This window comes from Lynx rufus, unplaced genomic scaffold, assembly GCF_022079265.1.
Source record: "Lynx rufus isolate CCGP_SWC_20201006 ecotype Redwood Valley unplaced genomic scaffold, mLynRuf1.p SCAF_5, whole genome shotgun sequence".
NCBI classification, from domain to species: domain Eukaryota; kingdom Metazoa; phylum Chordata; class Mammalia; order Carnivora; family Felidae; genus Lynx; species Lynx rufus.
In genome coordinates this window covers 144416039-144560217 of record NW_025814867.1, presented here as the reverse complement: position 1 = coordinate 144560217, position 144179 = coordinate 144416039, and the positions used below count along the sequence as shown (strand labels likewise).

Sequence of the window (144179 nt, the reverse complement as noted above, 5' to 3'; positions counted from 1 at the left end):
AACACAATTCATACAGAAGCACAAAAGACCACAACTAGCCAAATTATTTTAGATCTTAACCTACAAATTATCCTGACATCAAAAATATCTTTTTTTAAATTTTTTTTAACGTTTATTCATTTTTGAGAGACAGAGAGAGACAGAGCATGAGCGGGGCAGGGGCAGAGACAGAGGGAGACACAGAATCTGAGGCAGGCTCCAGGCTCTGAGCTGTCAGCACAGAGCCCCACGCAGGGCTCGAACCCACGCACTACGAGATCATGACCTAAGCCGAAGTCAGACGCTCAACCGACTGAGCCACCCAGGCGCCCCCCAAAAATATTTCTAATAAGTCATATCTTTTGTGGGAGTACCTTTAATAAGACCATAGAAGGATCAACTTTTCATAAACAATAGGAAATATGTACAGACCCTTGCTGATCTGGAGACAACAGACTTCTGAAACTTCAATTATTCTTTGCAGAAGTTTTCTGTCCTGTCTACATGCACATCTTGCTTTCTATTGTCCCTTAGCGTTAGTTAAAACCACTGTCTCTTGATAGGGTCTTCTCTTATCTTCTCTGTTAAATATTTATAAATTGGGTTGCAGCCTATTGTAAACCTTCCCTAGAACTTATTTTGCAGGACAACACAGCCCACGACAGCTTTGCTTTCTCGAAAAAAACTTCTCAAGTAATTTTAACTTCCGCTAGTTTTGTACTTCCATATATTCAGCTTTGCACCTGTCCACACAACCCATACACATGTAGAAATACACACACACACACACACACACATGCACACACACATTCTGACAATAATGGGAGCATCACTTGATAAGACCATGGAGTGATCATTTTCTTCCTTCTCACTTATCATCTTCTTGTCTAAAAGTATAGCAAATTACCTTTTTATAATAAGGATTTAATTAGTCATATAGAAAGAGAGTAGTTCAGTAGATGACTGTGGACAGGAATGTTTGGAGGAGCCTATAAGGAGAATATATTTCACAGGTGTAGGAAGTGTAAGAATGCTCAGGAGAAAGGTGTGAGAACAAGCTTAGAATGCAGACACTCATTTAAAATTTAGAGACAATCGGATGACCCTTCTCATTAGGATGGGTGTTTTGTGAAAGGCACTAATGGGAAGTAAGTTGCATTGTGTCCGAACAGGGCTTGAATATAATCTAATAGAATTTGACCAGTACGATTTGCAGGAAGTTAATATGTTGTTTCGCAGAATAGGCAGACAAATGGATGGTCAAATATTTGTTGTTTTCTCTAAATAAATTCTGCCTGTGTTTCAGAGTTATACAATTATGCATGACAATTTTATAATTTTTGTGCTAGTTCACTGAATTTTAAAAAGGAAGAAAACATGATATCTGGCACAAACTGAACTCTATTGTAGCCAAAGTGAAAGAAATATCGTCTGACAAATCCAAATTTTCAGCCAATGGCAGGAAAGAGCCGCCTGATGCAAGGGATTATGATCATAAACTTTAAATATAGAAATATGCATAGTCATTAGCTTTGAACATAAAACTAATTTTTCCTTATAAAGACTGATTCTCTGATTCTTAGACATGACAAATAGATTCAGAGGAAATCTTGACTTCTGGCATGCTTAGAACTACCCTTAAATAATAAACGCATAGGCTAATGGTACTCGTTTTCACCGGAGATTTATTTTCACAGAGAATGAAGCTCATGTGTTATGGTTTGCTACATCGTTTACTGCGAATCTAAAAATGTACTCGTTCCTTTGCAATCTTCGTTCCTGGAACATTCATTTCACTATCAAATTAAAACTTCAATACCTGACAGATGAGTTACTGTGGCGACTACCACAGTGCCCTTAGCTTTAATCTTGGTGGCCTGTGTATGTCTATGGCTCCAGATATGGCCCCGGAAGCTATGGCAGCTCTAACTGTGGCTCCTCTCTGCTGATGGAAGAGTCTATGCCTCTGGGCTCTACTTTTTCAGTAAGACTCGCTGAACTCCCCGGACCTCAGAAAGCGCACACAGGCCTGGGTTAACTCCATTTGTCCGTTCTGCGCCGTAAGTGGCGTATCGGATTTATCTTCTTTGGCTTGTAGCTAGTTATTTGGCATCCAGTGTCAAAAAAACAGAGCTGGACAGAGGTTAAAGACTACTCAGTACTACCGCAGTAGGAAAAAGAGACTTCACAGAACTGAGCTCAATTTCACTCTGCGCAAAGGTGACTGGGTGTTTCAGAGGGAGAATGGGGGGGGGTGTGGGTGGTGAATAAGTCGGGGCTGGAGCAGAATCAGAGTTGCAGAAAATTACCAAAAAGCAGGAAGGGGTGGTTAGGTAATGTGATTAGGCCATCTGGGTTTGCTCGTTAGTGTTTATCTGGAGGAGAAGCAAACTTGTCATATTTCAGGACAGAAGGTAATTCTGCAGATGAGAGCAAGGCACCCAGTGAAGCTAGGCCCTTACCCTCCCACAGGGACTGGAGGCAGTACAAAACTTTGGGAGTCTGCACTGAAAAGAGATGACTCCCAGATCTTCGAGGCCGTCCTGGGTTGTAGAAGGCACATCTCAAAGGGGCAGAGAAGGGATTTAGGGCTGCCATTTAAGTAAGGGCTTCTGAGAAGAGTGAAGTTAGGGGCCTAGAGTCAGGTTTTGGCTGGAACAAACAGTGAATGCTGGCATTCTTGAGCTTTCTCGGGGCATTTAAGGGGCTGGGCTGAGAGTTGAGGTTTCTGTGGCCAAGGTTGAGGCCGGTTTGGAAGAGAGCTCAGAGAGCCTCAATAAAGTTTGGTCAGGGAGAGAATCTGTCACAAGCAAGTCTAATGAGGAGAATGCATGCTCTCGAATGAGTGTCAGCGGGGACCATGTTAGCAGGATCTCAAGCCTCAACCATCCTCCTGGACTGCACCGTCAGGAGAATGCTCTGCTGTTCCATTACTGTCAAACTGTTTCTAATCACTGGTCTCCCATGAGTGGCTTCTGCTTATTAATAAATAAAAGCCCTTAGCTCATATAGCAAGAAAAAATTATTAATTCTTCTAGGTGAAATTCTTATAGATAACGGGCTTTGAATACAATGCCGTTTTAAAAAGTTTTTATGGATTTTATTTTCCTACTTTGCGCCGTTTTTCATTATCGTTTTCTAAAGCTACTAGGTCTAAAGAATGAACTGGGAAAAATACATTCTTGTCTTGCATGTATCTTCCCTAAGTGTCTCAGCACTTCGTTACTTCATGTTTTTCTCTCAAATGACTTTTCTTCTTTTCAGTGTCTACTAATCTCTTAAACCCCTCACAACACAGGTCAATATCTGCTTCCCCAATGAACTCTAAGTATTTTCTTTGTTATAAGTGACACCTTCCTCTACACTTGGGTATATTTTTATTTATACCTCTATCCCTAAACATATACATGTTCCATTTATTAAAATAAATGCTATTCTCCATTTATCTCTCCATTCAGAGTGAAATGGGTTGAGACTGGGTCATAGTTCTGACATTTTCTACTCTAGTCAATTTAGTAAACATTACTTTTTTCCACAACATTCTAGAGACTGTAACAAGGAGAACTACGAGGATGAACAATCTAAAATCCATTTCTCCAGGGAGGATGAAATATTATGTCATCTTTGAGGAGAGAAAATACATAGCAGAACTATGAGTTTTAGTGTAATAATTATTAAACTCAGCTTTGGGTAAAAACTTTTCACAGAAGCTGTGAGATCTCAGGTAAGTATTGAATGTTGTATTTCATCCTTGACAAATAAGAAGGTTGAAAGAAACAAGATGTGCTTAGAGGCATGAAAAATGATGTCTAGGCATGAACAATGCAAATTATAGTATAATCTGTATAATTATGGATACTACACCATAAAATCAGAAATCTTTTGAATGATATTATAAAGCTTTCTGCAATCTGACATCAAGGCACCATCAAAGCATAGGTTCTGCAAAGATCAAAATCATAATTCTTATAAAAAGAGATTGTAAGCACGTGCAAAATTTTATCTGATGTATTAACCTGGGAACCAGCAGGATGACAAACATGGGTCAGAGGAAAATGTGAAAACTCGGGATATTCATTATCAGTGAATAAGAGAACTGAAGAGACATCTACAAAAAAGACTGATTAATTTGCAAATGGGCAATAAACAATAATCTTTGCAATTTTCTCTCTTGTGAAAAGAACATCATCACACTTCCTCAGTTTTATAATTGGAAAAGGCTGAGCCAAAATCCATTATGCAAATAAAATTTTATTCCTCTAAAGAGTCAGATGACCCTCCAGTGAGCTTATTAGAAGACGTCTGTAGCATATATTAAAGGTGATACATAGGACTTCCAGCTTCAGCCCTGTCATGTAAAGAGCTTGGAAATCTTCACTGCTTGACTTACGGCTAGAAAAATCTAGACAAAAAAAAAATCAATGAATTTTCTTGAATGCATCAGAGAACTAAGGTCATTAGGTAACCCCCCACCCCCAAATTAGATGTAAATATACATTTAAGAAGCTAGAGCTCTCAATGTCTGCTTACCTTCAGGAGAAGCTGCTTGAATCATCAGTTGGTAAAAACTTTCACTGGTAATGTTTATGTGAAATTTAGAAGCCTAATGTAGGCAAGCATATGAAAGAGAAATTCCTAGGAAAACAATGTGAGAAAGTCCCCATATTTTACTGGACAGATTTTCCCTGTGAACATCAAAGAAAGGTCTCTTCTTGCTTTTGGAAGGAAGATGGGAAGGGTAACCACTGCCAGATATCCCTAATCTCCAAGAGAAAATACAAAAACCTGAAATCAAAAAATTTTGCCGGAATGTAATTCTGAAACCGTACCAGAGCTGAGGGAAGGGAATTTCTCAGCATCCAGACCCCTTCAGTCTTCCTGTCTCACGGAATGTGGGAGAGGAACATTGACCACAAAAACAAGGGCTCCAAGGAAATCCATGAAGAATGCTGCAGCCAAGGAATAGGGGAAAGGTGGGAAAGGCTTGTGAAAAATTAACATATGGAAACTTCACTAACGTGGACTTGGGAAGCTAAAGGCAGAGTTTGGTAGGGGGATCCTTACCACTCAATGCCAATTATAGCAAGATTTGTCAGTTCGAGACCTCTGACAGAAGAATCTCAATAGGAAAGAATCATCAATTATGGGCCCCAATAGGGAAAAATGTGCATTGCATCTTCTACAAGAAATAGACCAGACTCAGCCAGTGAGAAACCCTCATCACCCTGAACTCTTGCTTTTCTCCACCGGACTTTTGTTCCAAACAGCCCCTCCCACATCCCTCTTTCTACACAAAATAATGTTCCTCTCCTTTGTGTGTTGCACTTGCCTATGGTTTTGTCATAGCTTCTTTATTCTGGATTGCAATTCTCTGTTATGTCTGAATAAACCCACTATTACTGGCAAAATAACTGGCAGTTTTATTTTAAGGTTAACAAACTGTATAACTGGAGAAAAACTTAGGAAGCTCATGGACCTAAGATAAATCCCCATTAAAAAAACCTGCTATTTAACCAGAAGATTATAGAATGGCCCCTTTCCCCAGATCTTATCACCAAACCGATAGGGCGTCAATATAATAAATTTAAATTGATTCAAACTGAAACAGTTACAAGACACAGAGTCATATTTTTTTTTAATGTTTATTTATTTATTTTTGAGAGGGAGAGAGAGCCAGGGAGGGGCAGAGACAGAGGGAGATAGAGAATCCCAAACAGGCTCTGTGCAGCCAGTGCAGAGCCCCATGCAGGGCTCGAACTCACAAACCACGAGATCATGACCTAAGCTGAAATGCTGTCGGATGCCCAACCAACTGAGCCACCCACACGCCTGGACACAGACTTTTTCTGAGGGGTAATATATTAGGACACCAAAGTCAAGAGAACAACAACAACAATAACAACAAAAAGGATACTGGAGGAATTTGAAGCCTTTGCTACCTATTGTCACAGTAAACATTCAAAAAGCCAACTCCCCAACAAGATTAACGTAAATCCTTACACTGAAAACCTCTTTACCTCAATTCAGTTAGTAACCAAGACATCATGCCTGAGTTTCAACAAAAAATTGCAAGCCATGTCTAAAGGCAAGGAAAAGGACATTCTGAAAAAAAGCAATGATCTGAACCAGGCTCAAAGATGACATAGGTGGAATTAATAGATATGAACATTAAAATAACTATGATTAATAAATGTTACCTCTAATGGTAAAAGTAAATGCCTTATAAAAATGGGTGAGGGATGGAAGCAGAGAGGTGGATACTTTAAGACAGGACCTGGGGCGCCTGGGTGGCGCAGTCGGTTAAGCGTCCGACTTCAACCAGGTCACGATCTCGCGGTCCGTGAGTTCCAGCCCCGCGTCAGGCTCTGGGCTGATGGCTCAGAGCCTGGAGCCTGTTCCGATTCTGTGTCTCCCTCTCTCTCTGCCCCTCCCCCGTTCATGCTTTGTCTCTCTCTGTCCCAAAAATAAATAAACGTTGAAAAAAAAAAAAAAAAGACAGGACCTAAAATAAATGCTGCAAATAGAAAAGGTAGCCTCAGAAATGAAGAATGAAGAAACACAACCCAAGAAAGAATCAATGAGCTTGAAGATAGGTCAATATAAACTGACCAAAATGAAATATAAACAAGGGGGGATGAGGCACCTGGGTGGCGCAGTTGGTTAAGTGTCCGACTTCAGCCAGGTCATGATCTCACGGTCCGTGGGTTCGAGCCCCGCGTCGGGCTCTGGGCTGATGGCTCAGAGCCTGGAGCCTGTTTCCCATTCTGTGTCTCCCTCTCTCTCTGCCCCTCCCCCGTTCATGCTCTCTCTCTGTCCCAAAAATAAATAAACGTTGAAAAAAAAAAGAAAAATTTAAAATAAATAAATAAATAAATAAAATAAACAAGGGGGGAAATTGAAAAAAAATAACAAAACATCTAAAAGCTGTGGGGCAATATTAATATGTGTATTATATGTGGGGTGCCTAGGTGGCTCAGCTGGTTGAGCATCTGATTCTTGATTTTGGCTCAGGTCATGATTCCTGGGTCATGGGATCGAGCCCTGTGTCAGGCTCTGCGCTGTGCATGGAACCTGCTTGGGGTTCTCTCTCTCTCTCTCTCTCTCTCTCTCTCTCTTTGCCCCTCACCCCCACTGACATGTGCTCTCTCTCTCTCAAAAATGTGTCTTATATGTATAATTGTCATGTCAAATGAGAACAAAATAGAAAAAAAAATCTGAAGCAGTAATGGCTGAAACTTCCAACATTCTTAACACACCAAATCACATGTCTATATTCTTCTAAGAACGCCAACCAGAATAAAACAAACAAAACAAAATAAAACAATCAGCAAACCCCCACACCTAGATATATTGCATTCAAACTACAGAAAAGGGTAACATGAAGTATTAAAGCATTGAAAGAAACCTTCACAAACCTCGAATTACCAGAAATCACCCTTCAAAGTAGGAGAATGAATACTTTCTAAGACAAACAAAAGCTAAGGGAATCTATCACCAGCTCTGTAAGAAATGCTAAAAGAAATTTTTTAAGCATGAAGAAGATGTTAAATAACTTTTGATCTACGCAAAGAAAGTGTGAAAGATTCCAAAATAAAGTAAGAATTGCTGAGAGTCAGAATAGAGTCAGAACGTTATTGGGTAAGTCAGGTCTCCTCTTTCAATCATGGGAACACCAAGAACTTCTGACTTTTGTCATTTGCAGCTCGACCACCTGCTAGAACACATCTTCCTACTTTGGGTGGAAATAGATAACGTAACAGCTGTTAGCCAAAGAACCAATCACGTATAGGCAGCTTAAAATCTGCAGCATCAATCATAATTCTTACAATACAAATTTACATAATCTTGTGGGGGTTTTTGTTTGTTTGTTTTTTGCCTTTATAAGCCTGCACTCCCTACTTGCAACTTGGAGCACACTTTAGATTTCAGCTGACTATCTCTGGGTTTGCAACCTCTAAATAAACAAACACTTTCAGTTGCCTTACAGCCTTGCTGTCTTCTTAGTTGACAAAAGGTAGAGTAGGAAACAGAATGGAATGGAGAAAGAATCAGAGGGTGAAGTAAAATATTTTTTTTTTACCCTTAATCGATTTAAAATGTAACTGTTCACTTTAGGCAATGATGGTAACCAATCTACTTAGTGAAATAGTAAAGGGATAAGTAAAATGTTATAAGAGACAGGAGAGGGGGAATTTGGAACACTGTTATTAGGTATCTGTAGTATTTGTGAAATGGCACTACTGTTTGAAAGTGAACTTAGGTTAGTTAAAAAAATCTTTTTTGATGTTTATTTTTGAGACGAGAGAGAGAGAGAGAGAGAAAGAGAGAGAAAGAGAGAGAGAGACAAGAAGCACGGGAGGACCAGAGAGAGAGGGAGACACAGAACTTGAAGCAGGATTGAGCTGTCAATACAGAGCCCAACACGGGGCCCAAACTCATGAACCAGGAGATAATGATCTGAGCTGAGGTTGGAGGCTCAACCAACTGAGCCACCCAGGTGCCTCTGAACTTAGGTTAGTTTAAAATGTGTGGTGTAAACTCCAGGGGAAACACACACACGCAAGGTATAAGTTTGAAATGCTTTCTAAGAGAGGAGTAAAAATGTAGTCATATAAAATTCTCTTTAATACCCGATAAAGAAGAAAAACACAAGAAGAAAAAAAAAAAGACCAAATTCAATGGTTAGAAAACAGTTACAGAAAACATGGACATTGATTCAACTATATAAATTATATAAATAATAATTTTTAATGTGAATTGTTTAAATACATTAGGGCAAAAGACAAATGTTGTCAGCATGGATTAAAAACATACAAACAAATAAATAAAAACACCACTAAGACTCGACTACATGTTACCTACAAAGAAAAACTCTAAGAATCAAGACTCCGATGCATTTCTCCATCAAGGGATGGAGAAAATACACCATGCAAACACCAACTGAAAGAAAACTAAAGTTTTTATTTTAGATAAAAATACTTCAAAGAAGGGAAAATAAGCAAAAATAAAGGAAACAAAACAATTCTAAACGGCATGCACTCAACTGAAGAATGGAAAGATTAAAAAGCAGACAAAGCCAGAAGAAACTTATGAAAGAAATAGACAAACTCAGTCATGTAGCTGAGGACTTCAACACACATTGTTAGTAACAGATCAATTAAGCAAAAAATCAACAGAGATACTGATGACAGGAAGTATTCACATTTATAAAACATTTCATCCACTAAGAGTAGAATACACATTCTTCTAAAGCTTGCTAGGAACATCTATCAAGAAAGACCACATTCTGGGCCATTAACAAATTTAACAAATTTGTTAACACTTTAAAAAATTTAAAAAGAGAGAGAAAACATACAAAGTTTGTTCTTAGACCACAATGAAATTAATATAGAAATCAATAATGGAAAGATAGTTGGAAAATCCCCCAAATGTTTGGAAAGTAAACAGTGCACTTCTAAATAACACACAAATTAAAAACATGTCTCAGGGTGTCCAGGTGGCTCCGTTGGTTCAGAGTCTGACTCTTGATTCGGGGTCAGGTCATGATCTCACAGTTCATAAGACTGAGTCCCACAGAGAGCTCTGTGCTGACAGTGTGGAGCCTGCTTGGGATTCTCCATCTCTCTTTCTCTCTCTGTCACCCCACCCATTCACACACACACTCTCTCTCTCTCTCTCTCTCTCTCAAAAATATATAACATTTAAAAAATGTCTGAAGAGAAGCTTACAAGATATTTTAAAATAAATGAGACAAAATGCAACTTAGTGAACTGTGCAGGATTCAGCAAAAGCAGTACTTAGAGGAAAATTTATAGCATTAAATGTATATATCAGAAAAGAAACAAAAAGGTCTAAAATCAATAACCTTACTTCTATATTAAGAAACTAGAGAAAGGGGAAAAAAGTTAAGCCCAAATCCAGCAAAAGAAAATGTAGAATAACACTATGGAAGAAATTAATGAGCTGAAAAACAGAAAAAAATAGGGGAAATAAATCCAAAAGCTAACTGTATGGGAAGATGCAATTATTGATAGACTCCTATCACTTCTAGTTCAGGAAAAAGAGATAAGAGACACATTTCTAATACTATAAATGAAAAGGAGGTCATGGCCATTGATTTCATGGACACTAAAAGATAATAAGCAATCTACAAATGATTCTACCCCCATAAATTAGATAACTTAGATAAAATGAACAAATACTTTTAAGTTACAAACTATCAAAACTCACATGAAGAGAAATAGATCATCTAAATAGCCCTATAACTGTTAAATTAATATTAAAGCAATAGATAAAAACCTTCCAAAAAAAGAAAACACCTGGTTTATGATGTTTCCAGTTTCGTTGAGGAATTTCAAACATTTAAGGAAAAAAAATATGAGTTCTCCACAATCACTTTTAGAAAATGGAAACTGAGAGAATTCTTACAAACTCATCCCATGAAGACATTCTTCTAACATGAAAATCAGACCAAAGCACTGGCAGAAAGGAAAATTAAAGAACAATGTTTCTCATGATTTTTTTTTTTTTTGCAAAAATCCTCAACCAAGTATTAGGAAATCTCATTCAACAATCTACAAAAGAATTATGTGATGAGATAGATTCATTTTAAGTATAGAAAGCTAGTTCGACACTTGAAAATCAACTAACATACCCTATCAATTGGCTAAAATATCATAGAATCGTACCACTAGATGTAGGGAAGGCACTTAAACAACCACATCCCTATTATGTTAAAAACTCTCCTCCAACTAAGAACAGAGAACTTCCTTAGCTTGATGAAAAACAGATAAGAAAAATCTATTGTTAATCATAAAAATACTAGATCCTTACCCTTAAGATTGGGTTATATTTATGTAATTGTTCTCCCTTTAGAGGACAAAATGGTTCCCACATTGGGTTGGGATATGCACATGCCTTTTGCTCCCACAGAAATTAACTTAGAAAAAAAGTTCTGATACATTTTCCCCTCCAAACTCCAAATTAGCTTCCTTCATTCTTGTTGATACTAAATGATAGACTTGGGTTACTTCAGTAAATCACTTCTATTTCCCCTAGCCTTCACCAAACAAACAGACCTTGTTAGTTTTCTTCTGACATCTAAAAAGACTTCATTCTCCCATTCTCCACAAACTCTGATCTCACTTTTGCACGTTTCACAGGAGTCTGGAATAAGTTAAAAAATGGAACCGTGGTTTAGAAGGGATAAGTTATTGCCAGGATGGCTATCAGTTAAAGGATAAAAAGACAACTAATCCATGTGCAGCTTAAATATCTCTCAGGTCAATAATCTCCTGGGGTGTTAGCAGCATTTTTGCTTAAAAAAAGAGGACTGCATAAGATTGATCATGTCCCTCTGTTTCTTGGATACCTCTGTGAGCTTTGCTGTACCTAGGGGAGGAGTCAGTGGAAGGCAATAAACATTTTAGGCTTTCTGGCCAACTATTCTCTAGCACTAGTCAATTTGGTTATACTAAGAGGAAAGCAGTCACAGACAATATATCGATGAAGAGTGTGCTTGTCCAATAAAACTACATGAACAGCTATAAGCACTGAAAGGATTTGACCCATGGGCTGCAGTTTGCTGACCTCAGACCTGGAGGATAAAACAAAAATACTTTAATGGGCATATAAGGTTTTTAGAAATGTTGGGGTTTTTTTGCCTCATACAAATCCCCCCCGCCCCGCCCTTTTTATTTTAGAGTTACTTAACTCTATTCTACATACACGTTATGTACTATCGTGGTTCTATAGCATGCCACTTAAAGTGCCCTTAGAATAAAAGGTTCTTTTTCATTTTTTTCCTCACCTGTTAATTCTTATTTACTTCTTCCGAAAGATACAATATATATACATTCATGTTTATGGAGGTTTTGCTGGTTTGACCCTCTTAGATATGAATTACTTCTGAGTGACTAACCATCCTTTTTACTCATGTTTGAGAATTTTCCCAACGTTTGGCAAATTCAGGGCCCCAACTGGAGCAGTCCCAGGAAAACCAGGTCAGTTGGCCACCCAAGCCATGTTGTCTACAGATCTTTTAAATATTTAAATTTAATATTCCAAAGTTTTAAGATTTTAGATTTTAGCACACTGTGACCATATAGAATTATATTGCATATACTTTTTTATTTATTTTCCATAATAATAAATTCTATAAGAGTAAGGTATGATTCATATTTTATTATCCTAAAATATTGTATACTTTCTAAACATTGAAGGAAATGCATATATATATTTGGTATTAGAATGCGGTTAAGAGCAAGAGTGCAAAGCAAGAAGGTAGGAAGGAGAAAGAAAGGAAGGGATATTTCTATGTAAATGGACTATAAATGAAATACAATTTCCATTTTAATAACCAAATAAGACTTATAGTAAAAAAATATAAAATTCTTTGGCCTTGCAAATGTAAAGAAAGATTTTGGTGGAAATATTTTAATTATTTATTACTACTTTTTGATATAAGAAATTAAAGTAATATTGACAGAAGAGTATGAAAATATATTATTTCTTGCTATTACTGGACCATAAATTACAAATATTAAATAGCGGTCTTGTTGATTGCCTACTAAAATGCCAACCTCAAAATCTTCACCTTTAAAATACTGTTGTGTTACCAAAAGATTAAAACATGATTCAGGAGATAAGTGCTAAAATATAACATGAGATAGTTTACAAAATTTGAATGGCAAAAGGTTTTTAAACACATGTTTCTTGGGGGTGTCTGGGTGGCTCAATCAGTTGAGCATCTGACTTTGGCTCAGGTCATGATCTCAGGGTTCATGAGTTCGAGCATCATGTCAGGCTTTACGCTGACAGCACGGAACCTGCTTTGGATTCTCTGTCTCCCTCTCTCTCTGCCCCTCCTCTGCTTGTGCGCTCCCTTTCTCAAAAATAAATAAACATAAAAAAAGTATGGCAATTTTATAGTATGGCAACTTCAGTGAGCAATAGATAAGAAATATCTTAATAGTGAAGAGATAGAAATAATGTATACAACTAAATTTGGTGAAAAATAAGTGGCCAACGAAATGAACTGAAGGAGACACTATCACAGGTGACATCATCAGAGAGCTGCCTGAGGCCTTCAAGCCTGGCCTACAGTTGACTTCTTGGAGGATTAAGTCGAGGTTGGCTTTGCAGGGCCCATGAACTCTTCTCATTATGGGCAATAGGTTTTGTGGAAAGCAAGCTCAGCAGGAAAGTCAAATTAAAAATTGAAGCTTCCTTAATTGGGTCTTTTCTAATTAAGAAAAGAATACTTTAATTGGATTTCTATAGTAGAACAGTCTTGGTTTTGAATAAACTTGAAGTAAATCAGCATGGTTTGCCCCATGTACCGCTGAGGGAGGGTATGAGCCTCTCTGCAGGTGTTCGTTCACATGCAGAGGAACTTGAACAACCTTCAACCAAACCCACGAGGCCTGACACCGTGTGCTGTTATGGAGGCCTGAGCTTTGACAACAGTGGCCTGGATTCTGGTTCTGGCTGTGCTTGTGGAAGCCCCCCTGGTTCCATCTGTTGTTAGGCTCTAGCTATGGAGGTTATGGTCCTGGCTCTGCCCTGAGGAGATATGGATTTGACTTCTACTGAAAAACCTATTGATGTTTCTAGACTCTAGAAACAGAAAGCTTGACCTCCAGATCCTTTACTCCAAAGGGTTTTCTAATATGTTCTTCTTGCATTCTATCAAAGGCTTTCATAACCTTGATGGGACATTCTACAAGAACTGGGACTGGCAATAGCATCACCAGCAAGACTGTGGATTCCGTGGTTGATTTCAACCATGCTTTTTGTGACATCATAAATTCTCCTCTCCTCCCGTCACCCCCAACTGATTAAAGATAAACTGATAAAGAACATATCTGATCAGGGAAAAAAAATACTTCCGTTCTAGGGTGGGAATTTTTTCCCCTCACGATTGCTTCCTTATCCATGACCCATTCAGATGATTGAGCCAAGGTACTCCAAGGAATATTTGGACCTGCTAATCTGATGGTACTTAATCTTTTAAAAGAACTACAAGGTAAGAGTGCTAACATTTCCATGTCTTTAGATAAAAGTAATAGTAATATAGACTCTTACAAATCCAATGGGATTTAGGTGATGCTTTCTTCTTCCTGGGTAAGAGTAAATGGAAAATTGTGGCACTAAAAGATTCTGTTTTTGGTATATACTCTTAGCAGATTCAAGGAAGCATTCTTTCAGGATTCCCCCCCTCCCCCCACCCCCGCCTCCCAGTTTGAAGTTTAATGAGTAGGAAAGAGGAGAGCAGCTTGAATTTGGATGAAAACCCATTATCCTTACAATGCCAGAGGAAGGAAGTTTGACTTTTTCTAAGTGGGCATTAGTGAACTTCTGGGTAAAAAGCAGAAACTCATTGCCTCTAAGAGTGCCATACACACTACCATGGTGATGGAGATTTGTGTATATAATTGAATCAAATGAGGGCACATTCACTCAATAAGATATTGAACACAGACTTTTTGTGCCAGGCATTCAATGGGTAAAAAGATAAAGCCTATATAGTGTTAACAGATCTTAGCTGATGTTTACAAATGACTAATAGATGACTCAAATATCTAAAACAAAACATGAAAAAGTCAATGGTAGATGAGAGGTAGAGACAGAGTTTGAAATGGGTATTTAAATGGATCTTTAGATATTTTTCCCTAAAAACACAGTGATGACATCATTCATAGGGCAAGCACTAAATCTCCCCAATACATAAATTCAGTATTACCAGCAGCCTGGTATTCTTGCTCTGCTCTCTGAGATATACTGAAGATATCTTGTTAGAAAGAACTATACAATATTATTAAAAAACATGGAAGCTCTTGAAAACACACACACAAAAAAATAAAATCTATACTGAAGGTGAATAGGTGGTAAACATAATCAAAACCTAATAGCTCTAATTGGAAGATGTTGATTGATCCAGTCCACCAAAGAAATCCTAGTTTTTTTTTAAATTTTTTAATGTTTTTATTTATTTTTGAGACAGAGAGAGACAGAGCATGAGCAGGGGAGGGGGAGAGAGAGAGGGAGACACAGAATCTGAAGCAGGCTCCAGGCTCTGAGCTGTCAGCACAGAGCCCGACGTGGGGCTCGAACTCACAGACCGTGAGATCATGACCTGAGCCGAAGTCGGACACTCAACCGACTGAGCCACCCAGGTGCCCCAAGAAATCCTAGTTTTAAAAGATGTGATTCCCATATTATTCCCATAGCAGAAGTTATTCCCATAGCAGAGTTATTCCCAAGTTATTCCCATAACAGAAAACAAATTACTGAGGTTTTCATCCATATGTCCTTTGATATAAATGTTATACATAGAATACTTAGACTTGTCACAGTTACCACTGAAGAAGTTTAAATGTCTTTGAACATCTACTCTACACAATGAGGTAACTGACCCAGCTTCCATGGTCAGGGCTGCTGCAATGACCTTGGACATGAATAGCTTTTGGAAACAAGGTATTGTGGATATAAATGTTGTCATCCAATTTTTTTTGTGGAAGCTGCTGGACACTTGGTTTCTACCTAAGATTCTTGACAGAAACGATCCAACAGCAAAATCCAACTTCTTAAATGTTTAATTTTACCAAATCTATTTCCAGCTTATATCAGGCAGAGAAGATGAATCGAAGGCTTACAAACTTGTTGGCATAAGATTTAAGAGCTGTCTGTGTATGTACAGCTGTTCAGTAGCAATTCAAACTTATTCTATAAATATTGGATATTTTACCACAGCACTTATTTCTTCTTTCACTCTCAAGACACTCATTTTTCATCTGAAATTTCTTTAGTGTATTTTACACTGGGAGAGATCTCTATAATCATTTTCCAATAAACGTGTTTAATGTGGCATTACAATATGGTCTTAACTTTAGTCATTTATCTTAATAATTTTCCTTTGTTTTATGATATTTCAAATGAAGTCAACTGCTTCTTTTCCTGAGGATATCATTTATTTCCATTATTAAATCATTGAAAACCAAATATAGATTTAGCTCGAGAGGGAGAAGTTCCTGGTCTTTCTCAGCTTGTTATTTTTCTTCCCTCTTCTGTGTCTGTGAGTCAGAATGCAGACTTTTCAGTCCCAAGTGGTCTTGTCAGTGATCACTGGAGGAGCTTATTACATGGTAAATATGCTTTAGATGGCTTTTTGAATTATTAATAAAAATTTGTATTGGAGCAAACTCTAATTTACGGCAGTGATTTTGGGTGCTAAAATCCCTTGGCTAAGATTCTGGTTGTAAAGAGTCTTCGTTACAATTTTAACTTATTTGGTCACTTCGCCACTGGTTATAGTCACAGTATTCTCGATCATCAGAGAGAAATTGACACCAAGGAGCTGCGTGAGAGTTTCATAGTGAACCACTGGACCAAGAAGTCTTACGATCCTATCACGCAGACCCTGTTATCCATTGTCTTTTTACTAGCTGCCTCATGAGTTATTTGCAGGGTAAGGACTACTTAATCTGCTTATCACCCAGAACTTTTTGAGCCTGACATTCCCCCCCCCACCCCACCCCCCGCGCAAATATTGGCTATTTCCACTTTTAAAAATTGCTTTACATTAAGGATGCTAGCAGGACTTTTTCAAGTGTGGTACTATGTACCAAAACCTTAGGCTTAAACTCTCTTGAGAATTTATCATAAGATGATAATTCCAACGGAGACATTATATGGGAAACTGTATTAGAAGTCACACTAATGAAAGTTAGAAACATTTTTAAATTAGCTTAAATTTTTTGTAAATCACAATTAACCTAAATCACAGTCTATTGAGTAAGAAAACACAACTTTTTTTTCTGTTAACCTTGGCACATGTAGTGGGTGAGTAATGTTATATAATTGTGTTTTTAATTTGTGTTTCCCTGATAACTCTGATAACTAATCATGCCACACAATGTATTTGTTTATTGACTATTTGTATATCTTCCTTTCAATGTTCTCAGGTGTGGGGAGTCTGTCTTTAGACATTTGAATTGTAAGAGATCTTTACATATGATAGATATCTCTATCTCTATCATTTCTATTCTCTATCTCTAATCTATAGCTATACCTATCTTTATCATCTATGCTATATATCTATAGCTATACTATTTTTTCCAGTCTGTGGCTTGCTGTTGATGTATTTCACTTCACAATGTTTTTTTCTTTTCTTTTCTTTTTTCTTTTTTTACAGTTAGTACTTTCTATGTCTTCAAACAAAACAAACAAATAAACTTCTAGAAGCCTTAAAGTTTTAGTTTTTATGCTTAGTCCTATCATACATTTGAATTAATTTTTGTGTATACGAGGCAGAAATTAAGATCATTTTCTTCTCATTCCCTATAAATATTCCATTATTTCAGTACCATTTGATGAAAATTTTTTGGGTTTTTTTTTTTTGGATCTTTGTAGGAAGAAAACCTCTGATTCCAGACTCCCTAACATTTTTCATTGACTTACTTGTGTATCCTCATACCAATATCACACTTCCTTGATTATTTGAGTTTAATAAGTGTTAAAATCAGTCAATGTAAAGCTTTTTTTCCTTGTTAAAGATTGCATTGGATATTCTAGGTTTCTTGGATTTCCTTATACACTTTGGAATCTTTTGTAAATATGTATACATCATACTGGATTTCAATGAGGATTTTATTTAATATATAATTTCAGAGATATTCTTTCTATTGTCCATACATAAACATTTTATATATATCTAAATGTGTGTGTATCTATATCTATATCTATATCTATATCTATATCTATACATACATATCTTTAGTAATTGCTTCCACCATTAATTTGTAACTATCAAAAACTAAGTCTTTCACATCTTTCTTTAAATTACCTGTATTTTATTTTTCTGATATTGCTAATCATATTCTTGTACTTTATTTTCTAAATTTTCATATATAACTGAATCCTAGATTTGTAGGTTGAATTTATCTTCTGAATGAATTAGTCTAAAATTAATATTATTTCTTCAATAGTTGTCATTATTTGAGTAGTTGCTGAAATTCACCACTAAAACAATGTGAATCTGGAGTTTTCTTTGTTAGAAGTCTGTTTCTTTTTTTCCTTTGTAATACAAAATTTATTTCCTTAAGAGATATAGTCATTAAGGTTTTTATTTCTTCTTGTGTCAGTTTTAGTAAACTTTTAATTTGAGAAATTGTTGACTTTTATGCAATACAAGAATATTTCACTACAGAAATTAGTACAGAGCATTTGACTTCGGTCTTGATATAAAGAAAGCCTTTGGAGGGGCACCTGGGTGGCTCAGTCAGTTAAACCTCTGACTTTTGCTCAGGTCATGATCTTGTAGTTCATGAGTTCGACAGCAGTGTGGAGCCTGCTTCAGATCCTCTATATCCCTCTGTCTCTGTCCTTCCCCACCTTGTTTCTCAAAAATAAATTAAAAAAAAAAACATTAAAAAAAGAGAAAATCTTTGGAAAATCAGGTTAGTTTATTTTCTACTGAATTATTCCTGCCTGGGGTGGAACCAGCACTAATGCTTTGATTGAGTGGTCAATATACATATAACTATAATATTAATATAGTTCAGTAGAATTTAAAATTAAATCGTAGAATAAAGCAATGACATTAAGTATTTTGTGACTATTTATTTATTTATTTAAATGTTTATTTATTTTTGACAGAGAGAGACAGAGTGCAAGCAGGGGACAGGCAGAGAGAGAGGGAGACACAGAATCTGAAGCAGCCTCCAGGCTCTGAGCTATCAGCACAGAGCCTGACGTGGGGATCGAACCCACGGACCGTGAGATCATGGCCCGAGCCGGAGTCCAACCCCAACTAACTGAGCCACTCAGGTGCCCCTTGTGACTTTTTAAATCGTCAATTATCTTAGAGCTATGTGGTAATCTCTTCTCAAAAGAACTTTATCTATGCCCTTAGTCATTAAATAACAGGTGTTAAAAAATGAAACATGGGGGGCGCCTGGGTGGAGCAGTCGGTTAAGCGTCCGACTTCAGCCAGGTCACGATCTCACGGTCCGGGAGTTCGAGCCCCGCGTCAGGCTCTGGGCTGATGGCTCAGAGCCTGGAGCCTGTTTCCGATTCTGTGTCTCCCTCTCTCTCTGCCCCTCCCCCATTCATGCTCTGTCTCTCTCTGTCCCAAAAATAAAAATAAACGTTGAAAAAAAAATAAAAAAAAATGAAACATGGATATTAGGCAGTAGAATATCAAATATCCAATTAGTATTATGTGGAAACCATTAGCAAATAATTCTTTAATTTTCTCATCATTTGGGGTGATGGAGTTAAAACGAGTATCCAAATTTTAAGAACACGTACACGATGTTAAAGATATCCTTAGATGAGTCTCTGAGAGAAATCACTCTTGACTCACATTGTCTACATTTTTGTTTCTCCTCTCACTTCCTGCACAAGAAGATCAATAGAGCTATGTATTTATTCTAGCATACTACTATAATCCTGGATCCCAGAAAGAAGACCTAAATTGCCAGAATGCCTTCTGCACCTCTTTCAGATCATAATTGTAAAGGATTATTGACATTTATTTAAACTGAGGCTCCATCAGTTTTGACTAGAATTAAATATAGAGAACAAAGCAACATTTATTTGTTATATTCTCTCTCCTCTTCTTCTCTCTGTCCTTTTTCAGGTCTGGAAGTGCCTTCTTTAAGGAAGCAACAAGATTTTAACTATCGTGTGTTAAAAATTAAGGAATATGTCTAATGAGACACTGTCAACAGAATTGGTTCTATGTTGGCCCTGAACCACACAAAATCAGGTAAAATTTGTTTGTATCTCAGTATTTTTAGGTATTTGATGTCTAAGTGATTATAGTTTCAAATAGGGCATGGATTTAAGAATAACATTAGTGCCCTGTGTAGCTCAAATAATAACAGGTAGTCATCACCATGAAAAAATAGAGAGCATATGCGGTATAGTATCGTCTTGATGAAACTGTCAGATAGTCACTTGACTGAGCTGTAGAGACCCTCAGAAATCTAAATGAGGTGGAGTTTATGCAAGTCCTGATGTAGGAATAGTCTTTGAAGTTGCAAATGAATATTTCTCATTATAAACATAATTGAATAAAAGGAATTGAGCTAACTGAGCTAAAGATCAGCTTAAAATTTTTACCGGGATGGAAGATTATTCCATGCATATTAAACAAAAGAGCCAAAAATACTTGTTTCATGAAATTTCTTCTGAGGAAGGAAAATGAGGTGTGTTTGGATGATTTACCACATCCATAAAATTTAGGGCATAAAAGCCTCTGAGCAGATGTGAAGATTCATAGTCAAGAAGCACACATTCAAGAACAAACCAAGCCTTTAACTCTTGACACCATAAGGTATTATGGCAGCTACTCTGGAGATCTGGGCTGTGGCGGTGGCTGGGGAGGTGACAGATATGTCTGCTACTGCCCATTGTGCTAGAGGGATATGGACTCTCTGGCTTCTATTAAAATTCTTCTTCATGAGTCTCATATATTGTTCCATGAGTGGACTTGCTGAATCTGATTTCAACCTCTGGATCAATGAAGACTGCGTGGGTCCATTTATTCAAAATAATTAGCACCTAAAGTTTTCAGTACATTTATAATTACACAAATTTGTCTCTGTCTCCTTGATTTCTTTAATAAAGTCTCTTAATTTGAAACAGAAATACAGCTTTTGTTTAATTCTTTATTATCAATTATACATGTAACTAAGCGTAGAGACTACAAAACTTTCAAAGGTTTCAATGTACTTTCTTATGTATTAAATATTTCACAGACATATAAAAAGAACATTCAATTTAGACTGAAATGAATAAGTTCTCAAATATCCATTGATTTTTTCTTTATTTTAATTAGATAATGCTTAGATTTAAATTCAATAAGAATAAAAAAATCAAGTCTAACAATTTTGAACTATGTATTTATTGTAACAAATAAAAAGGAAATTTATTGTTTAACATTTTGTACAATTCCATTTATCAATGCAGTCCAAAATAAATAAATTTATCCTTCTTTGAAAATTTGTCCTTATTTAGCTTTTTATGGTAAGAAAAGAAGAGTGATAGATCAAAATATTTCTCTGAACTTCTAGGCAAGAAAAGCGTTTGTTTTAAATGAATTTCTTGATCATATATAGTATTTTTCTCTATTTCCCCTACTTGACATTCTCATGAAAATAGTTATTTTATAAACAGTTATTTTATAAATGTATTTCAAATTAGTTAATTAAAATATATGTAGAATCAAGCATATTAATTGGTTTAGATTTTTATTATCTCACTGTTCCTCTGTAGCATGCAACGATACTCTTTTCTACTTTTGCCATCATCATTATCATGGCATTAAAGCCTTTTGCAACCGTATATGAAATGCAAACACCTAGATACAACCAGAAAATAAATTACTCTGTAGCTTTACTTGATTCGAGCCATCACTCATCCAAAGGATTTTTTTTAATGTTTATTTATTTATTTATTTATTTATTTATTTATTTATATTTATTTTGAGGGGTTTATTTTATTTTTATTTTTATTTTTACTTTATTTATTTTATTTTGAGGGGTGGGGAGGAGCAGAGAGAGAGAGGGAGAGAAATCCCAGTCACATTCCATGTTGTGGAATGACGTAGAGTCACATTCCATGTTGTGGAATGTGGGGCATGACGTAGAGCTGAATGAATCCCATGACTTCAGCCAAAATCAAAAATCGGATGCTTAATCAACTGAACCGCCCAGACGCCCCCAAAAGATTGTTTGAAAAGTGGATTTCCAATCAATTACCACTCACCAAAAGCAAGAATTTTATTGTTGGTATTTTACATAATAGAGTATATAAAAGATGTAATAGAAATATATTACCTTTTCAAATTTGAATGGCATATTCAGGTAATGGAACAAAGTAAAGCTTTTATTACTGTTTGAGTTGGTGACCTCCAATAATACAAGGGCCACTGCAGAAGTGAGAGCTGACATAGACTTAAAGATGCTGTGCTGCCCCTTTGTAGTTCAGGTGCCCAAACTCCAGATGGTTAACTGAAACCTGGAGTCACCAATACCACAATTGTCAGAACCAAGATCAGAAACCAGTTCACTGAATCCTGGTGATCTGCCCCATCATGCCGACTCACTTTCATTGTATTTTTACAAATTTGAATACCATCTGGAAACTTCTTGCCCTATGAACAGCTACAATTTTATAACTGAGTTTATGGGAAATAGCTCCCTCTGTTAGATTAACTACCTCTTATTGTGTTTTCTTTTACATTTTTATTGTGGAGATTTTATTTCATTGTATATAATTGACTTCTCAATTTCTAATTTGGTTGTACTGCAAGGCAAATGAAGAATGAACAGTGTTAAAACTCATTTCTCAAGATCGTGGCTTTTTATTAGAAAGATTTGGATTTGTTTATGCAACTTGAAGAGAGAAAAAAAAATAAAATCAGCCAGCTCCTATCACTTGTCCTGTCAAATGTTGTACTTTCACAGGAGAGGATGTTGGAGATACATTTTAGTAATGTCTTTACAGAATTTTTACTCATATAACTAAATTTCATTTGAAACGATTCTATTCTCACACAGGTCAGTACCTTTACAGCCTGAGGAAGGTGTTCGAAAGTTACAAAGAAAAAGAATTATCATTATAATGAAAATGAGAAAAAAATCTATGTGACATTCCTAGTATAATATAGTATATTTCTGTGACCTACATTTTCATATTTTATTGATTTGTGTCTCAGTTATAGGACAAGCTTTGGAATTTATAACAAAAGTTTCCTTTATATATATGTAAAGACTATTATTTATCCCAAGGGAAAATGCATTTCATTCTTTTCTACCCATTATTATAGTGTTATTTAACATCCATTTCAAAGGAAACTTCCTAAAAGTGAAAAGAAGAAAAACTCGTCTACATTGTGTCTAACAACTGAACATAAATCAGTACTTCTACAAAGGAATATATATTCTTCATTTTCCAATGGATACTTTTATTTTTATTATTTTTTTCACTTAGTAAAAAAACAAGACAAATATAATGTTAATTAATATAATATATTAATACTACAATATTTGAGTGTCAATATCCTGCTGCTTATTAGCGGTAAATTTGGTCTTGTGTAAAACTATCACATTTTATTCCTTGGAACTACTTTTATTTATTTGACTAGTGAGGTTTTTCATTTATATCTTGTTTAGTGTTTTATCTTAGGTGGATACATCTCTTTCAAATCCAAATGAACAAAAATTAGCCATTAATCACTTTCGCGTGATGTGGCTGAGTTATATGGACACAACGTAATATATTTAATCCAGTCTGAGTTATTTGTGATTCCATGTATTTGAAAGGACTTCGAATGAAAAATTCAGCTTATCAACTGTTTCTAGTTTAGGATAAGAAACAATAGAACAATGTTTGGAAAAAAGTGACATGGGATATGTTGGGCTATGACATATTGAACCATATTTTGGCCTTCAAAAGGTAGCTTGCTAAGGTGTAGTCAGAGAGTTGCACAGATTGTGGTAACCATGAGAGTTACTTATCAATTTCTTATAATTTACTTACAATTTCTTCCTGAGTTCTATAAATAGTGTTTAATTCCCTATTCTGCTGTTTAGGGTTGAAACACTCATTTGTGGAAATTCACCTTTGATAAAATACTTGGAATGTCATAAAAATTCAACCACTTATTCAAAATCATGTAAATTAAAAATATTACTGACCCAAATCAAGAGACAGGAGGGGCGCCTGGGTGGCTCAGTCAGTTAAGCGTCCGACTTCAGCTCAGGGCATGATCTCACACTCCGTGAGTTCGAGCCTGGCGTCAGGCTCTGTGCTGACAGCTCAGGGCCTGGAGCCTGCTTCAGATTCTGTGTCTCCCTCTCCATCTCTCCCCCTCCCCAACTCATCCTCTGTCTCTCTCTGTCTCAAAAATAAATTAAAAAACATTAAAAAAAATCAAGAGACAGGAGCTACATGGAGATTAGTTAAGTGTATTCTGTTTCATTTCACCACTGTGTTTTCACTTTGAAAACTTTGAAGATAGCTTCATTCTTAAAATACTCTTTTAGCATTCAGAAGGCCCTGAGTTATTGTATGTTTTTTTTTTTAATTTTTTAAATGAGACCTTAATGAGCAATTTGCAAGGCAGTACAAAGTAGTTAGACATTGCCTGAGAATGAATGGGTAAAGAATAGACTTATACAGGGCATCTGGGTGGCTCAGTTGGTTAAGCTTCTGACTCTTAGTTTCAGCTCAGGTCATGATCTCATGGTTGGTGAGATCAAGCTTTATGTTGGGCTCCACACTGACGGACTGGAGCCTGCTTGGGATGCTCTCTCCCTCTTTCTTTCCCTTCCCTGTTCATTCTCTCTCTCTCAGGATAAATAAACTTAAAAAAATAAAAAAAAAGATAATAGACATATAAACAAAGGGAAAGATATTACGGAGGATGTGAAAAGGACATGGAAAGAAGTATTTACTAGACTAAGCCAATATAAGCCTGGGGTGGGGGGAAATATCGTAAACTTTAAGATTTTAACTGCTAGTTCCTAGTAGGTTTTGAGAGGAAGGGAAGAAGAATAAAAACTAAAATGAGAAGGGCAATAAAGATCATATATGAATTACTAAAGTAGGGTAATGAAAGGAAGAGATTGGTGTGTGCAAAAACATAGAGGCAGAGGCAATCTACGGTTTTAGTAAGGCTTTGAAAAGCATCAATTATGGACGGGATTTTTAGGATTTGAAATGGAAATTAAACTTCTACTCTGATAAGCCTGCACTTGAGGTGGACTTTGTGCCCTCAGTTTCTGAAATTAATTGTTCCATGTTTTGCAAGCAAAAGGTTCTGAAACTAGTGCTCAAAGCCAAAAATATTATAAAGATTATTATAATTAAAATGCTAAAAATCCACATGTGCCTTCTTTTTAAAAATGTTTTCCTTACAGAGGCTCTTTCTTCAGTGCTTGCCTTGATAAATAAATTTGCTTTTTGAAAAATATTGATTTAACAGCCGTAAATTGAACAAATATCCCTGAACTTAGTTGAAGATGGATACATCCATCTGGGAGATGACAGAACAGACAAAATGTTTAATTACAAAAGAGATGACATCAAATGTGAATGATGTAATGCACCTGGTAATAAGTAATTCAATTTAGGGTTGGGAATGTACAAATTCTGAGGAGTCAGCCATTTCTTCCCATAAAAGCAAAACAGCAAGGCTCAAGGACACTCTAAATGAGAAGCTAAGTAAGCGGAAGTATTTTAATGAGAATCAGGGCCTCTCTGTGTGTCAGGGGATGGAAGACTTGTGAGCTATAATATTATAGATAGTACACAGCAAGACACAAAGGAAGGTTACACGTGTGATTTTTCGTATGTTCTCCTCAGAGTATATAAGCACCCCTTTACATACGCCGACATTCACACTCGGGATCTTGCCTTGAACAACAAACCAAATTCACCGTCCCTGGTGCCATGAGCTACTATGGAGGCCTGGGCTGCCGCTGTGAGGGCTTCAGTGGGCTGGGCTGTGGCTGTGGCTGGGGATGTGTCAGGGGAGGCTACAGATATGGCTGCTGCCCCCCATCAAGCTACAGAGGGTACGGATTGTCTGGTTTCTGCTAAAATCCTGGCCCGGGAGCCCACCATCTGAGGCCATACAAGGACTATCCAAATTTGACTACAATCACCAAACCAAACAAGATCATCTAGGACTTACCCAAGATCAAAAACATTTAGCGTCTATGATGTTAGGAATGTTTATCATTTTGTAATGGTCTCTTTCATGCCTCCTGCTGGCCTTTATTTGTGCTTTCATAACTGTGGGATTTTTCTATTCCTTTTGCAATAAATTATCCTAAGTTAAAACAGAATACATGGAGCTCAAAATATCAAGGTGATTATTTGTAACTGCACACAATTGACAGTGAAGAAAATAAAGTACTTCACGAAAAACCCAAGTTATAAGATATATTATATATATAATATATGTAATATATGTATATATGTAATATATATAATATATGTATTATATATTATATATACAATACATCTTTTACCCATATGGCTTCATGAAAAGCCCAAGTTATAAGATATATTATATATATATATATATATAATGTATGTAATATATGTATATATGTAACATATATATATAATATATATAATATATGTATTAAATATCTTATATATATAATACATCTTTACCCGTATGGCTAGATATGGCTAGATAGATATGTGCAAACCATAATACTCAGTTGAAATGAAGATTTTTTTCCTTGTAACACTACACCACATCTTATCCAATGCTTTTAGTTAGACAACGCCGGTACTTAAACTTAGTACTGAACTATTAACTTTACATATTTTATGGCTAAAATAAGGCCGATGTGAAAAATAACTATTTTTTGTTTAGTTTAACTTATTTTTATTTAGCCCTTTTAGTTATAAGAAAAAAACAGTGATAGAATAAAATATATCTTTAAATATACAGTGAAAATAAACATTTTTTTGTGAAGCTCTATCCTATTTTCCTCATGGTCCTCCATGGTGGGGCAAGGTATTATTCTTCAATATTGTCTGAACCTTGAAATATTTTGTTATTCATCATGGAAACTTAAAAATCACTGTCATCACTTGTAAAGTAATCGGTAGTAAAGCTGTGACCGACCTGAACTTTATGCATTATAGCAAGTATCTTGTAACGCTGACCTTCAAAGAGTGAGCCATTTCTTGTTAGTAATTCAAATAAATATTTGCCTATGAAAAAGACATAATAATATCATCATTTCTCTCTCCCCCTCTCCAATTTTATATATATAGGTAGTAAAAAAAAAGTGAATATCCTTGTTTGAGTTAACCAAATTCAATAAAACCAATAGATTTTTAAAGCTGGTAGGATCCCTATAAAGCTCACCGTAATGCCATCTTGGATGGGAAAGGACTCCAGAAAGTGAAATGGATTGCTAAGGATCAAGAATGGCATGAGAGGGGCGCCTGGGTGGCGCAGTCGGTTAAGCGTCCGACTTCAGCCAGGTCACGATCTCACGGTCCGTGAGTTCGAGCCCCACGTCGGGCTCTGGGCTGATGGCTCAGAGCCTGGAGCCTGTTTCCGATTCTGTGTCTCCCTCTCTCTCTGCCCCTCCCCCGTTCACGCTCTGTCTCTCTCTGTCCCAAAAATAAATAAAAACGTTGAAAAAAAAATTAAAAAAAAAAAAAAAGAATGGCATGAGAAATAGAACCTAAGACTAGAACAAATGTCACTGAACACAGTCTACTTTGCCATGCCTACTCTCACATAGATTGCATACTTCCCTTCCTGAGGGCTCTCAAATAAAGCATCTTGTTCTGGTCATGCATCTTTAAAGAGCTTAATTATCACAGCTGATTGACCACACCCATTTATTTTGATTTGTAAATTTCTGATGTAGAATCTTGAACTACCAAGTTCTCTTTTTTTACATTTATTTGTTTAAATTCAAGTTAGTTAACATACAGTGTAGTATTGGTTTTAGGAGTAGAACTCAGTGGTTCATCATTTCCATATGGCACCCAATGCTCATCCCAACAAGTGTCCTCCTTAATGCCCATCACCCATTTAGCCCAACCCCCCACCCACTTCTCCTCCAGCCACCCTCAGTTTGTTCTCTGTGTTTAAGAGTCTCTTATGGTGTACTTCCCTCTCTGTTTTTCCATTTTTATTTTTCATTCCCTTCTCCTATGTCTATCTATTTTGTTTCTTAAATTCCACTTACGAGTGAAATCAGGGCCCAAATGTCCATTGACTGATGAAAGGATAAAGAAAATGCAGTATATACATACAAAGGAATGTTACTCAGCCGTGAAAAGGAATGAAATCTTGCCATTTGCAGCCATGTGGATGGAACTAGACTGTATTATGTTAAGCAAAATAAGTCAGGCACAGAAACACAAATATCATATGATTGAACTATCAGTTTCTAAGTTAGCTGTATCAAAGTAAAAACAAGTAGTAATAGGGCAAAATCCAAACTCTCCTTAAAAAACTTATTATAATGCATTTGAAAATCTCAGACTTGTTTACTGAATATATGGATGAATTTGCTCAGCCAGATTGTATCCTTTCAGTGAATTCAGGAGATGTGTTGGAGCGTCACTGTGTATAGATCAAGGTAAATATATTTTAGGGTCACCATTGGAGGACTGTATGCTTTAGTTTCACTGAGTGAAACATAATTTCACATGAAACTATTTCCCCCCTAACTGGATAATCATAGCATAGTCTGAAAAAAACTTTATATAGCTAAAGAAAAAAATCAATAACTAATCGGAGAAACTAACTCTCTTAGTATAATGCAGCTTTAGCATATTAGCATACCTCTTATTGTTAGATTGCATTGCTTTGTGTTAGAATTAAGAGAAAACCTTTAGAACACATTTCCTTCCAGGGAAAGCTGTCACTTGGTCCAGAAGAAATCCATCACAGGATCATCAGCTGCACAACTGAGAGAGCTATCTGATCCAATAGGCAGAGTGTGACAGCATTAAGCTTGTTTGATTTATTTGTGTTGTTATGGCTTCTAATGACTTCCTGAGAATGAAATATTCAAATTACAACTGTCTTTTAATTTAGGATGAACGATAAAAATGGAACAAATTCTGAAGAGAGCAAAGGAATTAAAGAATAAGTGTGAGGCAGCCAAAACTTTCTTAATTAAGACAAGAAAACGCGTAAAACGTAAGATTTTTAAAAATTAGTGCATCAGGGGCGCCTGGGTGGCTCAGCTGGTTAAGCATCCAACTCTCACCTTTGGCTTAGGTCATGATCTCGTGGTTTGTGAGATGGATTCCTGCATCTGGCTCTGCACTGACAGCACGGAGCCTGCTTGGATTCTCTCTCTCCCTCTCTCTCTGCCCCTTCTCCTGCTCACACAACCTCTATCTCAAAATAAACATTTAAAAAAGTTAACATACCATACCCATTACATTAAGAAATTCTCTTCATATATAGACATCATGTTAAAGTTAAAAAAAAAATAAGGTATATACAGGAAGAAAATATTCCAGAACATAGATCTGACTTATTCAAGTCTACAAAGAGCTCTTACAAGTCAACACTAAAATATTATAAACTGAACTAAAAATGAAGAAAATACTCGAAACGACACTTCACAAAAGAGGATATCTAAATGATCAAAAAGCATATTTAATGGCACCCACTATTATTACTCGTCAGATCAAAAAAAACAAATTAAAACAATACTCAGATATTATTACATGCCCACAAGAATGATCAAATTAAATAGCTTGACAAGTATTGCCAAAGATTTAAAGCAACTGAAAATCTTACATTGCTGGTGTGACTGTAAACCTAACAACAGTTTTGGAAAATTATTGATAAGATCTACTGAAGCTGTTGTCAAAATCTAGAAGGATGGCTATTTTTACAGTGTGATATTGACCAAAAAGTAATAATAGAAACATTTTAGGCATTAAGGTATGCTTGATATAGGAAGTGTATGCACATTTGCAATAATTCATCAAAATTTTTAAGTGTTTATTTATTTTTGAGAGAGAGAGGGAGACAGAGAGAGAGAGAGAGAGAGCAAGGGAGGGGCAGAGAGAGGGAGAGAGAGAATACCAAGCTCCACCCTGTCAGGGCAGAGCCTGATTCGGGACTCTAACTCACGAATGTTGTGAGATCATGACCTGAACTGAAATCAAGAGTTGGATGTGTAACAGACTGAACCACCCAGGTGCCCCAAGGATTCATTAGATTTTATGCCTAAATTTGTATATAATTTATAATTCATTATTATGCTTGAAAAACAATGCAAATGAAAGGATGGTTATACATTGCTCTAAAGACAGAATGCCATTTGAAATTATTCCTATTTTATTTTATTTTTTTCTCAAATTTTTTGGTACTTATTTATTTTTGAGAGAGAGACAGAGGGTGAGCGGGGGACAGGCAGAGAGAGACAGAGAGAGATGGAATCTGAAGCAGGCTCCAGGCTCTGAGTTGTCAGCACAGAACCTGACGCGGGGCTTGAACTCATGAACTGTGAGATCATGACCCGAGCCGAAGTCAGACCCTTAACCAACTGAGCCACTCAGGTGCCCCAGAACTTATTCCTATTTTAAATCCCTATTTTTAAGATGCAGTCAGAGAGTTGTTACCCATATGTGTGAGAAACATGGTGTTTATTTTTTTTTTATTTTTTTTTTTTAAATTTTTTTTCAACGTTTTTTTTTATTTATTTTGGGACAGAGAGAGACAGAGCAAGAACGGGGGAGGGGCAGAGAGAGAAGGAGACACAGAATCGGAAACAGGCTCCAGGCTCTAAGCCATCAGCCCCAGAGCCTGACGCGGGGCTCGAACTCACGGACGGTGAGATCGTGACCTGGCTGAAGTCGGACGCTTAACCGACTGCGCCACCCAGGCGCCCCAACATGGTGTTTATTTTTACAGACCTTAGAATTCATTCATTCTTTCAACATTTACTTATTTATTTACTTTCATTATTATTTTTTGTTAATATTTTAACATGTATTTATTTTTGAGAGAGAGAAAGAGAGTAGGGAAGGGGCAGAGAGAGAAACGGAGACACAGAATCCAGAGCAACCTCCAGGTTTTGAGCTGTCAGCACAGAACCCGACTCAGGGCTCAAACTCATGGACCGTGAGATCATGACTTCAGCTTAACCAACTGAGCCACCCAGGCACCCCTGTTTTTTTTAATTGTTATTACATAGTAGATGTTAAAGAGACATAATCAGATCCAGTTGGGAAATTGCATTATTTGAAAATTACGTATAAAATGAGGAAAACCTGAACACTATATTTGAGGCCATATAAAATTCTCAAGAACTTAAAGACAAAGTCTAAAATTAAGGGCACCACAGAAGGAACTTTTGCTCACAATTTTCTTTCTTCTACCTTTTATCCTTTAACATTATATCTACATTTTGGAGATTCTGAAGACATTGCCCATGTATAATGTTATCTTATTGAATTTGACTGAGCCCTTTGATTTGGATTATTTTTTAAATAGTGAAATCTTAGCAACATACATTTGACATCTTAGTAGAGTGTAGTATGGTATTTCCTGAGAAGAAAATACACACACACACACACACACACACACACACACACACACAGAATAGGCAAAAGGCACATAAATGGAAAACTGTTATTTTGAAAGTAAAGATACAAAAGGAAGGAAGAGAAGGGACTGACCATAGACTGAATGAAAATTGATGGGTGGCAAAGAGAAATTTTACATACTTTGCAATATTGTGCAGCTACTGTAGCCTAATGGTTAATGGGGGACAGAACCTGGATGATATTCTAAGAGAGGTTGTAACATACCTATTAGAATGGCTAAAATCAAAACACGGACAAGATGCTGGCATGGTTGTGGAGAAATGGGAACTCTCATTTATTGCTGATCAAATGCAAAATGGTACAGCCACTTTGGAAGACCGTCTAGCAGTTTTGTACAAAGCTAAACAGAGTCTTATGCATAAGATCCAGCACTAACTCTCCCCGTCTTCACCCACATGAGTTGCAAACTTATGTTCACACAAAACGACCTGAACAAAAATGTTTATAGAAGTTTTATTCTTAATTGCCCAAACTTGAAAGCAATCAACACTCCCTCAGTAGAGGAAGAGATAAACAAATTGTGGTACCTCCAGACAATGTGGAATATTATCCAGTGATAAAAAGAAATGAGCTTTCAAGCCACAAGGGTATGGAGGAATCATAAAAGCTTATTGCCAAGTGAAGGAAGTCCATGTGAAAAAGCTGCATACTATATGACTCCAACAATGACATTCTGGCAAAGGAAAAGCTATGAAGACAGTAAGATTAGTGGCAGCAAGAGTTTGGGGGAGGGAGGGAGAAATAGGTGGGGCACAGAGGATTGCTAAGGCAGTGAAATTACCGCATGGGACCAGTGGTGACATGACATGCATAGTGTAACACAAGGAGTGATCCCTAACCTAGACTTTAAATTTCAGTTAATAATAACATACCAATATTGGTTCACTAATTGTAATTAACACACCATACTAATTCAAGATGTTTCATAATAGGGGGAAATGTGTGCATATGTGTGGAGACTGTAGAAACTCTGTACTTTATGCTCAATATTTCTGTAAACTTAAAACTGCACTAAAAATAGTGCATTAATTAAACAAAGGAGATTGTATGTTAGATATATGGGCGAGTCAACGGGAGGAAACAGTGAATGTAAAAATAGAGAGGAGATATAATCTGTATTTTGGGAGGCAATTTGGAGACATGTCTAAGAGAAGAGGGTTAGGATTTGGGAGGATAACTTTTAATCAGCTTTTAAAGCTACTCTGAAATAAATTTTTGATTACCGTGTTTTGCCTTCGGTTTCTGAACAATTATACATTTTTGATTACTGTGTTTTGCCTTCGGTTTCTGAACAATTTTATCCCACGCTTGCCAAAGCCCATGAAACTGTACAACACACAGAATGAAATTTAAACTATGGATTTTAGTTAATGATTATATATCGATATTGATTCATCAACTGTAGCAAGCAAAAACGGTTTTTAGTTTTCAAATGTGAAAAGTATAAAGTAGGTCAGCAGTGATGGCCAACGTTCTAAAACTTACAGAAAAAAAAGTAGATCCTTTATTTATTTTATTTTTCTAGAATTCCTTACCGGTATTACGACAGTCAGACTGATTGTTCTTGGCTCTCAAATGTTTACATTCCTCAGCACTGAAAGAGATAAATACCTCACTTTTTTAGACTGAGGAATAAGATGCTTTGAAAGAACATGATAGATTGTAGAGCTTTGGATTTGACCCATTTCTTTGATGTAATTTGGAGATGAAGCATAGCAATCTAAAGAAAACCAGACATGAAGAAATATTTCAATGAAAAACACAACGCTATGAAATATGATTGGCATGCTACCTATGAAGAATTCTATTTGGGGCCTGATATATCCTGCCGTTGAAGATACTTCATTCCTTCATATGAAGTGATCCCATAACTTTTTGTGCCAGCTTTCTGGAGGTATAATTGACAAATAAAATTACATATGTCTGAAGTATGGAACATAATTTGATAAAGTGATGCAATAACATTTAGAGGCCACCCTGACGAGGCACCAAAGCGATCTCAAACATTTTAATGAGTGTTAGGGCCTCTCCCTGTGTCAGGGGACAATGAATGAATACATTGTTGTCAGGGAGGTAATTAGAAAAATGACACAAAAGGAGGGTACACACGTGATTTATCACATGCTCTGACCAAGGTATATAAGCCTCCCTCCATCCATGCTGACATTCACACTCAGGATCTTGCCTTGAATAGCAAACCCGGCTCAACACCCTTGACGCCATGAGATACTACGGCAACTACTACGGAGGCCTGGGCTGCGGCTGTGGAGGCTTCGGTGGCCTGGGCTGCGGCTCTGGCTGGGGATGTGGCAGCTTCCGCACACTGGGCTGCGGCTGGGGCTGGGGAGGCCTCAGACATGGCTCCTGCCGCCCACTGTGCTACGGCGGACATGGGTTCTCTAGCTTCTGCTGAGACCCTGCCCTGGAATTCGAACATCTGAGGCTACAGGTTCATAACTCAAATCAACCAAAATTTGAACCAAACAGTATCAGCTGGGACCAAGCCAAGATCAACGGATTTAGCATCTTAGAGTCTAGGAATAATTATCATCTTCTCTTTGCCTGCTTCATGTCTCCAGGTGCCCCCTATTTTCACTTTTGTAACTGTGGAATTTCCCTGTTTCCTTTGCAATAAATTATCCTCAGTTAAAATGGAAGCTATGGCTTATCTTATTTATTTATTTAACTCAATTCTGATTTTCCCTTTCACAGTGTGCTTCTCTTCTTGTGTCCTTTCAGAGAAACAGTCCTAAACTCCTGGTTATCGGTCCCTGCAATAATCATAGCAATATAAACACAGAGTTTATGAGGATTAATCCGCTTTCCACAATAGCCACCTAATTTTGCTCAGTGGTGTTAGTTTTGATTTAGAATCTTGAACCTATTAATTTCTGGTTTATCTGGATCTGAAAAAAATTAACTAGCAAGCAGTGTCAAGTTCAAATGCTATTTCCAATATTAAGGATGGATTTTGAAAGACTCAGACTTGTTTGCTAAACACAAAAGTACATTTGTTCAGTCAGATTCAGATGGTAAGACCTAACCTTTTAGTCAACCCAGTCATATTATATTAGCTTTACATTGGCCAGATCAGAGAAAGTAATAGCTTGGTGACTCCACTGGATGAATATACTACTTAGCGTGACAGGGTTCAAGAACTATTCTATTTTCTTAATGGTTAATAGTAATTCTCCAGAATTTGAACAAAGGCCTTCTGTAGTTCTAAAGAAGAAAAATCCATACCATGGCTTGGAGCAGGTATTTGACATTCCTAGTATAATATTATATTATTAGAATTTGAAATGACTGCCTTTATGGGTCTCTGCTGGAGTTAGGGAAATTCTCCAGCACATCTTTTTTCCAGGGAAAAGCTACTGCTTATGTTGGGAACAACACATCACACAACTGATGCACATCTGGAAGGGTCGAATGGGCAAAGTCAGACACACTGAAACCTGTCTGATTTATTTGTAATTTTATAGCTTCAGCTTGACTTAATAAGAATGAGATATTCAAGTTATTGACTGTTTTTCGTATTTAGAATGATCAATGAAAACGGAACAAGTTCTGAAGAAGGCAGACAGAAAGAATTAAATAACAATGTGTGATGTAGTAAAAAATTTAATTGGAACCCAAAGCATTAGACATAAAAGAAAAAGATGACTAAATTAGACATCGTTATATTACAACATTGTGTTCTTGTATAAACAGAATGTAAAGTAGAAAAATGCAAGTGACAAACCAGGTGAAAATAATTTTAATGTATAAGTTTGATAAAATGCCACTACCCCAAAATGTAAAGAGTTCCCGCTAATCAATTATAAAATATTGATTAATTGATTAATATTAAATAAGCCCAGTTAAAAATGGACAAAATACTTGAACAGGCATTTCAAAAGAAAGGATATCTAAGTGGCTTGTAAAGATATGTTAAATTCCCAGTGCCATTATTGATCAAGCAAAACCAAATTAAAGTAATATTCAGATAACACTATGGACCCTAAGGATGATCAGATTAAGACTCTGAAACGGTCAATGTGGGTAAGGATGTGGAAAATCTGGGACTCTCATAGATTGCTGGTGGTACAGTAAATTTAGCAACTGTATTGGAAAATCTTGGGCAGAATCTACTGAAGCTAAATATATATAGTATAAATTGGCAATGTGTTTCCTGTGTATACCCAAAGTAAAGGAATGCTTAGGTCTACAAAAAAGGTCTCTATTAGAAGGTACATGGAGACTTGATTCATATGAAAGAAAGAAAGAAAGAAAGAAAGAAAGAAAGAAAGAAAAGAGGGAAGGAAAGAAAGAAAGAAGGAAGGAAGGAAGGAAGTAAGGAAGGAAGGAAAGGAGGAAGGGAAGAAGGGAGGGAGGGAGGAAGGGAGGAAGGAAGAGAAACTACTCAAATATAGATTTACCGGAGCAAAATAGTAAATAAATTGTGCTCTAGTTATACAAGGGGCTACTTTGCAGCAATGAAAACAACAAAACTAACGTTACCTGCAACAACCAAGATGCATCTATCTCACAGAGACAGTGATGTACAAAGTATTTCAGGGGAGAAAAGTGCTGGTATACTTTATGATTTCATTCATATGACATCCAAAACAGGCAAACTTCTAGGCAGGAATACTAACTGGTGGGTCAAGAGAAAATCTGGGCAGCTTGGGTGTAATCGATCTAGGTAGTCTGTGAATTAAAGCAAAATATCACTAATTTGTACAGTTAGGATTTGGGTATTTTACAATATGCTTTAAACAACAACAAAAAGCAAGTGAAATGATGGCTTATGAGCTTCTCTAAACTAAGAAAACTATTTGAGCCGGTTCTTCCTTTAAATCCTCAGATACATTCATAGAGATACCCATGTCTGCGGAAGGCATGATCCTTACCTATAAGAACCCTAGAGTGCATTCATCCATTTGACTCTTCCTCACTGATTTTCTACTTCCTGCTAGTATTTGCACAGCAGTCAACAAGTCCAGCTGGGAAAATGCATCATCTGATAATTGCTTATAAGCTCAACAAAAGCTGAACAGTGTATTTGATTCCATGAAAGGTGAAAAAGAATTTAGATGCTCAGTTGAAGAGCGTATCTGGCAGGACTCAACCAGGATTTGAATCAGCCTTGCACATAGGTGATTAAGTTCTCCAAGTAAGCTGAAGGACTTTTTGCTTCACTTCATGCTTTCCCCACTCTGTCTTTTTATACCTATATTTTTGGAGAGTCTGAAGACCTTCTTTTTTTTTAAATTTTTTATTAGTTTTCTTTATTTTTGAGAGGCAGAGAGAGACTGAGTGTGTGGGGGGGGAGGGGCAGAGAGAGAGGGAGACACAGAATCTGAAGCAGGCTCCAGGCTCTGAGCTGTCAGCATAGAGCCCGACGTGGGGCCCCAACTCAGGAACCATGAGATCAAGACCTGAGCCAAAGTCGGTTGCTCAACCGACTGAGCCACCCAGGAGCCCCTGAAGACCTTTTAAATGTTAACAGCCTCTTACTGAATTTCATGGAGAATTAGGCATTTTTTTTCTCAGCATCTAAGATCTTAATAAGCATTTCATACCTTAGCAGATACAAGTTAGCTGTTTTCTGAAATAGAAAAAAAATAAACACACAATAAGCAAAGAGAATACAAGGACAAAACTATTATAGTAAGAGTGAAGATATATATAGAAGAATTTCGGTAAAAATTGGATAAAAATGGAGGGAAGCCAAAGATAAATTGTATATGTTTCCTTATTTCACTGCTCAGACCTTAGCAGGAATTGAGAGGAACTGAGGCAAGTGATACTGGAAAATTGATTAAATAAGAGGGTAAATAATAGATTAGTGGAAAGGGAGGAAAAGGTGTCTATGAGGCAGAGAGGCAGATGTAATCTATATTTTTGGGTAGATGATATGCAAGAAAGGGGCTCGGGATGTGAAAAAAAGGAATTTTGAATGTATTTTTTTAATGCTGCTTATGAAATACATTTTGATTACTCTGGTTTGCCTTTAACATTTGAATAATATTACTTCATGTTGTTAACCCAAATACTGATTTTCTAAGCTAGTATGCAAAATCAAAAAAGAGAATATTTTTTATGATGTTCCATGTTATAAAATAATAGAATGAAGACGACTCTCTTTCAACTTTTTTTTTTCCTGAACTTCTCTACTGATGTTCACAGCAGGTGAACGAATACTCCCAGGCTTTCAAATGTTTCTTTTCTTTGGCTTTGAAAAAAGACTTTACCATCAGGTATTAGGTGCCTTTAAAAGGGTATAATAAATTGTGCTGAATTGAATTTAACCAATTTCTTTCATTTAATTATAAGTGAAGAATGACAATTCAAGGAAAGCCAGAGATGATGCAATCCTTAATTTTAAAACACAACACTAGCAACTGTGTTATGCAATATGTCTGGTTATGAGGAATTTTATTTAGCCTGGGATGTTCAGACTTTGAAAGTGCAGCGATCCTTTCTCATAAAAAGGATGCAGTATGTTTTTTTTTTTTCAACGTTTATTTATTTTTGGGACAGAGAGAGACAGAGCATGAACGGGCGAGGGGCAGAGAGAGAGGGAGACACAGAATCGGAAACAGGCTCCAGGCTCTGAGCCATCAGCCCAGAGCCCGACGCGGGGCTCGAACTCACGGACCGCGAGATCGTGACCTGGCTGAAGTCGGACGCTTAACCGACTGCGCCACCCAGGTGCCCCAGGATGCAGTATGTTTAAGGGACACTATGACTACATAAGCAATGCAAGCTCAAACACTTTGATGAGTTCGAGGGCCTCTTCATGTCAGGATTGTGTCAGACAGGTAACACACAGAATGACACAAAACTAGGTAGCATGTGTTTTTATCACCTGGTCTGCTCAGGGCATGTAAGTATCCCTCTACGCATGCTGAAATTCACACTCAAGATCTTCTATTGAACAGAGAAACAACTCATCACCCGCGACACCATGAGCCATCACAGCAACTACTATGGAGGCCTGGGCTACGGCTACGGAGGCTTTGGGGGCCCGGGCTATGGTTGTGGCTGGGGATGTGGAAGTTTCCCTGGACTGGGCTGTGGCTGGAGCTGGAGAAGCCACAGATATGGCTGCTGCCTCCCACTGTGTTATGGAGGATATGGGTTCTCTGGCTTCTACTAAACGACTGTGCCAGTAAACCAACATCTGAAATTATAAGGGACTTCCCCAAATTGATGTTCAGTATATGAAATTCCAATATCACGGTGGGATTATTTGCACGAAAGTATTTGGCTTCTCAGAATTTTGAATTTTTCAATTAATGCCTACATCTTCAACATAACTCTAGGATCTTCTTCTGTTTTGCTCTTATAACGCATTGGATTATCTGTTCACCTGCCAATAAAATGTTAAATTTGAAAACAAAATATGGTTTTTGTTTTGTTCATGGAACTCAGTTATGTGGAAGTGATGTACTGTTTTAATTTTTAGCCCTATAAGACATGTCAGTAGACTGTGGACTGTTACCCGATTAAGTGTGAAACGATAGAGCCTGACGACTGGATTTTACCTGCTGTACACATTGAGAATCTCTAAGATTCAGGGGCGCCTGGGTGGCGCAGTCGGTTAAGCGTCCGACTTCAGCCAGGTCACGATCTCACGGTCCGTGAGTTCGAGCCCCGCGTCGGGCTCTGGGCTGATGGCTCAGAGCCTGGAGCCTGTTTCCGATGCTGTGTCTCCCTCTCTCTCTGCCCCTCCCCCGTTCATGCTCACAAATATGGATGCAGCTAAATTTAAAAACTAACAATTCTAGACCAAAATGAAAAAAAATATGTTTCAAAAGGTTAGCAATTTAATATTTTTCAATCTCTTGCTTTTACTTAGATAATATTTAGATTTAAGTCGATAACAGCATCATATCTATTTATCAAATATATGTGTTTTAGGTTATTCAACTCACATTTTTCAATTTAGTACAATGCATAATAATCCATTTATTTAGAAATTTATTTGGTTGTTTTATTTTAAGCATAATCAAATGATAATAGATCAAACCATATCACTAGGCTCATTATGAAAGTAAATCACCTTTCCAAGAATTTTTGTATTTTGAACTATTTCACCCCGTGTGTCGTATTATTTTGCACATTATATCATTTGACATTTGCATCAAGCAGCCGATATCTATAACTCAGTAATGAATTGGGGCAAGGTTTTTCCTGTGAGGTCATTTAACTCAAAATATGTTAACTAAAATTTTTAGTTAGCTTTCCTATATTCTCATTGCATCTTCATGACCAGACATAAGAATTTTTTCAATCCAGGGGCGCCTGGGTGGCTCAGTCGGTTAAGCGACCGACTTCGGCTCAGGTCTTGATCTCACGGTTGCTGAGTTCGGGCCCCGCCTCGGGCTCTGTGCTGACAGCTCAGAGCCTGGATCCTGCTTCAGATTCTGTGTCTCCCTCTCTTTCTGTCCCTCCCCTGCTCATGCTTTGTCTCTCTCTGTCTCAAAAATAAATAAAACATTAAAAAAATTAAAAAAAATTTTTTTCAATCCAATAAGGGAAACAAACAACCAGACATAATTTTGAACGAATTTATTTTTCAGCTTAAGCTGATGCTCAACACAGCTGAATCCACAGAGCCTTCTTATGAATCTGAATTGTCCCTGATGAAAATGGGCAGGAAGAGAGACATTTTACTGATGAATTAAGAAAAAGCTATAAGGAAATACCAATGTTTTTTCCTAAAATCAAATGATGTGTTCGGGGAACAATATAAAATTAAGCTATTTTGTTTAAATGTGTCAAAATTGGTCAAATATGTTTGATTCAGTCAAATAGTAGTGTCATAAAGTTGCCAAAATCAAGACATTAAATGACAGCAGGGTCATGCAACTTATCTTTCAAGTAAACACACACACACACACACACACACACACCCCTCAGAAAAGTAACTGGTTTCTGTAGAATTATGTAGGCTCTAGTGACCAAATCAGGACCAAGGTCAAGGTCTTCTGAGTTCAGGTGTCACAGGGTCCTCTGAGCTTCCATGAGCACAGCTGCATTTATGGCATATGCAGAAGGATTACCTTTCTTAGGTAGAATCACCATTTCTACAACATATTGTGGTTTTGATTTAGAGAATTAACACTCTTAATTTCAGTGTTAGTTTTATCTAGATTTCACCTATATCTATATACATCTGTCTCTCTCTCTCTCTCTCCTCTCTCTCTCTCTCTCTCTCTCAAAAGATGGAAGTCTTCCTTCAAAAGGCACAGACTTATTCAGTCTACCTAAAGATAAGTTTGCTCAGCCATCAGTTATAACCTAGCTTTTTAGTTGCTCCAGTCTGGGTGTTGTAGACTCTCCCTGTACAAAGCAAATGAGATACAGCTATATGACTCTGTTATTTCACACTTGATCAGGTAACAGTCTTTAAACATGCCCTCTAGGGCTAACAGTGAAGACAGTCATCTGTATTATTAGATTGAGAAACACTGTGTATGACACTCCTAGCAAAATACATTATCATATATTATTATATCTTATTTCATGGTTTCATTAATATTTTTGAGTGAAGGAAATACATTTTGAATTTATAACAGAAGTGCCCTTACCTTCCAAATAAAAGCTATAACTTGACCAATGGAAGAACGCATCTTCATCATGTCACACATAAACACAGGATCTGACTTTTACACTAAGTCATTGTCTTCTCGTAGAAAGTTCCTGAGAAGAGAATGACAAAGAATTGTCTAAGTCTTTGAGTCCACTGAGCATCAGAGAAAAACAAACAACAACTCTCACAAAAATGTAAATTTCTCAGTTTTCAAGGATAACTAGTATCCAGAAGATATTACCATTTTTTCTATTTTTTAACTCAGGAGAAAAAAAATAAAATATATTCATACATTTCACAGTATTATTCCACAACTTTATGTTCTTAATTATATACCACTCTTCTTTGAAAGTACATAAATAAGGGTGCATTTCATCATTGAGTTTATAAAAAAAATTGTGAAATATATTGGTTTTATCTCTTGTGCGCGTAGTTATTTGCCTTGGAAATAAGAACATAAATTAGTATCACACAGTCAAAAAATCTACCAGATTTACTTGACCATTCATGAGATTCTTAAACTTGCTAGGTTTATTCGTGATTGTTTGGCTTCAAAATGACTCCTTGAGAATTAAAACATTTTCCAGATTTCTGGAACTTTTCCACAACAAAAAGTAGAAATGGAATAATTTTCATAAGAAGGAAAAAGGATTTAATAGCCAAGGCAAACACTGGGTTAAATATTCCTTTAAAACTTGAAAGCCATTTTAATCCATAATCCATTTTAGAGAATTGTTAAGGCAGAATTCATTCTTTTATTAATTCAACAAATAATTTTTGTGTATAAGAACAATGAACAAATCCAGTTGGGAAAATATATTATCAAAAATGTTACAGGGGGACTGGGTGGCTCAATCAGTTAAGCATCTGACTCTTGATTTCAGCTGAAGTCACGATCTCATGGTTCATGAGTTCAAGCCCCATGTCCATGCTGTCTGTGCAGAACCTGTTGAGATTCTCTCTCTCCCTCTCTCTCTGCCCCTCTCCTGCTCTCTCTCTCTCCCAAAATAAATGAACTTAAAAAAACAAAAACAAAATAAAATGTAACAAAAATTTTACAAAAATACTAAGTCAAGAAGTTATATGCACCCCATGTTCAATACGGCATTATTTACAACAGTCAAGATATAGAGGCAACCTGTGTACATTGATGGATGAATGGATAAAGAAAGAATAACACACACACACACACACACACACACACACACTAGGTGGAATATTAGCCAGCCATAAAAAGAAGGACATCTCGTCACTTACAATAACATGGATGGATCTTGAGGGCATTATGCTAAGTGAAATAAGTCAGAGAAAGATCTATACTGTATTATCTCACATATACATAGAGTCTAAAAATACAAAAACTAAAAACTGAGCTTATAGATACAGAAAACAGATTGGTGGTTGCCAGAGGCAGGGGTTGGGGGTGGGCTAGAAAAAATGTGTGAAGGGATCAAAAGATAAAAAGCAGTTATTAAATAAATAAGTTGTAAAGATGTAATATAAGCTGTATATTGCATATTTGAAAATTTTCTAAGACAGTAGACCTTAAGAATTCTCAAGAAAAAAAATCGCAACTATGTATGGTGATGAAAGTTATCTAGACTCACTGTGGTGTTCATTTCTCAATATATACAAATATCAAATCATTATGTTGTCTACTGAAACTAGTATAATATTATATGTCAATTATATGTCAATAAATCAAATGTTGCTTATAAATTTCAAAACAGAACACAACCAATACAATGATAACGGAAGGAAACAAAATATTCAGTAACATGTTTAATGCCATGTAAGGTACATATATTGCTAAAGACCCAAGTCAAGATATGGTCACGTTCAGGTGGGACTTAAACTTGGGGTTTGGTTTACTATCTTTACAGAGTGAGTGATCTGAGCAACCTGTGAGGACTAGACATTTGCCTTCGTATCCTTGTCTCTTGCCTCCGTCATTTCATGACTGCCTGTTCATTCTTGGAGATTTTCAAGGAATCAGGATTTTAAGAGATTCTATTAAAAATATTACATGATATTAAGAGTATATATTCTTAAAAAATTTTAAACTTTAATAAATAAGTAATAGCATACAAAAAGAAAATGCTTCCTGATTGTCTAAGGGAAAATAGGAGGCGGGACACCCAGAATTGGTAGAGAAAATTTAAGGGCAAAAATATTGTGATGAATTATGGGTAGAGGGATGAAATACTGAGTGGAAAAAATGGAGAAGAACCAAAGACCTAGATGGGGCAAGTATGAATTGGGGATGAATGCAGAATGAGATTTAAGGAGAGGCTTCAAGGAGAGGTTTGATACATGGATTACAAAGAAAAGTAAAGAACAAAAATGATCATTGTAAAGCATAGAGCCAAGATCATCTGCATTTTTAGCTAACACTTTGGGTATAACCTAGTCTGGAAAAATGAGCAATGTGTAAAGAGAATATTTTTGAACTGCATACAGATTGGTTATAAAAGTGAGTTGGGTCTCTTAGATGGTCCTTCAGTTTCTGAAATAAATTTTACTACGTTGATGAACAAAAAGGATGTTTTGCAAGCTGATGTGTGTGTGCGTGTGTGTTTGTGCATGTGTGTGTGTGGATTCAACTTGAGAAATAAATTTGGCATTTGGAGAATTTGATGGATTTAAGAATTTTAAGCGTGATCATTGTCTTTTAATCTAGATGGCAGTAAGATACAAGTATCCAAAGAATGATACGAAAACGGGAAATGAGAAAATAGCTAATGAGAAAACACCATCAAATATGAATGATGCAATATGTTTAGTAATGAATTCTATTTAGGGAATTTTTGTTTTGTGACTTTGAAGACAGATTTTGTTTCTCATTAAACAAGAAAGAATGTAATGAGTTCAAGGGTGTTCTAACGAGGCAGCTAAGTAAGCTCAGAAATTTTAATGAGTGTGCACCTCTCTTTGTGGCAGCAAACAGATTAATGAGTTGCCTCAAGTGAATGAATAATTTGGAAAGATACAAAAGAATGGCCACATGTTTTATCACACTTTCTGCTCGGGGGTTATAAACATAGCTGTAGAAGGTCGACATTCACACTCAGGATTTTGCTTTGAATGGCAAACCAACTCACACCCCTCTCACCATGAGCTTCTATGACAGCTACTATGGTGGCCTGGGCTGTGGCTGGGGACGTGGTAACTTCCACAGGCTGGGCTGTGGGTGTGGAGGTCACGGATATGTCTGCGGCTGCCCATCGTGCTGTGGAGGATATGGATTCTCTAGCTTCTACTAAACCACTGCTGTAGTAACCTCAAATCTGTTCCCATGAGCGTATTTGCCACATTCTTCAGTCAATGCACTGGGATTACCCTGGGCTTCTCTAGTAAGAGAAATCTAAGAATTTCAGACAATGTATTATTTAGAGATGTCTGCATCATATCCTCTGGCCTCCTGAAACTGAGCACTAACAGATGATGTATGCTGAATACCAGTAAATAACCTAATTTGAAATAGAAAATATGGTTTTGGGGGGCATTGCTTAACTCCATGATGTGTGCATACTTATATGTAAGTTTTACTGTTTACAATTAGAAATGCAATACACACAGTTACATATGCGTGTGTACACAGTAACATAAAAAGAACTCTAGTTTGAAACGTAGTAATTCAAAACAATAGTATGTTATTCCTCCCCTTTCTTTTAGTTATGTGACTTTCAGAATTGAATTTGGCAGCAAAAAATGAAAAAGAGTTTTAAATTTACCTGCATTTAAAGAACACAGTCATTTTACATATTTCGTATTTATCTGTTTGTGTAACTTTTTTCTTCTTTTTTTAATGTTTATTTATTTTTGAGAGACAGACAGAGACAGAGCATGAGCAGGGGAGGGGCAGGGAAAGAGAGGGAGACACAGAATCGGAAGCAGGCTCCAGGCTCTGAGCTGTCAGCATAGAGCCCAACACGGGGCTCAAACTCACAAACCGTGAGATCATGACCTGAGCCGAAGTCAGAGCAAACTTTCTTTCCACAAATCTCATAATCCATATTGCTAAATTTTCAGAGAAAATAAGTTCTGTTTTTCTGTAGATCTTTGTGATATATATTATCTTCCTTTATTCAGAGCCTGTTTTCAGCTATTTTGTTATGCATGTAAAATAATGCAGACATAAAAGATATTGATAAACTGGATTAATAAAACATGAACTTGGGTCATTCAACTCCCTCATCTCGCTTGTCTTCTTATGGGAACAGTGTTTATCATCATCATCATCATTATGCTGAAGTATTTGTAGTCCAGTAAGCACAATATACAAACAGAAACATCACCATGAAGCAAAACATTGTGTGGCTTCAACTGACCAGACACACCATTCGATAATTTAAAAGAAAATTATGCAAAGATGAGTTAAAATTTTTTTAAGGTTTATTTACTTTTGAGAGAGAGAGAGAGAGAGAGAGCGAGCGAGCATGAGCTGAGGAGAGGCAGAGAGAGAGGGAGACACAGAATCTGAAGCAGGCACCAGGCTTTGAGCTGTCAGCACAGAGGCTGATGCAGGGCTCGAACCCACAAACCGTGAGATCATGACCTGAGCCAAAGTCGGACGCTTAACCAACTGAGCTACCCAGGTGTCCCCAAGTGTCCCAAAGTGATTGTTAGCAAAACATCATCCCTTTGAAAATGGCCATTTTATTGATAGGACAGTAATACCCCCCTTATATGTAGTTTTGTATTCTGTGATTTCAGTTACTCGTGGTCAACCACAGTCAGGAAGTAAATGATCTTCCTTCATGTGTATTGTAAGAAGGTCAAAAGCAGCCTAACGCTGCATCACAGTGCCTACGTCACTCACCTCACGACATCTCAACATGTAGGCATTGTATTATCTCAAGAAGGATGAGTACACTAAGGTATGTTGAGAGAGAGACTGCATTCACATAACTTTTACTACAGTATATTGTTATAGTTGTTCTATTTAATTTTTAGTCGTTACCGTTAATCTTTCCTGTGCCTAATTTATAAATTAAACTTTAGCACAGGGATGCATGTGTAGGAAAAAAACATAGCACTTGTAGGGGTTGGTACTATCTGCAGTTTCAGGCATCCATGGAGAATCTTGGAACATATCCCCTGTGAATAAGAGGGAACTACTGTGTAAGAATTAGGAATAAAATAGGTAAAATATCAGAATTTCTAAACTGTTTTCCTAAAACTGAGTGGCAACTTCAGGTAATGGTATGAACTTATTGATACTTGGTATAAGCTGGGCCAATGTAGTTTGAAAAAGGACAAAACAAAATCACAGAATTAAAGATCTGAAAGGGGTATTAAACTCTGTATTGCTGTCCCATAGTCTTGTAGGCAGGGAACCTCAGAATAAGGGATCTTAAGGCTAGAGTCAGAACACTGCTGTCCTTAGTCCCAGTTGTTTGATTGGACCATGATGTTTCTCTCTTTATGTATTTTCTCCTCAAATGTTGTCAAGTAAACCATTTTGAAAATTCTGGTGATGGTTATAAGAAAAGCTAAATTATCACAACTGATTTTAGGGAGACTGACCCCTTTACTTAGATTAACACATGTTCCTTCAACATTTTTATTGTTCTGATATAGAGAATTGCACCTGTCAACTTGCAAGTTATCTGGTTTTGAATATAATTAAACAATGAGCAATGTTAAAATTCAACTCTAGGTAACAAAGCAAACAAACATAAAAACCCATGATGACCTCTTCTTTCAGTCAATACTGTCTAGGGGCTGTATGTAGCATCACAGTGGGCTGACCAGGGGAATAGATCCAAGTTACTCTATCGAAGGATCACTGTGTAGTTGGACTCAGCAGAACGGAATTTCTATTACCTTTTTATTTGGTTAATATCTCCAGGGACAGGTGCTATGGGACTGACAAGCAGTAATCAATACAATTATTACTGCAGTTGACATTCTTAGTATAATCAATATTATCATAATTTTGTTCTGCTTAGATTGTATGCATCTGTATCTGAGGTGAGAAAAAAAAATGTCTGAAATTTGCAATGAAAGATTTCTTCACTTCCAGGGGAAATGTGAGAACATTTTTCAGTCTTCCATCCATCAACATGAATAGCAACTTGGGTCATGAGTTAAAATTTTTAAAAAATTAATAATGATCCACGTTTGCCTTTGATCTGCCAAATGGACATAAAAATCGTAAGCCCTAAAGGAATTTCCAATGTAAAATTTTCACTTATGCACAGAAGAAAAACAGATTTATTCCATATTTTCAATTTTTTTTACAGTGAATGGACATTTACAAGTGATGCATACCACAGTTATGTTGAAAACACATTTAGTATTTATTATTACTGAAGGTTTGCATTTGTGCCCCATATTATTTCCATCTATAAAGTACAGATAGTCTTAGGCATTAAAAAATTTTTTAATTCTTTAATAATCATCACATTCTTTGACAGAGTTACACAGGGAGACTGTGGAATCCTTAATGTTATGCAATTTATTCATACTTCTAAAGGATTCATTAAAAATGAAAATATTCATTCTATAAATTGACTTATTTCTGAAATGAGGAATACAAATGGAATGCAGTTGGGTCAGAATGTTTCGGAGATTAAAGGCTAATATTGGGTTTAATGCCACTCTGAAACCAGAAAGCCTGTTGCAACTCGGGTCAGCCTTAATATATTTCCTAGAATAGCAAATCAGTTGCTCAGGTTATGATATGCGTGGTCTTTGCTTTAATGTCAGTGAAAGTCATATAACTCTTATAAAAAATATTAAGTGCCACCTAAGTGCTAGGTTTCGTTTAGATACTAGGTCAGGTCAATGAACAATCCCATCCAAAAATGTGTCATCCAAATATCACTTATAAATCTCAGTAAAGGCTCAGCAAAATGGTTATTGCCATATAAAACAAGTTTCTTGAGTCCCAAGGGTCAAGGATGGACATATTTACATAGGGCTTTAGGTATTAGTAACTAACTCTTTGGGCTGAGGTGAGGGATTCTGAATATCAGGCCAACTGTCTCCAAAGAATGCTTCCTTAATTTTGGTCTTTCTTTAAAATTGTGCCATACATGTAGAAAATTTCTTAAATATTCCAGGTGATACAAGTCCTTTAAAATTTAAGATGATTTTAGGGGTTTTAACAACATTATAAATATCTAGAAAGCTCGAGTCGATATCTTAGGAAAGACAAGTTAGCAATTGCCTAAAGACAAAAAATGGACACAGACTAGGCAAAGAGAAGACAGAGACAAATGTATTATAATGGCTATGGCAATTTAGATAGAAAGATGCTGTGTTCATTTGAATATAGAAATTAGAACTCAAACCATTTTTCCCATTTCTCACTTATACCTGAATGCAGTAATGAATCATGGAGGAAGGAAGTTGAGTGATGTCTGAAGTGAGATTTGAAAAAGATGTAAGATATATGGATAAATGATGAAGGGCAGAGAAAGTGGAGGGGCAGGGAATGATGTAGGGAGGCAAATACAACCTGCATTTGTGGTAGCAGTGAGACTAGAATGTATTCTGGGGAAAGGGCCCAGGACATTAAAAAAAAAAAAAGTCCTGTGGGAAGGCATCCCCTCAAGATGGATTTTTGATCACTGTGAGAGTCTTTCCAGTATTGATGTCGGTTCTGCTGTGTTTTTAAACCCAAACAAGTATACTTGCATATAGAACCAAAAATAAGTCTATTATCTGTACCTGGCCAAAGTTTTAAAACCCTAGAAATCACTTGACCTTTCGTGATTGTTTTCTCGTACACGCGGCCGTGAACCCAATCTTTCTTGACTTCATGTGTTCTTTCATATTCTGAAGAAAGATGCATCATTTGCCCCTCATAATGCAAAACATGTGTGACTTTTGAAGAAATTGATCAGTGTAGGAGTCTTGATTTTACTATTTTTTGCTATTTTTATAAAACTAATTACTACAACTCTGTGATGAGGAGATATTTAATTAAAAATTCAACAATATTTAATGTAACTGAGGTTAAGAGACTGGCAATCAAGTATTCTACGCAGGGTGTGGTATGTCGATACTTTGAAGAAACAGCAATTCATTCTAAGAAAATTATAGCAGCAAACTCCAGAACAACCTAACTACTAGCCAAGCAGGTTCCGACATTCTTACGAGTGTGGTCAGGGGACCATAGATTAATGCTTTGTCTCAGGCAAATGTAATTCATGGAATGTCACCAAAGGAGGGGCACATGTCGCGTCATGTTCACTGGCCAGAGTATATAAGCCTCCTTGTAAAGATGTCGACATTCACACTCAGGATCTTGCCTTGAATAGCAAACCCGGCTCAACACCCTTGACGCCATGAGATACTACGGCAACTACTACGGAGGCCTGGGCTGCGGCTGTGGAGGCTTCGGTGGCCTGGGCTGCGGCTCTGGCTGGGGATGTGGCAGCTTCCGCAGACTGGGCTGCGGCTGGGGCTGGGGAGGCCTCAGACATGGCTCCTGCCGCCCACTGTGCTACGGCGGATATGGGTTCTCTAGCTTCTGCTGAAAACATTGTTGAAATTGGAAGCAAAGGGAAAGCCTCCAAATTTATTTGATTTGTGCTTTGATTTCCAAAGCATCTGTCCTATATCCTCCAGGACCAAGTGATAGCTATGTGTCAACGGTCAAACTGTTTCTACAAATATTTGGTGTCTTTTTCCCTCCAGAACCCCTCATCTTAAATGTATATTCAATATATAAAACTGCCCCTTGTTTGATGTCCTCATGTTGGTTTACTTTTCTAGGCACGATTGCCTTAATGTTATCTTTCTAGAAGATCTTGAAGAAAATTTGCGTTTTGCTATTGTCTAATAAAATGATTACTCAAAATATAAATACTTTGGTTTTGTCTGATGTTTTAATTTTACTATTTTAACATCTTCTTTTGCAACTCGGATAAAGATTCCACTTGTGAAGCAGTAAGGTCTGTGGCTATGATATAGTATGATGCAAAAATGTCTCGTTCACCACATTGTACAAGCTTGAGAACACATAGGGAGTAATACGAACAGTTAATAAAAATAACTTGCCTTGTCTGTTCTCTTAATATATATCAGTCCTCTCGAAAGTCCTTTAAGTGTTCCTGGAACTACTAAGGGTTGTGTCGTTCTCATATTTACAAACAAGTGCATTCTTCTGTGTGAAATGGCTACTAGCTAAACATTTTCTTTTTCTTTTTCTTTTTCTTTTGTAAGGCCTTTTATTAGTTTCACTGCATCCTCAGGATGAAGGTAGTCAGATTTCCCGCATAGCCTCTGGTCCCACACCTGCACAGCATCCCCCAATATCAATATGCCCTACCAGAGTGGTACTTTGGTTATAACTGATAAACCTACATTGACATATTATAATCACCCAGCTCATATTGTAATGTTCATTCTTCGTATAGTACATTCTACGGGTTTGGACAAATATACAATGACCTGAATCCATCATAATATCATACCGAGTATTTTTACTGCCTTCAAACCTTCTTTTATTTTAGTTTTTATTTAAATTCCAGTTAGTTAACATCCAGCATAATATCGGTTTCAGGTGGTAAGTTAGTGATTCGTCACAATAGGTGCACTCCTTAATCCCTGTATGTCTTCTATGGTCTTCCTTTCCATCTCTTCCCTTGCTGAATATCTTCCTGACATCACCAGTCTGGCCAGACATGCCTTTGCTTTCTTACAAATTTTGTTTTTGAGCAGTGGAGGAGAGTGGAAAGTGTCACTCATTTTCCGGGCAGGAACTCTACTTCTATAGTTGGCATCTACTGAGAGCTACTGTTTCTTATAAGGCCAATCCACCTGGCATTGCCATGGGACACTGGAACTCAGAGGTACAGTGTTCGATGGAAAATAAACGTGTGGGGGGGTTCTTTTCTGTTTTCTTTTTACACTCTATCACAAATCTCTTAATATTCTATAGATCTTCTCATGAATGAACAATGGTACGCAACTGAGTCACACAACTGGATGCTTTACTGACTACAGGGTCTCCTGGCTGGCAACCCTGGCGGCCTTGCTCAGTCAAGGCCAAATGACCTGGCTCTTTCTTTCTTCGCGATGTATTCTCTCCCAGAAAGTTCCTCAATTACTCATGAGGAACTTTCTTTCAGGCTTGATCCATCAGTTCACCCTTTGGAAGGAGCCTCTTGGAACATCAACAGTGAGCACGGATCGGATTCTCTTCTAGAAGGTTTCTGAGCCAACTTTTAAGTGGCCGGAATAGCCTGCTTCACCAGTTTGTCTGACATGACCAGACATGTGTGAATTCACTCACACTCATACTTGGACCCCTATGACTTCTGTCTTGAGAAATTCTTTTTATCCTTCTGTAAACTGAAAGGAAATACATTACTGTAAGAACAGCTTCCCACAGAAAAAACGGTTACCCTTTTACCTACACTGCAGTTTAGATTTTAAATCAGAAAAGCAAACAAGGGAAGTAAGAGAAAAAAAAAGTGAAAGAGGAGAATTCATGGGTCAGGGTCTGGTGACTTACACAGAATTTACCTTAAATATTTTTGTGAGGAGGACATGAGTACCAGAGTGAATGTCCAAATGCTATTGGACTGGAAGGTGTCAATTCAAAGGATCTCTTGCAAATCCCTTCGGCATGCATTTAATCTTGCTAGTGATGCATAAAGCTTAGTATGCTCATATATAAAGCTTAGTGTGTTCTAAACCCCCGGGATAAAATAGAAGAATTCTTTAGGTAATTAGTTTATGCACTAACAAAAATAAAGTGGAATGATCCTTGTAGATTAATAATAATGATAACTGGAGTTATTATCCTATATGATTTACAACTTGAATTTTTCATTTTCCACTGTCTATAATGTAACAATATGCAAACTAGTTGGCACGTTTACATGTGCTCTATAAGGGGTGTAAGTATATATAAAGTTTGGCCTGATAAACATATATAAAAAATCAGAGGGCTTTTAAAGAGCCATTAGTTGGAATACAGAATATGTGATTGCTCAACATAATTGCTTCTGGACAGACAGTACCCTGTACTAAGTATGACCTTGTATAACACGCATATCAGATTTAAATGTTGCCCTTATTTGAAGGTCGTTTCGGTTTTTGATCTGAACTGTCCAGATGCTATTAAATTTGATTTGTGGCCAAACGTAATTAGTGATTCTCCTGAATGTCATGGCTTTTAGAAGCACATTGCAAAAGCTATGTTGATGTTCTTAGTTAAATTGTTAGAGACTTGGAAGCCGGGAACATGAAACACATTTCTAAATTGCAGTCAGTAAGTAGTTCTGGTGGGAGAAGCTTTGTTTATATCTCTTATATCAATAAGATGTTAGAACATACATTCTTCTGAATGTAAGTAGGGGTAAAAGATCCTGATTAAAGATAAAGGGTTTGAAGAAGACATGACAGTGTTAAGGGTACCCTTTGTGTGCTAGTGAATGGAGATCACATAATTTAGGGAGGAGGATTAATGTTAAAAGATAGAATTGGAGGGAGAGTCATTTTTTGAGACATGGACGGAATAAGTAAAATTTCTTACTCCAGGGGCACCTGGGTGGCTCAGTCGGTTAATCGTCTGACTCTTGGTTTCGGCTCAGGTCACGATCTCATGGTTGGTGAACCCAAGTCTTCCTAATTCATCATTTACCCCATTCACATCTTAAGGTGCCATTTTCTTCATGGTCATCTTAGGATGACCATATGTTATTCAAACACAAAGTTTGAAGTCAGATTCCTTGGTTTGCAATGTCAATGTTGATTGATTCCAAGACCTTGGGCAACTGATTTTACTTCATTAAGTCTCACTTTTGTTATCTGCATACTGGGCATGATTTCATTGTTTCTCCTGTAATGTGGAGAGGATTAAATAAGCTAAGGTTGGTAAAGCATAAAGGAAAGGCCAGACACGGACTAAACAACAGACATTATCTATAGTTATTATTATTACCTTAATACTTTTATCTCCTTACAATACCTTTTTTTTTTTTTCTGAATTTCATTCCATAGAAACACCTCTAGTCCTATAAGGACTATATATAAAAATCATGCTTACATCATGGTCCAGAAAAGTAAAAAAGAGCCTATCCTCAACTATATTTCTTTCACATATTTTCTTTTTTTCACAACAAACTTTATTATACAATGTGACGTTTGATTATTTTTCTCCTCCTCTCAGTAGTGAGCTTCTTCATTGAAATCTGGATTTACTCAGCTTTACTGCCTTTACGTTGAAATTTGTTACAGATTCATACAGTGAAATGTCTTACTTTCTTATTTCACTCCTGGATGTAATACTAAATGGCTATTAAACCTGATATGATCTTGTTGAAAGTTGAATTTCTTTCATGTTATATTTTTATATTGAAATGATAACGGAAATAGTTTGCTAAAAAATCTTAAACATCGGGGCGCCTGGGTGGCTCAGTCAGTTAAGCGTCCGACTTCGGCTCAGGTCATGATCTCGCGGTCCGTGAGTTCGAGCCCCGCGTCGGGCTCTGTGCTGACAGCTCAGAGCCTGGAGCCTGTTTCAGATTCTGTGTCTCCCTCTCTCTCTGACCCTCCCCCGTTCATGCTCTGTCTCTCTGTGTCTCAAAAATAAACGTTAAAAAAAAAAGTGTTAAAAAAAAAAAAATCTTAAACATCCCGTATGGAACACCAGATTGCTCCAGGGCAGATAGTAAATGCACAAGGCAAGTGCAATAAATTATTAGAACCCCCATCCCAGCAGTCATTTGTACTACATGAAGAGGCCAAAAGCCACGTTCTCCTTCCCGGTCTACTCCAAGGTTCTGTTTAGAGATCCTAGGATAGCTCTGCTTAATTAGCAAGGCAGTAGTTAAAGGAAAGATAGGTACTAAAATATCATTGTCTTCATTGTGTGCTTTTCCTCAGGAAGTAAAGACTATGAAGAGAAAGACGATTTATCTGACATTGTTCTTCATTGAAAGAGATGGAAATCACTTAAAAACAAAGAAACTTATTGAGAACGTGGGTAACTCAAAGAACCTATTGATACACTGGGAGATGGGGCTGACAAGCTGTGTAGGACCCAGGGTTGTAAAGACTGCTGGAATAGCAACCAAGCCCACACTGTAGCAATGGCTTTGTTATGATATCATTTTTAGCCTTTTCAGCCACAGTTGCTTTTTAGCCACCACTCAACACCACAACTCTGGGTAAATTCTGAATTATTCTTTTGTCTTTGTATCACTTTGTCAAAGATCGAGGACCAGGTGACATCCTAGTTCTTAATTCATGCATCCAAGACATCACTACTAGAAATAATAAAAGGAACTGTCTAGTCTTCCTTGGATCTGTATTGGGAATTGCAATACTTCCTTCTTCCAGAACAAAGAGGAAATACTGAGTAGCCCTCTCTCCCTCCCAAAAAAGTAATGTCGGTGACATAGAGCTGAAATGAATCTGCATGGTTTCCTTCATACCAGATTCAGCCCAGAAAATAAGTACATGGTCCTCTTCGCTAAGTAAGCTATTCAATCCCTCAGTCGGACCTCCCGTTATAGTTTGTTATATGGGTCAGCTTGGATGGGCTATGGTACTCAGTGATTTATCAAACATTGATCTAGGTATTACTGCATGTTGTGTGGTCTCAGCCTACCAAAAACCACTGTTGTGACCGGACCAGACTTTGTGATTCTTATTAAGACTGTAAGATGCTTTCAGCAATAACCATCATGAAACTTCGAAAAACTAAAGGTTTGTTACGTATAAGACCTATAAATTACACAACACACCTGGGACCACACAGCAAGGTCATAGGTAGAGAGAGGGAGAGAGACAGTGCATGGGCCTGGGGTTCTGCTTTTACTGGGGTCAAGGGTGGGAGCCTCAGGTTTTACAGATCACTGTTGATACACTTAAAACACAAGAGAGGGAATACAAAGCTAGGAAGAAAAACAATGGCCAAAATGGTCAGTTATTGAGATCAACTAAGATCTCTAAAACTAAGAAGCCTCAATGTGGGAAGGTGGCCTGGCTTTTTGTTTGGTGTGTGGCTGGCAATGTGTTTATTCAGGATAAGCATCTTTGAAGTGGATGCCTCTTTGAAGTGTGGCAATCAAAGCTGAAGTTAGGTACTCGCCTTACAAAAAGAAAAAAAAACAAAACAAACAACTGTCAGGTTTACTTTGACAGTATTTTGAAGATGTGGTTAGCATCTATAATCAGTTGACTTTAAGTAAAAGAAAGTACCCTGCATAATGAGGTGAACCTAATCCAATCAATTAGAAGCCTTAAAAGAAAAAAAAAATTGAGGTTTCCCAAAGAAGGAATTCTGCCTCAAGACAGCAGTCTCAACTCCTGCTTGAATTTCCAGTCTGCCAGCCATTCCTTCCCCTTTCTGATTTGCCAACCCCCACGATCATGTAAACCAGTTCCTTAAAGTAAATCTCTTCATCTAATTATATGACGTCACACACACACACATACTCTCTCTCTTTGTCTCTCTCTCTCTCTATATATATATATGGATATCCATATACATATGGATATATATATGTATATATATCCATATATATTTTTTATTACAGTATATACAATATACAGTAGTATTATGTACTATATACAAGAATAGATATATATACTAAAATAGTGCACACACACACACACACACACACACACAATATTGGTTCATTTTATCTGCAGACTCTGATACACCTTCCAAAACATTCCTCCAGTTTTCTATAGTTGATGAAAACTCCCCTAAATCAAATCAAATTGCCACTCAGCACTTAAGGTTATGACATGTGATCATAGTTAGAACTGTAAATTCAGGGGTGCCTCGGTGGCTCCGTGCCTCTAGTGCCTCTAGATTTCAGCTCAGGTCATGATCTCACAGTTCTTGGGACTGAGCTCTGGGCTGACAGCATGGAGACTGCTTGGGATTCTCTCTCTCCCTCTCTGTCTCTGCCCCTACCCTGCTCCCACATTCTCTCTCTCTCTCTCTCTCTCTCTCTTTCTCTCTCTCTCTCTCTCTCTATTAAAACAAATAAATAAACTTAAAAAAAAACCCTGTCAATTCATTTCCTGGGGTTGAGAGGGATACAGACTATACGTTGCTCTCAACCTGTCCCTGGAACACTGCACGCAAAAACCTTGGGAGGAAAAGCAAAGAAGAGAAGGATAAAATGAAGAGACAAATCTGTAGCAAGAGATGTAGTGTCAAGAGGACAGGCTCACATGGAATGACACAGCGAGAGACCTAGAACCTAGGGAGCACATGGTGAGTGAGCTCTGAGAATAGATGTGACAAGGGTAAGGGGCAGATACCAAAAGGGTAAGGGGTCAGCAAAGATCAATTATCTCTACAAAAATTATGACCCAAGTTTTTATTGATCTAAATGTGTTGTAGATAACACCATCAAGTGTCTATCTTAATCCTTTTCTGGAGAGCTCTCTAAATCAGCAATATGGGCTTATAGAAAAGACATAGGCTCTTGGGTCTAAGGCTCAGCTAAGTTTATATCCAACCTGTGTGCTGAATAGCTGTGATGCTTTGGGGCATGTTATTACTTAAATTCTCTATACCATCTGTGAACTGAGAGCAAGAACAGTATCTACATCACAGAATGATTGTATTAAATGAATTAGTACATCTAAAGTTCCTGGCACAAATTAAGCATGAATAAACACTTGATATTCTTACCATCATTATTACCCAGGTGACAGATGTGTCTGTCTCAGGTTCTCAGGTGAAGTCATTAACCCTTCAATAGATGCTTGTTTTAAAGAATGGTGGACAGCTCATGACATTTACATAATATATGTTCTTACAGAGAGTGTCCGAAGCAGTCATATATAATTAGTGAACCAAAATAATCTTTTGAAACACAGTTGGAGTATTACCTTATGTCATGGAGTGAGTTTATGGGAATCTCAACCAAGGTAGGATACAAGCTAAGGCTTTGAGGATGGAAAAATTACCTCTAATAGGCACAAAGATGATTAAAGGAATCCTAAAAACATGTTAACATGTAGGAGGCCCTCCCTTGCTGGAATCAAGGTAATATTAAAGGGTTTGGGGGATTTCAGATGCCTTTTCAACTGTGAAGTCTACAGACTTTCCCAGCTTCACTTCTGAGGATTTGTAAAGCCCCTGTGCAGAGAGTGACATTTAAGCTCAAGTAACTCAGCTTTTACTACCCAATTGAATTCATTCCTGTAATAGAGAGTAAACTGAGGTCAATGAAAATCCAGAAATTTTGCAATGGGTATTGTGACCTCATGGTTTTGGTCGCCACTCTCATTTTGATGGTGGAGATGAAGACTTTGGAAGACAAGGTAAAAATAATATTCTGGCCTCTGTCTGGTCATGGTGGGTATATGTTCTTAGTAATCAATTCAGCACTCATTAACCTTGGTGCTAACATTCTGTATTCATTGAGTTAATACCAACTGTGTCCCATCACTGGGACCTATTTTGATCATTTTTAGACCAGTATCTTTAAAGCATGACATTATGAAAAACCAAGTCAATACCAGTTAAAACAAATCAGTCCAAGGAAACAATCAAGCAAGCTGGTTTTGCAACATGTAGAACAATACTGTTATTTATTTCTTATCTTTCTTTAGTATTTTCGATGCATTAAATATTTAGTCTCTGGGAGAAAAAAAGGCCTGTATGACAAAAGACTTATAAGATATGGCACCCTAATCTCAAAGAAAATTTAATAGCAAAGAACATCATGGCATTGCCTACGACCTACTTGACCCATTTTATTGTACCAATTCTTCAGTTGAGAAAGTTGGCTTCACCCACAGCTGACTTGACTTTGTGGTTGCATTTGTGCAGTAACTTTGTAATGTTTGCAAACCTTGACCCCAAAGATATCCAGTTTTTTATCTTTCACAATGACTGTGTAAGGCATTATTTTTCTCTTTGTACTTTCAATCTGAATCTACTTATTATTGTCATAAAAAACAGTGATTTCTGAGCATCATGCTTTTTCAGTGTCGATTGGATCTTCTAAATGAGCAATGATTTCTTATTTTTAGAGATAATATATGTTGTTCCCATAGACATCTGATTAAAATGAGTAGGTAGACACCAGTGTTTTCCAAAGCCAATTGAAATGATGTAGCTGATATAATAACTTTTAACTCTTAACAGAAACACGTCTCCTTTTCCCATTTAGAAACAGCAATAAATAGTCCATGGTAACTTTAAGTGTGACTTTATCTGTGGAGTTACTTTTTTTAACTTTTATTCCAAAGAATGGCCCAACATAAGCATCATACATAATTTATACATCATGCTTACACCTGTATAAGCCAACTCCAATTCCAGCCAACCCCAATCTTCACATCTCTAAATACATGTATTGTACTAGTTCCATGACCAAGGTATTTTGACATTCTGTGATTCTTGTTTCTACTATTGCTACGGAGCAGAGTTTCTTTTGAATACTAAAATCTTATTTAGAAAATAAAGACAAATACCTTCAAAAATATAGACGTCCTTGTGGTTCAAGACAAATGGCTAAGAATTCTTATTACTACCACAAATTATTACATAACCCATATGCTTTGGTCTTTTGTTATTTTATCTGAACAGAATTTCCTGAAATGTTGATTGTCTGTCTTAACTGGTTGTCTGACTATCTGTGAGGTAGCCTTCAAGATCTGAGGGGAAATGCTGCAACTTTCGAGACAAGTGTAAGTTTCCAGCTTTACCTAAAGTTTCGACAAAGCTGTAAAAACGTAACTGCTCTTCAGTGTTTACTGAAGAATCTAGTGAGTGTTGAAATTCATGACTTGAAATAACTTGGGTTAACTGATTTTTATTTTCAAGACATTTTCTTTCGCTTCATAAATTGATGTTTATTGCTAAAAATAAAACAAGTGAACATATGCATTTTGATGAGTTTGGAGTTATAGTGCTCGGCACTTAGTCTGGCTGGCTTCGACTTTAATCACCTGAGATCAGTTCATTTGGATTTAATAAGAAATCCACCATTTAATGCTGAATAATTTGCAACAATATGGATGAACCTGAGGGCATTATGCTAAGTGAAATAAACCAGACACAGAAAGACAAATGCTACAAAAGAAAAAGAAAGAAAGAAAGAAAGAAAGAAAGAAAGAAAGAAAGAAAAATGCTACATGATCTCACTTATATGTGGAATCTAAAAACATCAAAATTATAGCAACGCAGAATAAAAGGGTGGTTACCAAGGGCTGGGAGTTGGGGAAATGATGAGATGTTGGTCAAAAAGTACAAACTTTCTGTTAAAAGATGAAAGTTCTAGAGACCTAATGTACAGCATGGTGGTTATGATTAATAGTAATGTATTGATTGTGTACTTAAAATTTGCTAAGAGAGTAAATCTCAAGTGTTCTCACCACACGAAAAAGAAGGTAACTGTGTGAGGCGATGCATGTGTTAGCTAGCTTGGCCATGGTATTCATTTCACAATGTGTATATACACTAAACATTATGATGTACACCTTAGACATATGCAGTGTTTATTTGTTCATTACACCTCAATAAATAGTTGGAAAAAATCCACCATTTAAACATGCAGTTCTTCGCTAAACATTTCATCCTCATGGTATATATCAACAGGGAAGGGGAAGCCAGAAGGCCCCCTTGCTTCTAAAACTCATCAGGTTTTATCCCCTTCACCACAAGGCAACAGTTGTCAAAATGCTTTGGGGCTCACCAACTTTCTTTTATTTGTCTGATTCTTGTCTTCATTATAGCTTCTTTATATTACTTTATCTTATCACCTTGGTCCAAATTTCCTATTTTTTCCCCTAAACATTTCCATTAAGCATTTTCTTTACTGAAACAGACACAAAAGAATTCTTTTCCAACATATTTGCCTCCTTAAATTCTTCCTAAAGTGTATCTCTAAAATAAAGCAATACAAAAATACACAAAATCAATGAACACATTTCTTGACAGATTAGGCAGAAACTACAAGGATCAAAAATAACTCCCTCTTTGGTAAATATCAATTATGTGTTTGCATTTGCATACATCTGTATGTTTATATTTGATTTTGAACTCCCTATATGTGAGGACCATCCCCTGCAGACTACTTAACTGGGAAATTTGTATTAATCTTCACCTGAATCAATATTAGGAGTATTTTGGATGGCTGAAAGTGTTTTTGAGACTCCAAGCTAAGAACAGAGAAAAAAAAGTAAAGTACTTTTTATATGAGTTGATAAAGTACTAAAGTTGATTGTTTCGGCTTGAGTGTTCATCAGCTAGTGTCACTGAAATTATGAAGACATAATTTTAGATGCGTCCCCTTCTATGTCTTTTTTTTAAAGCTTATGAAGGAAGAGAATTGAGTCTTCAGAAATCAAAATGAGAAGTGCAGAGAAAATAGAAATGTTTTGCTAAATTGCTTTTAGTCTTGTTATACAAAGGTTGGGAAACGTATCATAGTCGGAAGGAGTGTGTTAGTTTCTCATATATACTTGATTGCTCCCTGGAAATTAATCATAACATTTATCTTTCCTCTAGTGATTAAAAACCAGCTTCTGGTAAGTTTAATAAACTCCTGTTTATACAAACAATGTTCTTCTGAAACTGCTAGGTACTACGACTGGCACTTGAAAATTTGTGTACATTTCTAGACCTAAGAAAAATGTTATATATCTCTGCCTGTCCTTACTTGGTGCAATTCTTCCCTGCTTTGCTACTTCTTTCTTTTACTTTTTTCCCAAACTTACTTTATTGAGACGTGAATGACATGCGAAAAGCTGTATATATTTAATGCATACAACTTGATAAGTTTGGAGATCACATATCCCTAAACCAACACCACAATCTATGCCATAAACATATCCATAACCTCCAAAAGCTTCCTCCCATCCTCTTGATGATGATGATGATGGTGATGATGATAATGCTGATGATAGTCATGAAAACACTTAGCATAGAATCTGTCCTGTTAGCAAAATTTTAAATGGGCCAGTACAGCATTGTTGTCTACAGGCACTACGACATACAATAGATCTCAGGGATTGTCGTATTACATAGCTACGACTTTGTACCCTTTGACTAATACCTCTTTATTTCCCCCTTTCCACAATCCCTGGCAATGACCATTCTCTCTTTGCTTCTATGGTATTTACTGGGCCAGAGTCTTCACACAAGCGTATCAAGTAGTATTTGTCCTTCTGTATCTGGTTTATTTCACTTAGCATAATGTCCTCCGGGTTCATTCGTCTTGTCACAAATGGCAGCGTTTGCTTCCTCTCTAAGGATGAATAATATTCCATTGTCTGTGTATACCACATTTTAAATCCATTTGTCTATTGGTGAACTCGTAGTTTGCCTATGTGTCTTTTTATTGTGAATAATGCTCAGTGAACATGGGAGCGCAGATATTGTTGCTTCTATTTCGACTAAAGTTTCCATGGGTGGCTTTATAAAGCACTGGCCTTAAACAAGAAAATTAATAAGGAGAAAAGTGGTTTCAGAAAAGAGAAATGAGATCAGCTAACATTAAAGATACTAAGAACCTCAGAATTTGTAAGCATAATAATAGATATATAATATACCAAAATAGTATAGCCTTCTCCTATTCACTACCTAATTTAAACCAGGAATGTTGAATACCTTACATAAACTCTGGAAACATTATAATCCCCAAATGCAAGGATAAAGAAATTGAATCAGAGAGTTTAAGTGACTTACTCAAGACCACACAGCTAGTAGGTGATAACGCTAGGATTTGAATTTGGATCCAAAACCCATGTTTGTTCTTTTTACTACACCCTGCTGTTGTCAGAGAGCACACATGAGTTGTGGTATTGAAATAAACTTTCACTGTGGACAAATGAGAGGTGGTAGACTGACTTTGTAGTCATCCCTGGTCAATTTAGATTGATCATAAATTGGTAAAACATAATAGAGTTTTAGAAACCAGAATAAAAATAAAGGGACAAAATGGGTCTTGTTTAAGATCACAAGTTTTTGATTGGAGTGTATCTAGATAAAATCAAGGAGACTCTAGCAGAGGCCGACTGTAATCAGCTCTCCATAGCATTCTTTTTATTTCCTTTTTTTTTTTTTACCATACCTAATTTTAGATTAATTGGAATAGATATAAGTAATACTTTGTGTAGAGCTGTTGAACAAAAGCCATAATCCTAAGTAGAGAATGGACAGAAAGGTCACTTTATTTGAAGAAAATTCTCTAGGCTAAGACCACAACAATGGGACTCAGTCTAATGGGTCATGGTGAAGGAAGAGTAGTCGATGCCAATCTTTCCTCATTCTCCTCTTGTCCTTCCCCCTTTCTCCATGGAATATATGATACCTCAAACTCTATCTGATACCTTTTAAGAAAGATAAGCATTTTCAAAAGTGCTCCAGGAAAACAAGACATTTCATGGGAGATAGGCTAGGTGCTTGGAAGGACGAAATTTAAAAGGATAACCCAGAAGGATGGAAAGTTCTGAAAAAAGGAAGGAGTCTCTCCTTCCCAGAACATTTTCTTAATTCAAACTCTCTCTTAACACACAAAGTCTAACTTCTTTATGCTAAAAGTGATTGGACTTTACTAGGGGGCAGATGATTTGAACAGCAGAGGTAATGTAAATGAGGTGCTGAGTAGATACGGTTATAAAGAAAACAACATTTTAAAATTTAAAAACAATCACGAGTCTGTATGATTTTCTCACAATTCAAGATTCTGTAGAAACCCCCGATACAGATGTTTGTAACGTCCTTTTTTGTTGAGGAAGACAAAATGGCTGCAGTGGTGCCTTTGTACACCAGGGGGCGTATGACAATTGTTCCCTCTTTTCTCACCACTTTGGAGATTTCTAAGTTTTCAGAGAGCTTTCACTCACTCTTTCGTTCCTCGTCATCTCATTGATCATATGGATAGTTTTCAAGACTTCCCCTTGTCTTTTCTGATATTATTCTGGAGCCCAACGACCTGATGTAGGCTGGGAGTTTCTACTTTAAGTATCATTTATAGGCCAACGGAGAGCCATTTTAAGATTGGAATAAAACTTTTCAAACTCTCAATTCTTTCTTTCCAAGTCTGAATTCTTTGCTCTATGAAGACTGACATTTCTGTTGAGGTAGAAACTGGTGCAAATTAGGATGGGCACGACCTAGTTTTCCATAACTTCTCCTTTAGGTGGTTGTACTCCAATGATAGCTTGCTAAGGATCTTTTGGATTTAGAACAATTCTCATTAAAAATCTATGCCAGATTAGGATAAGAAAAATGTCATAGAATGTTGTTTAATGGCTCTAAAATAAAAATTATTCATTAGTGAAAGTCCTTTCTTTTTAGTTATTAAAGAATATAGAGTTTCAAACTATATGTATATATATAATTTATTGCTATATATATTTAGTTTATATATAAAGCTATATATAAATTTATATATAATATATATAGTTTATTACTATATATGGTTTATATATGTCATTATATATATAGTTTATTATAATTTCAAGACACATGGCAAATGTAAAAGTGAATACAAAAACTTATACTTTCTTGAAGAAAGTTTTCAGACTTTTAGTGTGTTGGACACTAGTATTCTAGAGAAAGGGCTTTGTCAATCAGTTGTTTTTTTTTAACACTTGAACCTGAAGGAAACAGAGGTTATGGCTCAATACCAGAAAACATGATTTCCTACGTGCAGTGCCAGGCACAGCCTTTGTAAGGCAAGTACCTCATACAGATCAGAATTAGGGAACATAATGGAGAGCAGTAACTGACGTAGTTTCTGAGGCATGCCATCAATCATACTCCATTTGCATTCTGAAAATGTCTGCTGGCAATGACCTCTGTTTTCAGAAGTCAGGTGGAACACTCATCTGTTAAATTCAATGCAAACTACAAAGCAAATCTTAGTGGCTGGATTGTGGCTTATTTCTCAAGAGACTGTGATAATTACAAGTGAAAAAATCCCGGACCGTTCTCATGGTAGAAGGTTTGGGAAAGAAATATACCAATGCACAAGGGTTGCTTAGCAACATGGTTTTCAAAAGGGAAAGCCAATTGTTGAGTTTTCAGAAAGTCACCGCCGTGAATACACCATATCCCTATTCCTTTAGTGAAAGGGTGAGAGAATTGGATAAAGGCCCAAGTTCTTTTTGACCCCGCTATCAATGCTGGACTAGTGATGCTTACACACGAAGTTATGATATTTATTTCCTTATGCAATAATTCACATTTTATGGAACATCTGTTACGAACTAAGTAGGTACTCCCATGTGATGTCCATCCCGGCCTCACCAGAACATCATCTACTATCTCTTAGAGAAGAATTAGATGACAAAGAAAATGATTACTATGTCAGAGTATTTCCATACCTGTTAATGGTTAGAAAGTTGACCATGAGAGTAATATTATAGGCATCAGTGTCTAAAACATTGTTTGACCAGGAAGCCTTTTCTAATTATAAGTACGATGCAATAAAAACTAATGGAATATCTAGTATATGATTAGAAAAAAACTAGGCTGGATGTTGTATTAGATTTTTAATGAAAGTAACACTCAAACGGTAGGAAATAAACATGCATGAGTGGTCATGATACCAGAGAAAAATGGTAAGTACCATGTTAGCAAGCAGAGGGATTCCTCAGAGAGGGTGAAAGTGTGAACAGGCCGAATGTCCAGCATTTCAACATATAAAAACAGAGCCATAGCCCAAACAAAAACAAAGGTGTATCAAAGCACAGCGTTGATAGGACATTAATGAACAACTGGGAGTGTGGTAAGAAATGAATCTGCAAAAGCAGGTTGGGACTATATTGAAGATTCTTCTGTGAAAGAACAGTACCGAATGAAAATCAGACAGACCTAAATCCTGGCTTTAAAAGTCATTAGGCACGTATCCTTGGGCATGTTATTGATTTTCTCTGACTTGGGGTACCTACCACAAAGAGTTGTAAGAATTAGGTAAGATGCTTCATGCACAGAACAGACTCTAGTCACACAGCAGTGAGAGCCCAGCAGTTTATGTAAATGAGTATAAGAGAGCCACACGGAAGGACTCAGGACATTGCATTTCAAACACGATCTTAGGTTGCATTTGCTTTTGTTTTTGTTTTCTTTTCACATTTTTTATTTAAATTCTAGTTAGTTAGCATACACTGCATATTGGTTTCAGGAGTAGAATGCAGTGATTCATCATTTACACACAACACCCAATACTCATTACAACAGGTGGCCTCCTTCATACCCATCACCCATCTAGCCTATCCCCTACTCACCTGCCTCCATCAACTTTCAGTTTGTTCTCTATCTTTAAGGATCTATTATGGTTCGTTTCCCTCTCTCTCTTTTATCCCCCGTCCCCTATACTCATCTGTCTTGTTTCTTAAATTCCACATATGAGTGAAAACATATGGCATTTTTCTTTCTCTGACTGACTTATTTTGCTTAGCATAATACATTCTAGCTCCATCCATGTCATTGCAAATGGGAATATTTCATTCTTTTTTCATGGCTGAGTAATACTCCAGTGTGTGTGTGTCTGTGTGTGTGTGTGTGTGTGTGTGTGTGTGTGTGTATCACATCTTTATCCATTCATCAGTCGATGGACATTTGGGCTCTCTCCATAGTTTGGCTGTTGTCAATAGTGCCGCTCTAAATATTGGGGTGTGTGTACGTCTTCAAATCTGTATCTTTTGAGTGCACACATGAAACGATGCTCAAAATTACTCATAGTGGGAAATACAAATCAAAACCATGATGAGATACTGCCTCACACCTGTCAGAATGGCTAAATTTAGCAACACAAGAAATAACAGGTATTGGCGAGGATGTGAGGAAAGAGGAACCCTCTTGCACTCTTTGTTGGTGGGAATACAAAATGGTGCAGCCACTCTGGAAAATAGCATGAAGTTTCTCAAAAAGTTAAAATGGATTGTTACGTTAGGTTTTCACACAGATACACTTAGCGTATTCAATATGTTGAAATAGCCTTCTTTCACAAGGGAACACGACCTTTTGTATTTTTTTTTAAAACTTAGAGCCCTCTCAGAATCTTTGTTCACTTTTAATGGAAACTAGTGTTCAAGAACTATTTCATACCTTTTGAACTTTAAGACAGAAGGTAGTGCAAGCTCACTGAAAAATTCTAATCACGATAGTGGTCAGTTTCAAAAGAAGTGGTGAACTGCAGGCAAGCAGAGGACCTACCCCAGGGTGGAAAGGAACGTATCTAGGTTTCCTTCAGGAGGTTGTTGCCCTGTTGGAGCCAGGATGTGCCTTACAAGATTAAAAGAAAAAGAAAAAATGGAGTAGCAAGTTACCTTTTAACCTCTCTATTTTAAGATCTTGAAGCTTGTGCAGGTTAAAAAAAAGAAGAAGAAGAAATACGGGGGCAATCAATACATGTCAGTGGAACAAAACACAGAGCAGTCATTGGTATGCAGGGGTTCTCAATAACTGAATGGCCGAATAGCCGACTGAATAAGTGAAGCAGGTCCAATTTAGCCCACAATGTTTGGGCTTCTGGGGTAAAGTAGGTGTCCTATGTCCCAGCACATAGCTGTCAATAAATATTTACCACTGTTATCCTCATTGGCAAACCACTGAATGTCTTTAACAGGAGAAATTATATTATCTAAACTGTTTTAAGAAGGCAACTCTGTTTTAGTATTCAATTCTGTTTTATCGATCCAATTGTTTTATCCAAAGCAAAGACTAGATTTGTATGGAAAGAAATCAGACATGGGAAATTTGTTGCAACGTTACTTCACAGGGGGGTCACAAAGGCCTGCACAAGACAGTAAAATAGGAGTGTGGAAGTGGAAAGAAACAGCAGCGATGTGGAACATTCTAGAGGTATAGGTTAATCTTATTGGTCATGTCGGTTAAGAGAAAGATAAAAATAAAACCAACACCAAGATTTTGAGTCATCGTGATGGAAATAATGGTTTATATTAAAAGCAATAAGGAGATATAACCATGAGGTCAAATTTTAACAAGCTACACTGGAAATATTGATGGTTGATATGTATGGTAAGAGAGGCCTGGGATGAGCTGCCATTCAGGACTCTCTGGAAGAATAGTTACAATTTCAAATTCATATTTTAAAATTATCTGCAAAATTGGTAGTGAAAAATATGAAAGTAGATGCAGTCATCCTGGGAGGGATTATGGAGCATAAACAAGAGGGCTTGGTTACTCTACCCTGAAGGGTGCCCAAATCTGAGGACTGGATAAAAGGAAATGGGGCCTAAGGTGAGATGCACGATGAGAAATCCAAGGTGGTGCAGCATCAGATAAACATTCTCACAAACAGTTCAAAGTTGAAGAGAGTTTCAAGTAGAGAGTGATAAAATGGCCCCAAGGCATGCAGCTCAGAAAGGGCAGGGAAATTTAGGGAATGAGAAGAAACTACTGAGTTGGATGATTAGTACGGCATCGGTGACCACTCACCTAGAACTTCAGCAGAGGGGGCATGGTGGTGGCCAGGGAAGAGTGAGCAGATACAGGGCACCTGGGCGGTTCAGTCAGTTGAGTGTCCTACTCTTGAATTTGGCTCAGGTCATGATTCCAGGGTCGTGGGATCTAGTTCTGTGTCCACGCTCAGTGCAGAGGCTGTTTGAGATTCTCCCTCTCCCTCTGCCTCTCTCTCCTGCTCTCTCTTTCTCTCATATAAATAAATAAATATATTTTATTATATACATTAAGTAAATACATATATTTATTTTAATAATATTAAATAAATTTAGAATAAAATTTTAATAAAATTTATTAAATAATAAATTAAATTTATTTAATAAAATTAAACAAATATATGTGTGTGTGTGTGTATATATACGCACACATATATATACACATATTAAAGAATGAGCAGACATTAAAGATGAGCAAACATCAAATACAGAGTTTATGTGTAGTAAAGAGCCACAGAGGCAAACAATTGGGCTGGACCGTGTAACTAGAACGAAGGCAGGGAAAGGGGCCGTAGCAAGGAGACGTCATCAGTTTCTGTTCACTTATACTCTGTCCCCATAGATCTATGTATCCAACTCTACACCGCTTTGCTGTGGTTATTGTTGTTACAAATTGGTAGATTTTACCGTGATGGTTCTTGGGAGTTTTCAACAACAATGGCTTTTTCTTTCAAATTATTTTCCAGAGTATGAGGTAGAATATTCTGGTTACATCTATGGTTATTGGCAATTACTCAGGGATCTGGCAATATAAAAACAGTGTCTCGGGTGCCTGGGTGGCTCAGTCAATTGGGCGTCCAACTTCGGCTCAGGTCATGATCTCACTGTCTGAGTTCAAGCCCCGCGTCGGGCTCTGTGCTGACAGCTCAGAGCCTGGAGCCTGCTTCGGATTCTGTGTATCCCTCTCTCTCTCTCTGCCCCTCCCTTCTCATGCTCTGTCTCTCTCTCTGTCTCAAAAATAAATAAAAACTTTAAAACAATAAAAAAAAGCAGTGTCTCTTTCTTTCTTAAAGAATTAGAGGAAGGTCCAGGGGCATAGGAAGTGACTTCCCAATGTATTAGATTAAAACTAGTGTAGTTCTTGAGGATTCCTTTTTCTCCACAACCTTGTCAACACTTGCTGTTTCTGGTCTTTCTGATTTTAGCCATTCTGACAGGTGTAAGATGGGAATGTAAATTGGTACAAACACTGAGGAAAAAAGTACAGCGGTTCCTCAAAAATTAAAAATAGAAACACTGTGTCATCCAGAAATTCCACTACTAGGTATTTATGCAAAGAACATAAAAACGTTAATTTGGAAAGATATATCCACCCCTATGTTTATTGTAGCTTTATTTACAGTAGCCAAGATATGGGAATAACCTAAGTGTCCACTGACAGATGAATGGATAGGGAAGATGTGGTCACACACACACACACACACACACACGCAAGAACATTGTGGAACCACAGAAAAGGATGAGATCTTGCCATTTGTGACAACATGGATGGACCTACAGGATACTATATAAAGTGAAATAAATCCAGACTGATAAAGGCAAATACCATACAGTTTCGCTCATTTTTGGAGTCTGAAAAACAAATGAATAAGTAAACAATCAAAAAGCAGAATCAGACCTATAAATACGGAGAACAAGCTGATGGTTGCCAGAAGAAGGGGGTTGGAGGATGAGCAAAGTGGATAAAGGGGAGCTGGAGATACAGGCTTCCAGTCATGGGATAGATAAGTCACAGGAGTAAAAGGTACAGCATAAGGAATGCAGCCAATGGTATCGTAATAGCATTGTATGATGATGGATTGTCACTACATTTGTGGTGAGCATAGCATAACACATACAGAAGTTGAACCTCTATGTTGTATACCTGAATCTAATGTAACATGGTATTTCAACTCTACCACAATTTTTTTTAAATAAAATAAAGCTAGAGTACTTTTCGTAAAAATTATTTCCAGGGTTAGTAGATAGGGAAAATGGTGAAAAATTTAATGGATTTCTTCAAACATCCCCTGATTCTTCAAAGATAGGCTGCACTCTTGATTGTGGTTTTATGCTTCTGAAATGGTGGATTCTTACAGATTATTTATGGATACAGTGATCTCTCACCTAGATTTTTCTGTAAAACTAATTCCAAATGAGGCTGTAGATTGCTAAGAAAACAGAAATGACTTTAATAATTTGGTCTTTCCCATTATCAATATTTTAGATGAATCATCCATTGTGGCTTTGGCTTTCTTGACTGACTCATCTCATTTATTTATCCAAATTCACTAAATAGTAACTAGAGTTTACTAAGGATATAAATGACATTTTTTTTCTGAAGAATGCATACAGAGTCAACTGATATATGAAAAAGTGCTCAACATAACTCCTCATCAGGAAATGGCAGTCAAACCTACAATGAGATATCACCCTCACACCTGTTAAGGTGACTTTTACCAAAAAGACAACAGGGGTGTCTGAGTGGCTCAGTCAGTTAAGTGTCCAACTTCAGCTCAGGTCACGATCTCATGGTTTGTGCGTTCAAGCCCCGCATTGAGCTCTGTACTGATGGCTCAGAGCCTGGAGCGAGCCTGCTTCGGCTGTATCTCCCTCTCTCTGCCCCTCTCTCGCTTCCACTCTGTCTCTCAAAAATAAATAAATGTAATAATTTTTTTTTAAAAAAGACAACAGATAATGGGTCACCTGCATGGCTCAGTCAGTTAAACATCCAATTTTAAGTTTCAGTTAAGGTCATGATCTCATGGTTCATGAGATCGAGCCCTGCATTAGGCTTTGCCCTGACAGTGCGTAACCTGCTTGGGATTTTCTTTCTCTGCCCTTCCCCCTCTTGTGTGAGGGCACTCACTCCCTTTGTCTGTCTGTCTGTCTCTCTCTCAAAATAAATAAACAAACAAATAAATACAACAGATAATAAGTTTTGATGAAAATATGGGAACAGAGAAGACTCGTACCCTGTTGGTGGGGATGTAAATTGGTACAACCACTGTGGAAAACAGTATGGAGGTTCCTCAAAAAATTAAAAATAGGACCACCATATGATCTAGAAATCCCACTTCTAGGTATATACCCATCTGCCTCATTCACCACTCTGTACCCAGCACTTGACTGACACAATGGGTCAAAAGGTGTTGACTGATAGGCTGATCGATGTGGAAGTCCCTTCTGACCCACCTGCCATCAGGTTCTACTATCTTCACGGTGAGAGGTATTGACTTTTAATTCTTTTGGTTTCTCACAGTTCCTTTGAATACATGTGATATTCTTTAAAGGTTTTCAAGAAAGGTGGGTGGCAGCTAGTTTATAGTTTTTCTTCTCATAAAGCTGTATTATCAGAGTATTTTTAAAGGCCTACTTTTTAGGCACCCAGTTAACTCTGGTTGTACTAGATGCTTAGCCATGGACTCTAATTCAGTGTTTGGGTATTGATAGCTAAAATTATGTTGAACTATTTCTTTAAAAAGATAAAAGATTTCAAAAAATGAAGTATTTTATAAGATTTATAACATACAAATAGGTTTTCTTCACCACCAACTTGTAGTAAATTCCACTAAATGTTAATTCATGGGACATATTCCTGCCAGAAATTTCATTAATGTGATAGATTCATCCAAATCATCATATTTAGACGTCACACTCACTAATAACCTTTTATGGGTGAGAATACCAGGTGATAGACTCTATCTCAGACTACTTTCTTTTCTTAAATTTTTTCAAATGTTTATTTATTTTTGACAAAGAGAGAGGTAGAGCTTGAGTGGGGGATGGCAGAGAGAGAAGGAGACACATAATCCAAAGCAGGCTCCTGGCTCTTACCTGTCAGCACAGATCCAGATGTAGGGCTTAAACCCAAGAACCGTGAGATCATGACCTGAGCTGAAGTCAGATGCTCAACCTACTGATCCACTCAGGTGCCTCTCAGACCACTTTTCTAAAAACAAATTCATCACAGCCACTATCAACTGTCATTCTGGAAGCTTCAGTCAGGGCCGCGGGGGCTCCCTTTAGCTTCTCTCCTGCAGTCTTCCTATCCAAGCCACTTTATCTCTTGTTTTTCTGGTACCTTTCAAGATAGTTTCCAATTCCACAGTGATTGTCATGATTCTTTCAGCGATGCCACTGGTATCAGTGTTGTGCTAGTTCCCTGTATTTCCATCCAAGACTTTCTCCTTCCCCCATCCTTGGCAAAGAACAGATCTTGGGATTATCGGAGTGGGTTCTATCATCTGAGCAGAGGATCCCCTGGATTCCAGCATTAAGTTATGAAAACCTGTGATATCCCACCATGTGGAGAAACTGGTCCCCTGAAACTGGTCAGTGGCCTGGCTCTCTTTTGAGAAGTCTTGTAGTCATGGGTATTAGTAACCTGCAAGGCTTCCATTATGAGGAAATTATAATGCATTATCTTTGTGAAGGTAGTAAATATCTTCTATAATACAATAGATGGTGCTCATAAGATAATGTGTATGTGCTAAAGTACCATATAAACAATAAAACACTATGTAAATGTTAACCTTTGTTGAGTATTATTTGAAAGACCCCAACTTGAGTATCTACTCAATTAGTATCTTTCTTGGATCACTAATACAAGCAGAGATATATGTGGGTTATTTAAAAAAACATTTATTTAAACTTGCATCAATATACTTTCCTAATTGTTTTTTTATCCCTTTTAGGGCAGAGACCCTGATTTTGTCCTCAATTATCTCCCCGTCCAAGGTCTGCAATTTTATCTCATTAGAAGTGTCCAGCAATCTAAAATTTCTTCAGTGGCCATCTAGTGACCTGTGCTTGAACCATGGTTTAATAGGAATTTTGTTCCACTTACTGGGGGAGAGACAATGGGCTATTATATAAAGAAATAGAATTTTTTGAGATGATTTTGAGCAGGAAGGCATGGAATTAGCTGCTTTAATAACTCCCATGTGGATAATCTCAATTGCAAAAGCTTCCAATATGTGAGTCTTGTATCATTAGTGGGTCATGAAATCTATTTATTGATGGTTCATCAGTACATGTTTCAATGAGAAATAATAGAGTAGAATGGGTTGGGATGGGATGAGAGGGGATAGAAAATGTTAGCGTCGCCTTATACACTTTTTTTTTCTGAAAGTTTGGTTTTTGAAAGAGGGTAAGAGGGAGAGAGGTGCATAGGTTGTGAAGTAAAATCTGTTTCTCAGTATGGGACAGGATGACACAAATTGGAAAGCCTCTGCTCTGTGAGAATCTTCCTTTGGGTGCATTGCCCCAACTGCATGGTGAGGCCGGCTGTGTCAGGGATGGTGTGGACATTCTGCGAGAAGAGTTGTCCCGGATACATTTTTAAAGATTCACATACATAGAAGGAGAAATAAAATTCCTACTCAAAGTGTCCATTTGAATTGTACACTATTTGAAAACTATTTTCTTCCTTAGCAAGATAAAACTTATTATTTCTAATGTACTTAAATACACATGGGGATTTTCTTTCTACTACTTTAGTTTTTTTTTTTTTTTTAACTGCCCTGTATTTTGTTTGAGGATAAGAACTGTCTTCTCATCTTTGTAGACCCAAGGGCAGTGCAGTGACGGCCACACAGTTGACATTCAGTAAATGTTTGCTAACTATCCTCTAATGAAATCTTCATGTTTTAGGACATGCAAATCAAAATTAATAAAATAATAGCAGGAAGAATTGATTATCAGCTGCCTTCCATCAGTTAACAAGTGTTTTTTTGTTTTGTTTTTTGTTTTGTTTTTACGTAATGTCTTCTGTTTTGTTTTAAATATTTTTTAACGTTTATTTATTTTGGAGAGAGAGACAGAGTGCGAGCGGGGGAGGGGGCAGAGAGAGAGACCCACACACAGAATCTGAAACAGGCTCCAGGCTCTGAGCTGTCAGCCCAGAGTCTGATGCGGGATCAAACCCACAAACCGCAAGATCATGACCTGAGCTGAAGTCAAATACTTAACCCACTGAGCCACCCAGGAGCCCCACATAATTTCTTCTTTAAATCCCTAGACTAATCCTGCCAAATAGATGATTTAATCCAATGGTAAAAAATGAAGAAATTGAGGCAAAAATGTAAGTCACCAAACTCACCAGCTCGCATGCCAGAAAAAATCATCCGTGATAACTAAGTTTAAAAGGAAGAAAAACAGGGGAACCTGGATGGCTCAGTTGGTTAAGCATCCAACTTTCAGCTTCAGGTCATGATCTCCCGGTTGATGAGTTTGAGCCCCGCACTGGGCTCTATGCTGACAGCGTAGATTGGGATTCTTGGTCTCCCTCTTTCTCTGTCTCTCTTCCTCTGTCTGGCCCTCCCCTTCCTCGCCCTTCGCACATGCACAAGCGAGCTCTCTCTCTCAAAAATAAATAAAAACATTTAAAAAACGGAAGAAAAACAGATTTCTCAAGAATGTGTGGAAACTAAGAAATGGGATCTTAAGTCATCTTTCCACCACATCCCAGCTCATAGGGTGCTCAGGATCTCAGTCTTTCAATAAATACTCTCTGTCTGTCTTTGTCTCTTTGTCTCTTTCACTCTCTCCAGTTACTTGGTCTTAGTGGTTTTAGAAAACACTTTTAAAAAAGGAAAACATTTTTCTTCTTAAGAGAGCTCATGTCAAGTTTTATTCTTAATAGATCCCATTACGTATATCAAATACAACATGGTTGTGTACCTAAAATGGTTGTCTATGACTTCACTCATATGAGGACTTTAAGGTACAAAACGATGAACATAAGGGAATGGAAGCGAAAACAATATAAAAACAGGGAGGGGGACAAATCATAAGAGACTCTTAAATATGAAGATCAAACAGAGGGTTACTGGAGAGGTTGTGGGAGGGGGATGGGCTAAATGGGTAAGAGGCATTAGGAATCTACTCCTGAAATCGTTGTTGCACTATATGCTAACTAACTTGGGTGTAAATTAAAAAAATAAATTAAAGAAAGAAAAAAAGAAATGAAAAATGGTTGTATATGCAACAGAATAAAAAATATAAATAAGTAATGAATAGTTATATATACCCATTGAAATATAGGGTATCTTTGAGGATTGAGGGGAACAGTGGAAAAACTAAATAAATCCTAATTTCTCATAATAGACTGTACAAAATTGGCATATTTTAAGGAAATGAAATGAATTTACAATTAATTGACTACAGCTTCACAGCAGCCCGGTAGTATGAGCTTGAGCAATTTAGATTTACCATTATAGACTTCCATTACTCTGTTTCAATATGCAGCAAAAATATTCTGAGCATGACATAGGAAAGAGCAAAATTAAAATGTTCCCTATTCTTAATTTTCTTGCTGGTTCTTTTTGTGTTCCCTGTACAATTATGTAAAATCCAATTACTTAAGTCAATATCATAATAGTTAGAAATCTCTACTTTAGTAATTATGAGAATGTGGTAGCCAAATGGGTTTATAGAGAATGCACTGTATCTTATACAAGAAAAGCTGCTCTTTGCTTACGTCTTCTGCATGAACACTCCTGTCTTTGCACAGAGATGTAAATCTAGGTGGGATTTCTCTTCAGTTGCATGCAATATCATCTACTTCTCCACACCATTTCTTTTTTATTCTTATCATTCCTCCATTTGTGCTCCACTTATTCAAATAAATATTCTTCTTAAAAATTTTTTATTGTGTATTTATTTTTGAGAGAGAGAGTGCAAACAGGGGAGGGGCAGAGAGAGAGGGAGACACAGAATCCGAAGCAGGCTCCAGGCTCTGAGCTGTCTACACAGAGCCCGATGTGGGGCTCGAATCCACAAACCACGAGATCATGACCTGAGCCAAAGTTGGACGCTTAACTGACTGAGCCACCCAGGTACCCCTCAAATAAATATTCTTAAATACTTCATCATATATCCTGCCACATCCTATTAGAATATTTTTTTAGCATCCATTTGCCTTTTCCAGAGACTAAATTTGTAGAAATGCAATTTATTAATGGCACAGAATCCTAATAACTAAATACTCCAATATCTAAGATCTTTGAAAAAGTACTGCTCAGTATTTCCTTGATGTCAAATGCTTAGATAATGTTAATAAGTAAAATATATACTACTTTAGTACCTAGAAGATTGTGACAGTTCACCGTTCTCAGGATGCGTACTCTCTTATTTATTTTACTCCTTGTAGTGGGTTATATGGTTTTAAAATAAATAGAGTTTTAAAAGTAGAACTGAGTTTATAATATACTACTGACTAACTGTGTGATTAGAGACAAATAAACTCCTTTGTACTTCAGATGTCTTAAAAAAAACAGACAAACAAGCAAACAAACGAACAAACAAACAAAACCAGATACCCAATCCAACTCTTTGTGTTGCTTCATGGGTTATAAGAATATATTACTATAGCATGCATTATTAAAAATAAAAGCCCACACAATTTTGACCACTGCTTTTAGCAATAACATAAAAGTGAATAGGCTAATGATTTCAATTTTTTATAGCTAATTTTTATTTTTAGGTATAAGGATGGATCAAATGCTAACATTTTATTAAACAATACTCTGAAAGTAACAAATTATGTGGAAGACAATGTACCTGTCATGAGGGCTCCTCTCAGATAAGCTGGCAAGAGTTGGAAAGTAGGTTATAGCCCACAACCACAAAATAATTCCAGTACCTTCCTGACCAGAAGGATTCTACTAACAAAACATGAAAAAAGAAAAAGTGAACTAAAAATCCTATTGCAAATGAAATATTGACTAAAACAATCAAATGAAAGTTCTCATTTTAAATTATATTCCCCCAAAGCATATTAAATTTAGGTGACAGAAGGAAATTCTAAAATTATTACTCAGGAATTTCCAGTGTTCTCCAATTCCTTATGCAGCATAATATAAATTTGTTAGCATGATATCCATGGCCAGATAACCTTTCTGGTTCAAGCTCTTTTCCACTTGCAAAGGGAAAAGGAGGGCCCTTGAACTTCCTCAAACAAGTGCTTTGCACATTGAACTTGTCCTATTTTCTTTCCTGTGATTTTTCTCTGCCTGTCCAAATGCATTATCCTCTAAGTCCCAACCTGAGCTTTACATTTTCTGGAAAAAGTCCTCCGATCTTCATTTCTTTTCTCATGAGATTATGTCAGTCTAACTACAGTTATAGTTAGTTTGTAATGTTGTTGATAGCTGCGTGTCAATTCCATTACACTGTTGCTTAAACTTGCACCCTCCAAGTCCTAGCATAAACCCTGGCATGTAGCAGGGACAAATAAATATTTATTTAATGAACTTGTCTTCTTGTATTTGAAATATGAATCTCTTTGAGTAGATGCTTGTTAGCATGAAATATTTGGTAGACACACCTGAAGAAGTTCCTAGACAGTAAAGTGCCCATATGATGAACTGAAATGAGGTGTCAAGATACTTACAGAGTAAAGCTCGTGGTATCAGCTTCAAAGCTTCAAAATTAAGAAATGTAGCTTATGATCAGCTTCATCACTTCTGGTAGATATTAAAAGAATTGAAGGTGTTTTGTTTTGTGTGTGTGTGTGTTTGTGTGTGTGTGTGTGTGTGTAGTGCACATAATGGGTCAGACAAACTGAAGAATGCTCTCAGAATACCCAAAGGTATTAAAGCAGAGTCCATAAACCAGAAATTGGTCTCAATTGGTCTTAATTACCTGAAAGAAAGTAAAAAGATAATCTAAGTCTTGCTATTACTTCTAGGTCTAGGACGATCAAAGAATGGGTGTGATCCTAACAGACAACTTAGATGCTCTGGAACCGAGAAGTTCATCACAAAAAATGCCATTTCCCCCCTCTAATTGCAGTTGAACCAGTCATTGAAATTATAAACAGCATCACAATTACTACATTCATCTGCAACAGTGGAATAATATTTACCAAGTGAGTAGCTCAACATTATTTTAGATTTATGAAATATCCATGCATTTATTCAGTAGTCCTCACCTGTAATACTTTATTCATGCAGGGAGCAATACAATATTGTATTTTCACTGTCCTATCTCCATCCCAATTGGGTGATAGGTCCAGTGTTCACCGTTAAGAACTATCCCAAGCAGCTCACGTCCCAAATACCCATCTAAATCAGAGGTTCCAAACAAAAGAATAATTTTGCCTCCAGAGGACAATTGGCAAGGTCTGGAGACATATACAATTGCCACAACAGAAGTATGGTGTGTGTGGGGAAGGTGGGGGAGGCAGTGCTACTGGCATCTAGTGGAAGAGGCCAGGGAGGCTGCTAAACATCTTTAGGACACACAAGACAGCTCTATCCTAACAAAGAAAGATCCAACCCAAATGTGAATAGTGCCAAGAGCCCTGGAAACCACGGAGACAGTAAATGCTTGGTTAAAGTGCAAGAAACAAAGCAAAAAGGTAGAGAATGATAAAAGAAGGGCATGACCAAAGGGGGGGGGTGGATCATGACAAAGTAAGCGAATAGAGCAAACATGAGAAGTATGATGATGCGAAATAGCACAAGATGGGCAAACAGATTAACAATTATCGTGGAAAATAAATTCTCCGAACGTTGCCCTCTGCCCTAATATGTTTCACGTGCAGAGCTAGGCCTGAGTTGTATTTTTAGTAGTACTATGCTGGAGAGTGTGGGGTGATCATTAGCAGAAAAGAAATTATTCCTATGAATACACATAAATGTGTATTAAGAGGTTTCAATATTCCAGTGAGCCATCACAAAACTGCTGGAAATCTCTCTTACAAATTAGACATGAGAATCTGAGAAAATGATCTTAAAAAACTATGAACATAATTTTATAAACTGAGAGGAAGATTCTTTATAAGTAAAATTTTAATTTACTCCTGCTTAAAGTCTTGGGCACAAATTTAAACTATATATTTTAGGAGATAGGTACTGTCAGCCCGTATTTTCAAGAAAGTGGAGACCGTGGTAGTTAATTTTGTTTAATGTTTATTATTATTATTATTTTTGAGGGGGGGAGGGGCAGTGAAAGAGGAGAGAGAGGATCCCAAGCAGACTCCATGCTGTCAGCACAGAGCCTGACTTGGGACTCCATCTCACAAACTGTGAGATCATGACCTGAGCTGAAATCAAGAGTCGGATGCTTAACTGAGCCAGCTAGGCGCCCCACCAATAAATCCCTTTTAGGGCAAACCTTATTTGGCATCTATTTATCAAAGGACTACAACTAACACATTGGATCAGCAACCAGGTTTGTTTATTTATTTTTTTTAATTTTTTAATGTTAATTTTTGTTTTGAGAGAGAGATAGAGCATGAGCCAGGTAGGGGCAGAGAGAGAAGAAGACACAGAATCTGAAGCAGGCTCTAGGCTCTGAACTGTGAGATCATGACCTGAGCCAAAGTCAGACGCTTAACTGACTAGCCACCCAGACACCCCAAGATTTGTTTATTTTTTTTTATATGAAGTGGTAACTTACTCTTTGGATTGTCAGTAATGAGTTTTGTGTGATTTACTCACGTTTTTTGAAATCGTTTTTGTTTTATTACTATTGAAACTTAATTTTTTTTGTCTCCATTACTGCACTTGCTACATGATGGTGAGTTAGAATTGTATGTGTGTGAACTTCATGAAGGCAGGGAATTTAGGCCTTTGTTCAGAACAATGTCTTGTCTATAATCAGAAATCAATAAATATTTTTTCAACGAATGCCTAACTAAAATAATTCTCTAAAGCAATCAGGTGAACAAATCCACCTACCAGGGGAAATAAACCTTTTAACATGCAACATATGACATGTATTTGAATTGTGCTTTAAATTTCTTGTTTCCTATTGAGTAACTTATGTCATATGAAACAGATAATACAAAACAAAACAAAAACATGCTTTCCTAATGAAGACAGTCAAAGGTGTGGGATGCATTCAATATATGTACCATATGAATAAAAAAAATGGAATGCCATAATTCATGGTAGAAAAAAAGTTTATTTTAAATGCCAATTCTAGGGATGCCTGGGTGGCTCAGTCGGTTGGGCGGCTGACTTCGGCTCGGGTCGTGATCTCATGGTCCATGAGTCTGTGAGTTTGAGTCCCGTGTCGGGCTCTGTGCTGACAGCTCAGAGCCTGAGCCTGCTTCGAGCTCTGTGTCATCCTCTCTCTCTGTACCTCCTCTGCTCACATTCTCTCTCTCTCTCTCTCTCTCAAAAATAAACGTTAAAAATTGTTTAAATGCCAATTCTATTTGAAATTTAAGTGAAAGAATTCTAAGATAACAATAAGAGAAAAATCTTAGAAAGAAAGTAGCAGAAGGGATTCGGGGCATTGACATAAGAATGAAATTTCAACATATATCTCATATGTCTGATTTAGAAAAAAAGGTCACTTTGTCCACAGTGAATCACACACTTCTGGGAGGACTGTGATGGCAAGTCCTGCTGAAGGAGATGGTCAGTGATTGCAGATATTGGACAAGCTGCATGTTAACATTTCATAAGATACAGACATAACCATGAGATAATGGGGGATATTCAGTAAGCTGACCTAAAAAAGCGAGAGCTAAAAGCTGGTTGGTTACAAGTTGACTGGCTACTCCTGGAAGAAAAAAAAGTTGGACGACAGAAGCTGGACCCACAGCCCAGAGATTGGAGACCAGTGCTCCCATAACCAAAAGACCCAAGGCCAATGTTTCCACATCCCAGAGATCCAGTGTAATTTGTTTGGCAGGGTCCGAAGAAGATGGAATTCTTTGGACGGAAGCAGGATGTCTGGTAGGATCTGGCCCCGGTACAGGATGTCCAGCAGCTGGTGGGCTCACAGTAGGTCTCCTGGCAGCCACCAAAGAGAGAGGAGCCCAGCTGGCAGGTGCTGGGAGAGTAGACTGCATTGCTGGGGTAGAAAGAGTCATAGGTGGAAACGGGGTGCCCCAGGTAACCTCCAAGAGAGCTGGAGGAGAAGCTTCCAGAACTGCGGTTGTAGTGCATGTTGGGAGTTCTGAGTTCAGCTGAGTTGCAGAGAGGTTTGGTGAGCGTGACTGTTACCTTCTACTGGAACCTTATTATATACCCTAGCAATGGGGTAGTAGCATGTGCCCTTTTTAATAAGAATGCTTAATTAGGCTCCAGTCAAAATGAAATCCATTAACCATCAAAGCCCTTTTTTATGAACACAGACTTTTAAATGAAAGAATCTCATTAGTTTTTCAAAGCGATTGTTCATGAGGTAAAAATGTCACCTCTCATTCACCTGGCTTGGGTAGATGAATGTAATTGTATGGTAAGTGTCCCTTTAAGATTGGTGTTTTATTCATCTACCCCTCAAGATATTGTATCGAATGGGTAACACAGTGAGAAATTTGCCATGTTTAAAGTTCTCAAAAAAGTGCTTTGTAGGCTGGAGGGGATATTTATTTTGTTCCAAGTTTAGGAACCCAATTGAGAATAACAACAACAAAAATATCCATACTCTCTGTTTCCTCTCCCAAATCTTGTGGCCCTTATAGAAGAAATAAACCCCTATGCACTCTTAATTGATGGAAAAGCTAAATGAATATCCTACACATTTGGATTTTGGTTTTCCTACAACACAAGTGCCCAAGCTGCTTTTGTGTGTATAAGTATTTGATTTAAAAATAGGGGGTCTAATATCTGCAGGAGTACTTTGAAGATTACATTGTAAAAATACTGAAGTCGGGGAATCCTTGCCCTGAAGTTGACTTGCTTCCTGTTAGAGTCACTGATAAATTGTCAAAAACTCTTCATCCCTATAAAGTTTAAGTAATTTTTTGGTGGTGTTGATGTGACTGAAAACGAGAGAATAAGCACTACACATAAAAGAAATGGGTCTTTTAGTCTCGTAGTTTCCTCTCATAGGGTCGGAATTTTACTATAGAAGGTAAAGGAAATCAAGAAATTAGGAAAGTGTCTACCCTATGTAGACTTCAAAGAAATAACAAATGTTTGAAGAATTCATAGTTACAAATGACTTTTATAAATTGAAATGGGGTGGGGGAAATCAGAAAAGACGATAATGTGAAATTCAGAATGAATGCCTTTGATTCTGCCCAGAGAATTAGTATCTTTAGTATCTTTCTAGACTCTCCGGCCAAGGTCATCATTGACTGCAAGTGGAGTAGTGCATGGTTACAGGAAATGGCTTAAAATATCCTGTGGGAATGGGCAAACCTCCTAGGATGCCCATCTTCAAAAACTGAAATGTTGTCGAGTGGAAATGAGCTGAGACTCATTCTAGAAAGAACTGAGATTACTAGGTGGAAGCTTTAAGGTAAGATTCAGCTAAAAATCTAAGACAAGCCACTGTTGTAGGTAATGAGATTTCCATCTTGAGGGCACTGGGAATAGCTTATCAGGATGTTGTCAATAGGAATCCAACCTGGTAGAGGACTGGAGATAATTGTTAAACTCCCTTCCAAATTATAGACTTCATGGGTCTGAACTTTTTGAGTAGATGAATTGGTTTTCAAGAATGTTTCATATATTACCCAACATAGTTTGTCCTCTTTCTAAAATAAGCAAATCTTATTTATTAGTCTTCTTAATTATGAATAGCAGAAAGCATTCTACTATATTCCAAACCTTCCTATTTTATTTGTGTATGAAATATTGAACATTGGGGTGCCTGGGTGACTCAGTCAGTTGAGCATCCAACTCCTGATTTCAGCTCAGGTCATGATCCCAGAGTTGTGAGAACGAGCCTTGTGGCAGGCTCTATGCTGAGCGTGGAGACTTCTTAAGATTCTCTCTCTCCATCTGCCCCTCTCCCCCACTGACAATCTTTCTCTCTCTGTCTCAAAAACAAAAATAAAAACAAAAACAAAAATATGGAACACCAAAACATCCGTGTATTCAACTCACCTAAATCGAATTTGCTTTTGGATGTCATCTGCTCTTATATAAGCTGTTTCTGTGGAAGAATATTCTATAAGTCACGTATTAGGGAATTTTTTTACATTCTTACTTCCACAAAATGGAGGTTTTTTCACTCCAACACTTTTGTTCAGAAGTGGAAGGGAAATGCTGTACGGTGAAATGAACAAATCAAACAGCACAGAAGCCACAGGAAGATAAACTTTCTCAATCTCTCTACTTCCTCAAGGTATCAATCTTCATTACCCTACTACAGTGAGGTGGAATATGAATCATAGAACAAGAAAAAATATGACCATTATTTTAGAAATTTTGTAATGCTTGTCAGAAACACCTGAAAACAATTTAAGTCAAAGTGATGTATGTTGCTTTCTGAGGCAAGGAAGAATCTCCTTAAGATGGCTCCTTTGGTCCAATACTTCAAGGCAATTACCTTATAAACTTTCTTTAGAACAAGAACATTTTCCAGAGTCTGGGGAGTTTTGTTTTTTTTTTTTTTTAATGATCAACACTACTTCTGATTAAAGATAGAAATACATTGGGCATTTTTGCCACGTTTTGGTTTTTTAATGCTTTTTCAGCAATCTTAGATGAATCACCTCTAACATTCCAAAATAGCATAAAGAAATTTATAATATTTAATTTATACCACAGTAAACACACACATACACACATACACACACAAGAAAAACTAAGATTGATATATATATATATATATATATATATATATATATATATATATAAGTTTATTTAGAAAGAGAGAGAGGGAGCAGGTGGGGGAGGGCAGAGAGACACAGAGAGAGAGAGAGAGAGAGAGAGAGAGAGAGAGAGAATCCCAAGCAGGCTCCATGCTGTCAGTGCAGAGCCTGACACAGGGCTCGATCCTATGAACTGTGAGATCATGACCTGAGCCGAAATCAAGAGTCCAACATTCAACTGACTGAACCACCCAGGCGCCCCCAAGATTGACTCTTATTAGTTTTCATACACTTTAAGCAAACCCTGAAAACCTCAGTTCCCTGAAATAAGGGAATCTCAGTTAATATTTCACTGAAGCCATTCAAATTGAGATCTGACTTTTAAAAAATCCTCATACATCTTGCATATTACCATTGCTGCTTCCTGATGATACCATTCATTAAGGAAACTTGCTTGGCAACAATCAATGTATGTTTTTGTTTAAAAGAAATGACTATGAATAGATCAGTTAGTTAGCAACTTTGCCATCCAGATGGCAACAATTTGAGGCAGATTGTGAAAGGGGTATCAATTATTTTTAATTAAGCCAGCCTTCCTCCTCCCAGACACTGTCTACCTCTAAAGCAGTTCTCTGAGTGATCTGCTGGGTGACCTTTGGTAGAGGAAGATGACTAATAGCTTTGAAGATTCAATGCTATTACCTGAATTTCAAGCCACAAACATTACTGTGCTTTCCAGTTGTAAAACCACAAAAACTACATGCGTTTGATTGTGATGATCTTTTCAATTCAATTAAAAGCAGAAGGTAACCTGTTTTTATGTGTCATGCAAACGGCACACCCAATGATAAGGGTATATAAATGCCCCAGTCCAAGATGTGACATTCAAACTCAGAATCTTGCTGTAAAGCACATCTCCTGTCACCATGTCCCACAACTGCTGCTCTGGAAACATCTCCTCTCAGTCCCTTGGGGGGTTCCTGCGCTACCCAGGATCTTCCTGTGGATCTCTCTACCCCAACAACCTGTTCTTCAGCACTAATCTCCGCTCTCCCAGCAGCTGCCAGCTGGGCTCCTCTCTCTACAGTGGCTGTCAGGAGACCTGCTGTGACCCCACCGGCTTCCGGACATCCTACCTGGTGTCCAGCCCCTGCCAGACGTCCTGCTACCGACCAAGGACCTCCATGTTCTACAGTCCCTGCCAGACAACGTATTCTGGGTCTCTGGACTTTGGCTCCAATGGCTTTCAATCTTTTGGTTATGGCTCTCCCTTTCTGGGCTTTGGATCCAGTGGTTTCCAATCAATGGGGTGTGGTCCCAATGCTTTTTCATCCCTGAGTTGTAGATCGAGCTTTTATCGTCCAATGTCCTTCTCTTCTAGAAGTTGCCAGTCTGCTTTTTACCAACCAACCTGTGGATCTGGCTTTTACTAATCTTATGTTTGAACATAATACCTTCTATGTCTAGAAATTTAACGAAATAACTACTATATCAAGATCCATGCGACCTATTGATCTCCTGTCCTATCATTAGCTTACAAATTTGACTTATATTGTTACCTATTATGGATTAGAAATAACTTGAATTCCAGTAATTGGAAAATACATTCATTGAAGAAAGATGTTGAAGCAGTTTTCTTGTAGTTATATAGATGTAGTACTGAGGCATGTTTCTTTCTTAATATCAACTAGTTATTTCTTCTAGTGCATTTGTTTCAAATTTTACAAAATGGAAAAATGTAAGTTTAAATAAAAATATATTATATGACCTTCACATATAAGATTTTCATATTACTTGTTTACTCTGTGTCTTCAAAACTACTTTTAAACATCTGAATGGATATTTCTGATATTTGTGTTTATCATTTAAAATTTTTTTACTTTAGCAAGTAAAGTCATCAGGGCACCTGGATGGCTTGAGTAAGCATCAGACTCTTGATTTCAGCTCGGGTCATGGTCTCACAGGGTGTGAGTTCGAGCCCCATGTCAGGCTCTATGCAGACAGTGCAGAGCCTGCTTGGGATTCTCTCTCCCTCTCTCTCTGCCCCTCGCCTTCTCTCATGCTCACTCTCTCTCTCTGTCAAAATAAATAAATAAACATTTTTTTAAGTCAAATCATCAACTGTCTTTTTGGTTTGAAATAAATGATTTCATCTTTAATGTCTACTCCATATCTTCACATGATAAAATCTAGACATATATTTTTTATTGAAAATTTTTTTACGTTTATTTATTTTTGAGAGACAGAGTGAGACAAAGTGAGAATGAGGGAGAGGCAGAGAGAGAGGGAGACACAGGATCGGAAGCAGGCTCCAGGCTCTGAGCTGTCAGCACAGAGCCCGACGCGGGGCTCGAACCCACAGACCGTGAGATCATGACCTGAGTCGAAGTCGGACTCTCAACTGACTGAGCCACCCAGGTGCCCCTAGACATATATTTTTAAGAAAACAAACAATTGTGGCCTTTTGTTCTGTATGGAGTGAGAAATTTCAATGTTTTTATGCAGAATAATTATAAATTGTAAAGGATATTAAACATACTACATAATTTTAGAAAGAAGATTACTCTAATAACTGTATCCTAAAATATAAGAGAAAGTGGACTGAAGTTCTCCAGTAGTAAGTTAGACGTTAGTGAATTAGATTTGGTGAGGCTTCCATTAACCCCCTTCTGCTGACATAGAAGAAATCAAGTCTCAAGTGTTGAATCACTACACTGTGCATCTGAAACTAATATAACACTGTGTGTTAACTACGATGGAATTAAAATAAAATTTTAATAATAATGGGAAAAAGAGACCAAGTCTCTAAATTAAATATCTAACACATTCCAATATTTATTAGGTAAGCACAGCAGAGTCAGTCCTGTAAGTTTGGTGAAGTCCCAACATGCTCCTGCTTTGCGGTTGTTTGGTTGATAACACTCATTGGAAAACAACAACGACAAAACAAAACCCAAAGCCAATGCAAATATTCTGTTTCAGCATTCAGCCAAACATCCGGGCAGATGACAACCTTCGAATCAGCACCTCTGTCCCAGATTTTTACCCTCTCAGTCAAGGGCAATGTTACTGAAGGCACAGAGAGCTAAATTCTTACCCACAGGGTAACGGTATGTCTTGGTTTATTCTGTCTGGCTTAGCATCCAGTCTCATTTTTTCATGGTCTTAGAGTTTTTACTTATGAGTGATCATTGAATTCACATAAGTGAGATAGGTTTGAGAGGCCTCCACTTTACTTTGGTCATGCTTTCAGCTAGTGGGGTATAAGATGCATATATAGTGAACAGAGTCTTTGCTTTAACCAATGTTAAATCCGAAAGAAGACAAGCCTTTTCTTATCCTTCCGTTGTTCACCCTTTTTGAATAAAATCGGATTATTGCTTTTCTTTCGAAGACAGTGTGCAAAGGGATCGCTGAGAAACAATCACACTCCCATACAAATGGTAGGACAGCTCACACATTCAAATCTTGGTGGAGGGTCATTTGTTTTTCTAACCTGGTCGGGACTGCTTTGGCTCTCTTGATGGGTCACAACCTGTAATACGATACACTGTGTTACCAGTGGGTGGAGTTAGTGAGAAATCTGAGAATTACTGATTAGCTGTATATGAAATATGAGCATGCACTTGAGGCTGCCACACCACATATAAAGAATAATTTACATGCCCTTGCTGCCGTCGTTTGACCGCATATTATATTAGTTAAATCTGCAACTATTAGTTTTGTTTGGAAACATTTTCTCCTTTAAACTTTGCAAAATTTTATTCTTAGGAGCAATTACTCAAATGAAAAGTTCATATTCAATGAAGAAGGTAAATACAGAATTTCTGTTATTAAATCAGGTTGACGGTGAATATATAATCTGAACCATAATTTGAAGCTATTTACTATCCACTATGGAGGTCAGCAATGGCACTGACCACATGAAAAGTTAGAGACAATTTTGCTGAAGAAGCACCAGTAGTTACTTCAAAGTAAAGTAGCAGTTTTTACCAAGTTTATTTATATTTTTATGTAAATAATCTCTGCACCCAACATGGGACTCAAACTCATGACCCCAAGATCAAGAGTCACATGCTCTTTCAACTGAGCCAACCAGGGGCCCAAAGGTAGTTTTTATGATAATGTGAGGAGAGAAAAATTCTCTAAAGGCCTGATATACAAGGGAAGCCATCTTAGACTTATTTCTAAGTCAGCCTGACTGTACATTAACTTTGTTCAAACCAAAAGCCTGATTGATGGCCGCCATAATGCATTGTATACCTACTTTGTGAATGGGGAGCCTTAAGGAAAACCATCTTGTCCTTGAGATATCGATCATTGCTCCTACTTCTTGCATTCCTTCATTTTACAACTCATGATTTCTACCTATTTGTCAGTCTATAATATTTTTGAACTTTTCCAAGATTGTAAAAAAGTACATAACCCTGTAAAGACTGTTCATTCTCGGGAGCACTTTCTTTCCAGAGAAGATTGTGTTTTCCGGGCAGCTGTCCTAATTGGGGCTTGAGTAAGACTCTATTTTCATTCTATATTAGAGTTCTTGCTGGCAAATCTGCATCACCAAATGCTTCCAAAGATGATTACCATTAGCAGTTGCAAAAGATGTGTTAACATATCACTCGGGTACATACATTTTTATTTAGGTCGAATAACTATGCTAATGATCTTCACGCATGTTAAACCCTAAGTTTTCTCGTGCATTCGAAAAGAACACACACTCAAAAGCAATAGCTGTTGATGTGCTCTTCCATTAGAGTTGTGTTTGTTTTACTCTTGTTCATTTGTTTCATATCAATTTAATTATTAGACCAGCCGAAGAACCTGAAGAGTGAGAGTAAAATGTTCTCCCAACACCATGTGAAGAATCCAAGGATGTAAAGCTATTGAAAGTTCATGATGCTCTATTTGACAATGTTAATGTGAAGCCATTTAAATAGTTCAACCCTGGGGGGCCTGGGTGGCTCAGTCAGTTAAGCATCCAACTTCAGCTCAGGTCACGATCTCGCGGTCTGTGAGTTCGAGCCCTGTGTCGGGCTCTGGGCTGATGGCTCAGAGCCTGGAGCCTGCTTCCGATTCTGTGTCTCCCTCTCTCTCTGACCCTCCCCCCGTTCATGCTCTGTCTCTCTCTGTCTCAAAAATAAATAAACTTAAAAAAAAATTTTCAAAAAGTTCAACCCTGAAGCTAAAATCATTGGTTGTTGCCTCAGGAATAATAAAAAATACAAATATGGAAGGGCAACATCATGGCAAAGATGGGTAAGATTCCTGTGGAGAAGCAATAGTTGTAAGTACTGTAAACAAATGACTCCTAATTGTATCCAAAAAAGCTTCAGTATCCTGCTAATCAAACTGGAAGCAGTAGTTTACAAACTTTAAAAGCAGTCACATATGTACCCACAGCAGGTTAGTTCGGCAATCAATGCTTTTCCTCACCTCATCTGTAACCTCTGTTGTATTATTAATTATCTTTGTGCTTTTGTGTTGCTGGTTTTAAGGTTATTAGTGCTTATCATTTTTACATGACAAAGCACACACAAAGAATTTTCTTTTGTTTCTTGCTTGGGTTAAGTACTCTGCCATGCTGGATTCTAAATCTTTTTTTTTTTCCTACACCTATGCTATTTCTGCATCTATAATCCTAGTTTTCTCTACTCAAGGACTTTCCCCTGATTTTTCTCAGATTGCCTCCTTCAACCTGACTCACCAAGATGGGAATACAGTTTACAGTATCTGGGAGATGTCACAAGAGTTTGGTGATTTTATTTTTTTTAATTTCAGAGAAAAGTTTCTAGGGGGTGACAGGATTTGTGTTGGGGAATTCGAAGGGAAGATAAGAAATCTGTCAAGTTGCATAAGAATTATCTTCCTCTTCTTGTTTATTTTATCTTTTTAATTTTCAACAAGAAGCTAATTATCTCCAGTTTTTAGCTGCTGGTATTGAACTTGAATATACTAAGTGAGACGTAAGGGAGCTTTTATTTTGTTCTTTTTTAACTATTTAACTGTTCATAGCGTTGGGTATTGAGGAAGGGAACATCATGATGTGACACTAATAATGGTAATTAAACTGAATTGTCATAGCACTCAGGATTTCTAGCGATATCTTCCTGAGAGGAAATCAAATATTTCTCTCTCAGTGTATTATTAGGTATTATAGTTAATACACATATTTTTAAAAGAAATTAGCTCATCCTTCCTACAGGTTCTTCTTCTAAACTCTAAATTTATTTTCAGTTTTACCCTTTATTATGCATATCGCTCATGAGGCTAATGAGACAAGATGCCATAGGAGTTGAAGTCTATTCATATAAAACAATTTCTGTAGCACAAGAGGTACTGAGGTACTCTGGTGAAATAAGGGGTTGCATATTAAAAAAAATCAGAAAAGAACAATAAAAGAGCTTCAGGAGATCAAATTCTGCTAGATCTTTGATTTATAAACTTCGGCAAGCTTCTAATCCTTTGGAGTTTTTATTCCCTTATCTCTGGAAAGGTCTATAAGACGATGTTTATCTTTCTCACAGGGATGTTTGAACATTAAATGGAAGTGGTATATCTGATACCTTTTGTGTCCTCCATTATATCCTCATTCTCTCGCTCGGATCCAGGCACAGATATGGTGAACAATTTCATGCAGACTTCAACCCTCTTTGCCCAGACAGTTCCTCCCCTGCCAAACACAGCACATCTTTCGTTCTTGACCTGGGCTTCTCTGAGGTTACAGCCAGGAAAACAAATGGGGCTCACGGTGAATCCTTCTTTGCACAATGAATAAAGTTCTAGGAAGTTAACACAAATCTGGGACAATCTCGAACCAATGGTAGAGATGGGAGCTATTGAATAAATGCTTCCACCTATCGATCAGATCCCGGCGTAGACAATTCCAAGAGTCATTGTATACATTTCTGAAAAGCCCCAGGAAGATTGGGTCCCCACTGCTCACTGTAATAACAACTGAAAATATGTCCCTTAACGAGATTTTCCTCTCTGATTCTTTCACCTTCCATGATCTCCCAAACCTGCTCCCTGGATTCTTGTGCCAAGTAAACCACCTGCACCCAGGTTTCTGACTTCAGCTTATTTTGGGGAGACAGAGATTGAAGTTAAGCCTCATAAACATAAATGCTTGTTCAACATTGCTTGGGTGTGTTTCTCTTTGCCTGATTCAGGTTGAACCTTGGAGAAGCATTAGGAGGTTATCCACACTTCCTTAACCCAGTTACTACCCATCTAAGATCACTGTGAATCTTACACATGTTTATAGGCAAGGCTCGGGAACACTTCCCCTGTGGCAGGCAGAGACCCTGGCACTTATGCTAACCAACAGAGAGCATACATAGCACCTGACCTGGGAGCTCATTTTTTTCTTTCTGCTGAAAATCCACACTCAGATTCTAGACTTTGAGGTATGTGTCTGACGATGTGTAGCCTCACCTTATAAATTACATCGTATTCTTGTTGTCTGCATTTCTAGTGTATGTACCAATTTCTTTGTGTTCCTTTTCAGCAAAAACGCATGTCCTTTATTCTTAGGCAAATGTCACTGACAGTGAGACATGTACAATATAGACCTCCAGGAAATGACTACCCCCAACAGGAAACATATCCAATGTCAACAGAAATGTGCTCAAATCTATCATGTGGTAAGTTCACAAACTTGGTTTCAGTCATATTGATATTCATCTAAATCTCCCAAATCCATAAAATACAAACAACTACAAGCAAATAATAATAATAAAAAGAAGATGAACAATATATTTGAGTGCCGGATTACATACATTTATTAGATTAAAATTTTCATTTTCAATTGCATTTCAATGAAGCATATATTCAATCAATAGTACAGAATTTAGAACTTAATTTGAGAATAGGCATTAAGTTCAGAGTCAGCCAGAAGTCGATGATGCAAGAAACTGATGATTTCGGAATAAACGATTAGTAGTAATTGGTGGAAATGAAAATGGTGGCTGTGCCAAGTAGAGACTTTGACATCAATTCTAGAAAGCATCTGGACCCTCAACAAGTTGATGTATAGAAGCCTGATTCACAGGTCGGCCTGTAACAGCTCCTCGAGGTAAAGTAGTTAGGGCGGCAGAAACTGGATCCATAGCTCAGGGAAGGGAAACCACAGACTCCATAACCCAGGGGTCTGAAGCCCTGGGATCCATAGCCCAGTGAGTAGCAGCTTCTGGACCCAAAGCCCACAGACCCAGGGTAAGCAGTCCAGCAGGGGCTGCAGAACGTGGAGGTCCTCGGGCGGGAGCAGGACGTCTGGCAGGGGCTGGACACCACGCAGGACGTCCGGCAGCTGGTGGGCTCACAGCAGGTCTCCTGACAGCCGCTGTAGAGGGAGGAGCCCAGCTGGCAGGTGCTGGGAGAGCAGAGGTCAGTGCGGTAGACCAGGTTGCTGGGGGAGGAAGAGCCACAGGAGGAGCTTGGGTAGCGCAGGTAGCCCCCAAGGGAGCGGGAGGAGAAGTTTCCAGAGCAGCAGCTGTAGGCCATGTTGAAGGGAGATGTGAGTTCAGCTGAGTTACAGTGAGAAGTTTCTGAGGTTGAATGTCGCCTCCTAGACTGGGGCATTTATATACCCTCAGCAGCAGGTGTGGTGGCCTACATGGTCATCCTTTACGTATTTGTGCGTCTTCATTTGCATATGTGTAACTCAGAAATCTCTGTAATTGCAGTTGGATAGTCTCCCACCTCTTGTATTTATGGGTGCTATAATTTTGGTGTTACAGCCAAAGCCAATGAACTGCTCCTAGGTCAGAAATACCGTGACTGTATGACATTAATGATCATCCCATCATGATGAGGAAAGCACCAGAGCCAGGAGAGATTTTCCTCGGGCTTGTGCTTCCTGCATCTGCTTCTTGTGTATCAACATCTGGTTTTGTTGATGGATGCCTTCCTCCTAAGAGTGGGGAATGAGATCACATCAATTTTTTTTTTTTCTGGTTCATGGATTGGAGGCACAGTTTCTACCTAGATGGAGCCTTCCTTGAAAGATCCCCCTTGTCACCATTCATTCCCATGCTCCAAAATTACTTGGTGGTAATTCGTTATGCCAACAATGGAGAGAGATGCACCAAGCACTGGTTACCCACTGCGTCTCTTGTCCAATGAAGAGAGACAGAAAACGTAAAACAAAGACCGAGAGAGATGACCGGACATTGATGGACACCTTGCCACATACCTAAAGATGGGGTGACAACAAAAGGGCGGGGTTGAAACAACCCCGGGGAGGATCAATCTAAGTCCCTCTCCGGGCAGTCAAGAAAAACACACCACTATGGTGAGGGCAGGGAACAGCGGAAAGAGAACCATATAAGCTTAGGGAGTTTAGCCTTTTTTTCTAGCGCATTCTTAAATGATGATCTGTTACACCCTGATGTCTTTATACTCAAAAACTTTCAACAGTAGTGTACCTTATGAATTTTGGTGTGCTATCCTTTTTTATCATCTTCATTTATGAATATCCAGGTCTTCTACCATCTCAGAATGTCTTAGCTTTTTACGGCACAGGGTTTGAATGTTATGTTGGTAGTTGCACAGCCAGGTACCTCCCTACGTTTTCTTGCCTAAATGTTTCTTTTCAGTCCCTTTGCCTCAGGGTACATGAATCTCTCTCTCTTTCTCTGTCTCTGTCTCTGTCCCTCTCTGTCTCCAACTCAATCTGTGCCCCCACCACTTTCCACTCTTGTTTTTTCTGTGTTAAGTTTGATTACCTCCTTTTTCTTTCTCGTTTTGTTCTTTTTTGCCATTGTTGAACTAGAAATTGAAAGTGTTTTTTAAGTTTGATAATCTATCGTATTCTTAGAGTATAACCAACTGCTTTCTAAGTTCCATGTTAAAATAATGTCAGTTAAAAAATAAATAAATAAAATGAAACCAGTGAAATAATGTTTTAGACCCGGGAGAATGTAGTATCATGGTTGATGTCAATATTTTCTTATTTTACTTTCTAATAAAACTCTAATACTCACAACGGTAATGATAACAACTATTGAATTTTCTCAATAATTTGTACCCATTTTAAAAGTAGCATCATCTAGACCTTCTAGAAGGAAGAGGACTGAGTAGAGAAGTAAATGACCTCAATTCAAACAGCTACTTGGTGAGTCCTTGATTTTCCGTCCTTCAAAATTGGAATTTCTCCTTGCTTTGTGCGTCAGCAAATGGGAAAGTATCCTATTGATGCAATACTGTGGGTACTATTACTTCACAATTTTTTCTGCTTTTAAACATAACTCTTTAAAATTATCTTAATGTTGGTCAAAGAATGCAAGGTTTTAGTTATGTGAGATGAATACATTCTGAGAATCTAATGTACAACATGGTAGCTATAGTTACTAATAATACAAATACCATGTTAATATAGTTAAAATTTGCTAAGAAAGATATTCTCAAGTGTTTTAACCACATGCACAAAAATTGTAACCATGTGGAATGGCAAAAAATCAAAAATTGTCTGATTTTGATAATCATTCACAATGTAGACTTATATCTAAATATCACATCATACACCTTAAATACATATAACTTATTTGTCTCTTGTACTTCAATAAAGCTGGAAAAAAGCAAAATAATCTTGAAGATAAAACTTGTGGGTTAAAAGGGAGCATAGATGTATTAGGCAAATTGCAAAAGTTAATGAATTTGTCTTCAATTACTCTTGGTTCCTTGTTCAAGTATCCTTCTTAACAAGAGGCATTCTTCTCATCCTTTTGCCTCTAAATCTCTAAATCTTCATCCACATTAACTTAATATAATTTTCAAAAAGATTTGTCAATTCCGCAACCTTGGGCTAATTCTTTAACCTTGGACCCAGAGATTATATTGTTTGTTTTATATAGCATAGACTTCCACATTTTTTTGAACTGATTTATTTATCAACAATTAAAAATTGTAATACTTCACATAAAATTTATCACTCGGGGCTGTACCTGTAGTGGCTTCTGATCTTTTGATAGCAGAGTCCCATCATGAAACTCTGAATAAAATGGATTTCATATTTGAGGCATGTTTCCCACAGAATCTCATCCGTAGTTGAGAGTTACAACGTTTGGCACCTACTTGCTGTTCTTCAAGTGACCAGTCACTAACATGCTGGGGATGCTTCTTTTACTAATTTTTTAGGTTAGAAGTTCAATAAGCAAAAACCCATACTTCTTCATTAAAGATTCTCTCGACTCACTATGTATTATTAATTATAGCCATAAAATGTATGGTTATTTTCCAAGATAGGTTAGAAGCATTTGAATTCTGCATTCTTGAAAGTATGTTCATTAGACAAAGATGTCATGGCTGCTTTTCTTATATGTGTTACATGCAGTTATCAAGCACATTTCTGTCTGGTATTTCTTGGTATTTCTCCCTAGGGATCATTTAATTTAAATTTTATACAGCAGAGCAACATTGAAGATTTCTCAATAAGCATATCAGTGAGGTATCCAAGTATGTGGTTTTTTTTTTCTTTTTCTATAAATTATCCAGAAACAATGGCTGAGAACACGGATTCAAATGCAAGTTGTTCCTCTGGGAGTCGATCTGGTAATTACCTGCAGGGGAGTGCGAAGTGTGGTAGACAATGGAAGGAAAGCAATGCAGGCGAGTTACCAAGCCAGGACGACTGGAATTCAATCTTAGTGGAGAATTCCCTGCACAGGGCTCACCAAGCCCTCATGGAGTGAACCAAATCCTCGGGTAGAGTTTTGTAGCTACCCCAGTAATCAGTACACTTTGGAGTGTACAGATGATTACCCAGGGGAGGTAGGCAGGGTACGACAGCTTTTGTTAGGGATGGGGTGTCACTAGATATAAATAAATATGAAAAGATCTGGGAAGATAAAATGGGATGAGAAAAGCAGGCAGGGATGAAAGGACATGGTCACTTTAGGCCATATTGCAACGCAGTGTAAAGTGTGTGTACGTGGTATGGAAATTGCAGACAGAGTTGGAAAGAAAGGCTGGATGCCCACAATGGTAGCATTTGAATCTCCTGGATTTGGTAGGTGTTGTCTACTACCATTGAAACTACTATAACACGACTTTTAAATGGTCACCTTCACTGTAGCAACTCACTTATTTGAATCATTCCTAAGTACTGTTAAAATAAAATTTTTCAAAATTACATATAATTAGCAAGTTAATGTTGCTTAAAATATTGAAACTTTTCTCTCAATGAGAATAGAAAATACCTAACTATGCCAGAGTCCCAGAGGTACTATATGGGCCAGAACTAAGTCAAAAGAAATGAATCTACATCTGGAGTTGCCATTTGCTTAAAATTGTATGTTGATTTTGAAAGTACTGACTGAGAGGCTAAGAGAATTCCATAAACTCACTGGGCTTAAGAAATAATATTGGAATTCAGCATCTACCAGAGTTGAGGTCATGGCAAATATCCCAGACCTTGGAGAGCCAATTCCTAGAAGTAAGATTGAATTGTTAATAAACAGCTTTTTCATACGGACTGAAGCCCAGGTTTGAACCATCTCAACCACTGATTGGATTAAAACGACCCAGGGTGCTGTGACCTTATCCTAGAAGCCTGCCTGAAGCATTAGTCAATTCTTTCTGGAAAAGGGTACATCATTCTGGGATGTGTGTGTGTGTGTGTGTGTTTCACAAATATATATCTATTAACCTCTCAAAATATTGTGGGAATATGAGAAGAAAAGACAAACAAAAGAGAACACCAGAAAACACAATCTGAAATACATGGTCCACATTTCAAAATCAGACATTAAAATAATTACGTGAAGAAGAATTTAACAATAGGAAATAGGAAGGTATTATTAAGGAATGATTACGTTTAAAGAAGTAAAGGTAAGATTGAGAATTTTGGCAGAAAACTAAAAGCCACACAACAGAACCTCATTGAAATATTGGAAATTTACAGTATATCTGATTTATGAAACTTAACTGATATGTTTTATCAGGAGAGGGAACAAAGCGGAACAAAAGAATGATTTGGGAGATGGGGTAGAAAGAAATTCCCAAGCTAAAGCATAAAGCCATAAAAAGAATGAAAACAGAGAAGAGAGTCTAAGAGGCATATGTAACATAGGTTAATAGTGTACTTTGCTCGTAACTGGAATCAGAGACATCCCATGTGTCCCAGGACCTAGTTTCTCTAATATCTCTGCTGTATCATAGCACAATGGGGCCCTTAGTCAACTAAGCCTCCTGCAGTTGGGGATCTGAGAAGGAAATTCTCAGGGCTGATACACGTATGGATGAGAATCTATTAGGACTACAGGCTTCGTATCAGATATATTGAATCTAAAACCCAATTATTTTCTTCCCTCATTTAAATATTGCTTAGTTCTTTGATTCTCCTCCTAAAGGCCCCCACTGATCTCCACTTGCAATTCTGTTTTGGTACTGTCCCTCACTGTAGCCATGTCTCCAAATAAATGTCCAGGCTTCTCTCTGTGCCTTTAACAGTCAATGATTGGCTGGCATCTTTTCCCCCTTCCATTGGATCTGAGACATATTGTGTAAGAGAATGTGGATATAGATGGACAATAATTTTGGAAAATGAGAAAACATGGTGACAAGTAAGGTCAGTATTTACTATGTTCCTACTAAAGCCAAAACTATGCCTCTGATCAATTGACAAAGAAGGAAAATAGTTATATTTTATTTCCTACCATTTGAGAAAAGTATGTGCCCATTATTGCCGGAAACAAAATACCTGAAGATTCTGATTCTGACAAGAGGAAAGGAAAGACTTTCCTGGCTTAGATGGGATGATCATTAATGTCAAACGGTCACGGTATTTCTGACCTAGGAGCAGTTCATTGGCTTTGGCTGTAACACCAAAATTATAGCACCCATAAATACAAGAGGTGGGAGACTATCCAACTGCAATTACAGAGATTTCTGAGTTACACATATGCAAATGAAGACGCACAAATACGTAAAGGATGACCATGTAGGCCACCACACCTGCTGCTGAGGGTATATAAATGCCCCAGTCTAGGAGGCAACATTCAACCTCAGAAACTTCTCACTGTAACTCAGCTGAACTCACATCTCCCTTCAACATGGCCTACAGCTGCTGCTCTGGAAACTTCTCCTCCCGCTCCCTTGGGGGCTACCTGCGCTACCCAAGCTCCTCCTGTGGCTCTTCCTCCCCCAGCAACCTGGTCTACCGCACTGACCTCTGCTCTCCCAGCACCTGCCAGCTGGGCTCCTCCCTCTACAGCGGCTGTCAGGAGACCTGCTGTGAGCCCACCAGCTGCCGGACGTCCTGCGTGGTGTCCAGCCCCTGCCAGACGTCCTGCTCCCGCCCGAGGACCTCCACGTTCTGCAGCCCCTGCTGGACTGCTTACCCTGGGTCTGTGGGCTGTGGGTCCAGTGGCTTCAGACCTCTGGGTTATAGAGTCTGTGGTTTCCCCTCCCTGAGCTATGGATCCAGTTTCTGTCGCCAATCTATTTTCCTTTGAGAAGTTTCCGTCCATCTTGTAATGCGCACTCTGTAGATCTGGCTTCTACTGATTAGTGTGTCAAAGAGCCAAATCCATTTGAAACAGGCAGATTCTGTGATAAGATTATCTATTGTCTTAATTTTCTCCATTTGAAAGCATCTAATATTCCCTGATTGCCACCAACTTTACCTTGCCTGCTCTCAAACACCGGCTGATAGAAGAACCCTGTCAGACTACAAGATTAATTAGTAATTCAAATTGCATTGTTGATAGAATTTATGGTTTTGCATTTCTCTCAAAAATAGAAGAAAAGTCAAATGATCTTATTTTAATAAACTCTTTTTTCTGCTGTCCAAATCTGCTGTCAATGTTGTTATTTATTAGTGATGTGTCAAGTAGGAATCGTGTTATCATTACTGCTGGCAATGGCCGTTGGAAATCTCTTAAAGGCTGTGCGCTAATTTTGGTTGGGCTTGGGTATTTTCTCCTGTTGAAGCAGGACTTCCTTGGATGCCAACAGTTTCTAGGTACAGCCTTTTTCTCAATGATATCTCCAGAGATTTGAATGTCTTGTTCAGACAATAAATATAGACCATGCATAAAAAGACATCATAGAGACATTATGCATCAGAGAAATTTGAAGAATGTGTGAACAAAATTTAGATTTACACGATGAGGCTGTGCATGCAGGTTATTCAAATGAAAGACTAGGGTGTGGGTGTAAAATTTCAGAAAAGAGCACCTATGAGCTTTAGCTAATCACAGTGAAGGTATGTCACATATTTTTTTTTTAATTGACTAAATCCCTGTACTCCAATTACTGTTTTCAATCTGCTCAAATTATCTCCATTTGTATAAGATCAACTTAGATGGGAACAAACCTAGCTGGGAAGGAACTAGGCTCAGCAGGTGTGAACTTGCACCTGGGTTCTTTGCCAACATACACAGTGAATCTAACTCTATACATGAAACCGTTATTATCATTGAAAATGATTGTTCCCGCTGCATATTGAAATGAAATGAGATATTCTTTATTTGTACCAGATTCTCTCCTACATCCAAGTGTTATAAATGTAAGGTGCTAACATGTAACATAGATACTGACTATGTAGTAGATAACACAGATAGCATAACATACTACCATAGACAGCACGATAGCAACCAGAGACATTATATTCATACAGAACAAGCAATGTTTAAATATTTCTTTTCCTATTTTTATTTGATATGGTCTTCAAACATGGATTGCAGGGTACTCGAAGCTTGGAAAACACCCAGTCTGCTAAGTTGATCTCAGTATATCTCACCATGCTCTATTTACTTCCTCCTTTCCTACCTACATAATAAAATCCGAATGTAAAAGGAGCTGTGGGGTTCATCACATTCAACCTACTTACTCTATAGGGGAGGAAACTGAGAGAAGAGCCAGATAGAATTTTACTAGATGACACAGCAGATTACTGTAGAGTTATTAGTAGAATTGCTTTATTCCATGCATTCTCTCGGATCCTGTCTTCCCTTATATGCTCCCTCTCTTCCTCATCTTCTCCCCTCCTCCCCCATCATGTTTAGGAAATAGTCATGACACTTACATGGCTAGAGGAACACATAAAGGCATAATGAAAGAAGGTTTGGGGGAACAAATTCATCGTCCGTCGCGTTATAAAATTTAAAATCAGCAAACTCCTCTGTAAACGGTCCTGCTCGTGAATTTTAACGATCCAAGTTGTTATCATGCCCATAATCTTCAACCAAGAGAAAGAATTCAATTTTTACCCCAAAACATAAGCAAGGGCAGAGCAGTCATGGGGAGCAGCCAAAACTTTTTTGGCCAAGCTGAAGCCAAATGTCTCCTCTGTTAATGGCTCCAGATTTTAGATGTAGTAGTGGAAATTTTTCTGGTTTTCAGAAATATACTAGTGTCTTAGTTTTTCTGTTATTGCCAAAGCAAACTACATCAAATTCGTGGAATAAATAATACTCATTTATTATCTTATAGTCCCATAGGTGAGAAGTCAGGTACAATCTCACTGGGCTAAAATCACTATGCTGGCAGAGCCGCATTCCTTTCCAGAGGCTCTATGGGAATATCTACTTTCTTGCCATTTTCAGTTTCTGGTGGCCAGATGCATTCCTTAGCCCATTTTCTCCTTCCTCCGTCTTCAGATACAGCAATGAGGGTCAAGTCGATCTTACTCTGCCTCACTCCCACCTACTCTTCTGCCTCTCTCTTCTATTTTTCAGGATGCTTAAGATTATGTCATGCCTATCTGGCAATGTCCCTATTTTAAGGTCAACTGATTAGCAACTTTAATTCCATCTGCTACCTTACTAACCTTTTCCACATCAAGTAACATATTCACAAATTCCAAGATTTAGAATATGGGTGTATTTGAGGAACTGTTATTCTACCTACGAACATTAATAAACAAGCAAACTTATATATTTAAAAAAAAAACCCTTGGGGCGCCTGGGTGGCTCAGTCGTTGAGTGACCGACTTCAGCTCAGGTCACGATCTCACGGTTTGTGGGTTCGAGTCCCGCATCGGACTCTGTGCTGACAGCTCGGAGCCTGGAGCCTGCTTTGGATTCTGTGTCTCCCTCTGTCTCTGCCCCTCCTAGCTTGTGCTCTGTGTCTCTCTCTCTCAAAAATAAATAAACACTTAAAAAAAAAAACTCAAAGACTGATTGACTGTGAATAGATAGCAATATTATGAAGTGCTCAAAAAGAGCAAAATTCAACGGTGAGGATAGCAAACTTGCAACACCACAATTACACTTGAAGTTATAACAATATCCCATTTCACGCTGATAGCCAAGGTAAGAAACCTGTAATATTCTACAAGAAACATAACTCCTGAGTTGATGTCTTGCCACGACCATTCAGGAAACTACCCCCTTCTCTATTCCATGTCTCTGGCACATACTAAATTTCCCAGAGCACAGACTTTCTTCTTTCTATACTTCCGTAGAGTATAGTGAATCGTGATCTTCCAGTTCTCACCAAGTTAATCCTACTGCACATAATGGACAGAGACCAGCTGGCACTTATCTGGCTTCCTCCTGCTGCGTCCTTTGACAGAGATGCTCGGCACCTCGGATTTTGAACCTAGGGGTTTAGGTCCCGGCTTCTGCAGCCTGCACAACTGTAATTCCGGAAGCTGCTAATCATCTGTCTGCCAACTGGTTTCCAATTCTGACTTCCAAGAATAAGTGTAAACAGTTTCCCAGGAAATGCTTCCATGAATCCTTTCTAGGAACTTGATTTCAACAATTTCTATTTATTAATGTTTATCCCATTAGTGATTACAGACAGTAGCTTGATCCTCCCCAACTCCTTGCCCTCATATTTGTTTTTTTTTCCTAATTAGTCATGCCTCAGAACACGTTGCCAAACATGTTGTCAGTATCATTAGTTTTCATGACATTTTCACTGAGCCTTTTCCATGAGTCAGAGTCTGTGAAATGGAAATGTGTATTATTGAATATGTTTTTAATTTAGATTATATTTGTGTATTACTCCATAATTTAAAATATAGTAAGAAAAGGTGTGGGGTCTCTGTTCCAACTGGCCTGAAAGTTAGTAGAGAAAGCAAATACTAAAGAAATGATTATTTAACTATAGTAACAATGAGCTATGAATGAGTTTCTGATACTAAAATAACATCGAGAGACATGCGCCTAGACTTAGAGGTCAAGAAAAGTTCCCCAGAGGAATAGAATTTGAAATAGCTTGAAAGAGTAAGTAGGGAATGGATAGATAGTGCTTGGAGAAGAGTATTTTGAGGACCCCGTCTTGAGATGTACATTATAACACCGAATGGCATTTTGTCTTGTCATTGAAGGAAAATGAAAAAATGCCTTGAAATTAGGCCAGAAAGATTTGGGGGCCATTCTTTGTCTTCAGTGGTCTAGCTCAGAATTGCACTTTCTTCTGAAAGCAGCGAGGGCCATTGAATGGTTTTAGGCAGAGGTATAAGATTGTCCGATTTGTTAGTTTTTTAAAATAATTTTTGTTATTCAATTAGTATTGACACACCATGAAATGAACAGATTTTAATGGTAGAGTTTGATGTTTTGACAAATATATACACTTATAACTAGTTACAGCTACCCAATCAAGATATAGAACATTTTCCCATGGCAGAAAGTATCCTTATGCTTCTTTTAAACCAATCCCTGCCAACTCGAGCCAACTATTGTAAAGATTTGTCATTGTAAAATGATTTTGCCTCTAGCATTTCCTAAAAATTAAACCATACAGTATATTCTCAGATGTGTCCATCTTTTTTTTTTTTTTTTAATTTTTTTTTTCCAACGTTTATTTATTTTTAAGACAGAGAGAGACAGAGCATGAACGGGGGAGGGGCAGAGAGAGAGGGAGACACAGAATCGGAAACAGGCTCCAGGCTCTGAGCCATCAGCCCAGAGCCTGACGCGGGGCTCGAACTCCCGGACCGCGAGATCGTGACCTGGCTGAAGTCGGACGCTTAACCGACTGCGCCACCCAGGCGCCCCATGTCCATCTTTTTTGATTCAACATAATGTTCTTGAGATTCTCCATGATACATATGTTTTATTCATTTTATTTCTGTGGAAATAAATGTGCAAATAGATGACAGTGTGTTTAGTCCTTCACCTGTGGATGGACATTGAATTGTTACAAGATTACAGAAAACTTTTTAAATCAATAAAGCTGCAATGAACATTGATTGTTCCAGTCTTTTTGTGGGCTTATGATTTTAGTGTTTGTTTGTTTGTTTGTTTGTTTTTAGGAAGACCTCCGAATGGAATTTCTGGGTCATAGAGTGAGCATATGTTTAACTTTATTAGAAAATGCTGATCATAAATAAATGTTAAAAAATTAAAGAAAAAATTGCTGATCAGTTTTTCAAAGTTAGTTTTATCATTTTATTCTACCACCAGTGATGTTCTACATTTCTGGGAGTTTCACATTCTCATCAATATTGACATCATTCTTTCTCTTAACCATTTGCTAGATGTGAGTAGTATTTTATTGTGATTTTAAATTGCATTTACTTGGTGAATAATGATTTTGAGCACCCCTTCCTGTGCTCATTGACTATCCTTGTGACTTCTTTGTGTAGTGTTTATTCATGGTTTGCCATATTAATTTTTTTTACTAAGATATTGGAATTCTTTATTTACTCTGGAAATCAGTCCGTTGATAGATATATTGCTAATAATCTCCTAGTTATGACTTCTCTCATTTTAGTGACAACTTTGGATAAGAAAAAAAATTCATTTTGATGAAATCAAATTTATCAATTAGTTTTCTTTTATTGTGCTTTTTTGTATTCTTCAAGAAAAGTTTTTCTTCATATCAGGTTGGAAAGATATCCTTATTTTTGCTAGAAGCTTTAAAACTTTAGTCTTTATATATGTCTATGAAAGGTATCAACACATATATTTTCTTAAGTTCTTTACCTGTATCAATGATTCTTTTTTAAAATTATTATTTGAGAGAGAAAAAGAGAAAGTGTGAACAGGTGTGGGGAGGGGCAGAGAGAGAGAGAGAGAGAGAGAGAGAATCCCAAGCAGACTCTACACTCAGCAAGGAGGCCAACACAGTCCTTGATCCCTTAACCCTAGGATCATGACCTGAGCCAAATTTAAGAGTTGGACTCTCAAACAACTGAGACACCTAGGTGCCCCGATAACCACTGATTCTAATATAATTTTTGAAAAGACATTTTTCCCCAAAAAGATATTTTTTACAAAGATGTTGATTTGACATCTCCATTAAAAAAATTTGACAGTATACATGTGAATCCATTCTAGAACTCTATTCTGTTTCACTGATTAATTATCTATACTTATTTCAGTGCTACAATATCTTAATATACCTTTATATATATCTCTTTAAATGAGATAATGAAAGTCTTCCAAATTTACTCCTGTTTCAAGATGATTGTGCTTTTTCTTGCTTCTTTGCATGATACAAATTTTAGAATCAGTTCTTCAATTTTTATAAAAATGCCTCCTGGCAGTTTTGTTCAGAATGTGTTGAATTTATAAATTAAGCATACTAAACGTCTTTCAATCCATGATATGTGTCTCTACTTATTTGGATCTTATTTAATTTCTTTCTGCAGTATTTCATAGTATAAAATATACAAATCTTAAATCTTGAAATGTAGATTATATGTTTTGTTATTCATATAACATACTTTGGATTTTTCACATATTTTTGGCTATTATATAGAAATAAAACAGATTTTAATTGTAATTTTATAGATTCATTAAATTTTTTTTATGTCATTCTACCTATGAATACAGAAAGTTCTCCTGTTCCCTTGCTAGTGTTTATGCCTTTTATGTGTTTTTACTGCCTTATTGCTGTGGTTAACACCCGTAGTGCAATGGTGGCTAGAAATGTAGGGATACGGTGATGTGGCTGATTTTGTGTGCATGTATGAGTGTGTAGGTGTGTGCTACCCTCTTTGCTCACAACATTAATAAATATGTATCTTTTCAGTTTTAAGAGCTTGTTGTTTATGGGATCAGATTACAGCTAACCATGGAAATGGGCCGAAATTGACTGATTATTAATTGAGTCACTTTAGAGGACGTTTGCAACAAAATCCCTGCTTTCTCATCCTCCATGAGCCTGGGAACTCCAACTGCAAACTCTCCTCACGTCAGGAAATGGGAACTTTACACATAGAAATTTACTAATTGAACTTCTAATTAAGATTGGCATACTCATGATACCATCCCATCTCTAACACCTCCCTCTTTAAATTTCACTGTAATTCAGTTTAGCCCAATTTCAGAAGATGGAGAGATAACGTGTATTGATAGGGAAGCAACATAAAGGAAATGGCATTTAAACATGAGTCTAGGGGCACCTGGATGGGTCGGTTGGTTATGCATCCAAATCTTGATATTGGCTCAGGTCATGATCTCATGGTTTGTGAGATTGAGCCCTGTGTTGGACTCCACACTGAGCACGGAGCCTGCTGGGGAATCCTCTCTCTCCCTTTCTCTCTGTTCCTCCCTCACTTGCACGTGTGCATGCCTTCTTTCTCAAAATAAATAAATAAACTTAAAAAACAATGAATCTAAAAAAAAAAAGGCAATGAATCTAAAAGGTAGGATGATCTTAAATATCAAAGACACGAGAACTATGAGAACAGATAAGAGGGAGTATAGGAAGAGGGTGTAAAATGACCAAAGCAGGATGGAAAAATGCTTACTGTGTGTTCAGGGAATAACTGAAGTTCAGCTGGTTTATGGCAAAGGGAGGATTTATGTAGCAATTGGAGACAAAGATAAAAAAAAAAAACAATACGGGTTGTATACATGTAGATATGCTGACTATTGGACCTCATTATCATAGATTTTTCTCATTCTTGCTCAGATTAGTGCAATCATCTTCCCATTGGATATCCTTGCTTCAGTTTCTACCTTGATCAAGCAATCTTTGTTCATCTTCCTGCCACAGCTTGTAAAATACTTTCTCGTGGAAGCTTTGTTAAGTTCTTAAGATAGTTAAGTTCTCATTGTTAAATTCATGTATATGTTGAGGATTTGCTTGTTTACAGCTGTTAATCATTGTTATTTGGTTAACCTTGCTAGATGGTAAGTTCAAAGAAACAGGAACCACATTTTTAAATATTGGTTTTAAAATGTCTCACTACACAGTAGCAGATAAATGAATGCATTCTTTTTTGAAAAAAAATATAATGGAACATTTGTTGATCATACATTTCCTATGAGCAGAGTCAAATGAATATTATTTTGAGAACTGACTGGTATCGACAAGATGTTTAACAACATAGTACCGAGGCATGACTAATAAAAAATATGGGAGTCAAGGTTGAAGGGTAACAAAGCTGTTATCTGCAATCATCAATGTGACAAGAATAAATAAATAGGAATTGGTGAAATCAATTGCATAGAAATGACTCATGATGAGTTTCCTGGGAAACTAAATACATCAATCCCTAGAAATCTGAACCACATGCTGGCTGGTAAAAAAGATGACTGCCAATTCCTGGAAATAGAATCGCTTAGGCAGCAGGAACCTGGGAACTGATTCTTGAGTTCAAAATATACACAGCCAGTGGGTGTAACAGATCGGCACGAAATACAGCAAGAGAAACTTGGAAGTCTGGTAGTGGTAGGACCTATAGGAAATCTAGTAGCACTTTGGTAGAGAGCAGGACTACAAGGAAACAAGACCTAGAATAATTGTTGCTGGAATATAGAGGGAACCTTACTTTGATCCTGGTAAACTCAGAGTGTTGCAGAAGACTTGGACGTAGGTGTTGGCTGTTTTGGGAGCAGCTTTTATACGGGATTGAGACAATTTCTTGATATGCAATGATAGTTTTTATACTTTGATGCTGATATCCTTAAATGGGACATTGTATTTAACCTAAGTATCAGTTGTGCTATTACAAATGCACTGCCTCAACATTGTAATTGCCAGCTGTGTGTATTGCATTATATTGCGGTGTAATGACTATTGAATCTCTCCCTGATTTGCCTTTAGAAGGTTGTTTGCTGGGCACTTGGGGGGTTCAGTCATTAAGCACCTGGCTCTTGTTCTCAGCTCACGTCATGACCTCACGGTTTGTGAGATCTAGCCCTGTGTTCGACTCTGCGCTGACAGCAGGAAGCCTGCTTGGGATTCTCTCTCTCTCCCTCCCTCTCTGCCCCTCCCTTCCTCCCCTACTCTCACTCTCTCTCTCTAAATAAATAACTAGAGTATTTCCTGGAGCCAGAAAACCACTTTTACGTTTTTAACCAGGTAATGTTTTTAATCATCAGCGATAGCTCCAATTTAGCCAAAAAATACTCCTCCGTGTTAAGGCTATTTTGTCCATGTTCTGTATCTCTAGAATGACTGTGGCCCCCATGTGGGAATGTGCATGTGGGGATTATGTGGATTATTCTATTTTAAAAAATCGTGGAAGTTATAAGCAAAATAAAATTAAGTTCATAGAAGAGTACTGGACACCGCCCTTTCTATTTCTGTCAGGGAAAGCCAAATGAAATTTTCTACATTTTCTCTCAAAATTTCAATCCCTTTAGATTTCCCAGTGACAGTGTCGAAACCATGATCATTTCTCAAGCAATCTAATGGTGAGTTTTTTTTACCTCTTCTATTCCACTGTCCTCAACATGATGACTTTGAGTCTTGTGTTTGTTGCCTCATGGTCTTGCATGGTCACAACATTGTCCAAAATGGGTATTAGGAGCTGATTTGTGCCCCTCCCGTCAACATTCCCATGTTGGATCTCTAACCCCTAAGAACCTCATAATGTAACTGTATTTGGAGATGGGACCTTTAAAGAGGTAATTAAGGGAAAATGAGGTTAAATGGGTGGGCTCTGATCCAACATGACTGGTATCCTTCTAAGAGGAGATTAGGACCCAGAAACTCATGATGATAATGGGGAGCGGGAGAAAGAAGAGGATGACTGGAGGAGAGAGAAGATGAGATTACATGGCACAATTGAAATTGCATTAAAATGAAACTTAGGAACCAGGGGTCTATCCTTAGCATTGCCATTAACTTTCTGTGAGACTTAGAAACTAACTCTTGTAGGTCTCAAGATCCATGTCTATACAACAAGTTAAGTTTGACGTGGTGATCTCTACAGTCACTATGTCTCTCATATTTAATGCATCCAGGAAGAGAGTGGGACATTTGTATTTCCTCTAAGAAATGGCACATTTGGCAAGTCTATGTTTCTCCTAGAGCTTCTATTTTCTTATATGCTAAAAGGACGTTAGACTATCATGAGTGAATGCTACACTGGGATGCTTGTGAGTATGATGAAAAAACGCACAGAAAATTTCTTTAAAGATTCCCTGGCTCTGTGCAAAGTTATCACTTTATTTTTAGGTTTGGCTCATTTACAATAAGCCCTATTTTTAACAGCTTATCGTTTCCTGATATACTATATTTATAAAAGTTTAGAAAGGAATCATAAAATAACTGAACCTCAGGTCGAGATACAACGGAAGCAGACATCTGGGCTGTTCTAGAAGCCCATTTGGGAAGGCACCAAGATGGAATCCATGTCTTCTGAACCTGACCTTCTCACCTGGCTTCAGTGATAACGTCATACACGCTTAGATAAATGAATCAGGCTTGAAACTGGTTGTTGGAATGCAAAATGCAGACGCCTTTAACCAAAATGAGATAAATTCAGTTTTAGTTATTGAAAGCTCATAGGTAGCCTTCTCTCAATTTTACAAACACATGGCAGTTTTCTATTTACTTCTTTTCTTTTTAATGGACCAAACCATATAAACTTATTTCCTTGCTTTCTACATTCCTGGTGTTATGTGGCAACTTCTTAATTCCTTCACTCTGCCAGCACAGATACATGGTCAGCTGTTCATTGAGTGAATTCAACTCTCCTCTGCTCCTCAGATTTATTGTCAGAGAAACCTGCACCTTCACACCTTGCATACACAACCTTTCAAAGCCCTTTCACAGAAAAATAGAATCTTTCATTTCAATTTCACAAATATACAACAAAACAAAAGTAGAAAATAAACAAATAAGAAACCACCATATTATTTGTGGATTAAGACGTTTATTAGATTTAAATCATGTAAATTTCATTTAGAGAAGCTAATCTCTTAAAATAAATTCTCTCTTAAAAGCTGGCTTTAGAGTTTAAATTTGGGTTATTCAGTTTAGTGCTGGAAATATGTTGTTTAAAAGTTAAAAATCAGTAGAGATAAGGCACAAATAAAACAAACTTTTAACTTAAAACCTCATATGATTATAAACTAATAAATACCATTGATTATAATCCAAACATTGAAGAAAAAAAAACAATGAAATTGGGAAATATTTTGAAATGCATGATAACGGTGATATAACTCAGTAAAATTGGGGAGATACAGCTGCTAAGAAGGAAACATTTAAATTTTAATGTATATACAAACATACAAGAAAGCTTGAAATAAAATTTTAGTACTCTACCTGAGGAAGCTTGAAAAAAGAATAAAAATTGAAACCAAAAGAAATTTTAAGATAGGAAATTATAAAGACAAGAATAGAAGTCAATGAAATAGAAATCAACATGAAACAGACAAAGCCAACAAGGTCAAAATTCGGATTTTGTGAAAACTAATAAAGTTATTTATTTCATTTAAAAAATCATATAGGAAAATAGGTGACAAATAGCTTCAGAAAATTTATATAATCATTTGGAAGAATATTTATTTTTATATATTCCAAAGCAGAATTAACTTTTCTTTCCTTTCTCTCCAGCAACTAAGGGATGTGTCTTCGTCTTTCTCATTCTTAGTGACTTCCAAATGCTTTTTCAAAATAGCCCTCGTGACAAACTTAGGAGTTACTAACCACAAGATGAATAGGCTTCAGAACTACTCTTAGACAAAATGGAAAGTTAAATAAATATGTTTTCAAAGAGTACCAAGTCTTAATTCAGATCTTCTGCACCAAAGAGGCTTGTAACCTCATTCCCTTCCAGTTAATTCTTATCTCTAATTCTACTTCATATAACAGTGATTGAATGGAATCCAGTTGAAGGAGACTTCCCATGTACTCAGATCCTGGTCTGCTTGTTTATTGATCAAGACTGCACACTACTGACCTCCAGAGAGAGTTTTCTTTTTTTTTTTTAAGAAAAAAAAAAACCCTAAATTATTTGTCAACACTATACAACTGGACAGTTTCAAACTATGTGTGCTGTTTACTATGGCAATATTGACTTGCATTTTTTGTTTGTTTGTGAGTCTGCATCCTTTTTTTTTTCTTTTCCCTGAGTCTGCATTCTTGAGATATGGAGCTAATTGTTTCTGATCTGAGCAGTGCCATGCACTGATTATAGTACTTATTTTTTCAATTGCACACACTTCTAGAAATTACTTTTAATGATTTTTTTTCCCTAATGCTTATTTATTTTTGAGAGAGACAGAGACAGAGCACAAGCAGGGGAGGGGCAGAGAGAGAGAGGGAGACACAGAATCTGAAACAGGTTCCAGGCTCTGAGCTGTCAGCACAGAGCCCGACGCAGGGCTTGAACTCATGGACCGTGAGATCATGACCTGAGCTGAAGTCCGATGCTCAACCAACTGAGCCAATCAGGTGCCCCCAAATTAATGATTTTATAGTTGGAGGATACAAATTTTCTGAAAATATTTTTCTTTTTCTTTCATTTTTGAAGGATATTTTGAACTGATATAAAATTCTAGGAAGCTGAATTTTCTTTTTCTTTTCAGCCTTTTAAAAATATCACTCCAGGGACACATGGGTGGCTCAATGGGTTGGATGTCGGACTCTTAATTTCAGCTCAGGTCATGATCTCACGCTTCCTGGGTTCAAGCCCTGCATCAGGTTCTGTGCTGTGTCAGCATGGAGCCTGCTTGGAATTTTCTCTCCCCCTCTCTCTGCCCCTCCCTTATTCATGCTCTCTCTCTCTTTCTCTCAAAATGAATAAACTTAAAGAAAAAAAAATCATTCCATGTTCTTCTGGTGTTAAGAACATTAGCTGTATTTCTTATCACTATTCCCCATATGTAATGTTTCCTTTTCCCCTAGCTAATTTATGATTTTCTTTTTATCTTTGCTTTTAATCAATTCACTATAATGCGCCTAGTGTGGATCTCTCTTGATTCAAGTATGCTAAGATTCTTGGATTTGTAAATTGGAAGTTTTATTGATTTGTTTGCTGTTATTTTGTTTGTTGTTAGGCAAATGTACAAAAGTTTTTACTGTAGTTTTTTTTTTCTGCTCAATTTTTTTTATGGGACTTCTCTTACACAGTTTTTAGATTGCCCTATGTTTTTCAACAAGTTTCCAAATCTTTACTCTGCCTCCTTTTTCAATCTTTATTTCTCTGTGTAGCTTAGTTTGGATAATATATATTTTTTAAAAACCTATTTTCAAGTTCACTTATCCTTACTTCCGTTTTGTCAAATAGTCTCATAATCCTATTTTAATTTTATGTCTTTACTTAATTTTAAGCCTTTAACTTTCTGTTTAGAGATATCCATTAGTTTTTTTTTAATTATTTCCATCTCTTATAATTCCCATGTGTTTATTAATTGCTTCCATCTTTTTCTTAATTATTCACATGTTCATCATAGTCTCTTTCAAGTCTGTGCCAACTAATTCTAATATTTGTAGTAAATGTGAACTTGCTTCCATGGATAGTTTTGATTGTGTAACATTTACATGCTCCTTGAAATTTTTTATAATGCTTTATTACATTATAGACATTATAAACAAAAGACCAGTGGATTTTGAAATAGAGATACTTATATTTATAGAGTCACAATTGTAGTTATAAACACATATGATTATATGATCAATACATATGCACACACAAAATAAACATATGCAACTATATTCCTTTATTGTTTTCCAGAGAACCTAAGTCCTTCGCTCTGCATGTTAGAAAGGCAAAGGACTTAACAGTAAGCTTCATTAAAGAATTGAGTTAAGCAGGACTGTCCCCAGTTTCAACCAGTTTGAATGCATCTCCACTTTGCCCACACTCCCACCAGATATGTTGACACTCAGATCTGAGCTCATTATTTTATTCTCTATTTCAGCTGAGGACGAGGCTGGCCCAGAGTTTCAGACTGTTCTAGTGTGCCTTTGAATTCATTTGAATTGGTTCATTTTAGTTATTGTATCTTACAGTTTTAGTATGTTTTTTAAATTACATTTATTTATTTTTGAGCGACAGTCCGTGAGCGGGAGAGGGGCAGAGAGAGAGGGAGACACAGAACGTGAAGCAGGCTCCAGGCTCTGAGCTGTCAGCACAGAGCCCGATGTGGGGTTCGAACCCATGAACTGTGAGATCATGACCTGAGCTGAAGTCAGACACTCAACCGACTGAGCCACCCAGACACCCCCAGTTTTAGTGTTTTTATGCTCATTTTTATATATTCTAGTATTTTGCCAAAACTCTTAACTCTTGTCTTTAATTGCTTAAAAATAATAACCGCAGTTATTTTTCTGTACATTTCTAATATGTACATTATCTAGATACTCTGTAAGTTTGCTTATGCTCTGTGTTGTCTCTTGGTTTTTGCCTGTTTATAGCCTTAGTAAATTTTAATCAACTACCACAGGTAATTTGAGGCTCTGAATGGGTCTATTTTTGCAAGGATTTATTCTGGTTATGCCAAGCTGAGGTAAGATTACTAACACTCTCAATATCATAAACACTGATGCAAGTCGAAGGTTGCCTTCAGTTCCTATGAAACACACTCTATGTTTGCATACTCATAAAATTCTGGTAGAATCTTTCAAAGCCCAGAATGTTTACCTGTATTCCCAGCTCCTTAAAAATGAAGCCCTGAAATCTGATTCTATTCATTCACACCAATAGCCCATTAACATTTTTGGATTCAGTGGACAACTCAGGAAGAAAGTAGCCCAAACACCATTTATTTTGACTTAAAACTTGTCCTAATTCGATCTAGCAATTCGTAGCTGATAGTACTCCAGAGTTTATGTATAGATTATTTTCTTAAGTCTTACTAAAGCTTTTATTCATAAGAGTGATTAAACTGTCTAGTCTAATGCTATCAAAAGTTATATTTGGTATAAATATCACATTAAGTTTCTATATATGAGGGTGATTGGTAAGAATATTCATTCTGTGATATATGCAAAATTATTTAGAATAGACAATAAACATGGAAGATTATCACTAGAAATCTGTTCAAGTAAATTTAATAGGTGACTATGAAACCTAGGATTATTGTCACTCAAAACTCAGACTGAAAAATGACAGAGTAATGTGCACGCATTATTAATTATTCATAAACATACCAGCCAACTTTATAGATCTCTGCTTTGTTCATTTCATTTTATTTTCCCAAACTTCCTCTGTTCCAACCCATACTAATTCTGTTTTTGCTTTTCATAGTATGCTCCAACTTTCAGGAAATTGTGAACATTGATTTCTCCATAAACCTGGGATCTTTGGCCAGACCTTGACTTACTTTGAGCTTCCATTGCCTCATGTTTAAAAGAAATTTAGCACATAAAATATATCTCCTTCTGAGTGCTGTTCAAGATTCTAAAGAAACAATGACTTGAAAATCTACTTGAAGATTTATTTAGCGTAACTCAAAGATAGTTCTTTTTGATTATTAGATTTATCTTTTTATCAAACTGTGTCTCACATATCAACATATTGTTTTCTGGAGTACATGGCCTAAAAAAGATTAGCACACGTCTATAACAAAATAGAAATAAAGGATCTCCATTTTTTCTTGACATTAAGGCTGTGGTTCTCAGCTATGTAGTTGAAGTCATTGGAGAACATTAGGGTAAATACCCACACAAGCTGATCCAAAAATCTTTACACCAAGCATGATTGGTTTCCTTCTTATATACCATAAAGAAATTAATTCAATCAAAATGTACTCACTGGGATTCAGTGAGTTACTTTGGTTACTTTCCCCAAGTAATATTGGATGAGTCTCATGGAAGTTATTCAACATTTATATTTAGTAGTTCCTGAAAATATACAGTCACAAGTTAGATTTACATTTAATTTTTTTCATGTGCAAACCTACCATTGTACCTAAATTTTATTCTTTCCCTCTGCATTTTGCATATATCTACCAACTTTTGTGCTTTTCTTCTCCTATGAAGAGAGATACAGGGTCTCACGTGATTTAAGAGATTAGATTTTTATAGATCTTGAGATACTCATTTATACAGTTTATATAAAAAGGAAAATATCTAAAGACAAAAACTTTAAAGCTTTTTTTAAAGTTTATTTATTTATTTTAAGGGACAGAGAGAGTGAGAATAAGCAGGACAGGACAGAGAGAGAGGGAGAGAGAGAATCCCAAGCAGGGATTGTGTATGCAATAATTGTATGATTTCCATCACCAATAGAGCTATATGATTGAAATCTTACGTTTATTGCTTAGTTTTACATATGGCAAGAACCAATCTGAAAGCTAAGCTCGTGGCCACAGAAAGGGTGAGGAATTAGTCTCTGGAGACCATAGAGAGTTGTTTCTTGTGAAAAAAAAAAAATAGTTAACATTCTGCAAAAAGATCCAGACATTCAACAAGTTAATCTGTGGAAGCCAGATCCATAGATTGGTTTGTAGCAAAATGGCTGGAGATGCCGAAAACCAAAATAGGTTGGGTGGCAGAATGTGGATCCATAGCTCAAGGTGGGGAAGCCACGGACTCCATAACCCTGGGGTCTGAAGCCTCTGGGCCCAGCATAAGTCATCCAGCAGGGACTGCCGAATGTGGAGGTCCTTGGGCGGGAGCAGGACATCTGGCAGGGGCTGGACACCACGCAGGACGTCCGGCAGCTGGTGGGCTCACAGGAGGTCTCCTGACAGCAGCTGTAGAGGGAGGAGCCCAGCTGGCAGGGGCTGGGAGAGCAGAGGTCAGCGCAGTAGACCAGGTTGCTGGGGTAGAAAGAACTTGGGTAGCGCAGGTAGCCCCCAAGGGAGGGGGAGGAGAAGTTTCCGGAGCAGCAGCTGAAGCCCATGTTCATAGGAGATGTGAGTTCAGCTGAGAAAACACAGAGAATCCTGAATTCACACTGAGAATATTCTGAGGTCTATTCTACCTCCGGGACGGTGGCATTTATATACTCTCAGCTGCAGGTGTCGAAAGTGACAAGGGCATCATCCCTATGTTTGTACTCCTTCATTTGCATAGTATTAACTCAATCATCTTCTCTGTAATTGCAGCTGCGTAGTTTCGCACTTACTGCATTTATGAGGACTATAATAAATTTTGTTATAACACAAAGCCAATGAATTATTCTTATGTCAGAAATGTTATGACCGTTTTGCATTAATGGCCATGTCATCTTGGCCGAGAATGCCCCTCCTTTTCTTCCTGGTATATGCTGTACCTGTATCCGATTCTGGTTTGGCTGGGGTTCCTTCTAAGGGTGGAGATTAAAATGACATCACCTTTCTCTCTTTTCTTTCTTTCTTTCTTTCTTTCTTTCTTTCTTTCTTTCTTTCTTTCGGTTATAGGCATAGCTTTGACCTTGCCAAAAAACCTTCTAAAAATCGAAAAACTACTTGTTTTAATTCATTCATTTTTATCCAAAAATTATTTTCCAAGTATTAAATATTAATACAGAGTATCTCATACTGGATGAAGGCCTAACAATGTTACAAGTTGAATGGAGAAAGGCTTGGAACAGAAAGGATCCAGGACAAGTATTTGGAAGCAAGATAAAAGAACAGTACATCAGAACAGAGTTACAGATGGAGACCAATTTGAGCCCATGAGAAGAGAATCAGAGTATTTATCAGTTGAGGTGAGGGGAAAAAGTAAATGCTCAATCTCATGAACCGTGAGATCATGACCTGAACCAAAATCAAGAATCAGATGCTTATAAAGTAGTGAAAAATGCTAGAACATAGCTAGAACATCTCCAAATGTTGCCAATTTGAAAAAAAAAATGTATATATATATATATATATATATATATATATATATACAGATAACCTGTCTTAGTCCATCCCAGCTACTATACAGAATATCACAGACTGAGTCACTTATACACAACAAACATTTATTTCTTACAGTTCTGGAAGCAGGGACATCCAAGATCAAGGCATCATCACATTAGGTGTCTGATGAGATTCACTTCCTAGGTGCTCATCTTTTCACCCAACCTCAATGGCAGAGTGCCATCTGGGATCCCTTCTTCAAAGGGCTAATCCCATGTACCAAATGCAGTTCAGGTATCATATTGGCACAATGTACACCTCCACGCTAGTTTTTTTTTCCTAAAGTAGAATTATTTATCCACATTTAAAATTATTGGGATATTTTATATTAAAATGCTGGCTCTGAGTTGGGGAACTAATGGCTTCCAAATAGGTATTTGATTCCCATCTCTGTTTTCTACCTAATTTTTTTCCTATCTGTGGTTTGTGGAACCAACAGATTCCCATCATATACTTTAGATCCTACTTTTGCCACCCATCTAATTATTTTATGGGAGTTGCTTTTCATCCTGTTACTAACCATCTGGAAGATTCAACTCTAATTAATCATCTTAACAAGTAGCCAGGAGCTTAAAAACCATGACTTGGGATATTAAGATTTATGCCATCAGAAGATGTGTTGTCTATGGGTTATCTAGAAGGTATTTTTATTATATTTGCCCAATGTTGGCTAGGGGTCATTTGTATCCCAGTAAATATGTCCACTGGGAAGCCATACCGTAACCAAAAAAACATAATGGTTTTTAAAAAAGGAGAAGAATGTAGCTCATATCTGGATTCCAGACTTTTTCCTCCTCAATAACAGACAACATCTAGTACATATTTTTTGTTTGCCAGTCTGCTGCTTAGATATTCTCTTGAATTTTTCGTTGTCTGAAATTATCTTCAGTTTTGAAACACACATTGATTGAGCATAGCATACTAGGATGACATCTGTGTTCTTTCAGAATTTTGAATATTTCATTCAATTATCTTTGTAAATAATTCATATTTTAGTCCCATCATCACTTTTTTTTTTCCTTTTTAGAAGGAAATTAGCTTTCTTTCTCAGGTTTCCTAGAAACATTCCTGTCACTGGTGTTCATGAGTTTTACTAGCGTGTAGATGTATTTTCTCGATTTTTATCTAACTTTTAGTTGGCACTGTTTATTGACTTTGTTTTTGAAAATTTTTAGTGGTTTCTCCCCAACATATTATCTCCCCAATTCTCTCTCGTACCTGTTTTAGGATTCCAAAGACAAGTATGTTCAATCTTTTCGCTATGGTCCATATTTGCATAAATTCTTTTCACCTCTCTTTCTCTCCATGCGTTAGTTTAGATAAACAGTTCCTCAAACAAGAGCAGTTGTGCCTTCTATCCTCCAAGGAATACTGGGCAATATCTGGAGAGACAATTTTGGTTGTCATGACTAGCGAAGTTTCTGATCCTCCTACTTAAAACACCTCAATTGTATTCATTTCCTCCTACTTAAAACACCTGAATTTTAAAAATAGTCTTTTCCTAGATCTATCTGAGGGTCTAAGGAAATAATGAGTAGGATATTCTTTGAACCCTGATTATGGCACTATATAAGGATAATGTCTTTTTGTAACTTGTTTTTATTCCTTGGGACGTGCTGCTATTTTAGTCTCACAGGGGCTTCTTTAGCTATTTAGCCTGTGAAAGCTGAGAATGTTACCCAAAGAGTAAACATATAGTGTCCCCAACTTTATAGTGACATCCAAATGAAATAGTCAAGTCTGTTGCCATAAAAAGCTTTTTTTTTCACCTATATTTAGTTTGGGCTTGACTAAAGCACTAATAGGGCATCAGACACATTTTCCCCACCAAGAATATCTTTCCATACATATAGAAAAGTGGAATGACATTGGACCCTCATCATCAGATGCATGAATCTGGCCATTTTAAAATAAGATTTGGGTAAGCTCATTAGAATTTAAGACTCTTACATCTTTTTAAACTGGCTTTTAGTTTTTCTTTCATTTATCATACTAACCACGTAAACCTAAATGTTATTATTGTTAATGAAGTTCCTGATGAATCTGTCAACTACATAGTCACATTCTGTCTGTACACATAGATAAAATCCATTTTTTTGAAAGACACAAAATATACCCTAAGTCTCAGAACTTTATTCATAAGACCTAAAACTGTAAAATATATTGGGCCACCTGGGTGGCTCAGTTGATTAAGCATCTGATTCCTGGTTTTGCCTCGGGTCATTATAGTGCAGAGTCTGCTTAGGATTCTCTCTTTCCCTCTCTGTACCCTTCCCCTGCTTGAGTACACTCTCTTGCTCGGTCTCTCTCTCTCTCAAAACAAATAAACTTAGGGGCGCCTGGGTGGCTCAGTCGGTTAAGCGTCCGACTTCGGCTCAGGTCACGATCTCGCGGTCCGTGAGTTCGAGCCCCGCGTCGGGCTCTGGGCTGATGGCTCAGAGCCTGGAGCCTGCTTCCGATTCTGTGTTTCCCTCTCTCTCTGCCCCTCCCCCGTTCATGCTGTGTCTCTCTCTGTCTCAAAAATAAATAAACGTTAAAAAAAATTAAAAAAAAAACAAACAAATAAACTTAAAACAAAACTATAAAATATGGATGTCCAGTAACTATAGTTTGAATGAGAAAAATATCCATAGTCGGAAGAAATTAGACCAAATCCAGACTTCCAAAATTTACTCTGAGATGCAAATTGAGCTCTTATTAAAACAGCCACATCAAACTTAACACAAACTCTGGTCAATAATGTATAAATAATAACATACAAATATTTCAATGCCAGAATGCATTAGTTTATTGGGTTATACTTATTTTACTTTTTATCCATTTGGAAACAAATTTTCATGAATTCAATCTGTAATGCTGACATTATGCTCATTTTGGAATTAAGTCATTAAATTAAAACGGTGCAGGAATCAGTCTGTTAGACTATGATTGATGGAAAAAAGATTGGGTATGGAACTGGCGATCAAAGACTAAGATAGTTGCCACTGGAAATGATGAGCATGATGGAACTACATTTTGATGATTTTGCATAAATGTACTAGATCTCAACAAGTTGATTAGTGGAAGTCAGATAGATAGATAGGTTGAAAACGAGATGGCTGGAGGCTACTAGAAGCAAAATGTAGTGGCAGAAACTGGGTCTATAGCTCAGGGAGGAGAAATCATGGACTCCATAACCTAAGGGTCTGAAACCACTGGATCCATAGTCCAGTGAATGGCTGCTCCTAAATCCATGAGCCAGAAAGAAGCCATTGCTGGACCCAAAGTCCATAGATCCGGGATAAGTTGACTGGCAGGAACTGCAGAGCGGAGCAGGATGTCTGGCAGGGGCTGGACTCCATGCAGGATGTCTGGCAGCTTTGGGGCTCACAGCAGGTGTCCTGACAGCTACTGCAGAGAGAAGAGCACTGCCTATATTCTGGGAGAGCAGAGGTCAGTGCTGTAGACCAGATCGTTGGAGTAGGAAGAGCCACAGGAGGAACCTGGGTAGCTCAGGTAGGCCCCAAGGGAGGGGGAGGAGAAGTTTCCAGAGCAGCAGTTGTGACTCATGTTGAGAGTTGAGAAAATTCTGAGGTTTAAGGTGATCTTGTGCACGGGGTATTTTATACTCATCAATTGGCATGGCAGAGTCAGAGTATAGGTACAATCTTCTTATACCATCTGTATACCCTCTTCTGCATTTGTGTAAATCATCAATCTTCTCTGTCATTGCACTTGACTAGACTCGTACCTGTTGTACTTATGGGTGCTATAATTTGTTTTTATAACACAAAGCCAATGATCATTCCTATCTTAGAAATTCCAGAACTATTTGTCAGCGATCCTCAACCTGTTACAGCCAGGAAAGCTCCTTCTCTCCCTGGCTATGACTGCATGTATATCTATTCTTGCTTCGCTCCGGGATTCTTGCTTCGCTCCGGGATTCTTGCTGTCACTTTTCTACTGTGCCAAGTGATAAGTGACATAGATTTATTTTTTATAAGGATGCTTCTAATGATTGATTCTACTTGTCACCACTGATTTACATTCTCCAAATTTATTCTCCATCTATCACATACTCCATCTATCACATATTATTATACAGAACTTCTTACATCCAATGGAGGGAAGAAAAATAACACATAATGAGAAGTGGCTAGAAATAGGAAGGAGCCAGGCAAACATTTAAAGGCAAAGAGACTCAAAAAGACTGACTCGAGACGGTGTCACAAGAAGAGATTGACTCAGGCCATTAGAAGAGGGAGCAGGAGTGATGGTGACAATGTGGGAATCTGGGAAAAAGGAAAAGACAGGGATTTTAGGTATCTCTTCTATCTACTTTTAGCCTATGGAGATCTTTTCATCTAAATGCCATTTAAAACAAATAATATCTAATGTATTTTCACGTTCAGTAAAACCTTGGGTTGTGAGTAACTTGTTCTGTGAACGTTCCACAAGATGAGCAAACATTTGTACTAAATTGTAACTTGATAAATAAGCGATGTCTTGCAATATAAGTAGTATGTGATGCCGGATGTCACATGATCACAACTGAGCCAATGGTTCTCTCTCCTCTCTTTCTCTCTCTCTCTCACTGCAAGATTGTGGGTGATCATCAATGCAATGTCACATTTCTGTGAAATCTTCAAAAGGAGGCAAAAGCAAGTGTCATCGGATAGGTTCCTTGTTAAATTTGCACAAAAAGAAAAAGATTCCATTGAGCCAATAGATAGCAGTGATTCCATTAGTGACAGCGAAAGTCATCCTACACAGCAACCCTCCTTTCTCTCATCTCCCTCGCACCAGCCATGAAGGTTTTTAAAGTTAAGTGCAGGTTAATTTGTTTATTTTTCTTTATAATTTGTATTTTCTTTATTATTTTGTATTCTATTACAGTATGATAATAATTTTTATATGAATATTTTTGGGTTGTGGAACGAATCACATGAGTTTCCACTGTTTCTTATGAGAAAATTTGCTTCGATACACAAGTGCTTTGGAATACAAGCATGTTTCTGGAATGAATTATACTCACAAACCAAGGTTTTACTGTGTTTTCATTTGCATCACCCAAATTTTAAAAGAACCTGGGGTTCACCTCCTAGAACAACTTTTTCTTTTGAATAGTAAAATAACTGAGCATTAATTTCCAATGGGTTCACTATGTCAGATAAATTTGCACTGTAATAAATACTAAGAGAGATTGTGGGGGCTGAAGGAAAATCAACTTAGGTGGAAACAACAAATTTCAAAAAAAATAGAGAAACAACTTGGTAGTTGTATTCTTCAGGAAGCAGGCACTGAGACAGGGATAGAAGAACAAAACGTTTATAAAAGAGTAGCACCTGTGAATGAACAAAGCCATTCTACCACCTCTTTCAGTCACTGACTGCCATGAGAAAAACTTGACCTTGGCTAAAAGGGGAGGCAGAGCCCAAAGAAGCCAACAGAGAAAGCCTGTCAGCTGGCTTCCCTTGTCAAAGCCAGAGAGCTATTCCTCTTGTGCAGCAATGTGATGTGAGCTCCAGTGCCGATCTGTACCCATCACAGTCTGCTGGTGGCACCTTCAGGGTCAACGTGTCGGGAGAGAGAGTCTCCATGGCTCTGGTAGGCCTCTATTCCTAAGGGGAATAATAAAAGGGCAAGGCTGTGGCATGAAACACAGTCCCTGTCACTGCATTTGATCTTGTGGCTCTAGCTGGTGCTCACCATCGCCCTCGTTCACCATCCATGAAACATTTGCCTCGCCCTCCGTTACCGCCTCTGGTGGTCATGGTGGATTTCTCGGATGGTGTTACCCAAGACTTATTCTTGAGAAGCATGAATACTGATAAATGTACTTTTTTCTTGCGAGAATCACTGCATTTGACAAATCATGTCCACAGTTGGACGGGAGGTTCTAAGAGCCATCCAAGTAGATTCACTGAGCTGCACACGTATTCCCCCTTCCCTCACTGTAACAGTAACATTAGCACTTTCTACTGATCAGGGTCATCTACCCAGGGATAGATGGATGACAACTCTTTTTTATTTTATTTATTTATTTATTTATTTATTTATTCATTCATTTGCCTTCTGGTTCCTGACAATAAGGAGCCCAAAGAGCTCAGGCAGCAGCCATAGCTACGGTTCAGTGAGATGCCTGTTGTGTTCCTTAAGAAGTCTGCCTTTGAGAACTGGGTCTCCATCCTTGAAAATTCCAGCTGTAGAAATAGGAAGCACAAAGTTTTTAAATGAGTCACTGAAAGTAATAGTAGGTGGATACTTGGAGCTCAGTCTTTTGAAGGCATTGCCTCCATGCTCAGTTTTGCAGTCAGTACGCTGATCCAACACAGTATTAGGCAGGTAGCTTCAGGCTGCTGTGGTTTTTGCTAAAACCTGTGGATCTCGACATACACCGTCCCTACTGTAAAGTGGATTTCCTGATTGGTCGCTACAGTGGGAGCAGTCCCATGCTGGTAGATGGAGCTATTCATTAACTCCTGAATAATGGCGCTGCTGTGGTAAGCATAAAAAGCAAACTCATACTCTGAATGCATATCTACATGTTTGAGAAGGAACACTGATCTTTCCAGGGCAGAAGAGGACCACGTTCAACTTGCAACCAAGCTGCCAGTTGGTCTCCTTGAGCACTAATGTCATGGTGAGAGTTTAGCATTAGCCTCCGTTACTGAGATTGGACAGTCACAGGTGGCATAATGGTATCAGCTTTGTAAGTAGATTCTGCTTATGTTACTGTACCCATTCATAGCCTCTGGGTCATTTTGTGCACTTGTTCATCTTGCCAGCATTGTAGGGACTGCTGATGGAGGTAGGCTCACATCAACTGGCGGAGTCATTTTGTCTACTTGATTGTTTCTTCCACGGTTGATGCATTCCGGTGGGCACTAAGAAGAAATACACACTGTGTGTCCACCTGCGTGTGTCTATCCACATGCCTCTACACCAGATTCCTTTGTATCAGTATTCTAATATTCTCCTTTCCAGGTCCCTAATTAGCTGACCAGGTCAATTGCCACCGTCCAGGAATTTAGATGTATCAGATGTATTTTTTCCTTTTGTCAGCCAACACCAAGGTCCTGCATCCTTTGGAGGAAATATGCTCTATACTGCTCTTGAGATTATTATTCATATAAAGTTTAGGTATGCATAAAAAAGGATTACAGAAAGGAAGTGTCTTTAAAAATTTTTATCTTTTATTTTATATTTGAGAGAGAGAGAGAGAGAGAGAGAGCATGAGCAAGGGAGGGGCAGAGACACAGAGACAGAACCTGAAGCAGGCTCCAGGCTCCGAACTGTCAGCACAGAGCCCAACTCGGGGCTCGAACTCACGAGCAGTGAGATCATGACTTGAGCCGAAGTCGGATGCCCAACTGACTGAGCAACCCAGGTGCCCCAGAAAAGAAGTTTTAAAGAAATAAATGTCTAAAGCCCCAAATAAATTAGCTCAAATTCATCAATCTATTATTAGGTTTACAAAGTTTGCTCCCATAGACATGGTAAAAATTGACTTATTAAATACCCCCCCAAAAAGCAAAAACAAAACAAAACAAAAAAAAAACAAACCAAAAAACCAAAAAACAAAAAAACTCAAACACCTTACCCAGTTAAAACTAACAATAAAATTAGCATATTATTTGGAAGGCAGAATGAATGAGTTTATTACATTATGTTCATTTGGGTTTTCATCTCTTGTGAATAAAATGCATGAACAAGAGGGGTGCCTGGGTGGCTCAGTTAGTTAACCAGCTGACTTCTGCTCAGGTCATGATCTCGCAGTTCATGAGTTCGAGCTCCGTGTCGGGCTCTGTGCTGACAGCTCAGAGCCTGGACCCTGTTTCGGATTCTGTGCCTGCTCTTTCTGTCTCTCCCCACTCGTTCTCTCTCTCTCTCTCTCTCTCTCGCCCTCTTTCTCTCACAAATCAATAAAACATTTAAAAATTATTTTAAAAATAAATAAAAAATAAATACATGAACAAGAATCCCACTATTTCATTAACGATAATTCATGTTTATTAACATAAATTCCATTAATTGATCTCACCATTTATTTCATTCCACCAATTCTATCAACTAATCCAATAAAATTAATCGTTAAGTTCAGTATATGTTAGAGACAGGTTTTTGGGCCAGTGCTTTGTGGCTGGAGAAAAGGTGACTGAAGACTTTTTCCTCAAGATCATGAAGATGATAGGTTCCCTGTTTAGAGATTCGACACACTCCTCAAAATGTCTGCACCCTTAACAAGTGGATGTACAGAACCCAGATCCACAGGTTGGGTAACATGATGACTGACAGCTCCTGGAGGAGAAGTAGGTTGGGCGGCAGAAACTGGATCCATAGCTCAGGGAAGGGAAACCACAGACTCCATAACCCAGGGGTTTGAAGCCACTGGACCCACAGCCCAGAGAGTAGCAGCTTCTGGACCCACAGCCCACAGACCCAGAATAAGTCGTCTGGCAGGGACCGCAGAACGTGGAAGTCCTCGGGCGGGAGCAGGACGTCTGGCAGGGGCTGGACACCACGCAGGACGTCCGGCAGCTGGTGGGCTCACAGCAGGTCTCCTGACAGCCGCTGTAGAGGGAGGAGCCCAGCTGGCAGGTGCTGGGAGAGCAGAGGTCAGTGCGGTAGACCAGGTTGCTGGGGGAGGAAGAGCCACAGGAGAAGCTTGGGTAGCGCACGTAGCCCCCAAGGGACTGGGAGGCGACGTTTCCAGAACAGCAGCTGTAGGACATGTTGGCAGGAGATGGGAGTTCAGCTGAGTGACAGTGAGAAGGTTCTGAGTTTAAATGTCGCTTCCTAGACTGGGGCATTTATATACTGTCAACCATGGGTGTGGCATTTTTACAGTCACCTTTCCCACACTTGGAACCTCTCATTTTCCTATATGTACATCAGTGATATTTTCTCTAATTGCAGATGATTCCTTCCATCTTATATTTGTGGGAGAATTCATTGTGATGTAGCACCAAGCCGATGAACCATCTCAATGTCAGAAATGCTATGACTGTATGTCATTAATGCCAACTAATCACGACCAGGAAACCCCCTACTCTTCTCCTTGGCTGAGACTTGTTGTGCCTTTTGCCTGTACATTGGCTGGGGAATGCTTAGCTCTAAAGGCAGGGATTGAGATGAACCTCAGTGGAATAGAGGCACCTTATTTGTCACCAATGATTTTCTTTCTGTAAATGTATTTCATTCCCTAAAATTATTTCTTATACATTACATTACATTATATATATATACCTCTCAAATCCATTGGAAAGGGGAAAATAGATAACGATAAATTGACTGAGAAATATGATGGATCACAGAGAGAAATCAGGACAAGTGTTTAAAGGCAAAATGACTAAGCAAGATTAATTTGGGACAAAAATCTCAGTGGAGACCAGTTTGTACATGTGTGAAGAAACTCAGAGTCAAATACTCTTGAGGTGAAGGAAGGTAACTAGTGATACTATGGGTCTTTCCATCTGTGTATAATTTCAATAAAAACAGGTTCTGTATTAATATAGTTTATGGCTTTTCATATACACATTGTCCCTTTTATCACCTGTAGTTACAATGTGTCCAGTAATCCTGCTCTCCTAGGACGAGTCTTATTACACAATACTTTCTGGTCATTTTTATCTTTAGGTTCTTATCTTACGATTATCTCCTTCATTGTAAAAACATTTTTCCCTACTTCAGTTTTCTCTAAGATTATTTTTCTATTGTAAAATATCCAAATATTTTCTTTTATAGAGTTCTCCACATTAGGCAAAACTTAACTAAAATGAATCTTGAAGCATTTTCTCCGGTTGGAAAGACAATTACCTCAGAGGGGAACTTGTAATTGCAGGAGGCAATAAAAAAAGATTGAAATATAAGTGAATTGTCTAAATACTGTGCATAACACTAATAAAGTGGTTTGTGGTTCTTAATATACAGGTAGAAGTAAACAGTAATTAAGAATGATCATTAAAATCTCTTGAAAACTTACTAACAATTTTTGAAATTATAAAAAAATAACTTAAAGGATAAAATTCTAACTTTAAACATTTTATTACCTCTCCCAAAAGTGAGAAAAGTGTGAAAATTTATTATTACACAGAGAAAATGTGTAAGCAGAAATTTGAAATTATCAATAATTAAGTTAACTCTAATAGACTAAATAATCCGTAGAAAAGACTTAGACTATCAGACTGGACTAAAACCCAAAATTATTGTCTACTTAAAATAGAGTTTCTTCAATATAAGGAAACAGAGAAGTGAAAAAGTAAAAAGAATCATCAGGAAAAAGAAACAAAAAATGCTATCTCCGTTTTACTAACCCCAAAGTTTGCTGTATGACAAGACATGAAGATTATTAGATGTAATACAAGATATTTCTTCACAACCATTCTGTCAGCCTTTCAGGATGATATCCATGACTTTGTAATTCATTTAGAGGATACCCTAAAGCCACACCATCCAACAGACTAGCTACTATCCACATATATCAAGTTCAATTAACATCAATTAAAATTAAATTAAATTAAAAGTTTCATTCTCCAGTCATATTAGCCACGTCTCAAGAGCACAATAGATACACGTGGCTGATGGAAGCCATATATTGGAAAATGCAGATAAAAATATTTTCAACAACACAGGAGTTCTACTGGACACAGCTCCTTAGAGTTCACAGCATGCTTTGTTGACTTGCTAATATAAATGAACACTTTTACTATTTCCTGTCCAATGCAAGAATGTCAGAAATCCTTTTTTTAAATTTTTTTTAGTGTTTATTTATTTTTGAGAGACAGAGAGACAGAGCACGAGTGGGGGAGGGGCAGGGAGAGAGGGAGACACAGAATCTGAAGCAGGCTCCGGTTTCTGAGCTGTCAGCACAGAGCCCGACGTGGGGCTCGAACCCACAGACCGCGAGATCATGACCTGAGCTAAGTCGGATGCTCAACCGACTGAGCCACCCAGGCGCCCCAAGAATGTCAGAAATCTTAGGGTCAGTTATCTTTACCCCAATTCATGCACTATTATTTTTAATGACAGCTTCTCTTTTTTTTAAATTTATTTGTTTATTTTGAGAGACAGAGAGAGAGAAAGAACGAGAAAGGGAGGAGCAGAGAGAGGGAGAGAGAGAATCTCAAGCAGTTTCCAAGCTGTCAGTGCACAGCCCGATGTGGGGCTGGATCCCACGAGCCATCATGACCTGAGCCGAGATCAAGAGTTGGATGCTTAACCAACTGAGGCACACAGGCATCCCAATTCATGTATTATTATGTTAGGATATTCATTATTATAATTTCAGTTATGCTTATGTATATTGATAGGTATTTGCCTCCTTGTTTTTACGACCCAAATTTGCTTACATCTACCCAATATATATCTTTTGTTTACTCTTCATTTCTTTTTAGATCTTTTTTGTATGTTCTGGGGTTATTTTGCTTCTGACTATATATAACTTTTATTATATATTTTAGTTCTGGAAAGGTAGTGACAGATTCTTTATGTTTTTGATTGTCTGAAAATTCTACATTTCTCCTTTAGTTTTGAAACAAATACTCACTAGTCAAGTACTCTAGCTTTAAAGTGTTCTTTCTTCAGAAATTTGAGGATATTTAATTATTTTCCTGCTTTCCTTTTTCTATCTGTTTAGAATTCAGCTGTCAATCTTACTGCGGCTTTTTTGAAGGTAACTTGCATTTTCTTTCCCTGTTGGTGATTTTAAAGTTTTCTCTTCCTTTTTGTTCATCAGTTTTGACTCTGATGCATTCTCTTTATTTGTTAGTTTGAATATGTTCTCCAGAACAATCTCCAATTGTCTCTCCAGCTGTGTCTAATTTCTTCTTAATCCATTCAACAATTCTACATTTAACTTACTGCACTTTTCAATTTTAGAATTTTTAGTTGGTTATTTTAATATGTTTCTCTCTCTCTCTCTTAAAATCTTAAATTTCTCTTTTTATTTCCTAAAGTGACTTCTACCACATGATACATATTTCGGATTTAATCATTTCTTAACTTCTTAAAGCCTGGTGAATTTCCCAAGGGTATCAGATGATCTCTATCTACATCATCTATCTTTATCATCTATATATTCATCCGTATCTATATAAAAGTATATCTATAATTATATCTATACCTATAAAGCTATACCTGCATTTACATTTATATCTATATCTGTCTGTGTAAAGAAATTATTGAAGGTCGTCTCTATACCATACTAATCTAATCAAGCATTGAAATAATTTGGAACTGAGCTTTAGTTCATAGGAAGGGGTCAATATTTGAGGCTTACCCTAGTCCTAAGGTTTTGTTCAGAGTCTCAGACAATTTTTGTCAAAATCATTAGAAGTTTGTAACCTTCAGTTTTGGTTACCTGAGCTCATGAGTTGCATCAGCCTCTCATTTGGATTCAGCAATATTCCTAATCTAAAAATAGTCACAAATTCTGAGACTTTGTTGTTGTGGTGGTTGAAACCTCCCTGATGTTTTGTCCCTGGTAATTTCTGAACATGTCACATGTATTTTCTTTATCTAGATTTTTCTAGGCAAAAGATATTAATTCTGAATATATACTTTTTTCATTTCTAAGTATACCAATTTTTATCTTAGTCCCCCTTAGGAATAACTTTAAAATTCATAATTAATCCTTAGATACAATATTTAGCTTTTAAAATATGAAATAATGATTAGAATTACGAGAAATAGAAGTAAACGTCTGAGCACTAAACTATTTTAATGGTTTGAATGGAAGGGGGTGGAAACAAGAATTATTGTGGTTTAAAATGTAATACCTCTAAAAAAAAAACAAATAAAATGTAATACCTCTAAATGATGGAGTGACAGTTACTCATCAGCTATCTTTTTTTCAAAAATGTTAATGTTTATTTATTTTTGAGAGAGAGAGAGACACAGAGCGTGAGCGGGAGGAGGGGCAGAGAGAGACGGAGACAGAATCCGAAGCAGGCTCCAAGCTCTGAGCTGTCAGCATAGGGCCTGACGCAGGGCTCAAACCCATCAACTGTGAGATCATGACCTGAGATAAAGTTGGATGCTTAACCAACTAAGCCACCCAAGTGCTCCATTCATCAACTATTTTTAACCATGTATTCCATTGACACACCTCATAAATATCTCCTTCAACTGTAAGTTAACTGAATTTTCAGTAATTTCTTTTCGTTAAAAAAATTTTTTTAATGTTTATTTATTTTTGAGAGAGAGACAGAGAGACAGTGCATAAGCAGGGGAGGGGCAGAGAGAGAGGGAGACACAGAATCTGAAGCAGGCTCCAGGCTCTGAACTGTTAGCACACAGCCCAAGTCGGGAGTAGGTTCCTTATCAAAATCTATCTTTGCATTTTGATATTCCTGGAAATACTTTGCCTAAAAAAACAGAGAATGATATCATGAAAATGAAAGATAATATTTGCCCATGTTTTTGTGTGTTTAAATATGCATTAAATCACCATTCCTGATGGTACCAAATGCTTATTATCTTTTAGTTTGAAACATGAGTCAAAACCAAGGTGGAAATCATCCTTAGGAATTTAGATTCTTCACTCTAATGTTAAGGCATCACTCATTACACATACGTAGAGAAGATCATATTGAGAACTCATCAGTGACATTACAGGTGCTTATCACCTTTACTAAGAAAAGGTGGGTGACTTCAAGCCAAACTACCTAAAATTAATACATAGTCATTTTCATTTGTGTTCGATTCCATTTTTCTTTCATGTGCAAGCCTCACCATATAAATCTAAACATTATTTTTGTTCTCTGCATTCCTTATATAACTATCAGCTAGTCTGCTACCTTACCACTTCTTGTGAGGAAATCAATGCCATTCCTGAATCTGAGATTTCCATTCACAAAATAGTCTTCCACTACCTGTAGTTTGAGTAAGAAAAATGTCTGAGGTCCCTCAAAATTAGTTCAAGTCCCCAATTTCTCAAGATTTCCAATCTATTTCCAGGTGCAGATAGATATTTTCATATCTTCTTTATCACAGTAAAAAAACTTAGCCAATAAACAACTAACAACAATAAACAGCTGGATATCAGAAGCAGTAAGTTTATTAGATTATAGTCATTTGGTTTTTCATACAATTTTGGAAGAAAATCCAATAATATGAATCTTATCTGCAATTCAGACTTTAGACCTTATGTTCAGGGAGTATATTCATTGGAGAATTTTTCAAATAAAATCTGTCAGCCAGTATTTGGGGGCAGACACTAGGTGAGAATTTGATAATCAAAGAATAAGAAGCTACTTCTTCCTGCAAGTGATGAAGAGAATAAAGGTTATGAGTAGAGGTATTGGTGAGATGAACAATAAGGTTAGAAATTTAGTAAAGTGATCAGTAGAAGCCAGATCTACACATTGGTTTGTAACAAGAAGACTGGTAGGTCCTAGAAGTCAAGAAGGATGGGTGACAGAACTGAGATCCATAGCTCATGGAAGGGAAACCTTGGACTCTGCAAGCCATGGGTCTGAAGCCACTGGACCCACAGCCCAGAGAATAGCAGCTTCTGGACCCAAAGCTGGCAGACCCAGAATAAGTCGTCTGGCAGGGACTGAAGAACGTGGAGGTCCTCGGGAAGGAGCAGGACGTCTGGCAGGGGCTGGACACCACGCAGGATGTCTGGCAGCTGGTGGGCTCACAGGAGGTCTCTTGACAGCCGCTGTAGAGGTTGGAGCCCAGCTGGCAGGTGCTGGGAGAGCAGAGGTCAGTGCGGTAGACCAGGTTGCTGGGGGAAGAAGAGCCACAGGAGGAGCTTGGGTAGCGCAGGTAGCCCCCAAGGGACTGGGAGGCGACGTTTCCAGAACAGCAGCTGTAGGACATGTTGGCAGGAGATGGGAGTTCAGCTGAGTGACAAAAGATTCTGTGCTTGAATATTGCTTCTCAAGTAAGGCATTTATATACTCTCAGCAATGGGTGTGGCACTTTACAGTGCCATCTTTTCCAGATTTGGAGTCCCTCATTTGCATACATGTAACTCAGTAATCCTCTTTGTAATTGGAGTTAACTAATTCTCTTCATCTTGTATTTATGGGTGCACTCATTTTATAGCTCTATGTCAAAGAATTACATCCATGTTACAAATGCTATGACGATATGTAATTAATGCGTACTCCGTCATGGCCAAGGAAGCCCCTCTTATTTTTCTGGTCATGACTAGTTGTACATGTGCTCAGATTTGGCCGAGGAATGCTTTCTTCCTAAGGTGGGGATTTCGAGGCAGTCATCTCCGTTTTGTGTCAGTGTCTGAGAAGCAGAAATCTGGTCTTGATGAGGAACCTTCTAAAGATTGCCCCTACATCAAGCCATTCATTTACTCTCTCTAATATAATTTTGCATTCAGTACCTACTATTAACAATGCTTACTATGTCCAGTCTAGAGGGCTGTTATAACAGGAAGCCAAAGAGATTGAAATAGAAGTTAGAAATGGGCATAATCCTGAACAAATATGTTGTAAAAATCTACTGTTTAGAAAAAGAAACAAGATACAGTGGTAGAAAGAGGGACAGGACTATCTGGAACTTCTTCTATCCCCCTAGAGAACTTGTGGATATTCTGTCTTTTAGTGCAATCATTATCATATTGGTTCAAAATGAACTTAATTCATGGCTTTTGTATGATACATTTATATGTGCAAAATTTCCTGGGGTCTACCTTTCCATAATACTTAAAATTTTGAATGCTTTCTGAGTATCTCCAGTCATGGCAGATTCTGTTTTTCTCCCTGATTTTGGTACATGATTCTGTCCCTGCTTTCTAACTAGACAGGACCCCAGCTTGCAATCTTGAAGTTTATAATTTGGGGGGACCTCTTTAAGAAAAAGAATACAACATTATGAATATAGTAGGAGATATAAACACGAATGCTAATTTAGAATAAAAATAATATTAGCAAATACAAACTTACAGGATGACAATAAAAACACAAATATCACAAAATCAAGACAACAATATGATATCAAAATCATCACTATCATCTGTAACATTTCCTCTATATTTATGGCCTGCATAGTCTTTGATCACTTTCACATATGACAATGATTTTGTCAACATCATTTTCTGTAGAAAGAAGAGAACATAACTCACTTTTTCTTCCATAATTATGTACCAAAAAATACTCAAATTATCTCTGATGACACAGAAAAGGTCCTTTCAACATTGCTATCTATTAGTAACGCCACATCTGTAACGTCCTGTGTGGTTTCTCCTCAGCTGATGCTTCAATCCTGGGATCAGGCTTATCTTAGCCTGGTGTCCCTGCCTCACCTCCCCATCCCAGTCTGCCGGCCCTGGAGGCTGACTTGTGTGAGAATCAATCAGCTATGGATCCTCAATTTTAGTGATCTTCTACTGGATAGCCGAGTAGTGTCTTGGTTTAATTGTTCTTGAACTCAAAACTCCCTGAAGTTCTTTTATTTCTTTTCTTTTTTTTTTTTATATGAAGTTTATTGACAAATTGGTTTCCATACAACACCCAGTGCTCATCCCAAAAGGTGCCCTCCTCAATACCCATCACCCACCCGTCCCTCCCTCCCACCCCCCATCAACCCTCAGTTTGTTCTCAGTTTTTAACAGTCTCTTATGCTTTGGCTCTCTCCCAGTCTAACGTCCTTTTTTTTTTTTTTTATTTCTTTTCAATTTATTTGTTTTGAGAGAGAAAGAGAGAGAGAGAGAGGCAGAGAGAGAGGGAGAGAGAGAGAATCCTAAGCAGGCTGCATGCTGTTAGCGCAGAGCCCGACACAGGGCTCAATCCCACGAATCATGAGATCGTTACCTAGGCCGAAGTCAAGAATCAGATGCTTAACAGACTGAGTCACCCAGGTGCCCCACACCTCCCTGAAGTTCTGAGGTTCATCAGGTTGATTCTAGGAGCCAATGGTAATACAGGCAGCCTTCTGGATCCACCTACAGCCCCAGAACTACTACAAGGGCAAATGATCGACTCCCAGACTATGGCAGCACAGCCAGAGCGGTGGGTTCCCCCGAACCTCCCTGGAGGAGTGGAGTGGAGCCTTGGAAAAGGTCAGACAAAGACCCCTAAAGAGGACCCTCATGTTCAAGCTTCATTAGGTTAAATATGTCTCTGTCTTTACCTTAGTTGCTCTATCCAAGATGCTTCAACATGTGCTGGTGATATCCCATCTGAGATATTGGAAACCTGCATGCAATGCCCAGGTCTCTCTTCAATATACCTTCCATGGAAACGTCTCTGTCCAGAGTCCCAACCTAACTTTCAATAATTGCATTGTTGTGGTTTGTTGTTGCTTTTGTTATTTTTCTCTGGTCCTCTTTGACTCCAAGTTTGTTTTAACAAAGGAAAATATCTGATAGAAATATCACATCGTTTGAGTCTCTTGCCGTTTCCTGCCAATTTCAAGATCAATGAACTGATGCAACAGACACCAAAAGTCAAATATGTGGTGTCAGACACTCAGAAAGTATAGTGCGGTGGCTTATGGCATTGAGTTGTAACTCTACTTGATAAAATGACTGTACAATTTTACTGTATATGTTTAAATTAACAACTTTCCTCATGTAAAAGCAGGTTCCGTTGCAGCGTTACAAAAAGAAGCGCTCTACAGGACTTCTATAAGTCCAGGGAAAGATGAAGTAGCTACATTCACATCAAACAGCCACTTTTAAAAAGTTTATCTTACGATCTTTACATTTTGAATTTTTCTTTCCTACGAGCTCCCAACTACTGAAACAAGAGTCCTAGCCTACACAATGCTGTGAGCACCATGCCTTTCTCAAATACTGGTTTTCAAAGAACTTCTTCAAAAACGGTTGTCTTATCACAAGTAAGAGTGACCCTTTGCTCACTGGATATAGGACAGTTGTTAACCAAAATAATAAAGTTAGCAAAAATTGTCCACAGTGACACAACCCTCCTGCTGTCCTCACAGGCACACAAGGATGCCCTTCTCTTCCGCATACATCTGACTCTCCTCGCGTCAAGGAGGAGTGTTATACCGGTTGAGATCACAGATGGCAAACTGTCAGGTCCTCTACCAAATCCAGCCCACACACCGGTTTCTTCATCACACAGGTATAGGTCCCCACAGGCTTTTCATCAGACTCCAAATCAGTCGCCAATATTTAAAAATCAAAAGAAATCACACAGAATATGGAGGTCTGACATCTTCTAAATTTCTGACATTCTGGTTATGCTGGGCTCCCTTGCTTGCGGCTGCCTGGAACAGACTACAAACTGCCCCATTCAGAGAAGATGTGCTCCGCCCCCCACTTCCTTACAACTTCAGTTACTCCTCTTTATTTAACAGCTCCGGGGCCAAATTTCAGCGGCCACTAGTCATTAAGCCCACACTATTATTTTGTTGTGTTAGTTAATGTCTCTATCACACGTGGGAGAAGGAGAGGTAAATGGAGAGACTTTGGGTTTTAGGACATTTTGTGAAAACACACTGCCTGGGCACTTGAAGGATAGTCTTCCATATTTAATAGAGAAATATAATGTGTCCACGTTGGCGGATTGGGACGTAAAACGTCGATCATGAAACAAATCACAGGTCAGATGGACCACCTCACTTATGTTTAAATACTTTACACACCAACAGAACTTGACATGGTCTTTAAATACTGGGCAACAACTTAAATCAGTGGTGTCTTAATTCTGAATATGCAACAGAATTTACAAAGGGCCATTTTAGACATACGAACCAAGCAGAAAATAAACAATTTTATTTATTGACTTAGGTATGTATGTATATATGTATGTATGTATATATGCATTTATAATTTTGGGGAAAGCACAAGCAGGGAGGGCTAGAGAGGGGGGACAGAGGATGCAAAGCAGGCTCTGTGCTAACAGGCTGACAGCAGTGAACTCAATGTGGGGCTCGAACTCACAAACCGTGAGATCATGACCTGAGTTGAACTCGGACACTCAACCAACTGAGCCACTCAGGTACCCCCCAAAATGAACAATTTTAAAAACCAATGATTGAGCTCCTCAGGCCGTTCCACATGTGGTTCTAATGTACCACCATGGTTAGATTAAAGGGTTAACCAAGTTAAATTAAATTAAATTAAATTAAATTAAATTAAATTAAATTAAGTTAAATTAAATTAAAGGGTTAACATCTAGCCAGGAGCCCACAGGAGATGCTCATAGCTGCGTGACATCATACTACATGCCTGACAACTGTAACCACCTCTGTGCAGGGATTGTCTTTCCAAGAATATAAAGTACAACATTACAGAGAGAGAAAAGGAAATCTATTTTCTGCTTATAACATCATAATTCTGTTGTAATGGGCAGTTGCTGCTAATAACACGCTGCACCCTCTCTTCTTGCTACTGTGCAGATATAATAGCTGTTACGAATGCTGTTGTTTGGAAATGTTGAAGATGGATTTAGTAGCATTAATATCCATCCTGCAAGATGCAGCACCCTAGGGTTTGAACAAAGGCTACGTGTCACTACCCAGCGACATTGTGCAGATGGCCTCATGATGAGTAGTAATGACTCACTATAAATACAGGAGAGAAGAATAGCAATTGTGACAGACTGTGATAGCTAAAATGGAAGGCAGAATAAAAAGGGATTTTGCATTAGAAATCGGATGTGGAATGTATGAGTGGAAGGAAGTGCAATGGTCTGTAGTACATCCATGTAGGTGCTCCATAGACATATGTTGATTGCATGTAAAGGGAAATTGTCTTCATGTTTTAAATGCCTTAAGCAAAATAAATCATGTAAGAGTGTTATGTAAATATTTATTTTTGTTCCTTCTTTGATTGGGCAGCTTAGTGAAGGTTGACTATGTGTATCTATCGGACACAGAAGCTTTTCTACTCCGAGGCCACGGCTCAACTAAGACCCATAGGCTTAATGTTTTCCAGATGATAACAAGTTTTGACCCAGTGGAAAGTAGTGAAATGAAGAGAAAGAGTAGAGACTAGTAGACGTGTGTGTGTGTGTGTGTGTGTGTGTGTGTGTGTGAACACCTTCCTCTCCTGCTACTTAGTGGAGGTCTGGCCTCTTCCTGAGGCTGGCGTGTCCCTGTCTCCTGCTTCATTTCCTTCTCTCCCAAGCCTTTGCTGACTGAAAGCACAGGAGTGGCATATAGAAGGCAATTCCTTATTTACTCTGCATTTATTCATCTAACCTCTGGAAAGTGACATAGGATTAGGGGAGCTCTCTGTTCATGAATTTCTTCCCTTTCCAGTGCAGGGGTGAGAGGGGACGGTACATGAGCAGGCATGGGTCGTGGCATGCAGAGGGGAGCAGGAACAAGAAAGGTAGAGGAAGAAGTTATTCCAGGGCACTTCTGGATGTTCAGCGGCTTCAAAGTAGAGGGTACTTGAGGTTTCTTGGTCCCCAGGGCTCCTTTACTCTTATAGTTAGGCAGGAGCCCTAGACAGAAAGACAGTTGATTTTCTCTAGAGAGGACCTTGTTTAATACTGCTTCATTGACTGAGCTGTGTCACGGTGGCTGGCTGGAGGCACAGACATAGCAGAGGTCATGGTTTCCCGGTGTCTGTTGGAGGCAACTGGAGAGAGCACCAACATCAGGGACACCTCCAACCCAGGGTCTTGTTTTGGTGTCTTTGCTTAACTCCACTGTCTCATTTTCCCATTTCAGTGCTTAAATTCTATGATGCTAAAATTTGGTTCTGGTGCCCAGAGACTAATTCCTTTGCAAGTTCTGCCCCATTCAGAGTAGACTCAGGTTTCAATGAGAGGGGATAAAGGCTGTAAAACAAAGTTTAGCTCACGTATTCCTCAGGAAGTGTTGTCCACGGGTTACGTCTTTCTTGCTGGCTACCTTTCTTGACATTGACTTTTTAACTCATCTTAATATCAGGATCTGATTTGTTTGTAGAGATCTGGAATTCCAAATAAATAAACAAGGTAATCTCGGGGCATTGTAGAATGGACTATGTTTGATCACTCAAGATTTGAAACTCTGGTGCGTTTCAGTAATGCCTGTTAAAACATGCAGGTCAGAATCCCACCAGCACAGAGGTGGCTGTGGGGAAAAGGCCTTCATGACTGAGAGAGAAGGTAATGTGAAAACTCAAAAGCAAAGCCTGGCATTGCCTTTCCCAGCACTATGATCTTGTGCCATTGACTTGAGCTCTCTCTGCCCCCACTTTTCTCATCTGTGACATGGGAATAAGGGTATCTCTTGCATTGGGTTATTATAATATTATAAAAATTAAAAGAGATAATATAGGTAAAATACCCACAAAATTGCCTGGCAATTAGCATAGAGTATATGTGAATCTTTGCTCAAATAATCCAAGAAACCATTTCCCAAGTGCTTCCGAGGTATCGAATTTGAGAATCGTTGCTGTAAATATCTTAAATACATTTTTATTGTGTGAGTCATTCTTTTTTTATTGCCTGAGTCATTCTTTAACAAAAGAGCAAAATGTTTATAATTAAATGAGAAACTTGGGATTTCCAAAAGTACACTTGCTTAAAAATAAGAGTATAGCAATTGCAACCCTCTATAGAAAGCGCTGTTTTAAATTTTCAGAAGACTGATCAGCAAAACCAGTGATAAATGATCTCTTAAGTTAATGGCTTAATGCTGTGCTCACATGCTATGTTTCTTATCCCTCTCGAATGTCCCTTTCTTTCTCTTCCCAACCATCCCTTACTTCCTTCCTTTTCCTTTTCTCTTTCCCCCATCTTTATGTTTCACGCACCACTTATCTTGGTTGAGCCGTCTAGACCAGTAATACTGTCAGACCAAAGAAATGTTTCCATGTGTCCCACTGATTAATGTTGACCCTCCTCTATACTTACTTCCAAGAGTAGTTAAGCATTCCTATTCATTTATCTTACAATGCTTGCAGTTTAATTAGTTTTGTTGGTATTTTATTTCATTGTAGATCAGACTTTTTTGAACGAAAAGTTTCTAGCTCCCATTTAAAATTTCGCAATCTCCATGTCATAATGCCTTTTTAATCAAACATTCCCAAAGGCAAACAATTTCAAGATGATTTGCAAATGTGGCCCTGATGACACTGTTCACAGCTGCACATATCTGACCTTTACAGTTCTTAGTCTGTTGCTTTTCCAGAGTATTTTAGGAATTGCCAGCTTCATGCATCCCATCTTAATTTCCCAGATACAGTTGACCTAGAGGAAGGACCACCCTCCTCCCCTCAGTTCCTGTGTCACCATAGACTTGCAGTAATGTTTATTAAGAAGATGATACAGGCAGTCTTATTATTGGCTTTATTATTTTTACTTGTTGACAGTTGAAAATACGTGATCCTCTGTTCATGAACCCAGATTCTGCTGCTTGGTTCCTTAGGAAACATAAATAGAAGAGTCTGGTACCTTGTCAGTATGAGACACTAGGAAGTGGAGGGTCGCAGGCACCCTGCGGTGCTGCATGGATGGTGATTACCGGATTATTGGCCATGAAAATAGTCACCTTTGTCCTATATGTGAGAAAGGGATGATCTGTGTCTCTTAAGTAAACGAATAAAACATATTCAGCCATGTCTGTGCAGAGGGAGATCAATTTCCTTTTCATTAGATAACTGATTTAGTGAAACCCCGGAGGACTCTACCAAGTTGTTTTCCTCATACACACACCCAATGGAAAGGGTTTATAAAGTTCCTGAGGAGACAATTCACCCCAAGTCCTCATTAGACCTAGAAAAAATTGACGTTTGGAGACACTATCTAATCAAAATTTTAAAATGCCTTTTTTCCCCACTTTAATGACTGTTTGTCTCTTGTTATGGGTTAAATTGTGTCTCTCAAGATTCATATGTTGGAGTCCTAAACCCCATTACCTCAGAATGTGACCTTATTTGAAGATAAGGTCTCTAGAGAAGCAATCGAGTTCAATAGTGAGGTCATTGTGATGAACTGTAATCCAATATGACTGTTGTCATAAAAAGGGGGAAATTGGGGCAAAGAGATATTCATGCATAGAAGGAAGGAGATACTGAGAGACCCAGGGAGAAGAGGGGTGCCTAGAAGCCAAGGGGAGCAGCCTGGAACGGATCCTTCCCTCACTGCCCTTAGAAGGAACCAATACTGCCAATACTTAGATCTAGGTCATGCAGCTTCCAGAGCTGTGAGACCATGCATTTCTGTTGTTTAAGCACCCAGTCTGTAGCACTTTGTCAAATTAATACATCCTTCATCTGTCAGAGGGGGGGGTCCTGTCTTCCCAGGAATTGAGTGACCACGGTCATTGACTTCATCTTCCCATGTCTACCAAGTTTCTGCTGGTCACCAGGGAACCTTCCAACTATCGTGTGCCCACTTCTTATCACGCTTCCTCACCAGTCCTTCCAGAGGATGGGACCATGAGCTTGGGGCTGTGGACTCTAGTTTCCAGTGTCTGGGCTGTGGATCTGTGGATCTGAGAACTTCCCCACCTCTCATGTTGAATTGGGCCTCTTGACACACCTGTTGTTTCTCTAGGAGAGATCTGTCTCCTTTTTCTTGACCAAAATGTGTTCAGAGGTCCATAAATCAGCATGTTGTATTTCTAAGATCTCAAACAATGAATTTTTAAAAACTTTATTACTAAGGAAGCACTAGATATTTTAAGTCAGGAACTGCCTATCCATTTCTAATAAATGAGACCTATTTTAATTCACTGACAACCTATGCCACAAATAGAAATATGCAAGTTGCTACTTCCAAAATTATCTTTCTTCCCGACCTCACCCCCAACCCCCTTCCTTTCCCTTTCTTAGGACACATTTTATTTTCACTACTTTCTGGATCATCTCTTTCTAGTATGTCACAAAGGAATAGAAAGACCACCTTATGTTACAATAATTTACTTAACATAGAGATTTGGCTCATGTTTCTATTTATTTCAGTGTGTTTTATATGTTTTTAATCAATTTTCTTTGGCATGAAAATGCATTGGTTCTGCTTCCCTTAAGGTACGCTAACCATTTAAATGTAAGGTATAGGGTTTCTGGAGAATATGCAAACCAGGTGCCTCAGATATTGAAATCACTGCTACAGTTAGATTCTTAATTAGATCTCCTTTTTCTCTTTTTGCTTCTCTTTCTTGGTCTCTATCCAAACTTGGAGCCCCAAGCAAGATATTTTCTAAAAAGCCCAAACAATGATTAGCTTCTCCCCATTCCTCATGAGATAAAGCAAAGAGTACAGCTTAAGAAATGTGCTGAGAGAAGATCTTTCTTTTGTTCTACCTGCTTCATTTGAGACCTGTGTTGTCTCAAAGAAACAGGATCCAACCTAACTCTTATCATCCAGAAATATATTCCAGGTCCCTAACAGAGTCAGTTGGGGAAAATTTGAGAATGGATTTGGTGCTAACAATCAGACTATAATGATCTCATAGACTTTATTCATTTGCCCATTTGCTTATTTATCTGTTTGTTTATTTATCTATATATTAACTCATCTATTCAAAATTAGTAAATATCTATCTTGTGTAAGAAACTCATGTTTATGAGAGCAAATGAAATGAATAGAATGAGTGAGCGAGTGAATGAATGAGTAAATGAATAAATGAATGAAAAGAATGGAATTTGGGGGCACCTGGGTGGCTCATTCGGTTAAGAGTTCAACTCTTGATATCAGCTCAGGTCATGATCTCATGGTTTGTGGGACCAAGCCCCACGTCGTGCTCTGCACAGAGCCTACTTGGAATTCTCTCCCTCTCCTCTCTCTCTGCTCATCCCTCACTTGCTCTGTCTCTCAAAATACATAAATGTTTTAAAAATTGGAAACAAAGGGAATTTGGAGTGAGACAAACATGAATGTGAATCTTGATTCCATTACTTAGGTGAAATTATCTTATGTAAGCTTTGTTTGCTCTGCTTCTGTGTCTGGAAAGTGTAAACAACAGTGGAATGTATTTCTTAGGAGAATTAAATTAGTTTGTATATATTTAAATTCCTGGAATAGGTTTTTTTCATACACATTGATCCTACTTCCTTTCCTTTCCATGTAACTTCTATGTTATTCCATATCCCTTTGTTCTGATCTCTCTTCCAGGAAATCTCTTTCTTACCCAGGATGACTTTTCAGGCTAACTTTTTCAACTTCTTAGTATTTGCATCTGTGCTTTCTCCGATATGAGTTTGCTTTTAATTATTAGCAGTCTTCAACCTGACTTTCTGTAGCTTCGTATGCTCATGATATGTGGCATGTTAATTAGAAATTAAAGTGATTTTCAGGGTTGACTCACAGAAAAGCGATGAACATTTTTGAACCAAGGGGGATCTTTTCAGAGAAAAGTTAGAAAAGGCTTCATGGGAGCCATTATTTGAGGGGGACCTAGACTGCAACTCTGGAGTTGCAGTTGAATCAAAAGAAGGATATATTCTGAAAAGACATAAGGATTTGTAAAGGTTATATAATCAGGGTGGAATTAAAATAAAATGTTTATTGAGAGAGAGACAGAGAAAGAGATGGAGAGAGAGAGAGAGATTCCCAAACAGGCTCTGCACTGCCATTGCAGAGCCCACACAGGGCTTGACCCCATGAACCATGAGATCATGATCTGAGTCAAAGTCCAGAGTTGCACACTCAACCGACTGAGCCACCCAGGCGCCCCCAGGGTGGAATTTTTTTTATATTTTTATATTTTCTTTTAGGGGAGATAGATTTTGAGTATCACTGATGTTTAGGGTGGTGGCATAAAGTTGTAGTAGATCTTAACTGATTTTCTGCTTTGAATTAGTAAGCATAGACAACAGTGTAATTAAAATGTATTTTCAACAGGGGCGCCTGGGCGGCTCAGTCAGTTGAGCGTCGGACTTCAGCTCAGGTCATGATCTCTTGGTCAGTGAGTTGGAGCCCCTCATCAGGCTTTGTGCCAACCACTCAGAGCCTGGAGCCCGCTTGAGATTCTGTGTCTTCCTCTCTCTCTGCTCCTCCTCCGCTCGCGCTCTGTCTCTCAAAAATGAATAAACGTTAAAAAAAAATAGAATTTATTTTCAACACAATTGTTGAAACGAGAAAAACTGAAACCGAGAACAGGTACTGTGCATGCCCCAATCCTGATCATTCCAATATTTCTCACTTTGTGCTCCTAATAGTTCTTCAGTCCTTACCCTGCCCCCAACCTTTCACTCTCTTCCTTCTCAACCATCTTATCCATCTTTCTTGTTACTAAGGCAGTATAGTTACGCGCTGAGAGTGTGGACTCAGATAAAGCTATGATGGTACATGGTCCCTGCTGCGTTGGAGCTCATCTATAAGAGAATAAAAATTGTTGTAGAACTGTTGTGAGTTAAATAGAATGATTTATGTACCGTGGACCAGGTACCAGCACAATGCCTGGTTCATATAAATTGCTTCTTAAATATTATCCACTATTATTAAGAGAGAAAATGGAGATTCTGCATTGTATTCCAAAAATAATCATTAAACTCTCTGTTTTACCTGCATATTACAAAACAAACAAACAAACAAAACAACTGGAAATGCTCTTAGGTATGTTTCTAGTTCCAAAGAACTCGTCAGGACTTTCACGCAACTTGAGTGAGTTAATGATAGCAAACTCAGTGACGTCAGAACTAAGATGTAAATAATCACGAGTATAGTGTGTGAAAATTCGCATTTTATAGCAAATGGCAAATGTGGTTTGCAACTTTAAGTGAACAAATACATCTTAACAAATGTAGTTTCTCCTAACAAAGATTCATAGTCTCATATTTCAAGTCAGGAGTTCTTAAAACTATTATAATAAACATTTCAATATTACAGGAAATCAACTTGTACTTTTGGTAAATAAATACATAGAATACATCTGTCATTGTGATGAGATATAGAGTATATACAGATTTAATTTACATTGAATAGTACTGGCTTATGAATTATTTTTAACATTCTTTCTTTTATAAAAAGACAAGACTAATGTCTTTCCCAAACGGTGCTTTACCCTTTCAAAACACTTGTGTTGAGAGAAATTTTGATTTCCTTTAAGTGTTACTGAGATTTTAAAGCTTGGGATTTTAAATATAACATATTCCAGAATGACCCAAAGATATTGAGATATCCACAAGTTTCATATTATTAATATTATTGAAATAAATGAAGAAACAATAAATCAACAGAAGTAAATAGCAGAGTGACAAATCATTACACTTTTCTGATGAAAGAATTTTTTGCTAACACTTTAATGTCTGGTAATTCTTTATTTTCTAGCATTTTCTAATGCCTTAATAATGATCTGTCATGGTTAACTATAACATTTCCACTTGGCTAATTTACAGTGTCTGGTTAGTTTTCAAATACCAATCGAGATGTAGTGATGATTATTACAAAAATCAATAGATTTTGAGTAGAGCAGATTACTTCCATAATGTGGGTGAGCCCTATCCAATCAGTACAAAGACTGAGGTTTCTTGAAGAAGGAATTTTCAAGGTTGCAACATAGAAACCCTGCCTGAGTTTTCATCCTGCTGTGTTATGGAACCCAGACTCAAGACTGCCAAGTCAGGATGAATTTCCAGTCTGCTGACTGGTTTTATAGATTTCAAACTTGTCAGTCCCACAACCACACACAACCCTATTTTAAAAAGTAAATCTCTTTTTTTTTTTTTTTAATTTTTTTTTTTTTTCAACGTTTATTTATTTTTGGGACAGAGAGAGAGACAGAGCATGAATGGGGGAGGGCCAGAGAGAGAGGGAGACACAGAATGGGAAACAGGCTCCAGGCTCTGAGCCATCAGCCCAGAGCCTGACGCGGGGCTCGAACTCACAGACCGCGAGATCGTGACCTGGCTGAAGTCGGACGCTTAACCGACTGCGCCACCCAGGCGCCCCAAAAGTAAATCTCTTTGTCTCTGTACACACACACACTCACACATATGCATATTACACCTATACATGTGTCTATTATGTAAATTTATGTAAACTTACTGTACCTATAACCACCTGCACCTATTATCCGTTCTGTTTTTCTGGAGAACTCTTTTACGCTCTCCAAGAAATGAATGATGGTCTTCATGTTTGTTATCCGTATCTTCTCTGACCAAATTGATCACGTACTGCTTGAATCTTGCTTGAACTTAACTAGGGAGGAAATGTACCCTTCCTTCAAAACCGGACAAAGAGCAAAAACTAAACAACAAACTGTGGTCATATGAAAACTCATTATGAAGACTGAATTCTCGGAAAGTAAATTTTACCTTAGAGTCATAGAACTTGGCAATTGTAGGGACCTTCAGGAGCCATCTGGTCCTGCCTCTGATCTATGTAACAGCCTGAAGTCAACTCCTATAATTCAGTGTTATTTCCACCATAATACACTAGAATTCACTTTTGTCAGCATAAGAAATCAGATGTTGTAATCTGCGGTTTCACACACTAGCATTTCCTTGATATGTTTACTAATATCTAGTTCATATCTCTGCTTCATTCAGGTCCTAGTTAGGCTGTTTCTGTTTTGACTACAGTGCTGAATTCAAACAAACAAAGCAATAAGGAACATAGAAGTTGAATGCAATACTGAACGCCCTTTCTGGTCTCTTAATTTTTTTTTTTTTTTTTTGCGAGATTGTGCACATCTTTGAAAATTTCCAAGATGGGGCTTTGAGAACTAAGGTTTGGAAACAGTTGAGGAGTTGAGTGTTTTCTAATCCTCTTAGAAGAATCAGCAGTGTTTATCAACCGACAAGCAGACTGAAGAGTGAACCTCCAGCAGGTTAATGATGCACCCAGCACCCAGGGAATGATCTTTTACTTCAAATGGAAGGTGAAACCTGTCACCATATCCTGCCACCTTAGTAACGCACTGCTAAATAAGGTGCTGAGAGCAAGTGAGGTAGAAAAGTGGCCATGCGTGTCCATACGAAATGACGCAGAGGAGAAAACTGGGGCAGCTGCTCAACGGGAGCATGTGTTCTATTTTGAGGCGATCAAGTTCAATACGATTCAAAAGATGCTTGGTTTCGTTAAAATACTCTGATTACAGATAGGCAAGAACGTTTCATTTGAATGCACATCTGAGAGAGGACAGGTCTGTAACTATTTTGGTGGAAATGATAAGCAATAAAACAAGACAAATGAGATAATAAGTAGGAGATTGTTGGTTTTATGCCTTCTGGATTCATGTTTTGCTCCAACAAGTATCATTGAACTTACTTCGTTCGCTTTCCAGCCAGAGTGGCCCCAGCAATGGCTTATGCAGTCCATGTGGTCGGGAGACAGGTCACCACTACTTCTGCCTTTGTCACAGCACAAGCATATTTATATGACCACTGTTGCTGGATTCTGAGGTCATTTGCTGGGATATCTTAGGTAAAATGGGGAAATTCCTTGATACATAAACACTAAGAGCTCAAGCAAGAATAATGAGACATCCTGGGTAGCCCTATACCTATAAAATAAATTAAATTGACCACGGAAAACCTTCCTATAAAGCAAATTTCAAGCTGAGGTGGCTTCATGGGAAAATTATTCAAAATATTCAAAAACAAATTCTACATAAACTATTTCAGAAAAGAGAGGCATACACACTTCCCAACTAATTTTACAAGATCAACATTACCCTTTTAGAAAACTAGACATGGACAATGTTATAAGAAAATTACAAACCAATTCCCCTCATACATAATAGGCATTAAAAAAAAAGTAGAAAAAACATCAGTAAGTCTAATCCAGTATATGTTAAAAGCATAATATCTGATCAAATGATAAAATGATCAGAGATGTTTTTCCCAGGAATGCAAAGTTGATTTCATATTCAGAATTACCCAGTGCAA

General features: G+C 37.7%; 10 protein-coding genes across 10 annotated transcripts; 5 read left to right on the top strand and 5 right to left on the bottom strand.

Annotated features, from left to right (window-relative positions):
• The first annotated feature begins 33334 nt into the window (after window positions 1-33334).
• Window positions 33335-33526, top strand: LOC124527297 (keratin-associated protein 19-4-like). Its single transcript, XM_047100473.1, has one exon. It carries the CDS (start codon window positions 33335-33337, stop codon window positions 33524-33526), a length of 192 nt encoding a protein of 63 aa, XP_046956429.1.
• Window positions 33527-38065: 4539 nt separating this feature from the next.
• On the top strand, window positions 38066-38257 carry LOC124526264 (keratin-associated protein 19-8-like). The gene has a single exon (XM_047099134.1). The coding sequence runs from the start codon at window positions 38066-38068 to the stop codon at window positions 38255-38257; it is 192 nt and encodes a 63-aa protein (XP_046955090.1).
• A 10739-nt stretch (window positions 38258-48996) lies between these two features.
• On the top strand, window positions 48997-49188 carry LOC124527296 (keratin-associated protein 19-4-like). The gene has a single exon (XM_047100472.1). The coding sequence runs from the start codon at window positions 48997-48999 to the stop codon at window positions 49186-49188; it is 192 nt and encodes a 63-aa protein (XP_046956428.1).
• Window positions 49189-79512: 30324 nt separating this feature from the next.
• Window positions 79513-79977, bottom strand: LOC124525966 (keratin-associated protein 15-1). The gene has a single exon (XM_047098634.1). The coding sequence runs from the start codon at window positions 79963-79965 to the stop codon at window positions 79513-79515; it is 453 nt and encodes a 150-aa protein (XP_046954590.1). The 5' UTR covers window positions 79966-79977.
• Window positions 79978-83482: 3505 nt separating this feature from the next.
• Window positions 83483-83998, top strand: LOC124525894 (keratin-associated protein 13-1-like). The gene has a single exon (XM_047098510.1). It carries the CDS (start codon window positions 83492-83494, stop codon window positions 83996-83998), a length of 507 nt encoding a protein of 168 aa, XP_046954466.1. The 5' UTR covers window positions 83483-83491.
• A 6586-nt stretch (window positions 83999-90584) lies between these two features.
• LOC124527089 (keratin-associated protein 13-1-like) lies at window positions 90585-91121 on the bottom strand. The gene has a single exon (XM_047100351.1). It carries the CDS (start codon window positions 91068-91070, stop codon window positions 90585-90587), a length of 486 nt encoding a protein of 161 aa, XP_046956307.1. The 5' UTR covers window positions 91071-91121.
• Window positions 91122-96568: 5447 nt separating this feature from the next.
• Window positions 96569-97021, top strand: LOC124527107 (keratin-associated protein 13-1-like). The gene has a single exon (XM_047100376.1). The coding sequence runs from the start codon at window positions 96620-96622 to the stop codon at window positions 97019-97021; it is 402 nt and encodes a 133-aa protein (XP_046956332.1). The 5' UTR covers window positions 96569-96619.
• A 16043-nt stretch (window positions 97022-113064) lies between these two features.
• Window positions 113065-113505, bottom strand: LOC124527071 (keratin-associated protein 13-2-like). The gene has a single exon (XM_047100334.1). It carries the CDS (start codon window positions 113503-113505, stop codon window positions 113065-113067), a length of 441 nt encoding a protein of 146 aa, XP_046956290.1.
• Window positions 113506-122709: 9204 nt separating this feature from the next.
• LOC124527167 (keratin-associated protein 13-1-like) lies at window positions 122710-123249 on the bottom strand. The gene has a single exon (XM_047100415.1). The coding sequence runs from the start codon at window positions 123202-123204 to the stop codon at window positions 122710-122712; it is 495 nt and encodes a 164-aa protein (XP_046956371.1). The 5' UTR covers window positions 123205-123249.
• Window positions 123250-128812: 5563 nt separating this feature from the next.
• LOC124525915 (keratin-associated protein 13-1-like) lies at window positions 128813-129325 on the bottom strand. Its single transcript, XM_047098547.1, has one exon. The coding sequence runs from the start codon at window positions 129296-129298 to the stop codon at window positions 128813-128815; it is 486 nt and encodes a 161-aa protein (XP_046954503.1). The 5' UTR covers window positions 129299-129325.
• Between the last annotated feature and the right edge of the window lie 14854 nt (window positions 129326-144179).

Coding starts and splice junctions, on each gene's coding strand:
- LOC124527297 (XM_047100473.1), top strand. CDS start 33,335: ATGAGATACTACGGCAACTACTACGGAGGCCTGGGCTGCGGCTGTGGA.
- LOC124527089 (XM_047100351.1), bottom strand. CDS start 91,070: ATGGCCTACAGCTGCTGCTCTGGAAACTTCTCCTCCCGCTCCCTTGGG.
- LOC124526264 (XM_047099134.1), top strand. CDS start 38,066: ATGAGCCATCACAGCAACTACTATGGAGGCCTGGGCTACGGCTACGGA.
- LOC124527071 (XM_047100334.1), bottom strand. CDS start 113,505: ATGGGCTTCAGCTGCTGCTCCGGAAACTTCTCCTCCCCCTCCCTTGGG.
- LOC124525966 (XM_047098634.1), bottom strand. CDS start 79,965: ATGCACTACAACCGCAGTTCTGGAAGCTTCTCCTCCAGCTCTCTTGGA.
- LOC124527296 (XM_047100472.1), top strand. CDS start 48,997: ATGAGATACTACGGCAACTACTACGGAGGCCTGGGCTGCGGCTGTGGA.
- LOC124527107 (XM_047100376.1), top strand. CDS start 96,620: ATGGCCTACAGCTGCTGCTCTGGAAACTTCTCCTCCCGCTCCCTTGGG.
- LOC124525915 (XM_047098547.1), bottom strand. CDS start 129,298: ATGTCCTACAGCTGCTGTTCTGGAAACGTCGCCTCCCAGTCCCTTGGG.
- LOC124527167 (XM_047100415.1), bottom strand. CDS start 123,204: ATGTCCTACAGCTGCTGTTCTGGAAACGTCGCCTCCCAGTCCCTTGGG.
- LOC124525894 (XM_047098510.1), top strand. CDS start 83,492: ATGTCCCACAACTGCTGCTCTGGAAACATCTCCTCTCAGTCCCTTGGG.